Source organism: Corythoichthys intestinalis, chromosome 14 (assembly GCF_030265065.1).
Source record: "Corythoichthys intestinalis isolate RoL2023-P3 chromosome 14, ASM3026506v1, whole genome shotgun sequence".
Classification (NCBI taxonomy): domain Eukaryota; kingdom Metazoa; phylum Chordata; class Actinopteri; order Syngnathiformes; family Syngnathidae; genus Corythoichthys; species Corythoichthys intestinalis.
Window position 1 is genome coordinate 5175615 of NC_080408.1, and position 120948 is coordinate 5296562.

General features: G+C 38.5%; 8 protein-coding genes across 11 annotated transcripts; 1 reads left to right on the forward strand and 7 right to left on the reverse strand.

Annotated features, from left to right (window-relative positions):
- Positions 1 to 4660: 4660 nt before the first annotated feature.
- Positions 4661 to 23351, reverse strand: LOC130930486 (gastrula zinc finger protein XlCGF7.1-like). Its single transcript, XM_057858468.1, has 4 exons — positions 23220 to 23351; positions 13190 to 13361; positions 12930 to 13070; positions 4661 to 6384 (listed from the first exon to the last, which is right to left on the reverse strand). The coding sequence occupies exons 3-4, from the start codon at positions 13051 to 13053 to the stop codon at positions 5708 to 5710; spliced, it is 801 nt and encodes a 266-aa protein (XP_057714451.1). The 5' UTR covers positions 13054 to 13070; positions 13190 to 13361; positions 23220 to 23351; the 3' UTR covers positions 4661 to 5707.
- Positions 15670 to 18440, reverse strand: LOC130929895 (uncharacterized). Its single transcript, XM_057857515.1, has 2 exons — positions 15956 to 18440; positions 15670 to 15727 (listed from the first exon to the last, which is right to left on the reverse strand). The coding sequence occupies exon 1, from the start codon at positions 18438 to 18440 to the stop codon at positions 16299 to 16301; it is 2142 nt and encodes a 713-aa protein (XP_057713498.1). The 3' UTR covers positions 15670 to 15727; positions 15956 to 16298.
- Positions 18634 to 22662, reverse strand: LOC130930485 (uncharacterized). The gene is made up of 2 exons (XM_057858467.1): positions 19890 to 22662; positions 18634 to 18796 (listed from the first exon to the last, which is right to left on the reverse strand). Exons 1-2 carry the CDS (start codon positions 21993 to 21995, stop codon positions 18767 to 18769), a joined length of 2136 nt encoding a protein of 711 aa, XP_057714450.1. The 5' UTR covers positions 21996 to 22662; the 3' UTR covers positions 18634 to 18766.
- Positions 23352 to 24673: 1322 nt separating the features above from the next.
- Positions 24674 to 40111, reverse strand: LOC130929444 (gastrula zinc finger protein XlCGF17.1-like). Its single transcript, XM_057856568.1, has 3 exons — positions 39090 to 40111; positions 38813 to 38947; positions 24674 to 28188 (listed from the first exon to the last, which is right to left on the reverse strand). The coding sequence occupies exons 2-3, from the start codon at positions 38922 to 38924 to the stop codon at positions 27512 to 27514; spliced, it is 789 nt and encodes a 262-aa protein (XP_057712551.1). The 5' UTR covers positions 38925 to 38947; positions 39090 to 40111; the 3' UTR covers positions 24674 to 27511.
- Positions 40112 to 41582: 1471 nt separating this feature from the next.
- Positions 41583 to 51141, reverse strand: LOC130929399 (gastrula zinc finger protein XlCGF17.1-like). Its single transcript, XM_057856503.1, has 3 exons — positions 51031 to 51141; positions 50755 to 50889; positions 41583 to 46602 (listed from the first exon to the last, which is right to left on the reverse strand). The coding sequence occupies exons 2-3, from the start codon at positions 50864 to 50866 to the stop codon at positions 45848 to 45850; spliced, it is 867 nt and encodes a 288-aa protein (XP_057712486.1). The 5' UTR covers positions 50867 to 50889; positions 51031 to 51141; the 3' UTR covers positions 41583 to 45847.
- A 7827-nt stretch (positions 51142 to 58968) lies between these two features.
- Positions 58969 to 65091, reverse strand: LOC130929372 (gastrula zinc finger protein XlCGF62.1-like). Its single transcript, XM_057856473.1, has 3 exons — positions 64976 to 65091; positions 64700 to 64834; positions 58969 to 60453 (listed from the first exon to the last, which is right to left on the reverse strand). Exons 2-3 carry the CDS (start codon positions 64809 to 64811, stop codon positions 59762 to 59764), a joined length of 804 nt encoding a protein of 267 aa, XP_057712456.1. The 5' UTR covers positions 64812 to 64834; positions 64976 to 65091; the 3' UTR covers positions 58969 to 59761.
- An 8502-nt stretch (positions 65092 to 73593) lies between these two features.
- LOC130929371 (gastrula zinc finger protein XlCGF17.1-like) lies at positions 73594 to 86127 on the reverse strand. 3 transcript variants are annotated; one of them, XR_009066869.1, is made up of 4 exons: positions 85938 to 86096; positions 85662 to 85796; positions 81643 to 81735; positions 73594 to 75756 (listed from the first exon to the last, which is right to left on the reverse strand). XR_009066869.1 is itself a non-coding variant. In XM_057856471.1 (3 exons), exons 1-3 carry the CDS (start codon positions 86095 to 86097, stop codon positions 75071 to 75073), a joined length of 897 nt encoding a protein of 298 aa, XP_057712454.1. In that variant the 5' UTR covers positions 86098 to 86127; the 3' UTR covers positions 73594 to 75070. The 3 variants fall into 3 exon arrangements, 2 of the variants coding, with proteins under 2 accessions (XP_057712454.1, XP_057712455.1); XM_057856471.1 differs by lacking the exon at positions 81643 to 81735 and having other exon boundaries at positions 86022 to 86127; XM_057856472.1 differs by lacking the exon at positions 81643 to 81735.
- Positions 86128 to 98863: 12736 nt separating this feature from the next.
- LOC130930481 (galactosylgalactosylxylosylprotein 3-beta-glucuronosyltransferase 1-like) lies at positions 98864 to 107130 on the forward strand. 2 transcript variants are annotated; one of them, XM_057858458.1, is made up of 2 exons: positions 98864 to 98905; positions 104498 to 107130. In XM_057858458.1, exon 2 carries the CDS (start codon positions 104728 to 104730, stop codon positions 105694 to 105696), a length of 969 nt encoding a protein of 322 aa, XP_057714441.1. In that variant the 5' UTR covers positions 98864 to 98905; positions 104498 to 104727; the 3' UTR covers positions 105697 to 107130. The 2 variants fall into 2 exon arrangements, with proteins under 2 accessions (XP_057714441.1, XP_057714443.1); XM_057858460.1 differs by lacking the exon at positions 98864 to 98905 and adding an exon at positions 102277 to 102597.
- The last annotated feature ends 13818 nt before the right edge of the window (positions 107131 to 120948 follow it).

Sequence of the window (120948 nt, forward strand, 5' to 3'; positions counted from 1 at the left end):
TGAATATGAGAAACTATACTATTCCCTGATTGATTATATTACGTGTGTTCAAGTAATGCAAACAGTTAGACGGTCCCTACGAGAAACGGTACCATTTTTCCTTTTCCCCCTCATGAGCGCCGATAAGGTGATTTACTTTACTGTGTTTAAGGCCATAGAGTGAAGTCTGCCTAAACTATAGTTAAATGAATGTGTTAGACTAATGCAAACAATTATATGGTGTGTGCGAGAACGGTACCTTCTCCCTTCATACTGTATTATTATTCCGACTTTTATTCATAATTTATTTGTTTTGCTATGTGTTTATTAAGGATTTAGTCAGACTTCATAACCTATTGACATGACACGGGGCGCAGGGCCGATCCCAGTGGCGTCACCAGGGGGTGGCCACCCCGCTTGCCAGTATATCGTTAGATTGTTGTAGCATCAGTTATGTATTTCATCCCAAATGAATGCATTTTTGTTTTGTTAAATGTAGGGCCGTCAAATTTATCGCGTTAACGGGCGGTAATTAATTTTTTAAAATTAATCACGTGAAAATATTTATCGCAATTAACGCAAACAGCCTACAAGGTCATAAGTTTAATTGGTTAAATATACAAAGAAAAGTACAAATATTTGTTGGTTCTATGGCAGATTTTTATAAATGTGCAACATGAGCGCTGCCTGCAAAATGCCTTATCAAAATGCCTTTACTTTTGAAGTGAACGGCATTTCTTAACGTGAAAAGATAGAAATGCCAAACGTTACACACAAAAACTTGAAACGTTTCTACACAAACTGTGTTTCAGGTTAAGAACACACTGTAAATGCTTAACGAACTAGAAAGGAATACTCGAGCAACTCGAGTTTAAAAACTGATCAGAGTAATTTTATTCACCTCGAGGAATCGTTTAATTTTGCCAGCTCTAAGCATCACGTTTTGCCCGGACTACTTTTAATGATGGACAACGTGCTGACGACACGTGTGCAGAGGAAGAAGCAATTAAAAAAAAAATGACTGCAGCCGTCAGCCGCTACAAACTATGCCGACGTTGCTAAAAACTACGCCCGCATGATGCTAGTGTGGTAGCAGGTAGTATCCGATGCGTCTAAAAGATATCGCATGCATTTAGGACTAGATGCGAAATGACAGACTCGGCCGCGTCTGGGCAGCATTACTAAACAGCCGGCATCTTTAAGCAGTAGACTTCTCAGCGCTAATAAATATAACGTTACTGTCACTCACTCATGTAACGTTAGCCCTTCGGAGGGCTAGGTTTCTATTTATTATGACCACTGTCGATGCGTGGCTAACATGTCTTACATACAGGCTTTATTTAAACTGTAAAAACACAGCACTGTAGAGTGATGAGGGTGTAAAATTAAAACATAAAAAGCTAACTTAGTTTTAGCTCAGTAGTCATTGCTGAATAAAACACAAAGTAGCATTGGTCCCTAATGTGCTCCAATACAGCAGGTATCATACATTTATTTTGAACACTGTAAAAACTCAAAATCGTATCAGTACTTACAGTTTAGACTAACTTAAAACTTAACTAGAACTTAAAAATAGCTTGACACAAATAGAAATTCAATTGAAACACATGGGAAAAACACGTAGCTTTCAAGAGATGTGTGTTATCAAGCGTAATTACATTTTTAGGTAAGAAATATGTTGTTGTTTTTGATAAGATCTAGAAGTTTTTTGAGTGAAAACATTTTTTTTTTCTAGTCACATCTGAGATGCAATTGTTGGCTGTTTTCAACAATGTACATCGAAAATAAAGACATCGATTGCCATAAAATGGTTCAATATTGGATTAAATGTCTTTTTTTCTCATGTATATTTATAATTGCTCTTTACCTAAAACAAATGTTTTATCTGATTACTCGATAGAATTTTCAGTCTATTACTCGATTACTAAAATATTCGATAGCTGCAGCCCTAGAAACTTAAGAAATACTTCACAAATTAACAATACCTCATTCATCAACAGTTTACTAATGATCTATTGACTAGTAAAACGGAGTTATTATAAAGTGTTACCCAATCAGCTTTTATGTGACCCCTGCCCTCTTCCAGGCCTTCACCAGGTCCTTAAACAAGAGGGAGAAGGTTCTCCACCTGGGCATCGACGAGGTGCACACCCTGCTCAGCCTTCAGAGAGGACCAGCACGGGATGACTGAAGACGGGGAGGTGGCCAAGGTGCTGCCGTCTCCGAGATGGTCAGCATGAAGCCGAAAGTGGCATCCACCGTCCACACACACGCACGTCAAACTCCGCCCATGGAGGAATGTACTTAAAAAATTTCTTCGCCTTGCATCTGTACTTTTCCACAAGTTATTAAAAAAATTTTAAAAATAAAAAAGGGGAGTACCTCATTCACCACCAACTCTTGTCGAAATCCAATCCATTTGAATATGGAACATCTGTTCAGATCCTATTAGATTCTTAACTGGACTTATCAGAGCAGCCATTACCGTGCAGGCAAAAGGTTTCTCCCCAGTGTGCGTTGTCATTTTTTCTTGTAGAGGAAGCTTTTAAAACAAATTGAGCAGTGAAAAGGTTTATCTCCAGCGAGTGCCACGAAATTCGAGCCGCTTTTTCAACAAATGAGCAGCCACAAGGTTTTCCTCCAGTGCCATCAAATTCTCAACACAGCTTATCCAGCAAACTGAGCAGCCCTAAGGTTTCTCTCCAGGATGTCTTCTTGTGTGTTCCGTTGCCCGATAGCTACCACCCCTCACAGTCAAAATGGATGGTATGTCAATTTCCAACAATGGCAGTTTATGAGTTAACCCTTTAACACCCAAGCCTATTTTGGCCGAATTTGCATGCATTTGATGTTGCCTTTATATTTCAAAGAAAAAATTGTTCACAATGGCCAAGTTGTTGTTTTCGTCACTGACCAATTATAATCCACGTTTTGGACCCAAAAAGACAAAAAAAAATCCCAAAATATTTTTTTCAAAATTTGTAACGTTGATGTCCCATTGACAACCAAACATGCTCAACCAACCGTTTTGAAGCTTGATAATATTTATTCAACTTGTTAGGATAAATATTCAATATAAAAAAATAGGATTGAATAGTTTTATGTTTGACAATTCAACACAAACAGCAAGTAGGGTCATAGACGTTTTTGGCCTTTACACATACTATGGTCAAAACAGGTTATATACAGTGCAAAATAGTGAGAAAAAAATAATATATATCATCCAACACAAAAAGGGTTTGGAGGATATCTCTTTGTGAGGTGAGGTATATTATACCCATCACCTTATCTAAAGTATACATGCAATCAAGCTTCTCGAACACTCATCTTTATAAAAATTGAATATAGTGAAGAAAAAAAATATATATATATAACATTGAAAAAAAGTATTTTCAAAACAAGTGGTTCAGTTCAATTCAAATTTTTCTGGCATACGACCCAATAATTTCTTTTTTTTGCGCACTCAATAAACCTTCTGCATGAACAGGTCACGGAGCTGCGTCACACACAACGTCACACAGCCTACTCTTTCGCCGTTTGCGCGCTGCCGTCACTTCTACTCGCCGAGATGCCGACTCATCCCAGGAAAGCAACAACAAATACGGCTCATCTTCTTCCTTGAGTTAATGAAATAATGCATTAGCTTGCGCTAAATTTAGTTTTAGATTCATTACGCACGTTTCAAAGTCGCCCGCTCAATCCGACCGGCCGTTGCTTGCTTCGCATGCCTCCTTTTCCTTAGTTGGCGCCTCGCTCGGAAATTTATTAAAAATGTCCACATTCGGTTCGTCCTTCTTGACATCACAATGGCACTTGGGATATGTAGTCTTTTGTGCTGCTTTCGGTTTTGAAAAACGACAATAAATGATGGAAATATGGAGATGGATACATGGTCCATGCAGCGTTTTAATGCATATTTATGAGTGCAATAAAACGATAAAACTCAAATGACATTATCTCCCGTTTTTCTTGGCCGATTGACTTCAAATAAAAACTGGTGTGGACATCAACTTCCGCACTTTCAAACGAGACCAACCAGCAGCACGTGGGTGATGTAATTACAGCGTGACGAAGCTTCAAAGACGACATGCGTAAACGCGTTGCTGCCGACACTTTCGGTGTTAAAGGGTTAAGGTTCATAAATGTTACAATTTTATTTGTATAGCCCTATATCACAACAAGGTTGTCTAAGGAGACAAGACATAGGATTGGACATTTTATGAAAAGGGTCAAGATAACCTTTGATAGTGACTGGACAAAACATTTTTAGGCACTGATGAATATACATCATTATACACTTTCATAATTTATCATAAAGAGTTGGCACCACGTTTTTCCAGGGATTCAACAATCATGAGTCTTAAAAAAAAAAAATTATTTTAAAGGGAACCACAGATAGAGACTTGTAGTTCTTAAAAGATAAACGTATGAGTTAAAATAATTTGATATTAAAACTAGGGCTGTCAAACGATTAAAGTTTTTAATCGAGTGAATTACAGCTTAAAAATTAATCGTAATTAAATTGAAATGAAATTAATAAATAACTAACAAACTGCTCGGTCTTTGTTGAAATCAACTAATTCAACCCCCACTAACGCGAAGATTAAGCCTAATTTACAGCTTAAAAATTAATCGTAATTAAATTGAAATGAAATTAATAAATAACTAACAAACTGCTCGGACTTTGTTGAAATCAACTAATTCAACCCCCACTAACGCGAAGATTAAGCCTAATTTAGAGATGATGCCGATCGATCGGGTCCGATCACGTCATTTTCAAAGTATTGGAATCGGCAAAAAAATATCGGACATGCCTTTTTTAAATACATAGATTTTTAAAAACTAAATCGTTTTCTAATTGTATTTAACGTTACGGACATACTATGTTACACTCATCCAGAGTCTTTAGTTTAGGCTTAAGGTAGGGTTATCAAATTTATCCCGTTAATGGCGCTAATTAATTTTTTAAAAAATTTATCACGTTAAAATATTTAACGCATGCGCTGCACGACCCACTCACGCATTGTCGCATTCAATCTGTAACGGCGCCATTTTAAGTATATATAGAGCTAAAAGGCAGCGTAAAATGAGTGTATTTTGGCAGCCTTTTGAGCCTTTTTTTAATTGGCTAAAGCCTTACAATCCCTCTCCCTACGATTAGAAATATTGTGGGAAGCAATGTGGGGAAGAAAGGTAGTAATTGATTTTTTTTCTAAACACTCTTATTTCCCAACGCAGAGAATATATATCAATTGGTACCACTACGCACAGTCATGGCTGCACTTCCCTTCATGCATTTGGGCAGAACAGTTAAATGGCTACAGAATATTTAGTCGCAATATACAAAGTCATATTTATCCTTTAAGAATTACAAGTCTTTCTATCCGTGGATCCGTGGAATGTAAATGCTATCTTGAGGATTTATTGTCATAATAAACAAATACAGTACTTATGTACTGTATGTTGAATGTATATATTCGTCCAAGTTTTATTCATTTTTTTCTTAATGCATTGCCAAAAGGTATATGATCGGGAAAAATTATCGGGAATGATTGGAATTGAATCGGGAGCAAAAAAAAAAAAAGCAATCGGATCGGGACATATCGGGATCGGCAGATACTCAAACTAAAATGATCGGGATCGGATCGGGAGCAAAAAAACATGATCGGAACAACCCTAAGCCTAATGTCAAAAATTCTGAACTTCCCCTTTAAGTCCGTGGTACCCTTTAATTGTTCCCCTTCAATTTTGCTTTTCCGTCAGTCCCTTTACAAGAATGGTTTTCGAAATATTCTTTTCTCGTGTAACTTCTACCGCAAGCTGAGCAGTAAAAAGGTTTCTCGCCAAGGTGCATTTTTCGGTGTCTTATGATACCGCTTCTGAACGCGAATCGTTTACCGCAAACCGAACAGGCAAAAGGTTTCTCTCCGGTGTGCGTTCTCATGTGGAGTCGTAAACTTGATGTTAAGATGAATCTTTTACTACACACCGAGCATTCGTAAGGTCTCTCTCCAGTGTGTTTCCTCATGTGACTTTTTAAGCTAGCTTTAGTCGTGAGGCACTTACCGCACACTGAGCAGAGAAAAGGTTTTTCGCCCGAGTGTGTTTTTGTGTGGTGTTTTAAAGTTTCTATGGAAGACAACTGTTTACCGCAAACTGAGCAGACAAAAACACCTTTTTTTGTATAGTGTCTTTTGATGTGCTGCTTCAAATATCCCGGTTTACACATTTTCCCGCACCGAGGACACGGAGAAAGGTTGTCGTCTTCGTCCAGGTCGTCATCATCCTCGTCGCTTTCGTCATCTTCGTCATCTTCGTCGGCAGAATAATCATCGTCTTTCTTATCGTCGCGGTATTCGTAATCATCGCTGTCGGAAGAAGGACAGTCGGTATCTGCTAGTGGAGCTGAAACACAAAAACAGGCATGAAAATGGGTCAGGGGTTAAAAAGGTGAGAAGGGTGTGGAGGAAATACAGTTGTGGTCAAAAGTTTACATACACTTGTGAAGAGCATAATGTCCCGGCTCTCTTGAGTTTCCAGTTATTTCTACAACTCTGATTTTTCTCTGATAGAGTGATTGGAACAGATACTTCTTTGTCATAAAAATCATTCATGAAGTTTGGTTCTTTTATGACTTTATTATGGGTGAACAGAAAAAAGTGATCAAATCTGCTGGGTCAAAAATATACATACAGCAGCGCTAATATTTGGTAACATGTCTCTTGGCCATTTTCACTTCAATTAGGCGCTTTTGGTAGCCATCCACAAGCTTCTGGCAAGCTTCTGGTTGAATCTTTGACCACTCCTCTTGACAGAATTGGTGCAGCTCAGTAAAATTTGATGGCTTTCTGACATGGACTTGTTTCTTCAGCATTGCCCACAAGTTCTCAATGGCGTTTAAGTCAGGACTTTGGGAAGGCCATTCGAAAACCTTAATTCTAGCCTGATTTAGCCATTCCATTACCACTTTTGATGTGTGTTTGGGGTCATTGTCCTGTTGGAACACCCAACTGCGCCCAAGACCCAATCTTCTGGCTGATGACGTTAGGTTATCTTGACGAATTTGAAGGTAATCCTCCTTCTTCATTATCCCATTTACTCTCTGTAAAGCACCAGTTCCATTGGCAGCAAAACAGCCCCACAGCATAATACTACCACGACCGTGCTTGACTGTAGGCATGGTGTACTTGGGGATAAAGGCCTCACGTTTTCTCCTCCAAACATATTGCTGGGCATTGTGGCCAAACAGCTCGATTTTTATTTCGTCTGACCACAGAACTTTCCTCCGGAAGGTCTTATCTTTGTCCATATGATCAGCAGCAAACTTCAGTCGAGCCTTAAGGTGCCGCTTTTGGAGCAAGGGCTTCCTTCTTGCACAGCAGCCTCTCAGTCCATGGAGATGCAAAACACGCTTGACTGTGGACACTGACACCTGTGTTCCAGCAGCTTCTAATTCTTGGCAGATCTGCTTTTTGGTGATTCTCGGTTGAATCTTCACCCTCCTGACCAATTTTCTCTCAGCAGCAGGTGATAGCTTGCGTTTCCTTCCTGATCGTGGCAGTGACAAAACAGTGCCATGCACTTTATACTTACAAACAATTGTTTGCACTGTTGCTCTTGGGACCTGCAGCTGCTTTGAAATGGCTCCAAGTGACTTTCCTTACTTGTTCAAGTCAATGATTTGCTTTTTCAGATCCATGTATGTATATTTTTGACCCAGCAGATTTGATTACTTTTTCTGTTAACCCATAATAAAGTCATAAAAGAACCAAACTTCATGAATGTTTTTTGTGACAAAGAAGTATCTGTTCCAATCACTCTATCGGAGAAAAATCAGAGTTGTAGAAATAACTGGAAACTCAAGAGAGCCATGACATTATGTTCTTCACAAGTGTATGTAAACTTTTGACTACAACTGTATGTTTCGGTAGAGCTGTCCCAAATGACTAATTTTCTCCCGATTAGTCAGCCGACTATTTTTACGATTAGTTGACTAAAAAATTTTTTAACGATGTTGAAAAAAACTATCATTGTGATTTTTGGGGAGTTTGCGATATTAAAACGAGAACATTTTCACGAGGGGTGTGACAAAATATCGAAATGGTGATATATCGTGATACTTTGTATCCCAAAAGGTTATCGATATGCTCCTAACAAGAATCGAGATATCGTTTTAAAAAGGTGTCAGTGTTTTAAAAAAAAAAAAAAAAAAAAAAAAAAAAAAAAAGGGAACCAACAAGTTCCAAAAAACCTAAAATCTTCCACCATAAGGCTGCCATTGACGGTGCTCGATGCCCAATCCATTTAGACTGGGAACGATCGTTCATTCTAAATAGGGCTGCGGCTATCGATCATTTTAGTAGCCGATTAATCGATGAACTCTTTATTTCGAATAATCGAGTAATCGGATAAGGAACATAAATTAAAATACCTGAGATCAGCCTCACACGGTATACAAAAAAAAAAAAAAAAAAAAGATCTATGTACAACAAAACAACATTATATAAGCTGCACACAGACTACTTTTCATTGTGTCAAAGCGTTTTGTCAGTGTTGTCCCATGAAAAGATATACTTGAATATCTGCAGACATGCGAGGGGTGTACTCACTTTTGTAATACACTTTATTAGAGCTGAAACGAATACTCGAGGAACTTGAGTTTAAAAACTGATCCGAGTAATTTTACTCACCTCGAGCAATCGTTTAATTTTGCCAGCTATAAACATCATGTTTTGCCAGGACTACTTTTAATATGGGACAACGCGCTGACGTCTCGTGCGTAGAGGAAGAAGCAATAATAGAATATAAAAAACTTTTCTGCAGCCGACAGCCGCTCCAAACTACGCCGACGTTTCTAAAAACTAGCCCGCATGATGTTACGGTGGTAGCGGGTAGCATCTGATGCGTCTCATAGATATCACATTCACATGTATGTTGAACTAGATCCTAAATGACAGAGTCAGCGGTGTTAGTAAACAGTCGCCATCTTAAAGCAGTACAATTCTCAGCGCTAATAAATAAGATTAACGTTACTGTCACTCGCTCATGTAATGTTAGCCATGCGGAGGGCTAGGTCTCTATTAAGACCACTGTCGATGCGTGGCTAACGTGTCTTACATACAGGCTTTATTTAATCTGTGAAAACATGGCGCTGTAGAGTGATGAGGGTGTAAAATGAAAATATGATAAAGCTAACTGTCAATTTTAGCTCAGTAGTCATTGCTGGATAAAACACCAAGTAGCACTGGTCCTTAATGTGCTCCAATACAGCAGGTATCACACTGTAACGTTGACAAAGAGTCACCCGCTTCGTTAGGTTGCAATTTTTTTTTTTTTTTTTGCGAACTTGTGGAACGACAACAACAACAGGAAGGCAAGTCTCTCGCCCTCCCGCACCTCCCTCACCCCCGCACGTCACGCGGTGCATTCAGGAACGCATTCAAATATCACTGCCATATTATAACCTGATATGTTACAATATTTATTTTGAACACTGCAAAAACTCAAAATCCTATCAGGACTAACTTAAAACTTAATTAGAATTTAAAAATGGCTTGACACAAATGGAAATTCAATTGAAACGTGGGAAAACCACTTAACTTTTAAGTGATATGTGTTATCAAGCGAAATGGCATTTTTAGGTAAGAAATATCTATATATATATATATATATATATACATACAATACTGTGCAAAAGTTTTAGGCAGGTGTGAAAAAATGATGTAAACTAAGAATGCTTTCAAATATATAAACAATGATTGTTTATTTTTATCAATTTACAAAATGTTTCTGTTGTGTTCATTCACTGCATTTTGTTAATTGATGAAAATAAACTATTAACACTTCCATTTTTTAAAGCATTCTTAGTTTACAGCATTTTTTCACACCTGCCTAAAACTTTTGCACAGTACTGTGTGTATATATATATTAGGGCTGCAGCTATCGAATATTTTAGTAGTCGATTAATCGATAGACTAGTTAGTTCGAATGATCGAGTAATCGGATAAGGAACATGAAAAATTAAAATACCTGAGCTGAGCCTCAAACAGTATGATTTTTTTTTGTAATGAGAATCTATGTACAACAAAAGAACAATTGGCTAACTTGCATAGAAAAAGTCCGCTAGCTTAGATGCTATAAAATGGTTCAGACACATATTCCCGCAAAAAACGGCTAAATATACCTGTACACATATAAAATGGATGCATTAAAAAACAATAGCTCTAACAAAAACTCAGCTTACGTTGGTCTTAACAGGGAACAGTTGGATTCAGCCATGTGAAAAGAGGCAGACCAGAGGGCAGTGTATCCACCCTAATCAATAAAACTACATGCAAACACTTTCAAAATTAACCATTACAACGCCACTTTAATTAAACGAATACTCGAAGCAACAAAGTTTAATTCGAATATTTTTTTCTAATCGAATCCTCGAGTTAATCGATTAATCGTTGCAGCACTAATATATATATATATATATATATATAATCGAGTTAATTACAGCTTAAAAATTAATTAATCGCAATTCAAACCATCTATAAAATATGCCATATTTTTCTGTAAATTATTGTTGGAATGGAAAGATAAGACACAAGATGGATATATACATTCAACATACGGTACATAAGGACTATTTATTATAGTGCTGCAACGATTAATCGATTAACTCGAGTATTCGATTAGAAAAAAAAGATTCGAATTAAATTTTGTTGATTTGAGTATTCGATTCATTATTGTGGTGTTGTAATGGTTTATTTAAAAAGTGTTTGCATTCAGTTTTATTGATTTGAGTGGATACAGCACCCTCTAGTCTGCCTCATTTTAAATGGGTGAATCCAGCTGCTCCATGTTAATACCAACATAAGCTAAGTTTTTGTTTGAGCTAATGTTTTTTTAATGCATTCATAATTTAGTTTATGAGTATATTTAGCCGTTTATTGTGGGAATATGTGTCTGAAGCATTTGTTAAGAGCATTGTTTAAAAAAAATAAAATAAAATAAAAATAAAAATTTGCGTTATAGCATTTGAGCTAGCAGACTTTTGCTTTATAAGTTAGCCAATTGTTCTTTTGTTAAACATAGATCCTTATTTAATTATTTTTTTACACCGTTTGAAGCTCAGCTGAGGCATTTTGATTTTTCATGTTCCTTAGCCGATTACTCGATTATTCGACAAACTAGTTCATCGATTAATCGACTACTAAAATAATCGATAGCTTCAGCCCTAGTTTATTATAACAATAAGTCAACAAGATGGCATTAACATTATTATCATTCTGTTAAAGCGATCCATGGATAGAAAGACTTGTAGTTCTTAAAAGAAAAAAATGTTAGTACAAGTTAGAGAGTTTTTATATTAAAACCCCTCTTAACGTTTTCGTTTTAATAACATTTGTAAAATTTTCAATCAAAAAATAAACTAGTAGCCCGCCATTGTTGATGTCAATAATTACTTACACAATGCTCATGGATGCTGAAGCCTATAAAATCAGTCGCACGCAAGCCCCAGCAGAGGGCAGCAAAACTCCATAAAACACAACAAGTGAGCGTTTCACTGTGTACTGTCATTTAAATCTCTCTGAGCGGGGCATCTGCGTTAATTGCGTCAAATATTTTAACGTGATTAATTTTAAAAATTAATTAACGCCCGTTAACGCGATAATTTTGACAGCCCTAATATATATATATATATATATTATAAGATCTAAAAGTTTTTGGAGTGAAAGCAGTGAATTGTTTTTTTTTTTTTTTATTCTAATCACATCTGAGAGGCAATTGTTGGCTGTTTTCAACAGTGTACATCGAAAATAAAGACATTGACTGAAAATGCTTCAATATTAGAAGAAAAGTCTAGTTTTCTCATGTATATTTTAGGGCTGTCAAACGATTAAAATTTTTAATCGAATTAATTACAGCTTAAAAATTAATTAATCGCAATTCATCGCAATTCAAACCATCTATAAAATATGCCATATTTTTCTGTAAATTATTGTTGGAATGGAAAGATGAGACAAGATGGATATATACATTCAACATACGGTACATAAGGACTATTTGTTTATTGTAACAATAAATCAACAAGATGGCATTAACATTATTAACATTCTGTTAAAGCGATCCATGGATAGAAAGACTTGCAGTTCTTAAAAGATAAATGTTAGTACAAGTTATAGAAATTTTATATTAAAACCCCTCTTAATGTTTTCGTTTTCATAAAATTGGTAAAATTTTCAATCAAAAAATAAACTAGTAGCCCGCCATTGTTGATGTCAATAATTACTTACACAATTCTCATGGGTGATGAAGCCTATAAAATTAGTCGCACCAAGCACCAGCAGAGGACGGCAAAACTCCATAAAACACAATTAACAAGTGGTCATTTGACTGTAGTGTCATTTAAATCTGTCTGGGCGGGGCAGGTGCGTTAATTGCGTCAAATATTTTAAAGTGATTAATTTGAAAATTAATTACCGCCCGTTAACGCGATAGTTTTGACAGCCCTAATATATATATATATATATATATATATTTTTTTTTTTTTTTTTTTAAAGGTTTGATTATTTTTTTAGGAAGAATAAAGCCTGTTGAGTAACCAGTTGAGTAAAAAAAATATTTCCATACAGTGTACAATATATACTATATGGCAATAGGCCTATGTTTTTTTTTTTTTTTTTTAATAAAACTGAATTTTTCTATCCAGACGGAGGAGGCACACTTTAAAAATATTCAAGTTATATAGGCATCTTTGAGTGTGAGTAAAAATCTCGAGGCCGGGCCGAGTGTCCTCTTTTTTACAAATCAAAATATGGTCACCCTACTGTATTATGAAGTCTATGATTCAGGTAACTTGAGTTACTAACTCAATTACTCTACGGTTTTACTCAAAGAAAAATTCACAAGCTTATGTTTTAGTTCAATCTCGTGCTGTGTATTTTGTTCTGAGTCCAAACCTGTAATTTGGCGTAAAACAACTCGAGGCTGCATGTTTAGTTGGTGTAGCTCCATCTCTTTTGTTCCAGAAAGTACCTCCTCCGTGTACTCTTCTATTTCTATCGGCATTACAAACATTTCCATGACTTGGGACACTCGGTCTGTGTATGGACAACAAAGACAAACACGCTGTTTTGTTGCGATCGATGTGAACTGAACGAAGTGCAAAACATGATTTCAAAAATGATGTTTCAATCCAGTAAAGTATAGATAGACTTACTTCGTCGAGGCTTTTATCTGTTTGGAACTTTCTGGAAGTTGTCTGGATCGCTTTGAAAAACGTGCTCACAGCACTGAAGCGGACGTTCTTCTTCTTCGGGTGGTTAATCCGAGCAAAACATCCTGTCGGTACTCTACGTTGGCCAAATCAGGCGAAATGCAAAGTCCAAACACTTTGCAAATAGGGAAAAAAAAAAGAGTAAGTATAGAAATAAAAACACTAGGGATCTGAAAATTCCCCCGGATTGCTAAAAAAAAGGCAGACGTTCAAAATGAAACAGTCCCGTCATTTCTAAACCGTTGCATTAAGTGGCTAGAGAAATTGAGTACGTATGAGTTCAAATTACATAATATGTAACCATTGACTACCATTATAATTCATAATTTTTTGATTCATTGTACACCTGATGTAATTCATTGCAATTTCCGTGATTTTTGCATGAATCTATTCAAAGGCGGTCAAATAATGTGCGTGTCGTGCTTTGAGTGTGTTTGGACCGCCAAACCAACAGGTGGCGCCATAGACCAATTAGTGATTTTCCTTGCAATCCAATGCAAACATTAGTGCTCTTCTTTCTCTCCGCGACTGCTTGCTGCAGTACTGCTTGGTCACACATGACCATGAATGGTCGTGCATGCTCGTGCACGCTCGCTCCTGCACGCTCGTACGTGCACGCACGTGCACGCTCCTGCACGCGCGCGACTTGAAGGAAGATTGAATTGCATAAGGAGGTTTAGTGTCATTTGAAATCGTGGGGTTGTGTGAGTGTGTGCATACTCAAGTTGCAAGTTTTGTTTGAAATCCTGCAATTTCATTGGTCGAAACACCAGCCCCCGTTTCTCACATCAAAGGTGAACACGTAGGAAAGGCAGAGATCAAAGCCCAAAAAAGGGACGGGAAAAAAAGTCAAGGTGGAATTATTATTTTTATATATTATTATTATTATTATTTTTAGTGAATAAATGTGCATAAGTGAAAGCTTCTCCCCCTTTTTGGTTCATGTATGCACGTATCCTACCCACCACGCGTTACAACTGGCGCCCAAACATTTTTCCTGGATCCTCAGTCAATAAGGGATCCGTCTATTTTCTGGATCCGATGGTCCCACCGTGTCTGCAATATTGGTTTCGGATCTGTCCATTTTTTTTTATTCGTCGGTCCCACAGCGGCTTTTCGGATCAGTCTATTTTGTGGAATCGACGGCCTGATCGCGGCCGCGACATTCCCATGGGATCGGTCTAATTCCTGGATCTTCGAGTGAGTAGAAAACGCGGATTTGGATTACTATTACTATCTTTTTTGTTGACTATTTTTCGTGGAAGTTTTCCCCAAATCATACCAAATAATCAAAGCACTATGGCACGCTACAGTGACGACAGTGACTCTGACATGGACCTTGCAACAATGTTGGGAGTTTGTCAGGGAAGTCGCGTTTGCGGACTGCTGAGCTCCCGAGTGAAGACTGGTCAAGGTGGAAATATTATTTTTTCAATAAATGTGCATAGGTGGAAGCTTCTCCCCTTTTTGGTACTTTTATACACGTATCCTAGCTACCACGCGTTACAATGTACAAGACATGGATTACACAAGGTTTGCTTTTTGGCCTGTACTGTATGTAAAGCACACGACAGCTCTGGATGCTAACAATCTACATAATTATATTGGGATAAGTTTGAAAACGCAATATGCTTACCTTGAATATCTGCTAATAAAACCGGCGTTCCCAACAGTATACACTCTCGCTCCCAACCGGAGTTCCCAACAGCATACGCTCTCTCGCTCTGTTGTCATTGAGACTTTTGCCCAACTTTTGTCTTATCAGGTATTTGCTGCACGCATTTTTTCGCTGAAGCTCGTCTTGTGAACGACCGACAGTGCTGTCCTGCTCCTCACTTTTCAGATCTGGATCAAATAGGAAGGGAAGAACCGACGACATGTTGGGAAAGCTAACGAGTGACACGCTGGAATTTCGGCAACGGGCCCGGTGACGTCACGCACTGCGACATAACAAGAATGGCGACCTATCACTTAAAACAATTTTACAAACTTTATTAAAACAAAAACATTGAGAGGGGTTTTAATATCAAGTTATTATAACTCATACTAACATTTATTTTTTAAGAATTACTTGTCTTAAAAATAGAGGATCCCTTTAAGTACTTATCACGGTTAATTGAGCAGATTTACCTTGTCAATGAAAAATGACAATAAATTCGCCCAAGGGGACTGATATATGAAAATCTGAATAAATGCACGAAATACAAATGAACCATTTCTCATTTATGTACCAGCTTTCAATTTAACATCGTTAACAATTTTACATTCATTGTAAATGTTTAGTATATAAAATATCTTGTAAACAATAAGCATTGAAGTATAAACATTTAAAACGGCTTGTCTTCTGCCCTCAGCCGAGCGTATGGCTACTCGACTTTGGCAGCGAGCTAAACCGACAAAGAAACTTGGAGGCCCGAACTCCTTCCTCTCATTTATTTCTTTGTGTCAACGTGTGTGCGTGTGTGTGTGTGTGTGGTAAAACTGAAACATACATAAAACACCAATGTTATACACAAAATAAAAGGTTCTATACAATAACATGTTTATGTAAATAACAGAAAACTGGCTCCATTATGAGCAAATGAAATGAAGTGGCTACTTTAGCTTAGCACAAAAACGTGTGGGTTCGCGCCACATAAATAACAACAAAATAACAGAATAGACACACCAAAACTACATCTAACCCATTGTTAAAACGTACAAACTTACAGATTTTGTTTTGTCAAGGGTTCCCAACGATGTATGGTGCAGAGGAGGTGTGTAACGTCTTAACACCTCAAGGCCTCTTTTCCAACTGAAATAAAAAGTTCTTTCTGCCTGCTGCTTACAGCAAATCGCCACTAGGGGAAGCCGAGCGCAAACAGCAATACCAAAGAAAAACTTAAGATTCTGAGTTACAATAGCGACATCCTGTGGACGGATGAACAATATACAATCTTAGAAAGAAACCCAAAAAGTAGTCAACATAAGACCAGAGGACATAACACTCCCCGCCTGACATCTGCAAGATGTCAGCCCTTAACTAATGAACGATACAAAACAACAACTCGTTTTACATGCTATCCTTAGACATCAAAAGCACAACTTCACGAATTGGGCGAATGTAAAACCTATTCTCGCCGTTTCGGCAAATCTTAACCTCAACTTTTCTGACATTACCGTCCTCACTTGGGAAAGATTTTGTGATCAGTCCGAGTGGCCAATTATTCCTATGTTCCAGAGACTCCCTCATTAAAACAACGTCGCCCATTTGAAGGTTCGGCTTTTTTATTTTCCACTTGCGACGAACCTGCAAGCCTGCGATGTATTCTTTCTGCCAACGACTCCAGAAAACATTAGCTAAGTACTGCACGCGCTTCCATTGGGCTTTGAATAGGTCACTGGTCTGAAACTGCCCTGGTGGAATCGGTGGTGTGCCAACCTTTTGCGTGAGTAGCATCGCAGGAGTAAGAATGACTGGGTTTTCGGGATCTGTAGAAACAGCCGTTAGCGGGCGTGCATTTACAATTGCGGTGACTTCAGCTAACAATGTCACGAGTACTTCATGTGTGAGCTTCCCATATGGATGTTCAAGGAGCATTGCATTGAGGATTTTTCGGGTGACGCCGATCATGCGTTCCCAGGAACCAGCCATATGGGATGCATGTGGAGGATTAAACTGCCATTTGCACGCACTGTCTTTCAAGAATGTGCCTATTTTGTCATTGTGACAGCCTAGTTTGTCTATTTGGAGCTCTTTGCAGGCACTCACAAAATTTGTCCCACAATCAGATCTCAAGAGTTTGGCACCACCTCGGATGGCAAAGAAACGACGCAGTGCATTAATGAATGACGATGTGTCCATTGACTCAATCACTTCAATATGAATTGCACGTGTACTCATGCAGGTGAATATGACTGCCCATCTTTTAGCATCTGCATTAGCACCACGCGTTTTTCTCACTGTAACGGACCAGGGACCGAACACATCAAGGCCTACATTTGTGAAAGGAGGGTCCGTGGACAGCCTGTCCTCAGGAAGTTCAGCCATTATCTGTTCAGGTTGCCTGCCCCTTAATTTGCGGCATGTGATGCACTTGAAAATCACACTGCTTACTGCTCTTTTTCCTCCCACAATCCAAAAGCCCCCTGCTCTGACTGCTCCCTCCGTGAAATGCCTTCCCTGGTGACATAATTTTTCGTGAAAGTGTCTTATTATGAGCTGAGCAAGATGATGCTTTCCAGGGACGAGTATGGGATTGGTTTCTTCTGCAGACAACTGTGCTTTCTTTAGTCGGCCTCCAACTTTAAGGAGCCCTTGCGTGTCAACAAATGGATTCAGTTTGCTGAGTGGACTTGAGTTTTTTAGAGCTGTGCCTTTTTCAATGCATCCAATATCTTCTGCGAAGACCTCTCTTTGAACGGTGCGAATGATCGTGGTCTTGGCTAGTTGCAGTGACTTTTCAGTTAAATGTTTGTTGCAGTTGTGCCAGCCACGACAGGAAACCTCAGAGTTGTTCTTGAATGATTGAGCTATATGTTGGAGTTTGGCAATAGCCTTTTGCAGCACCTTCCAACTTGAAAACCTTTCAAATCTGGCACTATTAAACTGGCCTTTTGATAGGGTGGTAGTGCAAGTTGTTACCTCAGGACGCAACTCACAGTCAGTCTCTGGGTCTATGAGATCGAAGGTTTGACTTCGAACTTGACTTTGGTCCAACCTGGAGAGGAAAGCTGGGCCTCTGAGCCAGGTGGAGCTGGAGAGCTGCTCAGCGGGCAACGCTCGTGTGGCATGGTCTGCCGGATTTAAGTGTGTGGGCACGTAATGCCACTGGTGAGTTTGTGCAAAGCGCCTGATGCGTTCGACTCTGTTGTGCACATAAACGTGAAAGCGTCTCTTGGTGTTTGAGATGTACCCAAGCACTACCTTTGAGTCTGTGTAAAGATTCACCTGATCGACTGTGACATCCAGCTCCTCTAGAACCAACTCTGCTACTTCCACGGCCAGGACTGCTGCACAGAGTTCAAGTCGGGGTATGGTGATGTCTGGTTTAGGAGCTAAACGTGCTTTGCCGAGGAGGAATCCCACTTCGCTGTGTCCGTCCTCATTTGTGAGTTTGAGGTATGCTACCGCACCTACGGCTTTTGTGGAAGCATCACAAAAAACGTCAATCTCTATTCTTTGGGCTGCAGACAGCGGTATTGAAGTGTACATTCTGGGAATTTCAAGATGTTGTAGGTGTCCGAGGGAACTTTTCCACTTTTGCCACTGTTCTAATTTGTCTTTTGGCAGTTCAGTGTCCCACTCTGAAACATTTGTGGAAATGTCTCTGAGTATGGTTCTACCCCCTACGATTACTGGAATAGCAAAACCAAGTGGGTCGAACACACTGTTGATAACTGACAGAACTCCCCTTTTTGTGAACGGCCTTTCATTTACTCTTACTTGGAACTTGAATTGGTCAGTCAACAGCTCCCATCCTAAGCCCAAACTGCGCTGCATTGGTGGGGTAGTCTGCCCAATGTCAAGACCTTGCATGCCTACAGCACGATCTTCGGTTGGAAAGGCTCCTGTTATGAGAGGACAATTGGATGAGATTTTGTGCAGGCGTATGTTACACTGAGCCAGCATCTTCTGTGCCCTACTAAGAACATCAATGGCCTGCTCTATGGAAGAGAATGACTTTAGCCCATCATCTACATAGAAGTGCCGTTCAATGAATTCTTTTGCGTCACTGCCAAATTCCATTTCTCCTTCTATGGCTGTTCTTTTCAGTCCAAAGATGGCGACTGATGGGGAAGGACAATTACCAAACACATGGACAGTCATCCTAAATTCTTGCACTTTTCCATCAAGGTCATGATTTTGGAACCACAAGAAACGAAGGTAGTTACGGTGGTCTTCTCGTACTACAAAGTTGTGAAACATATGCTCCACATCTGCCATAACGGCGTATGGGTCGGACCTAAACCGCATCAGAACTCCTACGAGAGTGTTGTTAAGATCTGGTCCCTTGAGGAGCACGTCATTGAGAGAAACATTGTCAAGTTGAGCACTCGAATCAAAGACTACCCTAATTTTTTCTGGCTTTTGCGGGTGGTAAACGCCAAAACTAGGGAGATACCAGCACTCTTGATCTGGCGCCAGTGCGGGCGCTGGTTCGGCATGGCCCTTGCTGAATATTTTCTCCATAAACTCAGCGTAATGCGCTCTCATTTCAGGTTTTCTTCTCAGCGTTTTGCGGAGCGACATTAAACGATTGTAGGCCTGCTCCCGATTGTCAGGTAGGCGCCGCCTAGGTGAGCGGAATGGAAGTGGAGCTACCCAGTTATTCGCCTCATCTTTAGCAAAGTTGTTGTGCATAATGTCTAGGAACAACGCATCTTCTGCCGAAAGTGCAACTTTGTCGTCATTTGTTGTTTGTTGGAAAATATGTTGTCCTAGTTCCGCTTGTGTGTTTAGTGGATCGTTTTTGGTGTATTTCTCTTTGATAACGATTGTGTTTTCGCAAGGACTGAGGAACGTGGGACGTCCACTGTTTAGAACGTTCGTCTTAAATGAGTTCAATGTGGGTTTATGAGCTCCAGAGAGACAGACATCACCTATGACAACCCATCCTAAATCGAGACGCTGGGCATGAGGTGCATTGTTTGGCCCATTTACCTGACCACGAACTTTATGAGCCTGAATGATGTCCCTTCCCAGGAGCAGAAGAATGTCTGCCGATGGGTCGAGAGGAGGAATCTGTGAAGCGATTGATCGCAAATGAGGGTGAGCTGCTGCTACCTCAGGGCTGGGAATTTCGTCTCTATTATCTGGAATCTGATCACATTCTGTTATTGTAGGCAGCATCATGGAGACCTTACCATCTACATCTTCTACAATAAAGCCATCAGCTTTGCGACCTCGTGTCTCTGATAAACCTGCACATGTTCTCATGGTGTATGGGAATATGGTACCTTGCACATTAAACATGTCAAAAAACGCAGATCTGGCTAAGGATGAATTGCTCTGATCATCCAACATGGCATATACCCTCTTTTTCTTTTCTGGAGAAGTTCGGCGATATACATTAACTAAACAGATCTTTGAGCATGATTTTCCTTTTACGCCTTGCCCACATACTTCTGTGCAACTGGCTGTGTTCACAGGATTTGGGCCCTCAGACTCCCCGCCGTGACTCTGGGTTGGGGGATTAAAGTCTTGAGGTGTCCATGGAGGTGGACCGACATGCATGGCAGACACATGAGCATCGCTATCACATTCTGAGCATTGGATAATAGCTTTACAGTCTCGAGCCCTGTGATTTGTGGACGCACAACATTTAAAACAAATGGCGTGCTCTTTGAGAATGTTCTTTCTTTCGTCTAGTGTTTTCATTCTAAACCCCCTGCATTTGACGAGTGAATGTGGTTTTTGGTGGATAGGACATTGTTTGTCTGGATCGGGTGCTGTCAATTTAGCCGGACTGATCTCTATTTTATTCACCGCCAATGGAACTCTGTATTTGTCTCGTCTTACTGATGTCTTATCAACCCTTGGATTTATTACGTTTGAACACTGTAACATAAAGCTAGGGTCTGTTCTCATTTCAGCGTAGTCATTTACGAACCGCACAAAATACGAAAAAGGTGGATAGACTGCACCGTTTTCCCTTTTGTATTTGGTACCTTGTGTAACCCATGACTCCTGGAGTCCATATGGGAGTTTTTCAACTATCGGGTTTATGCCCCTTGGTGTGTCGAGAAAGCTAAGACCCGGCAAATAACTTTCACTTTTGGCATACGATAGCTCTAACAGAAGATCAGCAAGCTCCTGCAGTAAGTGAGTGTCTTTGTTGGAGATTCTTGGAAAAGTCTGCAACCGTTGGAAGAGTGAGGATTCAATTACCTCTGGAGAGCCATAAGTCTTGTCTAGCCGCTGCCACAGACGCTGGAGACCTGCCTGCGGATTACTCACGTGGACCGCCCTGATCCTCTGAGCGTGTTGAAGAGACTCCCCGCCGAGCCACTTGGTGAGAAGGTCGAGCTCTTCGCTGGGCTTGAGATTGAGGCCTTCCGTCGCGTTGCAGAACATGGACTTCCAGGACAGGTAGGACTCTGGCCGGTTGTCGAAAACCTTGAACCCCGATGTCAGCAGATCACGCCGTGCTAGATAGGCTGCTAAATTGGACAGTTCACTTTGTGGGGTTGCTGAAGGTGTAGGCTGGTGTGAGATGTCCGTTCTCGCACGATGAGATTGGAGATGCTCTTCGTCAGCGATGTCGATGTGACGCACATGTGGAAAAGCACCAGCTGATTTTGGGCTATTTTCTGGTTGTTGAGAGTCATTGTGCCTAACCAGGTGCTCAGTGTTTGGCGTTTGTGTGCCATCTGCTTGCACACGCTGGTCGTCAAAGTGAGCATGCACATACTCTTGTGCACGCCTGATGGAGGGGGGTGTCTTGGAAAATACCCCTTGCTCGCTGAGGTCGACTTTGGCGCGCTCCTCTTCTTCGAAAGTCGCCTCCCAAACTTTAGCTGCGGCGAGCGCTGCTTCTGCTTCACCTTCCGTCTTCAGAGCGTGTAGTGTTGCCTCGATGCGTGCCTTCTCGACCTCCATGTCGATTTGGCGTTTGGCGTACCGTGCTCTGGCGTAGGCAGCTTCGGCGTCTGCTCGTGCTTGTGCAGCAGCTTGACTCGTTCTGGACCGGCGTGAAGAATGAGAATGACTGGCCTCCGACCTGGTGACCACTTGGCTGATAGGTGGTGAAACTTCTTGCTGAGACATCTTGGGTGCTTGATGTGTTGAAAATCTTTTTACTCTTCTGCCCTCAGCCGAGCGTATGGCTACTCGACTTTGGCAGCGAGCTAAACCGACAAAGAAACTTGGAGGCCCGAACTCCTTCCTCTCATTTATTTCTTTGTGTCAACGTGTGTGCGTGTGTGTGTGTGTGTGGTAAAACTGAAACATACATAAAACACCAATGTTATACACAAAATAAAAGGTTCTATACAATAACATGTTTATGTAAATAACAGAAAACTGGCTCCATTATGAGCAAATGAAATGAAGTGGCTACTTTAGCTTAGCACAAAAACGTGTGGGTTCGCGCCACATAAATAACAACAAAATAACAGAATAGACACACCAAAACTACATCTAACCCATTGTTAAAACGTACAAACTTACAGATTTTGTTTTGTCAAGGGTTCCCAACGATGTATGGTGCAGAGGAGGTGTGTAACGTCTTAACACCTCAAGGCCTCTTTTCCAACTGAAATAAAAAGTTCTTTCTGCCTGCTGCTTACAGCAAATCGCCACTAGGGGAAGCCGAGCGCAAACAGCAATACCAAAGAAAAACTTAAGATTCTGAGTTACAATAGCGACATCCTGTGGACGGATGAACAATATACAATCTTAGAAAGAAACCCAAAAAGTAGTCAACATAAGACCAGAGGACATAACAGCTTGTATGACTTGAAAAATGTACAACATTTTAAATATTGCTATGGCCACTGTGCAAACATGTCATTGTAACACAAATGCCTTACAGCATGAGGGGCTTGAATAGTGCACTTCAAACACTGGACCGAGTATCAGACAACTTATTAACGGATGCTGTGATGTGACCTCTCAACACAAGTGTTTACGTTAAGTTCATACAGCAAAAAACTAGCATGTTAACCATTTGTTTTTTTTTTCCCCTTTCTCAGAGCATTTTCTGAAATACGTGCAACCACGCACGCACACACACAGATTGAGCTATATTGTTAAGATTTCATGATGGCAGTAAAGACACTGAATAAAGCAAGCACATACAGAAATACAGTTGTGGCCATTAAACGGTCATATTATAGGCTACACTCATGCATTACACTTAATGCTGAGCTGATCCGTTGTAAATTGTACCATCATAAAATCTTCAGATAAGTCATACACACAGATACAAAATAACGCGACAAACTGATTGCTAGGTGCAGGCTGTGCCCAAAACACTGGTCCCACATTTACTTATTGAGTTCAGCCTCCATGCAATGTTAGAGCCGCTGTCGGTGGTGATGGCGACTTCACGTCCCACGCAGGAAGCATTTGTTTCCGGGCCTGAGCACTTTTCACCCGTGTGGTTATCTGAGAAATAGGCAGTATCCAGCACCCGGGGTTAGCAGCTCCCACTTTTTAACTATGAAATGGACCGTCAAACTGATGTAGGGCTCCATGCTTCGTCGTCTTTCTCGAATCCAAAATACAACCGATGTCGCGTTTTTTCTTAGCACCAACACCAACAATGAGCGTCGACTAATGCTATACTCGAAATACCGGTAGCCGTTTCACTATAATCCAACTCCATCACGTTCACTTGTAGCGTTAGCATTAGCATACTGGTTGATAGCAACATGATTCTGTTCGTTTGATTCTCTGATAGCCACGTGACTTCACACGTAAGCACACTGGCTGTACTTTCTTCAAGGAGGATGAGCATAGCCGAACAACACATAGTCAAAGCGGACTGGAAAGGCATTTTTTCATTTCATTAGAAAAACGAATTTAACAACATGGTTCACGATAACCGCTGTAATTTTGACCATCTCGGTAACAGTACATTTTCGGTAAACTGCACAGCTCTAGTATAACACAACTTAAAATGGCTATAAAAGTCTCAGATTTTACACTAGATGCACAAAACTCAACAAATGCAGGGATAATCAACTATATTTTCAGGATCAATAGCAGTATTTAATATATAAGTTTTTGACCAAAATAGCACCATATTTTTTAAAATTTACTTTTAAAGTTTTCAACAGCTAATAAATCAATTTAACACCAGACGTAATACTTGAGGAAAACATGCAGAATCAATTCTAAATAATATATAAATAGATTATTAATAAATTCTATATACAATCACAACTTATTAAGAGCAGAATAGCCCTTTATAATTATAATTCACTATATACTGTTAGCGAATGAGGCTAGCAGCCGCCTGGCGTAAACACAGCTTTTCTGGCGAAAATTCTTGTGAATGCTTAAATCCCCAAATTTTTCCAAGATATGGATGTGAAACAGTCTCGATTCTTGGTTAAGATTAAAGAAACCGTGCAGTTAGCGTTTATTTAATGCATATTGTCGAAGTACAATAAGTAACATTTACTGACCACTATGTTTTTTATTCATTTCTGTGTTTCTGAATGCTAAAGAGTTGCACTTTTGGACTAATTCATTATTTTTTCAAGCTTTTTATCCGAGTTTGTTCTACATGATAAAATGTCTGAGTGCTCGTTCGAGACTGGTGATTCCATACTTTTTGCTAGGGGTTCTACTTCTAGCTGCTCTACCATTAACTATTGCCTAGCATTCCTGGCATCCAATTGGCAAAGAAGGACCTCAACTGTATGCACCCCAGCATCCTCTTCATTTGCACATGCACCAACCGTTTTAAATAAAACAAGAAATGAAATCATGCTGTCCAAAAGTTTTATTGCGGTCAATATCAGCAATAAAAAAAGAATAACATACTTTGTGTTTTATGTACATGTTTCATGAGCACATATTAATCTAAATTGATGAACAATACCTTGTAGTATTTCTTTGTAACAACAAAATATGGGTCAGCCCTTCTGCATTCAGCAACTGGAATATTTTTAATTTGGCCACGTTTTGGTCACTACTCCTTATGTTAACACAGGCTGCACAGCTTGTTAGTATTTTGTCCACGAACGATCAACGAAGTGATAAGAACAAACGTACAACAAAGAAAGTCCTGGAGCTTCATCTACATCGTGCTGGAGATTCCGTAGGTTCCTCTGGTTTGATTTTGCAGTTTAACACGCCGCTTGCTTCAACCGCACTTCATGTTGTTTTGTCTAAACCGGAAGTCCCTGAGTCATTTTGTTACGTCTTTTCCTAATGTTGCCTAATTATTGGAATTTACCTGAAGCCGCATGTAAGAAATAACACCAGGCCTGCAAGCAGGACTGAACGGGCCCTTGCACTTTGACGCAACTCGGACGGCACTCAGGTAAGGGTGGTGACAGATAGTCTACCTCTAATCATCTCATGAGAACCTAACATGCTCGAAACTCACCTCTTTTTTGAGATAAGAAATACATTCACACAACTAGGAGAAAAAACCCAATTGGAGACAGTACTACAAAAAAGTGGGCACTACTGAGCTGTGCAGCCACGCCCTTATTCAAAACTAGGGCTGCAGCTATCGATTAATCGATGAACTAATTAGTTGGAATAATCGAGTAATCGGATAAACAAAAAAATAAAACATAAACACCATTTTAAAAAAAGGGTCTATGTAAAAAATGGCAGTCTTTGGCAGCCCGACCGGGTCAGGCCAGCGAATGAAAGCTCACCATTTTGACAACTCAAGATCTCATATGTCTCATGAACAGTCTCACCAATTTTGAGGAGTATCCAACAAACTCCCTAGGCCCCAATGTCTCAAATGTGCACCCTGTAAATCGACAAAAAATTCACATTTAATCCAAAATACCCGATTTCCTGTTGGGTTTGGAGCAAGGGTGCAAGAGTATCAACTCCCCAAATTTCATCACTCTACGTTGAAAAAAACCTAATAGGAGAGGCATGTTTGAAAAATTCTAGGGTGCGACACTGAGACATTTCGTTACATTATTTCGCAAAGTTGCAGAATTATCAAATTTTACGCAAATTGTGCAAATTTTGGTGAGTTTTTGAGCATGTTAGGCCTCCAAATTGGCAATTTTCATTTGCCATTGGCAAAAATGCTTTGCATTTCAATAGGATTCTCGCGCCAGTTAGCAGCAGGGTGCGAGAACCAAAAGTGGTATATGCCATGTGGCAAAATGGATTTTGCCATGTGTCAATTTTTTTTGGCCATGTGGCATTTTTTTGCCATGTGTCAATTTCTTTTTTTTTCATGTGGCAAAATGGATTTTTGCCACTAAATGGATTCTGCCATGTGGCAAAAACATGGCAAAAAAAAAAAAAATGCCACATGACAAAATCAATTTTGCCACATTGCAAAATCCATTTTGCCACATGGCAAAAAAAAATAAAATGCCACGTGCCAAAATCCATTATGCCAAATGGAAAAAATTGCCACATGGCAAGATCCATTTTGCCACATGGCAAGATCCATTTTGCCACATGGCAAAATCCATTTTGCCACAAGGAAAATTTTTTTGCCACATGACAAAATAAAACTGCCACATGGCAAAATCCATTTTGCCAAATGGCAAAAACAAATGCCACATGGCAAAATCCGTTTTGCCACATGGGGGAAAAAATGCCACAGGGCAAAGTCCATTTTGCCACATTGCAAAATTCATTTTGTGGCATGGCAAAAAAAAGGCCACATGCCAAAATTCATTTTGCCACATGGATAAAAATTTGCCACATGGCAAAAAAAATGTCATGTGCCAAAATCCATATTGCCAAATGGAAAAAAATTGCCACATGGCAAGATCCATTTTGCCACATGGCAAATACCACTTTTGGTTGTCACCGTCTCTCCCAGTTGGTGCTCAGGTCCTAAATATAGTAACGCACACTAACTTTAATCACATTACTAGTTTGGAAAAATGAAAGCGTTGGATTACTCGTTACTGAAAGAAAGTACCGTATTGGCCTGAATATAAGACAGTGTTTTTTTGCATTGAATAAGACTGAAAAAGTGGGGGTCGTCTTATATTCGCGGTCTAGACATTATACCCATTCATGACGCTAGATGGCGCCAGATATCATTGAAGCGATGTTCTGTCATGATAGATCTCAGCTACTCTCAAGTTTAACCAGTTTGCATTATTTTATTGCACTGTTTTACTTAAATTTGTTTCAAGACTACAGTTACAGTTAGACTTCACTTGATGGTTAATGCAGTTATTGCAATGCTGTTGTTTTATCACAATATATTGGTTTATTTACATTTCAAAAACCAGAAGCCATTCATTTACAAATGTGATTGCACTTTAGTTTACATATTGAAATGTTCAGATATTAAGATTTGAATGAGGCAAAATAACATGCTTTTTCTCTCAAATATATTGTTATAATCATTTGTTTCGGATGTACTGTAATTATTTTCTGTATAAAAATGAATTTGGTGTTCAAAAAGTCTTTTTTCAAACTTGAATCTTGAAAAAGGGGGTCGTCTTATAATCGGGGCCATCTTGTATTCGGGCCAATACGGTAATCACATTGCAGTAACGCGTTAGTGACAACACTGAGCATTACACACTTTCACAATTTACCAGTTGGTACCGTATTTTTCCAGAGCTTCATCTGTCACGTGTCTCAAAAGAGCTTAAAATCTTTTAAAATTTCCCGTGCAATTTTGCTTTTCCGTCATTTCCTCTACACGAGTGGTTTGTGAAATACACTTTCCTAGTGTAACTTCTACCACAAGCTGCGCAGTAAAATGGTTTCTCACCAGTGTGCACTTTTTGGTGTTGAACAAAACTGCCTCGGCATGCGAATCGTTTACCGCAAAGTTGGCAAGCGTATGGTTTCTCCCCGGTGTGCGTTCTCATGTGGTTTGTCAGATGTTGCTTATCGCCGAATCTTCTATGACAAACAAAGCATTCGTGCGGTTTCTCTCCTGTGTGTGTTCTCATGTGCTTTTTAAAATTGAGTTCAAGAGCGAAGCACTTACCGCACTCTGAACAGAGAAAAGGTTTTTCGCCTGTGTGTGTTAGTATGTGGCGTTTCAAATTGCTCTTGGTAGTCATTTGTATACCGCAAACCGAGCAGATGAAATCTTTCTCTGCGGCGTGCGTTTTCATGTGACCCCTCAGAGATACGCTTTTCAAAGTTTTCCCGCACTGACGACAAAGACGACTGTCGTCTTTGTCGTCGGCGTCATCGTCATCAAATTCATTGCAAGAATAATCCTCGTCGTCGTCCTTGAATTCATCACAAGAATAATCCTCGTCGTCACGATATTCGTAACCGTCGCTGTCGGAAGAATGGCAGTCGGTACCTGAGAGAATAGCTGAAAAGCAAAAAGAAACATTTGGTTTAGAACAGAAAAATCGAATCGATGATTAACCCTTTAAGGTCTGGGCCTATTTTGTCTGATTTTGCATGCCTTTGAAGTTGCCTTTATATTTCAAAGAAAGAATGGTTTACGATGGCCTGGTTTGGTCCCTTTTTTGTGACACCTTGAACTTCATGTCCAAACTGTTGTTTCCTTCACTGACCAATTATAAATCATCATTTTGGGCCCAAAAAGACCAAAAATTCCAAAATCTTTTTGTCAAAATTTTTAATATTGATGTCCAATTGACAACCAAACATGCGTAACGAACCGTTTTGAAACTTTGTAATATTTATTCAACATGTTAGGATGAACATTCAACCCAAAAAAATTTAGAATAAATAATCTTATATTTGACAATTCAACATAAACAACAGGTATAGCCATAGGCGTTTTTTGCCTTTATACATGCTCTAGTCAAAACAGGTTATATACAGCAGACCAAACAGTGAAGAACAGTGAAAAAATATATACCATCTAACACAAAAAGTGTTTAGAGGCCATCTCTTTATGAGTTTAGGTATTGCGGCCCATCACCTGATGAAAACTATGTACAAACAATCAAGCTTCTTGAACACACATTTATATACACAAATTGAGAAGACTGATAGTGGGAAAATATTAGGCCTGAACGATATTGGAAAAAACTATTGTTGCGATTTTTTTGAGGTGTGCAATATATTGCGATATTATATTGCGATAGTAATAAATAAATAAATAAATAAATAAATAAATAAATAAATAAAAATATATTATATATATATATATTTTTTTTTTTTTAAAGAAATTTTCACTAGATGACTTGAATAGCTGTTTGGAAATACTTTGCATGACACACCGTGACCACAGTGTATTCATATAATACCGTTTCATTAGTGAATGATTAAGATTGCTGTATGAAGGGATCCAGGAAGCCATGTCTGCTCAAAATAGATAATTTATTGAACACAATATTTGACACTTCAACAGCAGCAAATATATTACATGACAAATAAAAGAGCAGGTGCATTCGTCCTCCAAGTTTTTGACAAAATATAACAATATATAAAAACTTCTGTAAAATAACAAAGTTGTAAACATATTTGAACAAAAATATTAAATATGACAAATAAGAGTTGTTCACAAACTATAACAATAAATAAAAACCTTAGTAAAACAACAATAAAGTTGTCAACATATTTGAATTTAAATATTAAATCTGTCAAATAAAAGTGCAAGTGCATTAATCCCCTGAGTTGTTTGCACAAAATATGACAATATAAAACTGCAACAAAGTTGTAAAAATATTTAAACAAAAATATTAAGTATCAAAACTTTATGTGCAGCTGTACTATAGTTATTTGAAAAATACAATTTACAATTAATTTAAATATAAAAGAAACAAACTCAATTGAACTGAATAACTGCAAATAACTGTGATGAATAACAGAACCATTTTAACTCCCAAATTTCCTGCCTTCCTGATAGCTGTCACATGAATAAAAAGAAGAAAAGAGATTCCTGCAGCTGTGTTATGTATTTGTCTGCATATCGTCCACCTTCCTTGCTCAGCAATTCTCAACTGGGTCTCATAGGTTTTTGGCCAAGACTACTAGTTTATCCACCATTGCAGGCTTGAGACAAGAACGTTGGCACGTAACAATGCTCCCACCTGTACTAAAAAGCCTCTGATGGGAAGCTCGTAGCAGGAATGCATAGATACCTGCGTTTTAATTGGTCCCACATGTTCGACGGATTACTTCTTGTTGAGGCAACCACGGCGAGGCACTGTCGACAGGGCTGTTTTTTGTTCCTTATATTCTTGTCGATAGCCAAGATACTTCCAAAACTCCTTTTGGAGACAAGTCTTCCCTATTCAACGTGTTGCTTGCTTTCACTTTGAAAACGGCCCCTCCTCCCTCCGCTCTGCTGTTCGGCCCCTCCTCCCTCCACTCCGCTGTAGCGGGGGAGGGGGAGGAGCCGATTACTGCGAGTTGGAGAGAATGAGAGGCTGTGCGCTCTCCTTCCCGCTCCTTCCTCAAAACAAACGTTAGTGGATTAAAAAAAAGTGAAATGAAAAAACTATCGCACGTCCTTGCGATGGGACTATTGCGCATGCGCACATCGCGATGGCAATGTTTAAACGATATATCGTTCAGGCCTAGAAAATATATATATATAAAACATTGGGGGAAAAAAAGTATTTTCAAAAATATTTACAAAAAACAAGTTACATTTTTTTTCAGGCATGCCACTCCGAAAAGCAGTTTCGTCCTGGAATTAGACACAGGGCTACATCACACAGCCCACACCTCCATGGGGTGTCGGTCCTCTTTCCACCCTTCCATCTTCATTTCACTTTACTTTCATTGTCACTATAAATGTACATGAAAAAAAAGTCAGTATTTATGAAAATAATAAAGTATAAAATGAAAATATATATACAGCATTAAATAATAATGGAAATCTATATGTATGACAATAGAAAGAATACCATAGCTGAATATGTGCTACATCCCTAATCTTCATATAGAAAGAACACCACCACAAATTATAAATTCCTGCCTGGGATACACACAGTGCACTTACGACTTTGATCTGATATGCACATTATTATATAGACAAACACACACTTATATTGCATCAAAATTAACTTTGTCTTGCAATATCAAAAGAAACTTTCAAAAGAAACTTTTTCAGCATAAAAAAAAAAAAGTGAGTTGGCTTACCTCTGCTCGTCGATGGCGTCACCCACGTGTTCAAATCAGTCACTATCTTCACTCTGAGGACTCTTCCGAAGAAGACGATGATGACGAATTTGGACCATCCTCTTCCTCAAGTTGATCAAAAAGCACAATTGCTTGCACTAAATTTAGTTTTCCGTTCATTCTCAAAGTCACACAAAGTCGCTGCCGATCCAAACGGCCGTCGCTCGCCACCTCGCTGCTTCAGAACACTCCTCCCTCTCGTTCTGTGGAACCTCGCACGGCAGTTATATTTATAAAAAAAAAAACTCATTTTGTGCTTCCACTGTGACTTCGAAAGGGTTCGTTTGATTTGTGTTTTTTTCATGGAGCTTCCGTTTTGAAAAAGGACAAGAAATGATGGAAATATAGACATAAACAAATGATCCATGCAGCGTTTTTTTTGAGAGGACAATAAAACTATAAAACTTAAATGACAATATCTAACGTTTTTGTTGGTCGATCGACTTCAAATAATGAGAGTAAACCGCAACTTCCACACTTTAAAACGAGACCAACCAACGGCATGTGGGTGACGTAATTAAAACGTGAGGGCGCTTCAAAGACGACGTGCGCTGAGGACGCGCCGGCGCGTCCTTCGACTCTCAAGGGTTAAAATCGTTTCCAAGTCGTTTCTAATTACAGTGCTGGCCAAAAGTATTGGCACCCCTGCAATTCTGTCAGATAATGAGAACATGATCGCAATTACAAATGCTTTGGTAGTACCGTATTGGCCCGAATATAAGACGGCCCTAATAATAAGACGCCCCCTTCTTTTTCAAGACTCAAGTTTGAAAAAAAGACTTTTTGAACACCAAATTAATTTTTATACAGAAAATAATTTAGGGCTGCAGCTAACGATTAATTTTAGTTAGGGATGTCCCGATCCAGGTTTTTGCACTTCCGATCCGATACCGATATTGTTTTGCACTTCCGATCCGATACCGGCCTCTCTGAGCATGTATTAAAGTTTAAAGTTATTTATCCTCCTTACTTAGTCGTCAGACTCATGATGAAAAGGGTTTTAGTAGTCTTGATAACAACTTGCCAGCTGAATTAGGTGAGTTTGAATAACACAATGGTTGGTTCCAAGAAACTGACCTGTTTATTAAATGATAAACACGAAACATTATAAATAACAAACAGAAATGACATATTCAGACAGTAAAACATGCAAATAATAATGTAAACTGTCTTAAAAGGCAAAACACACAAACAACTTCAAACTATTAACTATTACACACTCCCTTTGATTTGCTTGCCCAGCACGAAAACCCTCAAAATTTTATGTTTTATTTGTAGGCACGAGCCCGAAAAAAAACAAAATTTAATGTTTTATTTGTGAGGACTCGTGAGCGATGCGTGGTTACGTTTTGTGTGATCACGTTTGGTGACGACGGTGCATATACAGTGCCTTGCAAAAGTATTCGGGCCCCCTTGAACCTCGCAACCTTTCGCCACATTTCAGGCTTCAAACATAAAGATATAAAATTTTAATTTTTTGTCAATCAACAACAAGTGGGACACAATCGTGAAGTGGAACAAAATTTATTGGATAATTTAAATTTTTTGAACAAATAAAAAACTGAAAAGTGGGGCATGCAATATTATTCGGCCCCCTTGCGTTAATACTTTGTAGCGCCACCTTTTGCTCCAATTACAGCTGCAAGTCGCTTGGGGTATGTTTCTATCAGTTTTGCACATCGAGAGACTGACATTCTTGCCCATTATTCCTTGCAAAACAGTTCGAGCTCAGTGAGGTTGGATGGAGTCTTCAGCTCTTTCCGCAGATTCTCGATTGGATTCAGGTCTGGACTTTGACTTGGCCATTCTAACACCTGGATACGTTTATTTTTGAACCATTCCATTGTAGATTTGGCTTTATGTTTTGGATCATTGTCCTGTTGGAAGATAAATCTCCGTCCCAGTCTCAGGTCTTGTGCAGATACCAACATGTTTTCTTCCAGAATGTTCCTGTATTTGGAACATCTTCCATCTTCCCGTCAATTTTAACCATCTTCCCTGTCCCTGCTGAAGAAAAGCAGGCCCAAACCATGATGCTGCCACCACCATGTTTGACAGTGGGGATGGTGTGTTCAGGGTGATGAGCTGTGTTGCTTTTACGCCAAACATATCGTTTTGCATTGTGGCCAAAAAGTTCAATTTTGGTTTCATCTGACCAGAGCGCCTTCTTCCACATGTTTGGTGTGTCTCCCATGTGGCTTGTGGCAAACTTTAAACGAGACTTTTTATGGATATCTTTGAGAAATGGCTTTCTTCTTGCCACTCTTCCATAAAGGCCAGATTTGTGCAGTGTACGACTGATTGTTGTCCTATGGACAGACTCTCCCACCTCAGCTGTAGATCTCTGCAGTTCATCCAGAGTGATCATGGGCCTTTTGGCTGCATCTCTGAACAGTTTTCTCCTTGTTTGAGAAGAAAGTTTGGAAGGATGGCCGGGTCTTGGTAGATTTGCAGTGGTCTGATGCTCCTTCCATTTCAATATGATGGCTTGCACAGTGCTCCTTGAGATGTTTAAAGCTTGGGAAATCTTTTTGTATCCAAATCCGGTTTTAAACTTCTCCACAACAGTATCTCGGACCTGCCTGGTGTGTTCCTTGGTTTTCATAATGTTCTCTGCACTTTAAACAGAACCCTGAGACGATCACAGAGCAGGTGCATTTATACGGAGACTTGATTACACACAGGTGGATTCTATTTATCATCATCGGTCATTTAGGACAACATTGGATCATTCAGAGATCCTCACTGAACTTCTGCAGTGAGTTTGCTGCACTGAAAGTAAAGGGGGCGAATAATGCACGCCCCACTTTTCAGTTTTTTATTTGTTAAAAAAGTTTAAATTATCCAATAAATGTTGTTCCACTTCACGATTGTGTCCCACTTGTTGTTGATTCTTGACAAAAAAAATTAAATTTCAAATCTTAATGTTTGAAGCCTGAAATGTGGCGAAAGGTTGCAAGATTCAAGGGGGCCGAATACTTTTTCAAGGCACTGTATGCATAATGATAGCAAATTATAGCCTGTCTTTTGTAACAAATTTTCCCAGTTAAACAAGACTGTAAGATGGATATTCAATAAACATTTATATATTTTATGTTTGCATGTCTGTTCTATCAGGTGGATAGTGGATTTGACATTTATTTTAATCTCCTCGAGTTGGCAGAAAAAAAAAGTAAGTTATCTCAATGCTTAAATACTTAATACTAAATACTTATGATTATAAATGCATTTACACAGCGAAATAACGTTGGAAAAGTTTGTTAAATATATTTCTCGCATGAGACCAAAGCGCCACATTCTTTTACATTCAGCGAAGCCGACACAGGTTTCCGTATCTTCAACAATCAATTAGAATCCTTTCCATATCCCACTCCCAACGCAGTTGTTTGCTTTTCAGTTCCTCCGTCTTTAGTTTGTTTTTCACTCCTATAGTTGCCTCATATCGAAAAAGAAATACCAGGATGCTCGCGGAGGGGAAGATTAAAAAGAGAACGGGGCCACGGCGTTCTCGTGCGCAGGCATGCACAGTGCCTTCTGTTTTATCCAAATTATTTTATTTAACATCCATACATCGTTTTAGTATAAATATATGAATATATTTTTTTTGAAAAAAGTCTGCCCGATGCGTCTAAATCCCACTTTACTCACGAGAGATAATGGCTCGTCATCCAGAATGATTCCTTCGGCAATGACTCTTATTATTCCCTGGGTTTTGGGACTGTCAATGGCAGTTTGTCACGCATAGCAAAAGTTTCTGCCAGTGTTCGTTGCGTAGGACCTTTCTTTTTGTCTTCAGTTTTCTTCTTTTCATATACTCCTGTTTGTGGTGGTATTTCGATAAATGCTTGATTAGGTTGGTTGTATTAAAACTTCTTGAATGGATTATGTAAATCGGTGCCCTGGAAAACCCGGACCGGACTTCAAAAAAAAAAAAAAAAAAAAAAAAAAAAAAAAAAAAAAAAACTGGATTGGAAGACAATCGGAATTTTTCCGTGTCGGCCGCTCCGACACCGATACGCATTTTTTTGCCCATATCGGCGTCCGATCCGATCCAGATATCGGATCGGGACATCTCTAATTTTAGTAGTCGATTAATCGATGAACTAGTTAGTTCGAATAATCGAGTAATCGGACAAGGAACATGAAAAATTAAAATACCAGGGATGAGCTTCAAAAGGTATAAAAAATAAATGAGGATCTATGTACAACAAAAGAACAATTAGCTAACTTACATAACAAAAGTTCGCTAGCTTAAATGCTATAAAATGCTAACTTTTTGTTTTTTTTAACAATGCTCTTAATAAATGGTTCAGACTCATATTCCCACAAAAAAATGGCTAAATATACCTATAAACTAAATTACCAATGCATTAAAAAAACATTAGCCCAAACAAAAACGTAGCTAGCTTCTTAACAGCGTCTTAACAGGGAGCAGTTGAATTCCGTATGTGAAATGAGGCAGACCAGAGGGCAGTGTGTCCACCCTAATCAACAAAACTAAATGTAAATACTTTCAAAACAAACCTTTACAACTAAAGATGTCCCGATCGATCCGGATGCCGATCACGTCATTTTCAAAGTATCGGAATCGGCAAAAAAATATCGGACATGACTTTAAAATTTTTTTTTAATTTAAATCGTTTTCTAATTGTATTTAACGTTACAGACAAAATGTCTTAAACTCATCCAGAGTAGTTTTGGCTTAAAGTAGGGCTATCAAATTTATTGCCTTAACGGCGGTAACTATTTTTTTTAAATTAATCACGTTAAGTAATTAACACATTCGCTGCACGACCCACTCGCGCATTGTCGTGTTCAATCTATAAAGACGCCGTTTTACCTATAGGTAGCGCTAAAAGGCAGCGTATAATGAGTCGAGAGAATTATGAAAGCCTTTGGGCCATTTTTTATGTGGCTAAAGCCTTACAATACCTCTCTCAGCAATTAAATATAACGTGGGAATGTGGAAAAGAAAGGTAGTAGTTGATAATTTTCTTAACACGCTATGTTCTTTCCCAACGCAGAGAAGATATATCAATTGGTAGCCCGACGCACAGTCATGGTTGCACTTCCCATCATGCATTTGGGCAGTTTTGCTGAAAGCTCAACAAATACACTAAACGGCAATATTTAGTCACAATATACAAAGTCACATTTATCCTTTAAGAATTACAAGTCTTTCTATCTGTGGATCCCTCTCACAGAAAGAATGTTAATAATGTAAATGCCATCTTGAGGATTTATTGTCATAATAAACAAATACAGTACTTACGTACTGTATGTTGAATGTATACATTCGTCCGAGTTTTATTCAGTTTTTTCTTAATGCATTGCCAAAATGTATATGATCGGGAAAAATTATCGGGAATGATTGGAATTGAATCGGGAGCAAAAAAAAAAAAAAAAGCAATCGGATCGGGAAATATCGGGATCGGCAGATACTCAAACTAAAATGATCGGGATCAGATCGGGAGCAAAAAAACATCGGATCGGAACACGGGAAAAATTCCGATCCAGACTTCCGATCCAGTTTTTTTTTTTTTTTTAATCCGGTCCGGGTTTTCCAGCGCACCGCTTTACATAATCCATTCCAGTTTTTGTTTCAGTTTCCCTAAAATCCGGTCTGCATTTTACGGCACACCTTCAACACACTACATTTACATTACCGTCTCCCAATGTACCGAGAGACTTTATCGGTAAAAATGTCAGCTGTGTGGGATCATTTCACCTTAAAGGACGACAAAGACGAAGAGGCAGGGAGCAACATATGCCACAATAAAGGCAAGCTCCGTGGTAATGCTGTAAGAAGTTTTAATACAACCAACCTAATCAAGCATTTAGCGAAATACCACCACAAACAATATGAGGAGTATGTTAAGAAAACCGAAGACAAAAAGAAAGGTCCTACGCAACTAACACTGGCAGAAACTTTTGCTATGCGTGACAAACTGGCACTCGACAGTCCCAAAGCCCAGGGAATAACAGGAATAATTGCCGAAGAATTCTGGATGACGAGCCATTATCTCACGTGAGTAAAGACGCACCATCCAACACGCGATTCGGCCGTGGAAGATTCGAGAACGATTCACAAACATCCAAATTCCGATTATTGAAATATGTCAAGTAAAGCGGGACGCAATGAGAAACTGACCGCATTGCGTCCCGAAAGTAAACATAACTTGTCAAAGACCCGGGTTATGCCAATGGTAAATTCACGGCTTTAGCTCAACTCATGCCGCTGGATAAAAAAAAAAAAAAAAAAAAGAATACCTGACTGCTGCTGATAGCCGCTACAAACTACGTCAACGTCGTTTTACTGGAGATAATAGATATCATATGTATATAGAACAAGATGCTACACGACTGCGTTAGCAACATTGAAGTATTGAAAAACAGATGCGTTAGTAAACAGCCGCCATCTTAAAGCAGAAGACTTCCCTAATAGGCTGTGGTGAACCTTCCAAGCGAACCTAATTAACTTTTTATCTAAAATACTCCTAAATCGGCAAAATCTTGACTTGAATCTATCTTCAAAACAGTTTTAAAACTTTCACATGTCGAAAGTAGACAGAAGGGAAATTATGGAATAACGGGAGCAATTTTAACAACTTTAACAGTTGATTCGCAACATTAAATGAATTGAATGTAGTTTAAAGCTGCTGATACAGAATGGGGACTTGAGTATTTTATTTACCGTTTTAAAATGTTAACTTGATACTGAAATAGTCGTTTATTTAAACCTGAGAGGCTTTTTCTACAATTTTTGTAACTAATGCACGAAACATTAAAAGCATCCAATAGCTTGGGGGATTTGTGGGATTTTCCACTGAGGTTGTTGGTGTGTTTTGCTTTTTTAAGACAGTTTACAATAGTATTGGCACGTTTTACTGACTGACTATGCCATTTCTGTTATTTGTAATGTTTTGTGTTTGTCACTGAATAAACAGGTCAGTTTCTTGTTACCAACCGTTGTGTGTTATTCAAACTCACCTAATTAAGCTGGCTAGTTGTTATCAAGAGTACTAAAACCTTTTTCAACATGAGTCTGACAACTAAGTAAGGAGGCTAAATAACTTTAACACATGCTCAGAAAGGTCGGTATCGGTATCGGCCAGTATCGGTATCGGATCGGAAGTGCAAAACAATATCGGTATCGGATCGGAAGTGCAAAAACCTGGATCGGGACATCCCTAGTGAAAACGGTAAAAAAGTTTGTTTTTTGTTCTTTTCTAGTGACTTCTGAGATGCAATTGTTGGCTGTTTTCAACAATGTACATCGAAATACACACTGATCGACTGAAAATGGTTCAATATTAGATGAAATGTCTTGTGTTCTTATGTTTATAATTGCTCCTTACCTAAAAAAAGTTTTATCCGATTACTCGATTAATCGATAGAAATTTCAGTCGAATACTCGATTACTAAAATATTCAATAGCTGCAGCCCTAAAAATACGTCAGGTGTACAATAAATCCAAATGTATGAATTATAATGGGAGTCAATGGTTACATATTTTGTAATTTCGAGTCACGTGCATTCAAGTTCTTTGGCTACTGAATGCAAAGGTTTAGAAATGATGGCAAAGTTACATTTTGAACGTCTGCCTGTTTTAGGAACCTAGGAAATATTTAATATTCGTAGTGTTTTTGTTCCTATGCTTTCCCTTTGATGTAAAAACAAAAAACATCAAAAAATTACATATGATGTAATATTCGACACAGGGGTTAACCTTAACATCAATTATTTGTGTTTTTCACATTGGTTCTATGGTTTTAATCAAACAACAATCAACAAGCTTTGGTTTCAGTTCAATCACATGCGGGAGTCCAAACCTGTAAGTTGCTGTAAAACAACTCGTGGCTCCATGTTTAGTTGGTCTAGCGCCATCTCTTTTTTTCCACAAAGTAGCTCCTCCGTGTACTCCTCTGACGGCTTTTCACACATTTCCAACACTGGGGACTGTCCGTCTGTGGTTGGAAAACAAACACACGTGCTTTGTTGCTCATGGCGACCGCTGTGAACTGAACTAATGATCAAAACGCAAAAATACGACGACACGGACTTTGAACAACATGATGTTTGAGTCCCGTGAAAAAGCAATATACTTACTTTGTCGAGGGTTTTATCGGTTCAAAACTTTGTGGAAAATTTGTTGATCATTTTGGGGAAAAAATGTGCTCACTGCTCAAGGTAGCACCGGGGCGGAAGTTGTTCTTCTTCTTCTTCTTTTTTTTTTTTTTTTTTTTTAGCACCTTTTGAATCATGGGGCATTACCGCCATCTAGTGGGTTGACTGTATGGACAGAGATCAGGTTGAGCCTACACCGGCAGTTACAGCCTACATTTCAATACATTACAATACATTTACATTTACCCGCAAACCTTGTGAGGACAAGCGGCTCGGAAAATGAATGAATGAACTTTTACATTTAAAAAAGAGAGAAATCATTCTTTCAGTGAGCCAGACATAGTTTTCTTTAAAAAAAATCTGCACTTATGAATGAAAAATTTGTATGTATGTATGCATTTTTTTTGGGTATGTGGCAAAATGGATTTTTCCATGTGGCAAAATGTATAGTTTTCTTTTAGAAATCTGCACTCATGAATGAATATTCAGCAGGGCCAAGAACGAAAAGTGGTAAAAGTGGATTTTGGCATTTGGCATGTTTATGCCATGTGGCATGTTTTTCGTATGTGGCAAAATTGATTTTCGCATGTTTTTTTTTTTTTTTTTTTTTTGTATGTGGCAAAATGTATTTTGCAATGTGGCATTTTTATGCCATGTAGCAAAATGTATTTTGGCATGTGGCATTTTTTTAGTTTGTGGCAAAATGGATTTTGACATGTGGCATTTTTGGGGGGGTATGTGGCAAAATGGATTTTTGCATGTGGCATTTTTTTTGCCATGAGGCTTTTTTTTTGTATGTGATGAAATTGATTTTGCCATGTGGCATTTTTTAGCCATGGGACAAAATATATGTTGGCATGTGGCATTTTTTGGTATGGGGCAAAATGGATTTTGGTATGTGGCTATTTATTTATTTATTTATTTTGGCATGTGGCAAAATCATTTTGGCATGTGGCATTTTTTTTGTATGTGGCAAAATGGATTTTGGTATGTGGCAAAACAGGTTCTGGTATGTGGCTTTTTTTTTTTTTTTTTTTTTTTTTGCATGTGGCAAAATGGATTTTGGCATGTGGCATTTTTGTTGATATGTGGCAAAATGGATTTTGCCATGTAGCATTTTTTATGGCATATGGCAAAAGGGATTTTGGCATGTGGCATTTTTGTTGGGATGTGGCAAAATGGATTTTGCCATGTGGTATTTTTATGGCATGTCGCAACATGTATTTTGTCATGTGGCATTTTTGTTGGTATTTGGCAAAATGGATTATGCCATGTGGCAAAATGTATTTTGGCATGTGGCAATTTTTTGGGCATGTCGTATTTTTTATTTTATTTTTATCTTTTTTGGCATGTGGCAAAATCCTTTTGGCATGTGGCATTTTTGTTGGTATGTGGCAAAATGGATTTTGTCATGTAGCATTTTTGTTGGTATTTGGCAAAATGGATTATGCCATGTGGCAAAATGTATTTTGGCATGTGGCAATTTTTTGGGCATGTCGTATTTTTTATTTTATTTTTATCTTTTTTGGCATGTGGCAAAATCCTTTTGGCATGTGGCATTTTTGTTGGTATGTGGCAAAATGGATTTTGTCATGTGGCATTTTTGTTGGTATGTGGCAAAATGGATTATGCCATGTGGCAAAATCATTTTGGCATGTGGCATTTTTATGCCATGTCACAAAATGTATTTTGGCAAGTAGCATTTTTGTTGGTATGTGGTAAAAGGGATTATGGCATGTAGCAAAATGTATTTTGGTGTGTGGCATTTTTTTGGGCATGTGGTATTTTTTATTTTTTTGGTATGTGGCAAAATAGATTTTGGTATGTGGCAAAACGGGTTCTGGTATGTGGCATTTTTTTGGCCATGTGGCAAAATGGATTTTGGCATGTGGCATTTTTGTTGGTATGTGGCAAAATGGATCTCTTTAATTATTATGATTGCCAAATGGCAAGGTCGGCGATTAAAAAAAAAGGAAGAACCACCGAGACGTGTGTGTTCAGAATCGAGTGGCCACACGAAGCGGTGACCCAGTCGGCCAAAAACTGCCAACTTTTTATCACTTTATGTCGAATTTTTGGTTGGTACACTTCATTTGTTGTGTACATACAGTATGTTTGCTGTGAGTCTGACTTATTTACGTGTCACACTTCAAGTATATGAAGAATAAAGCACAGGTTTGGTGTTAAAAGAGTTGTTAGTGTTTCTGAATGCTAAAGAGTTGCACTTTTGAACTAATTCATTATTTTTTTCAAGCTTTTTAATCAGAGTTTGTCCTACATGATAAAATGTCTGAGTGCTCGTCGGAGACTGGTGATTCCATACTTTTTGCTGGGTTTGTACTTCTAGCCGCTCAACCATTGACTATTGCCTAGCATTCCTGGCATCCAATTGGCTAAGGACCTCAACTGTATGCACCCCAGCATCCTCTTCATTTTCACATGCATCAACCGTTTTAAATAAAACAAGAAATGAAATCATGCTGTCCAAAAGTTTTATTGCGGTCAATATCAGCAATAAAAAAGAATAACATACTTTGTGTTTTATGTACATGTTTCATGAGCACATATTAATCTAAATTGATGAACAATACCTTGTAGTATTCCTTTGTAACAACAAAATATGGGTCAGCCCTTCTGCATTCAGCAACTGGAATATTTTTAATTTCGCCTCGTTTTGGTCACTACTCCTTATGTTAACACAGGCTGCACAGCTTGTTAGAATTTTGTCCACGAACGATCAACGAAGTGATAAGAACAAACGTACAACACAGAAAGTCCTGGAGCTTCATCTACATCGTGCTGGAGATTCCGTAGGTTCCTCTGGTTCGATTTTGCAGTTTAACACACCGCTTGCTTCAACCGCACTTCATGTTGTTTTGTCTAAACCGGAAGTCCGTAGCGGAAAATATCAAAGATGGCGCCGCCCTTGTTTCGCTCAGGAAACTTGTCAGAGGCCTTTTTGAAAAATTGAAAGGGGGCGCCACTGAGCCATTTTGTTATGTCTTTTCCTAATGTTGCCTAATTATTGGAATTTACCCAAAGCCGCATGTAAGAAATAACAATAGGCCTGCAAGCAGGACTGAACGGGCCCTTGCACTTTGGCGCAACTCGGACGGCACTCAGGTAAGGGTGGTGACAGATCAACTCCCTCTAATCATCTCATGAGAACCTAACATGCTCGAAACTCACCTCTTTTTTGAGATAAGAAATACATTCACACAACTAGGAGAAAAAACCCAATTGGAGACAGTACTACAAAAAAGTGGGCGCTACTGAGCTGTGCAGCCACGCCCTTATACAAAACTAGGGCTGCAGCTATCGATTAATTGATGAACTAATTAGTTCGAATAATCGAGTAATCGGATAAACATAAAAAATTAAAATACATAAAAACGGTATTAAAAAATGGGTCTATGTACAACAAAAGAACAATTGGCTAAATTACATAGCAAAAAATCCGCTAGCTTAAATGCTATAAAATAAAAAAAATATTTTTTTTTTTACTTTTTTTATTTACAATAAGCTTAACAAATGGTTCAGACACATATTCCCACAAAATTGGCTAAATATACCTTTAAACTAAATTACAAATGCATTAAAAACATTAAATGCATTCAAGAAAACATTAGCTCAGACAAAAACCTAGCTTATGTTGGTCTGAACAGGGAGCGAGCAGCTGGATTTGGCCATGTAAAATGGGGCAGACTACAGGGCAGTGTATCCACCCAAATCAATAAAACTAAATGCAAACACTTTCAAAAACAAACCATTACAACACCACTTTAATTCAACGAATACTCGAAGCAGCAAAATTTAATTCGAATCGAATACTGGAATTAATCGATTAATCGTTGCAGCACTATTCAAAACCAAAATTAATCTTCGAATTGGGCCAATTCGACCAAGTGTGCCAAATTCAGTGGCTCTATTAACTGCCTAAGTCCCTGAAAAAATCTACTTCCTTTTAATGGCGAACAAAGGGTCGCTTAAAATGTAGTATTACAAAAGGTCTTGAATCTACAATGACCAACCTGAAAAGAACTGGACATGTACAAGTAAAACGAATGACTTTGTTGCCACTAGTTGGCGCTGTTGAGTTGATGAAAATAACCCCTACAGGAACCTTCAGGGTATGACTCTCACCAAGCAAGGGAAGTTTGGTGCAGATATGATATATGTCTGCCAAGTTATGACTGTTCAAAATTTGTCGCGAGACAAAATGGCGTTGGTCATTTTCACTTTCCTGTTTGGACCATCCGCTTCAACGAAACCTCAGTATGTTTAATCAGGCACCTTAACACATGTCTTAAGGTTCCCCTGATGCAGGTTTGAGGTCAATTGTTTTTTTTCCCCTTGGAGCCTGTCTCGTACAAAAAGGGTGTCTCCTGAATCCACTAGCGGCCGCAAGGCCTAATGTGTAATATTTCAATGCAGTTGTGTTCAGGCTGGGATAGCTCTCATACATGCCAGATATGAAAGAGACAGCACCTTGTATCAGGGAGTTATTAGTCATTTACGGAATTAGGCCTGTTACCCCAACAAAAAAAATGGCAGTCTTTGACAGCCCGCCCAGGTCAGGCCCGTAAATGAAAATGGACCATTGACAACTCATGATCTCATGTGTCTTATGAACAGTCTCATCAATTTTGAGGAGTATCCAACAAACTCCCTTGGCCCCAAGGTCTCAAATGTGCACCCATTAAATCAACAAAAAAAAAATTCGCATTTGATCCAAAATATCCAATTTCCTGTTGGGTTTGGAGCATGGGTGCATGAGACTTTTTGGAGTGGTTTTGCTCAATGTATCGGCTCCCCAAATTTCATCACTCTATGCTGGAAAAAAAACCTAACGAAAGAGGAATTTTTGAAAAATTCTAGGGTGCGCCACTGAGCCATTTCGTTAGATTTTTTCGCAAAGTTGCAAAATTATCGGAACATACGCAAATTTTAAATTGTGCAAATTTTGGTGAGTTTTCGAGCATGTTCAGGCCTCCAAATTGGGCATTTTCATTTGCTTTCCTTTGCATTTCAATAGGATTCTCGCGCCAGTTAGCAGCAGGGCCGAGAACCAAAAGTGGTATTTGCCATTTGGCAATTTTTTTGTCATTTAGCAAAATTAATTTTGCAATGTGGCATGGCATTTTTTTGCCATGTGTCTTTTTTTTTTTTTTTGTCAGGTGGACTTTTGCCACAAAATGGATTATGCCCTGAGGCATTATTTTTGACACAGGGCAAAATCCATTTTGCCAGATGGCGAAAAAAAAATGCCACATGACAAAATCAATTTTGCCACTTTGCAAAATCCATTTTGCCACATGCAAAAATCAATTTTGCCACTTTGCAAAATCCATTTTGCCACATGCCAAAAAAAATGTCACATGGCAAAATCCATTTTTCCACATGGCAAAAAAAATTGCCACATGCCAAAATCCATTTTTCCACATGGCAAAAAAAAAAAATGCCACACGGCAAAATTTATTTTGCCACATAGCAAAAAAAATGCCACATAACAAAATATATTTTGCTAAATGGCAAAATCCGTTTTTCCACACGGAAAAATCCAGTTTGCCACATGGTAAAAAAATGCCACACGGCAAAACCATTTTTTCCACATGGTAAAAAAATGCCACACAGAAAACCCATTTTGCCACATAGCAAAAAAAATGCCACACAGCAAAATCCATTCTGCCACATGCAAAAAAAATACCACACGGCAAAATCCATTTCGCTACATGGCAAAAAAAATGCCACATGCCAAATTCCATTCTGCCACATGGCAAAAGAACCTGCCACATGGCGAAATCCATTCTGCCACATGCAAAAAAAAAAAAAAAAAAAAAAAATGCCACACGGCAAAATCCATTTTGCTACATGGCAAAAAAAAGCCATATGCCAAAATCCATTTTGCCACATGGCAAAAACAAATTGCATATGCCAAAATCCATTTTGCCACTCTGCAAAAAAAAAAATGCCACATGCCAAAAAATTTTGCCACATGCCAAAAAAAAATCCCACATGCCAAAATCCATTTTGCCACATGGCAAAAAAATACCACATGGCATAAGACCTTGCCACATGGCAAAATCCATTTTGCCACATGGGAAATGCCACTTTTGGTCGTCACTGTCTCTCCCAGTTGGTGCTCAGGCCCTAAATAACGCACACCAACTTTAATCAGATTACTAGTTTGGAAAAATGAAAGCGTTACTTGTTACTGAAACAAAGTACTGTATTGGCCTGAATATAAGACGGTGTTTGGTGTTTTTTGCATTGAAATAAGACTGAAAAAGTGGGGGTTGTTTTATATTCGCAGTCTAGACGTTATACCCATTCAAGATGCTAGATGGCGCCAGATATCATTAAAGCGAATGCTGAACTTAAGGAATGTTCCGTCATGACAGATCTCAGCTACTCTCAAGTTTAACCAGTTTGCATTATTTTATTGCAATGTTTTTCCTTATTCAGATTTGTTTCAAGACCACAATTACAGTTAGACTTCACTTTGATGGTTAATGCAGTTGCATTAACTATTGCAATTTTGCTGTTTTATCACAATAGATTGGTTTTTATTTCAAAAACCAGAAGCGAATTCATTTACGAATGTGATTGCACTTTAGTGTTCAAAAAGTCTTTTTTTCCAAACTTGTCTTGAAAAAGAGGGGGTCGTCTGATAATCAGGCCAATACTGTAATCAATCACATTACAGTAATGCGTTAGTGACAACACTGATCATTACAGTTTTACAATTTACCAGAGTCGGCACTGTATTTTTCCAGAGCTTCAACTATCACGCGTTTCCCAAAATCACACAATTTCCCGTTCAACTTTGCTTTTCCGTCAGTCCCTTTACACGAGTGGTTTGTGAAATACACTTTTCTAGTGTAACTTCTACCGCAAGCTGCGCAGTAAAACGGTTTCTCACCAGTGTGCACTTTTTGGTGTTTAATTATACCGCTTTGGATCGCGAATCGTTTACCGCAAAGTTGGCAAGCGTATGGTTTCTCGCCGGTGTGCGTTCTCATGTGGTTTCTCAGAAGTTGTTTATCGCCGAATCTTCTATGGCAAACAAAACATTCCTGCGGTTTCTCTCCGGTGTGTGTTCTCATGTGCTTTTTTAAACAGACTTCAGTAGCGAAGCGCTTACCGCACTCTGAACAGAGAACAGGTTTTTCGCCTGTGTGTGTTAGTATGTGGCGTTTTAAATGGCTCTTGGTAGCCATTTGTACACCGCAAACCGAGCAGACGAAATCTTTCTCGGCGGCGTGCGTTTTCATGTGACCCCTCAGAGATACGGTTTTAAGAGTTTTCCCGCACTGAGGACACAGACAACTGTCGTCTTTGTCGTCGGCGTCATCGACGTCAAATTCATCGCAAGAATAATCCTCGTCGTCGTCGTCCTTGAATTCATCACAAGAATAATCCTCGTCGTCCTCGTCGTCGCGATACTCGTAAGCGTCGCTGTCGGAAGAAGGGCAGTCGGTACCTGAGAGAATAGCTGAAATGCAAAAAGAAACATTTGGTTTAAAACAGAAATATCGAATCGATGATAAAAATCGTTTCCAAGTCGTTTCTAATTACAGTGCTGGCCAAAAGTATTGGCACCCCTACAATTCTGTCAGATAATGCTCAATCACTCCCAGAAAATGACTGCAATTTCAAATGCTTTGGTAGTACCGTATTGGCCCGAATATAAGACGGCCCTGATTATAAGACGACCTCTTTTTCAAGACTCAAGTTTGAAAAAGAAGACTTTTCGAACACCAAATTAATTTTTATACAGAAAATAATTCAGGGCTGCAGCTAACGATTATTTTAGTAGTCGATTAATCGATGAACAAGTTCGTTCGAATAATCAAGTAACCGGATAAGGAACATTCAAAATTAAAATACCAGGGATGAGCCTCAAACAGTATGAATAAATAAATAAATGAGGATCTATGTACAACAAAAGAACAATTAGCTAACTTACATAACAAAAGTCCGCTAGCTTAAATGCTATAAAATGCTAACTTCTTTTTTATTTTAATGCTATTAATAAATGGTTCACTCATATTCCCACAAAAAATGGCTAAATATACCTATAAACTACATTACGAATGCATTAAAAAAACATTAGCCCAAACAAAAACGTAGCTTACGTTGATCTTAACAGGGAGCAGTTGAATTCAGTCATGTGAAATGAGGCAGACCAGAGGGCAGCGTATCCACCCTAATCAATAAAACTAAATGTAAATACTTTCAAAATAAACCATTACAATGCCACTTTAATTAAACTAATACTCGAAGCAACAAAATTTAATTCCAATATTTTTTTTCTGATCGAATACTCGAGTTTATCGATTAATCGTTGCAGCACTTAAATAATTACAGTACATCTGAAACAAATGATTATAACAACATATTTGAGAGAAAAGCATGTTATTTTGCCTCATTCAAATCTTAATATCTGAACATTTAAATATGTAAACTAAAGGGCAATCACATTCGTAAATGAATGGCTTCTGGTTTTTGAAATGTAAACAAACCAATCTATTGTGATAAAACAACAACATTGCAATAACTGCATTAACCATCAAAGTGAATTCTAACTGTAGTCTTGAAACAAATCTGAATAAGGAAAAACATTGCAATAAAATAATGCAAACTGGTTAAACTTGAGAGAAGCTGAGATCTGTCATGACAGAACATCGCTTCAATGATATCTGGCACCATCTAGCGTCGTGAATGGGAATAATGTCTAGACCGCGAATATAAGACGACCCCTACTTTTTCAGTCTTATTTCAATGCAAATAACACCGTCTTATTATGAGGGGCCGTACAAGACATTTTTCATTCTGGCCCTCTCACACACATACATTCTCCTTTCACATACATATATATTCGCTCTCACACACATACATTCTCCTCTCACATGCATACATTTTCACTCTCGCATGCATACATTTTCACTCTCGCATGCATACATTTTCACTCTCACATGCATACATTTTCACTCTCACATGCATACATTTTCACTCTCACATTCGTACATTTTCACTCTCACATTCGTACATTTTCACTCTCACATTCATACATTTTTACTTTCACATTTATACATTTTTACTTTCACGTTTATACATTTTCTCTCACGTTTATACATTTTCACTCTTATATTCATACGTTTACTCTCACATTCACACATTTTTAGTCTGTGAAATGTATGTTTGTATAAATAAAATATATGTGTATAAGAGTGAATATATATGTATGTGAGGAAAGTATGTATGAACGTGAGAGGAGAATGTATGTATGTATGAGTGAAAGTATAGTGAAAACGGAAGGAGTCTAGTTGAAACGGAAGCCAGCTCTGATTGGCTAGCTCTGACTGGTAAGCTCTGATTGGCTGAGAACCTGACGCGAGTTACTGTTCATAAAATAACAACTAAGGGTCAGCTTGGAACTTGGAAGAGGACGCACAATCACTTCGGCAAGCAGTTGGACTTTTGCAAAACATTTTGTCGACCCCAGAAACTAACTTCTTTGGCTTCCTGTCTCGAGCAGCGGCACAGGACACAATTAACTGCACCCAACAGTGCTAATTATGACGTAGTTGAAAGTGAAATGAGAGACATTTTTAGACCGAGCAACTCTTGAACCTCTTCAACTGTCCGAGCGGGAGCTAATATGACCCGCTCCCAGACTACTGCGGTCAAGCCACCCTCCACTCGTAAAAACGAAGTTAAGCTAGCCATCCCTCATTTGGATCATTGTTTGCATTGTGTGCATTATGGTACTGCAACGCGCTGGCTTCATAATGGAACGCGGTGGCTTCACAGCGCAAGTCCCCCGGTGGCTTCACAGCGCTAGTCCCTTTATTGAAAAAAATAAATATGAATAAATAAAAAACGGGAAGCCATCCAAGAACGGGTCCACTTGAGAGAGGCACTCGAGCACCCCGAGACCCAAACTAAAGTATTATGATATAAAAAATAATTTAGGAATTCCGAGTAATACTACTTAGAAAATTGCTAGTTATTTCTGTCATTTACCCTTATTTCAAATTTTAATTTAAAAATATCTGGCTGATATCCCGCGACGGGTCCACTTCTGAGGTATACTAGACGACCCCAAGACTCGAACTAAAGTACTCCGATAAAATTCTGATGTATCATTTCAAAATAAAAGTACTTTGAAAATTGCCCATTTTTGCTGTCATTTCGCCCGATTTAAAAAAAAATCTGGCTGATATCCCGGGACGGTTCCACTTCTGGGGTATACTAGACTACCCCAAGTATTGAATTAAAGTACTCTGATAAAATTCTGATGTATTATTTCAAAATAAAAGTACTTTGAAAATTGCCTATTTTAGCTGTCATTTCGCCCGATTTCAAAAATTGATTACAAAAAATCTGGTTGATATCCCGGGACGGTTCCACTTCTGGGGTATACTAGACTACCCCAAGTATTGAACTAAAGTACTCTGATAAAATTCTGATGTATTATTTCAAAATAAAAGTACTTTGAAAAATAAACGTGAAAGTAAAAATGTATGAATGTGAGCGTGAAAATGTATAAATGTAAAAGTAAAAATGTATGAATGAGTGAAAATGTATAAATGTGAGAGTGAAAATGTATAAATGTGAAAGTAAAAATGTATGAATGTGAGAGTGAAAATGTATGAATGTGAAAGCAAAAATGTAATTATTTGACCGTCGTTGAAAGGATTGATACGAAAATAAGGGAAATTGCAATAAAATACGTCAGGTGTACAATAAATCCAAATTTATGAATTATAATGGGAGTCAATGGTTACATATTTTGTAATTCTATTTTCCAATGTTAATATCTAGTTGTCTAGTCTCTTCATCACTAGTCACCCGGTGTCCCCTTTCCCCCCTCCCCTCTGGGGAGGGGCTATTTTTCAGCTGCAGCCTCCTGACTGTCCGGACCCCTGGCTGGATAGACGTCCTCGCTGCTACCCCCGTCTCATCTGGCTAGATGGACCTCTTCTAGCTCCTTTACTCCACTGCATTTTTACGGACTGTAACTTCGCCTGCTAATTCCCCTTAGCAGTTCTGGGGTTCCTGCCTATCTGTCCTGGGAGTGGATCTCTCCTGACTGTGGTACTCCCCGAGGTTTCTCATTTTTCTCCCAATTGACTCTGGAGTTTTGGGAGTTTTTCCTTGCCGGCATGGAGGGTCTTAAGGATAGGGGATACCCAGGACTTGAACTGTATCTATTCATCTTTGTTGCTTCATTTCTAATTGTGTATCATATTGCCTCTGTAAAGTCCTTTGAGACATCTGTTGTGATTGATGGCTATACAAATAAAATTGAATTGAATTAATTTCGAGTCACGTGCATTCAAGTTCTTTGGCTACTTAATGCAAAGGTTTAATGGCAAAGTTGCATTTTGAACGTCTGCCTGTTTTAGGAACCTAGGAAATATTTAACATTCGTAGTGTTTTTTTGCCTATGCTTTCCCTTTGATGTAAAAACAAAAACCATCAAAAAATTAAATATAATGTAATGTTCGGCACAAGGGTTAATCTAAACATCAATTATTTGTGTTTTTCACATTGGTTCTATGGTTTTAATGAAACAACAATCAACAAGCTTTGGTTTCAGTTCAATCACATTCGGTGTATCTTTGTTCGGAGTCCAAACCTGTAAGTTGCTGTAAAACAACTCGTGGCTCCATGTTTAGTTGGTGTAGCTCCATCTCTTTTTTTCCACAAAGTAGCTCCTCCGTGTACTCTTCTGACGGCTTTTCACACATTTCCAACACCGGGGACTGTCGGTCTGTGGTTGGACAACAAACAAACGTGCTCTGTTGCTAATGGCGACCGCTGTGAACTGAACTAATGATCAAAACGCTAAAATACGACGAAACGGACTTTGAACAAATGATGCTTGGGTCCTGTGAAATAGCGATATACTTACTTTGTCGATGGTTTTATCGGTTCAAAACTTTGTGGAAAATTTGTTGATCATTTTGGAAAAAATGTGCTCACTGCTTGCTGTTCAGAGGTAGCACTGGGGCGGAAGTTTTCTTCTTCTTTTGTTTTTGTTTTTTTTGCAGTTTACCTTTTGAATCATGGGGCATTACCGCCATCTAGTGGGTTGACTGTTTGGACAGAGATCAGGTTGTGCCTACACCGGCAGTTACAGCCTACATTTCAATTCATTACATTTACATTTACCCGCAACCCTTGTGAGGACAAGCGGCTCGGAAAATGAATGAATGAACTTTTACATTTAAAAAAGAAAGAAATCATTCTTTCAGTGAGCCAGACATAATTTTCTTTTAAAAAATCTGCACTTATGAATGAAAAATTTGTATGTATGTATGTATGCATTTTTTTTTTGGTATGTGGCAAAATTGATTTTTCCATGTGGCAAAATGTATAGTTTTCTTTTAGAAATCTGCACTTATGAATGAAAAATTTCCTCATGAGCATGGGTGAAGCTGGCTGGAATTTCTTGCCGGAACTCCCTGACTCAAAGGTTAGAATTTTTTATTTTTATTATTTTTTATTTTTTTTCCCAAACCCCCTAAAACCACTGAAAGTAACCATCAAAGTAAACGTAATAAAGGATTTCTTGTGTTATCATTTTAGTGTTGTGTAGTAAAACAAATATAACTAATGTGAGATTGAAAACAATAAGGTTTTAAACATTTTTTTTTTTTTTTACTGCAAAGAGGTCCAGAAATGCTTGTCACAAATGTGATATATGTGGCAATAAATTTCATGTGCACTTTGGACTTATTCAGCAGTGCCGAGAACGAAAAGTGGTATTTGGCAAAATGGATTTTGCCATGTGGCAAAACGTATTTTGGCATGTGTCATTTTTAAGCCATGTGACAAAATATATTTTGGCATGTGGCATTTTTTGGTATGTAGCAAAATGGATTTTGCCATGTGGCATTTTTATGGCATATGGCAAAATGTATTTTGGCACGTGGCATTTTTGTTCGTATGTGGCAAAATGGATCATGCCATGGGGCAAAATGTATTTTGCATGTGGCATTTTTTTGGGCATGTGGTATTTTTTTTCTTTTTTTGGTATGTGGCAAAATGGATTTTGGTATGTGGCAAAACGGGTTCTGGTATGTGGCATTTTTTTTGGCATGTGGCAAAATTGATTTTGGCATGTGGCATTTTTGTTGGTATGTGGCAAAATAGATTTTGCCATGTAACATTTTTTATGGCATATGGCAAAATGGATTTTGATTTTGGCATGTGACATTTTTTGGGGCATGTGGCATTTTTTTTTTTTTTTTTTTGTATGTGGCAAAATGTATTTTGTCATGTGGCATTTTTATGTCATGTGGTAAAATGTATTTTGGCATGTGGCAATTTTTTTGGTATGTGGCAAAATGGACTTTGGTATGTGGCATTTTTTTAGTATGTGGCAAAATGGATCTCTTTAATTATTATGATTGCCAAATGGCAAGGTCGGAGATTGAAAAAAAAAAAAATGGAAGAACCACCGAAACGTGTGTGTTCGGAATCGAGTGGCCACAAGAAGGGGTGACCCAGTCGGCCAAAAACTGCCAACTTTTTATCACTTTATGTCGTCTTTTTGGTTGGTGCACTTCATTTATCGTATATATACAGTATGTTTGCTGTGAGTCTGACTTATTTACGCGTCACACTTCGAGTATATGAAGAATAAAGCACAGGTTTGGCGTCAAAAGAGTTGTTTTGAGCTTTAATTTTCAATAACAGACAGTTCACACACGATACATAATCACTGATTGAGAGTACCTCGGTGCTTTTGATGATAGGGTGACCAAACGTCCTCTTTTGCCCGGACATGTCCTCTTATTACGTGCTCTCCGGAGGGTCCGGCCGGGTTTCATAAATTCATGAAAATGTCCGATTTTTATGATTTTTCACGGGACCAATTTGAAGAGAATCCCTCCAGCCGCTAGGGGGCAGCGCCTGCCTGCGTTGACGTGGCTCTGACTAGTAGGGGCGGGAGAAGGAGTAGATCTTGTTTTTTGTTGGCAGTTTACCCTGTTTCATGGGGAATTACCACCATCTAATGTCGGTTGACAGTATTATATTTTAAGTAGGAGCGCCTGCCCAGTTAAGAGTTTTTTACGATAAATACGTATATAATGGCAACTGTTGACTTCTGTTGGAGATTTGTACTGGCGTAATCTGTAAAATCCCGTTTGGTGTTGCATCGTTGCGGTGCCGATGATTGTAAACTTTTTTAGGAAAGTTTGATTTTGCCTCGCCCGGTACTCGCTAACAGGGTAGCTATCAGTTTGCTCAGCCGCGCTAGGCATTATGGGTGATGTAGCTTTGAAGTGCTGCGCTTGGAAACATGCTGGTTGAATAGCTTGTCAGTTTATTTCGGTTATTGTTTCCGTACAATCTAGAACACTGAATGGGAATAAAAATTGAGTGGGAATAACAATTTGTCAACGACAATTGTCGTGATAGTAATTTATAAAAATGTTGAGTTGGCACATAGCCTAGACTGGACTACATTTCCATGAGTCTGCATTATATATTTTTTATATATATATTTATATATATTTTAATCATTATTCGTTTTTTAAAAAAAATTTTTTAGGTTTGCTCTTTTTTTTTTAAGGAAGAATAAAGCCTGTTGAGTAAAAAAACTATTTCCATATAGTCTATAATATATACTGTATGGCAATAGGCTTTTTTAAATAAAACTGAATTTTTCTATCCGGACGGAGGAGGCACACTTTAAATATATTAAATAGGGCCGTCAAAATTATCGTGTTAAAGGGCGGTAATTAATTTTTTAAATTAATCACATTAAAATATTTGACGCACTTTACGCACATGCCCTGCTCAAACAGATTAAAATGACAGCACAGTGCAAATGTCCACTTGTGACTTGTGATTTTGGGAGTTAAAAAAAAAGAAAGCAATGTGGGGAAGAAAGGTAGCAGTTGATCTTTTACTTATCACACACTGTTATTTTCCAACGCAGAAGATATACCAATTGGTACCACGATGCACAGTCATGGTTGCACTTCACATCATGCATTGGGGCAGAAGTTAAATGGCTACAGTATCATTTACTGAAAGCTCAACAAATACACTAGATGGCAGTATTTAGTCACAATATACAAAGTCACATTTGTCCTTGAAGAATTACAAGTCTTTCTATCCGTGGATCCCTCTCACAGAAAGAATGTTAATAATGTAAATGCCATCTTGAGGATTTATTGTCATAATAAACAAATACAGTACTTATGTACTGTATGTTGAATGTATATATTCGTCCGAGTTTCAATTCGATTCCAATCATTCCCGATAATGTTTCCCGATCATTTACATTTTGGCAATGCATTAAGAAAAAAATGAATAAAACTAAGACTTGTAGTTCTTAAAGGATAAATGTGACTTTGTATATTGTGACTAAATATTGCCATCTAGTGTATTCGTTGAGCTTTCAGTAAATGATACTGTAGCCATCTAACTGTTCTGCCCAAATGCATGATGGGAAGTGCAACCATGACTGTGCGTAGTGGCACCAATTAATATATCTTCTCTGCATTGGGAAGTAACATAGGGTGTTAAGTAAACGATCAACCACTACCTTTCTTCCCCACATTGTTTCCCACGATATCTCATTGTTGAGAGGGGGATTTTAAGGCTTTGGCCGATTAAAAAGAGGTTCCAAAGACTGTCAAAATTCTCTCTGCTCATTTTACACTGCCTGTTAGCTCTACATATATATATATATATATATATATATAGGTAAAGATTATAGATGGAACGCGACAATGCGTGAGTGGGTCAAGCAGCGCATGCGTTAATTGCATTAAATATTTTAACGTGATTAATTTAAAAAAATTAATTACCGCCGTTAACGCGATAAATTTGATAGCCCTACTTTATGCCAAAACTAAAGACGCTGGAAGAATGTAAGACATTTTGTCTGTAACCTTAAATACAATTAGAAAACGATTTACTTAAAAAATATATATTAAAAAAAGGCATGTCCGACATTTTTTTGCCGATTCCGATACTTTGAAAATGACGTGATCGGGACATCTTTAATAATCAACTATATTTTCAGGATCAATAGCAATATTTAACATATAAGTTTTTGACCAAAATAGCAACTTTTTTTAAATTTACTTTTAAAGTTTTCAACAGCTAATAAATCAATTTAACATCAGACTTAATACTTGAGGAAAACATGGAGGATCAATTATAAATAATACGTAAATAGATTATTAATAAATTTTATATACAATCCAAATTAAGAGCAGAATAGCCCTTTATGATCATTATACACTATATAGTTAGCGAATGAGGCTAGCAGCCGCCTGGCGTAAACACAGCTTTTCTGGTGAAAATTCTTATGAATAAATGCTTAAATCCCCAATTTTTTCAAAGATATGGATGTAAAACAGTCTCGATTCTTAGTTAAGATCTAAGAAACCGTGCAGTTAGCGTTTATTTAACGTATATTGTCAAAGTACAATAAGTAACATTTACTGATCAGAATGTTATTTATCCATTTCTTTTAGCGTTTCTGAATGCTAAAGAGTTGCACTTTTGAACTAATTCATTATTTTTTCAAGCTTTTTATCCGAGTTTTTTCTACATGATAAAATGAGTGCTCGTTCAAGACCAGTGATTCCATACTTTTTGCTAGGGGTTGTACTTCTAGCTGCTCTGCCATTGACTATTGCCTAGCATTCCTCCATCCAATTGACTAAGAAGGACCTCAACTGTATGCACCCCAGAATCCTCTTCATTTGCACATGCACCAACCGTTTTAAATAAAACAAGAAATGAAATCATGCTGTCCAAAGGTTTTATTGCAGTCAATATCAGCAATAAAAAAGAATAACATACTTTGTGTTTTTATGTACATGTTTCTTGAGCTCATAATAATCTAAATTGATGAACAATACCTTGTAGTATTTCTTCGTAACAACAAAATATGGGTCAGCCCTTCTGCATTCAGCAACTGGAATATTCTTAATTTTGCCTCGTTTTGGTCACTACTGCTTATGTTAACACAGGCTCCACAGCTTGTTAGAATTTCGTCCACGAACGATCAACCAAGTGATAAGAACAAACGTACAACACAGAAAGTCCTGGAGCTTCATCTACATTGTGCTGGAGATTCCGTAGGTTCCTTTGGTTCGATTTCGCAGTTTAACACACTGCTTGCTTCAACCGCACTTCATGTTGTTTTGTCTAAACCGGAAGTCCGTAGCGGAAAATATCACAGATGGCGCCACCCATGTTTTGCTCAGGAAACTTGTCAAAGGCCTTTTTGAAAAATTGAAAGGGGACGCCACTGAGCCATTTTGTTACGTCTTTTCCGAATGTTGCCTAATTATTGGAATTTACCCAAAGCCGCATGTAAGAAATAACAATAGGCCTGCAAGCAGGACTGAACGGGCCCTTGCAGTTTGGTGCAACTCGGACAGCACTCAGGTAAGGGTGGTGACAGACAGTCTACCTCTAGTCATCTCATGAGAACCTAACATGCTCGAAACTCACCTCTTTTTTGAGATAAGAAATACATTCACACAACTAGGAGAAAAAAACCAATTGGAGACAGTACTACAAAAAAGTGGGCGCTACTGAGCTGTGCAGCCACGCCCTTATTCAAAACTAGGGGTGCAGCTATCGATTATTTTAGTAGTCGATTAATCGATGAATTAGTTTGAATAATCGAGTAATCGGATAAACATTAAAAAAAAAAAAAAATTAAAATACGTATGAACGGAATAAAAAAAAAAAAAGGATCTATGTACAACAAAAGAACAATTGGCTAAATTAAATAGCAAAAGTCCGCTAGCTTAAATGCTATAAAATACTAATATTTTTTAATTAAAAAAAAATTTTTTTTTTACAATAATCTTAAATGGTTCAGACACATATTCCCACAAAATTGGCTAAATATACATTTAAAGTTCATTACAAATCCATTATAAGCATTCAAAAAAAATTAGCTCCAACAAAAACCTAGCTTATGTTGGTCTTAACAGGGAGCAGCTGGATTTGGCCATGTAAAATGGGGCAGACTACAGGGCAGTGTATCCACCCAAATCAAAAAAACTAAATGCAAACACGTTCAAAAACAAACCATTACAACACCACTTTAATTAAACGAATACTCGAAGCAGCAAAATTTAATTTGAATATTTTTTTCGAATCGAATACTCGAGTTAATCGATTAATCGTTGCAGCACTATTCAAAACCAAAATTAATCTTCGAATTGGGCCAATTCGACCAAGTGTGCCAAATTCAGTGGCTCTATAAACTGCCCAAGTCCCTGAAAAAAATCTACTTCCTTTTAATGGCGAACAAAGGGCCGCTTAAAATGTAGTATTACAAAAGGTCTTGAATCTACAATGACCAACCTGAAAAGAACTGGAAATGTACAAGTAAAACGACTGACTTTGTTGCCACTAGTTGGCGCTGTTGAGTTGATGAAAATAACCCCTACAGGAACCTTCAGGGTACGACTCTCACCAAGCAAGGGAAGTTTGATGCAGATATGATGTATGTCTGCCAAGTTATGACTGTTACAAATTTGTCGCGAGACAAAATGGCGTTGGTCATTTTCACTTTCCTGTTTGGACCATCCGCTTCAACGAAACCTCAGTATGTTTTATCAGGCACCTGAACACATGTCTTAAGGTTCCCCTGATGCAGGTTTGAGGTCAGTTGTTTTTTTTTTTTTCCTTGGAGCCTGTCTCGTACAAAAAGGGTGTCTCCCGAACCCACTAGCGGGCGCCAGGCCTAATGTGTAATATTTTAATGCAGTCGTGTTCAGGCTGGGATACCTCTCATACATGCCGGATATGAAAGCGATTGCAACTTGTATCAGGGAGTTATTAGTCATTTACTGAATTAGGCCTGTTACCCCCAAAAAAATGGCAGTCTTTGGCAGCCCGCCCAGGTCAGGCCCGTAAATGAAAATGCACCATTTTGACAACTCATGATCTCGTATGTCTTATGAACAGTCTCATCAATTTTGAGGAGTATCCAACAAACTCCCTAGGCCCCAAGGTCTCAAATGTGCACCCATTAAATCAACAACAAAAAAATTCACATTTGATTCCTGTTGGGTTTGGAGCATGGGTGCATGAGACTTTTTGGAGCGGTTTTGCTCAATGTATCGGCTCCCCAAATTTCATCGCTCCATGTTGAAAAAACCTAACAAAAGTGGAATTTTTGAAAAATTCTCGGGTGCGCCACTGAGCCATTTCGTTACATTTTTTCCCCAAAGTTGCAAAATTATCCGAATTTACGCAAATTGTAAATTGTGCAAATTTTGGTGAGTTTTCGAGCATGTTCAGGCCTCCAAATTGGCCATTTTCATTTGTCAGGGAAAAAAATCCTTTGCATTTCAATAGGATTCTCACGCCAGTTAGAAGCAGGGCCGAGAACCAAAAGTGGTATTAGTCATGTGTCAATTTTTTTGTCATGTAGCAAAATTGATTTTGCCAAAAGGATTTTGCCACACGGCAAAATTAATTTTGCCACATAGCAAAAAAAAAATGCCGCATGGCAAAATCAATTTCGCCACATAGGAAAAAAATGCCACATGACAAAATCAATTTTGCCACATGGCAAAAAAAATGCTACACGGCAAAACCATTTTGCCACATGGCAAAAAAAAAAAAAAAATGCCACATGCCAAAATCCATTTTTCCACATGGCAAAAAAAAAGCCACATGGCAAAAGAACCTGCCACATGGCAAAATCCCTTCTGCCACATGGCAAAAAATGCCACATGCAAAAAAAAAATGCCACACGGCAAAATCCATTTTGCTACATGGCAAAAAAAAAAGCCACACGGCAAAATCCATTTTGCTACATGGCAAAAAAAAAAAAAAAAAAGCCACATGCCAAAATCCATTTTGCCACATGGCAAAAAAAAATACATGCCAAAATCCATTTTGCCACATGCAGAAATCCATTTTGCCACATGGCAAATACCAATTTTGGTCGTCATTGTCTCTCCCAGTTGGTGCTCAGGCCCTAAATAACGCAAACCAACTTTAATCAGATTACTAGTTTGGAAAAATGAAAGCGTTACACGTTACTGAAAGAAAGTACCCTATCGGCCCGAATACAAGACTGTGTTTGGTGTTTTTTGCATTGAAATAAGACTGAAAAAGTGGGGGTCGTCTTATATTCGCAGTCCAGACGTTATACCCATTCAAGATGCTAGATGGCGCCAGATATCATTAAAGCGAATGCTGAACTTGAGTAATGTTCTGTCATGACAGATCTCAGCTACTCTCAAGTTTAACCAGTTTGCATGATTTTATTGCAATGTTTTTCCTTATTCAGATTTGTTTCAAGACTACAATTACAGTTAGACTTCACTTTGATGGTTAATGCAGTTGCAATAACTATTGCAATTTTGTTGTTTTATCACAGTAGATTGGTTTATTTATATTTCAAAAACCAGAAGCCATTCATTTACAAATGTGATTGCACTTTATTGTTCAGTCTTTTTTTCCAAACTTGAGTCTTGAAAAAGAGGGGGTCGTCTTATAATCAGGCAGAAACTATAATCATTCACATTACAGTAAAGCATTAGTGACAACACTGATCATTACACAGTTTTACAATTTACCAGAGTCGGCACCGTATTTTCCAGAGCTTCGACTATGAATCGTCTCAAAAAATCTCAAAATTTCCCGTTCAACTTTGCTTTTCCGTCAGTCCCTTGACACGAGTGGTTTGTGAAATACACTTTTCTAGTGTAACTTCTACCACAAGCTGCGCAGTAAAACGGTTTCTCCCCACTGTGCACTTTTTGGTGTTTATTTAAACCGCTTTGGATCGCGAATCGTTTACCGCAAAGTTGGCAAGCGTATGGCTTCTCCCCGGTGTGCGTTCTCATGTGGTTTTTCAGAAGTTGTTTAATGCCAAATCTTCTATGGCAAACAAAACATTCGTGCGGTTTCTCGCCGGTGTGTGTTCTCATGTGCTTTTTTAAACAGACTTCAGTAGCGAAGCGCTTACCGCACTCTGAACAGAGAACGGGTTTTTCGCCTGTGTGTGTGAGTGTGTGGCGTTTTAAATTGCTCTTGGAAACCATTTGCATACCGCAAACCGAGCAGATGAAATCTTTCTCTGCGGCGTGCGTTTTCATGTGACGCTTCAGAGATACGGTTTTAAAAGTTTTCCCGCACTGAGGACACAGACAACTGTCGTCTTTGTCGTCGGTGTCATCGTCATCAAATTCATCGTAAGAATAATCCTCGTCGTCGTCGTCGTCCTTGAATTCATCACAAGAATAATCCTCGTCGTCCTCGTCGTCGCGATATTCGTAAGCGTCGCTGTCGGAAGAAGGGCAGTCGGTATCTGAGAGAATAGCTGAAATGCAAAAAGAAACATTTGGTTTAGAACAAAAATATCGAATCGATTATAGAAATCGTTTCCAAGTCGTTTCTAATTACAGTGCTGGCCAAAAGTATTGGCACCCCTGCAATTCTGTCAGATAATGCTAAATCACTCCCAGAAAATGATTGCAATTACAAATGCTTTGGTAGTACCGTATTGGCCCAAATATAAGACGGCCCTGATTATAAGATGACCCCCTCATTTTCAAGACTCAAGTTTGGAAAAAGACTTTTCGAACACCAAATTAATTTTTATACAGAAAATAATTTACGGCTGCAGCTAACGATTATTTTAGTAGTCGATTAATCGATGAACATGTTAGTTCGAATAATCAACCGGATAAGGACCATTAAAAATTAAAATACCAGGGATGAGCCTCAAACAGTATAAAAAATAAATGAGGATCTATGTACATCAAAAGAACAATTAGCTAACTTACATAACAAAAGTCCGCTAGCTTAAATGCTATAAAATGCTAACTTTTTTTTTTTTTTTAAATGCTCTTAATAAATGGTTCAGACTCATATTCCCACAAAAAAATGGCTAAATATACCAATAAACTACATTACGAATGCATTAAAAAACATTAGCCCAAAACAAAAACGTAGCTTACGTTGGTCTTAACAGGGAGCAGTTGAATTCAGTCATGTGAATTGAGGCAGACCAGAGGGCAGTGTATCCACCCTAATCAATAAAACTAAATGTAAATACTTTCAAAATAAACCATTACAACGCCACTTTAATTAAACGAATACTCGAAGCAACAAAATTTAATTCGAATATTTTTTTTCCTTATCGATTACTCGAGTTTATCGATTAATCGTTGCAGCACTAAAATAATTACAGTACATCTGAAACAAATGATTATAACAATACATTTGAGAGAAAAAGCATGTTACTTTGCCTCATTCAAATCTTAATATCTGAACATTTAAATATGTAAACTAAAGTGCAATCACATTCGTAAATGAATGGCTTCTGGTTTTTGAAATGTAAACAAACCAATCTATTGTGATAAAACAACAACATTGCAATAACTGCATTAACCATCAAAGTGAAGTCTAACTTTAGTCTTGAAACAAATCTGAATAAGGAAAAACATTGCAATAAAATAATGCAAACTGGTTAAACTTAGCTGAGATCTGTCATGACAGAACTAGGGCTGCAGCTATCGATTATTTTAGTAATCGAGTAATCGACTGAAAATTCTATCGATTAATCGAGTTATCGGATAAAACAAATATATTTTTAGGTGAAGAGCAATTATAAATATACATGAGAAAACAAGACATTTCATCTAATGGTGAACCATTTTCAGTCAATCAATGTCTTCATTTTCGATGTATATTGTTGAAAACAGCCAACAATTGCATCTCAGATGTATCTAGAATTTAAAAAAAAAAAAAAGACTAATTCACTGCTTTCACTAGAGGTGTGCAAAATTTCCAATTCTTAGATTCGCAATTCGGCCGTGGAAGATTCGAGAACGATTCACAAACATCCAAATTCCGATTATTGAAATATGCGAAGTAAAGCAGAAGTACACAACACTCAGCGCGCCGCGCGGTCTTCGGGACGGAACGGAGCGAGAGTAGCTAAACATCATGCTTCCCATTACTCGGCCCCTCGGGTAATGCCAATGCTCAACTCACGGCTCTAGCTCAACTCATGCAACGAGATAAAAAAACACAACAACATACCTGACTGCTGCCGAAAAGCTGCTACAAAGTTCATCCATATAATGTTACGGTGGATATCATTTATATAGGACTAGATGCAATATAGATTTGGTAGTGTTAGCAGCACATCTACAAAAAGCTAGATGCGGGCGTTATAAACGGCCGCCATCTTAAAGCAGTATACTGCACTGCAAGGCTGTTGTAGCGAACCTTCCAAGCAAACCTAATTAACTTTTTATCTAAAATACTTCTAAATCTGTAAAATATTGACTTGAATCTATCTTTAAAATAGTTTTAAAACTTTCACATGTCGAAAGTAGACAAAAGGGAAATTATGGAATAACGGGAGCAATTTTAACAAATTTAACGGTTGATTCACAACATTAAATTAATTGAATGTAGTTTAAAGCTGCTGATACAGAATGGGGACTGGAGTTTTTTATTTCATGTTATTTTTGTATATTTGTTTACTGCTATATGTTAACTTGATACTGAAATAGTTGTGTGGTTTCGCCTGAGAGTATTTTTGAACAATTTTGGAACTAATGTACAAAACAAAAGGAGGGGGGTGCATCAATAATCGTTTTATAATCGAATCACAGCCTCTGAATCGTAATCGTAATCGAATCGTTAGGTGGCCAAAGATTTCCAGCTCTAGCTTTCACTCAAAAAACTTTTAGATCTTATTAAAAAAAAAAAAAATCTTACCTAAAAATGCCGTTACGCTTGATAACACACATCACTTAAAAGTTAGGATTTTTCCCCACGTGTTTCAATTGAATTTCTCTTTGTGTCAAGCTATTTCTAAGTTCTAGTTAAGTTTTAAGTTAGTCTAAACTGTAAGTCCTGATAGGATTTTGAGTTTTTGCAGTGTTCAAAATAAATGTATGATACAGGCTGTATGGAGCACATTAGGCACCAGTGCTACTTGGTGTTTTATCCAGCAATGACTACTGAGCTAAAATTGATAGTTAGCATGATTAAGTTTTTATTTTACACCCTCATCACTCCACAATGCTATGTTATGTTAAAGCCTGTATGTAAGACACGTTAGCCACGTATCGACAGCGGTCATAATTAATTGAAACCTAGCCCTCCGCAGAGTTAACGTTACGTGAGCTAGTAGCGACAGTAACGTTAATCTTATTTATTAGCGCTTAGCGCTCTTTATTAGCGCTTAGCGCTCTACTGCTTTAAGATGGCGGCTGTTTACTAACGCTGCCCAGACGCGGCCGAGTCTGTCATTTCGCATCTAGTTCAACATACATGTGATCTCTATGAGACTCATCAGACACTACCTGCCACCAACTAGCTAACGTGTCTTACATACAGGCTTTAACATAACATAGCAATGTGGAGTGATGAGGGTGTAAAATAAAAACTCAATAATGCTAACTATCAATTTTAGCTCAGTAGCCATTGCTGGATAAAACACCTAGTAGCACTGGTCCCTAATGTGCTCCAATACAGCCTGTAATCATACATTTATTTTGAACACTGCAAAAACTCAAAATCCTATCAGGACTTACAATTTAGACTAACTTAAAACTTAACTAGAACTTAAAAATGGCTTGACACAAAGAGAAATTCAATTGAAACACGTGGGAAAAAATCCTAACTTTTAAGTGATGTGTGTTATCAAGCGTAACGGCATTTTTAGGTAAGATATATATATATATATATATATATATATATATATTTTTTTTTTTTTAAATAAGATCTAAATGTTTTTTGAGTGAAAGCAGTGAATTAGTCTTTTTTTTTCATTTTAGTTACATCTGAGATGCAATTGTTGGCTGTTTTCAACAACATACATCGAAAATAAAGACATTGATTGACTGAAAATGGTTCAAGATTAGATGAAATGTCTTGTTTTCTCATGTATATTTATAATTGCTCTTCACCCAAAAATATATTTGTTTTATCCGATTACTCGATTAATCGATAGAATTTTCAGTCGATTACTCGATTACTAAAATATTCGATAGCTGCGGCCCTAGTTTGCAATTTGGGTTCGTGCTTTTTTCTATTTGCAAAGTGTTTGGACTTTGCATTTCGCCTGACACCTCTCGGCCACCGTACGCATGTTATTATTTGACCGTCGTTGAAAGGATTGATACGAAAATCAGGGAAATCGCAATAAAATACGTCAGGTGTGCAATAAATCCAAATTTATGAATTATAATGGGAGTCAATGGTTACATATTTTGTAATTTCGAGTCACGTGCATTCAAGTTCTTTGGCTACTTAATGCAAAGGTTTAGAAATGATGGCAAAGTTGCATTTTGAACGTCTGCCTGTTTAAGGAACCTATGAAATATTTCACATTCGTAGTGGGTTTTCCCCCTGCTTTCCCTTTGATGTAAAAACAAAAACCATCAAAAAAATTACATATAATGTAATATTCGGCACAAGGGTTAATCTAAACATCAATTATTTGTATTTTTCCACATTGGTTCTATGGTTTTAATCAAACAACAATCAACAAGCTTTGGTTTCAGTTCAATCACATGCGGTGTATCTTTGTTCGGAGTCCAAACCTGTAAGTTGCTGTAAAACAACTCGTGGCTCCATGTTTAGTTGGTGTAGCTCCATCTCTTTTTTTCCACAAAGTAGCTCCTCCGTGTACTCTTCTGTCGGCTTTTCACACATTTCCAACACTGGGGACTGTCGGTCTGTGGTTGGACAACAAACAAACGTGCTTTGTTGCTAATGGCGACCGCTGTGAACTGAACTAATGATCAAAACGCAAAAATACGACAACATGGACTTTGAACAAATGATGTTTGAGTCCCGTGAAATAGCGATATACTTACTTTGTCGATGGTTTTATCGGTTCAAAACTTTGTGGAAAATTTGTTGATCATTTTGGAAAAAATGTGCTCACTGCTTGCTGTTCAGAGGTAGCACTGGGGCGGAAGTTTTCTTCTTCTTTTGTTTTTTTGCAGTTTACCTTTTGAATCATGGGGCATTACCGCCATCTAGTGGGTTGACTGTTTGGACAGAGATCAGGTTGTGCCTACACCGGCAGTTACAGCCTACATTTCAATACATTACATTTACATTTACCCGCAACCTTTGTGAGGACAAGCGGCTCGGAAAATGAATGAATGAACTTTTACATTTAAAAAAGAGAGAAATCATTCTTTCATTGAGCCAGACATAATTTTCTTTTAAAAAATCTGCACTTATGAATGAAAAAATTGTATGCATGTATGCATTTTTTTTGGTATGTGGCAAAATTGATTTTTCCATGTGGCAAAATGTATAGTTTTCTTTTAGAAATCTGCACTTATGAATGAAAAATTTCCTCATAAGCATGGGTGGAGCTGGCTGGAATTTCTTGCCGGAACTCCCTGACTCAAAGGTTAGAATTTTTTATTTTTATTATTATTATTTTTTTTTTTCAAACCCCCTAAAACCACTGAAAGTAACCATCAAAGTAAACGTAACAAAGGATTTCTTGTGTTATCATTTTAGTGTTGTGTAGTAAAACAAATATAACTAATGTGAGATTGAAAACAATAAGGTTTTAAACTTTTTTTTTTTTTTTACTGCAAAGAGGTCCAGAAATGCTTCTCACAAATGTGATATATGTGGCAATAAATTTCATGTGCACTTTGGACTTATTCAGCAGTGCCGAGAACGAAAAGTGGTATTTGGCAAAATGGATTTTGGCATGTGGCAAAACGTATTTTGGCATGTGTCATTTTTAAGCCATGTGACAAAATATATTTTGGCATGTGGCATTTTTTGGTATGTAGCAAAATGGATTTTGACATGTGGCATTTTTATGGCATATGGCAAAATGTATATTGGCATGTGGCATTTTTGTTGGTATGTGGCAAAATGGATCATGCCATGTGGCAAAATGTATTTTGCATGTGGCATTTTTTGGGCATGTGGTATTTTTTTCTTTTTTTGGTATGTGGCAAAATGGATTTTGGTATGTGGCAAAACGGGTTCTGGTATGTGGCTTTTTTTTTTGGCATGTGGCAAAATTGATTTTGGCATGTGGCATTTTTGTTGGTATGTGGCAAAATGGATTTTGCCAAAATCCATTTTGCCATGTAACATTTTTTATGGCATATGGCAAAATGGATTTTGGCATGTGGCATTTTTGTTGGTACGTGGCAAAATGGATTTTGCCATGTGGCATTTTTATGCCATGTGGCAAAATGGATTTTGGCATGTGGCATTTTTTTGGGCATGTGGTATTTTTTTTGGCATGTGGCAAAATAGTTTTGGCATGTGGCAAAATCATTTTGGCATGTGGCATTTTTGTTGGTATGTAGCAAAATGGATTTTGCCATGTGACATTTTTATGGTATATGTCAAAATGGATTTTGCCATGTGGCATTTTTGTTGGTATGTGGCAAAATGGATTTAGCCATGTGGCATTTTTATGTCATGTGGCAAAATGGATTTTGGCATGTGACATTTTTTGGGGCATGTGGCATTTTTTATTTATTTTTTTTTGTATGTGGCAAAATGGATTTTGCCATGTGGCATTTTTATGCCATGTGGCAAAATGGATTTTGGCATGTGGCATTTTTTGGGGCATGTGGCATTTTTTATTTTTTGTATGTGGCAAAATGGATTTTGCCATGTGGCATTTTTATGTCATGTGGCAACATGTATTTTGGCATGTGGCAATTTTTTTGGTATGTGGCAAAATGGATCTCTTTAATTATTATGATTGCCAAATGGCAAGGTCGGCGATTGAAAAAAAAAAAAATGGAAGAACCACCGAGATGTGTGTGTTCGGAATCGAGTGGCCACACGAAGGGGTGACCCAGTCGGCCAAAAACTGCCAACTTTTTATCACTTTATGTCGTCTTTTTGGTTGGTGCACTTCATTTATTGTGTACATACAGTATGTTGGCTCTGAGTCTGACTTATTTACGCGTCACACTTCAAGTATATGAAGAATAAAGCACAGGTTTGGTGTCAAAAGAGTTGTTTTGATCTTTAATTTTCAATAACAGAGTTCACACACGATACATCGTCACTGATTGAGAGTGCCTCGGTGCTTTTTATGATAGGGTGACCAAACGTCTTTTGCCCGGACATGTCCTCTTATTACGTGCTCTCCGGAGGGTCCGGCCGGGTTTAATAAATTAATGAAAATGTCCGGTTTTTATGATTTTTCACGGGACCAATTTGAAGAGAATCCCTCCGGCCGCTAGGGGGCAGCGCCTGCCTGCGTTGACGTCGCTCTGACTAGTAGGGGCGGGAGAAGGAGTAGATCTTGTTGTTTTTTGTTGGCAGTTTACCCTGTTTCATGGGGAATTACCACCATCTAATGTCGGTTGACAGTATTATATTTTAAGTAGGAGCGCCTGCCCAGTTAAGAGTTTTTTACGATAAATACGTATATAACGGCAACTGTTGACTTCTGTCGGAGATTTGTGCTGGCGTAATCTGTAAAATCCCGTTTGGTGTTGCATCGTTGTGCTGCCGACGATTGTAAATTTTTATAGCAAAGTTTGATTTTGCCTCGCCCGGGACTCGCTAACAGGGTAGCTATCAGTTTGCTCAGCCGCGCTAGGCATTATGGGCGATGTAGTTTTGAAGTGCTGCGTTTGGAAACATACTGGTTGAATAGCTTGTCAGTTTATTTCGGTTATTGTTTGCGTACAATCTAAAACACTCAATGGGAATAAAAATTGAGTGGGAATAACAATTTGTCAATGACAATTGTCGTGATAGTAATTTATAAAAATGTTGAGTTGGCACATAGCCTACTGTGTATGCGTATTGACTGGACTACATTTTCATGGGTCTGCATTATATATATATTTTAATCATTATTCCTTTTTTTGTTTTGTTTTTTATTTAAGGTTCGATTATTTTTTGGGGGAAGAATAAAGCCTGTTGAGTAAAAAAATATTTCCATATAGTGTATAATATATACTATATTGCAATCGGCCTATGTTTTTTTTTTTTTTTTTTTTTTTTTTTTTTTAAATAAAACCGAATTTTTCTATCCGGACGGAGGAGGCACACTTTAAATATATTAAAGTTATATAGGCATCTTTGAGTGGACTTCGGGTAAAATTCAAGTATCTCGAGGCCGGGCCGAGTGTCCTCTTTTATGGAAATCATAATATGGTCACCCTATTTTATGATAACGTTAAAATCAAGGTTCCCACCGTAGTTTGGGAAGTTCCATAGACGCCAGAAATCTGCTATGGCTGGTTGTAGGACACGGCAAACCGAGCTGGAGGGCTTTGCAGACCTTGGAAGCAGTGCTTGACGCCAGTTTGAAGCTAGCCGCCACAGCTAGCTGTCTCTACCCGAGTCTAGAACTCTCTGTGCGGCATCAAAAGTCGGCCAGACCGCCTCGAAACAGTCTTCTGCGTCACCTGCCCCTCAACATTTGTATTATCAACATTTATTCAAAGTTGATGAGCAGAAGATTTACATTCTACCGTTCCATCTTAGATTGTTTATTTTTTCTCCGTTAAACTAGACTAGCGGAAGTCAACAAGCATGCCCCAAAACCGTACAAACATAACACCACACCCCTCTAGTGGCTTGGCGGCTAATTACAGAGCAACGAGTTCCCTCACCGCAGAACTATCGAAAGCTCATTGACGCCGTAATCACTTCGCCGTCACCACAACGCAGGAGTACAACTCAGGCTTAATGCTATACTGGAAATACCAGTAGCCGTTTCACTATCATCCAACTCCATCACGTTCACTTGTAGCGTTAGCATTAGCATACGGGTTGATAGCAACATGATTCTGTTTGTTTGATTTTCTGATAGCCACGTGACTTCACAAGTAAGCACACTGGCTGTAATTTCTTCAAAGGGAATGAGCATAGCCGAACAACACATAGTCAAAGCGGACTGAAAAGGCATTTTTTTTCATTTCATTACAAAAACAAATTTAACATGGCCATAATTACATCGGTTATCATGAACCATCTCGGTAACAGTAAATTTTCGGTAAACCACACAGCTCTAGTATAACACCACTTAAAATGGCTATGAAAGTCTCAGATTTTAGTCTAGATGCACTAAACTCACCAAATACTGGTATAATCAACTAAATTTTCAGGCTCAATAGCAATATTTAACATATATAGGTTTTTGAGCAAAATAGCAACTTTTTAAAATTTATTTACTTTTAAAGTTTTCAACAGCTAATAAATCAATTTAACATCAGACTTAATACTCGAGGAAAACATGCAGAATCAATTATAAATGATATGTAAATAGATTATTAATAAATTCTATATACAATCACAACTTATTAAGAGCAGAATAGCCCTTTATAATTATTATACACTATATACTGTTAGCGAATGAGTCTAGCAGCCGCCTGGCGTAAACACAAGCTTTTCTGGCAAAAAATTTTGTGAATAAATGCTTAAATCCCCGAATTTTTCAAAGATATGGATGTAAATCAGTCTCGATTCTTGGTTAAGAGCAAAGACACCGCGCAGTTAGCGTTTATTTAACATATATTGTGAAAGCACAATGCTACTCAGTAACATTTACTGACCACCACAATGTTTTTTATTCATTTCTTTTAGTGTTTCTGAATGCTAAAGAGTTGCACTTTGGAACTAATTCATTATTTTTTCAAGCTTTTTATCCAAGTTTGTTCTACATGATAAAATGTCTGAGTGCTTGTCCGAGACTGGTGATTCCATACTTTTTGCTAGGGGTTGTACTTCTAGCTGCTCTGCCATTGACTATTGCCTAGCATTCCTGGCATCCAATTAGCTAATAAAGACCTCAACTATATGCACCCCAGCATCCTCTTCATTTTCACATGCACCAACCGTTTTAAATAAAACAAGAAATGAAATCATGCTGTCCAAAAGTTTTATTGCGGTCAATATCAGTAATAAAAAAGAATAACATACTTTGTGTTTTTATGTACATTTTTGATGAGCTCATAATAATCTAAATAGATTAACAATACCTTGTAGTATTTCTTTGTAACAACAAAATATGAGTCAGCCCTTCTGCATTCAGCAACTGGAATATTTTTAATTTCCTCGTTTTGGTCACTACTCCTTATGTTAACACAGGCTGCACAGCTTGTTAGAATTTTGTCCGCGAACGATCAACCATGTAATAAGAACAAACGTACAACACAGAAAGTCCTGGAGTCCGTAGGTTCCTCTGGTTTGATTTTGCAGTTTAACACACCGCTTGCTTCAACCGCACTTCATGTTGTTTTGCCTAAACCGGAAGTCCGTAGCGGAAAATGTAGATGGCGCCGCCCATGTTTCGCTCAGGAAACTTGTCAGAGGCCTTTTTGAAAAATTGAAAGGGGGCGCCACTGAGCCATTTTGTTACGTCTTTTCCTAATGTTGCCTAGTTATTGGAATTTACCTGAAGCCGCATGTAAGAAATAACAATAGGCCTGCAAGCAGGACTGAACGGGCCCTTGCAACTCGGACGGCAGTCAGGTAAGGGTGGTGACAGATCGTCTCCCTCTAATCATCTCATGAGAACCTAACATGCTCGAAACACCTCTTTTTGAGATAAGAAATACATTCACACAACTAGGAGAAAAAACTCAATTGGAGACAGTACTACAAAAAAGCGGCCGCTACTGAGCTGTGCAGCCACGCCATTATTCATAACTAGGGCTGCAGCTATCGATTATTTTAGTAGTCGATTAATCGATGAACTAATTAGTTGGAATAATCGAGTAATCGGATAAACAAAAAAAATTCAAATACGTATAAACGGTATTTAAAAAAAAAAAGATCTATGTACAACAAAAGAACAATTGGCTAAAGTACATAGCAAAAGTCCACTAGCTTAAATGCTATAAAATACTAATATATATTTTTTTCTCCACTTTTTTTTTTTTTTTTTTTACAATAATCTTAAATGGTTCAGACACATATTCCCACAAAAATTGGCTATACCTTTAAACTAAATTACAAATGCATTAAAAACATTAAATGCATTCAAAATAACATTGGCTCAGACAAAAACCTAGCTTATGTTGGTCTTAACAGGGAGCAGCTGGATTTGGCCATGTAAAATGGGGCAGACTACAGGGCAGTGTATCCACCCAAATCAATAAAACTAAATGCAAACACTTTCAAAAACAAACCATTACAACACCACCATAATTAAACAAATACTCGAAGCAGCAAAATTTAATTTGAATATATTTTTCGAATCAGATACTCAAATTAATCGATTAATCGTTGCAGCACTATTCAAAACCAAAATTAATTTTCGAATTGGGCCAATTTGACCAAGTGTGCCAAATTCAGTGGCTCTATTAACTGCCTAAGTCCCTGAAAAAATCTACTTCATTTTAAATGTAGTATTACAAAAGGTCTTGAATCTACAATGACCAACCTGAAAAGAACAGGACATGTACAAGTAAAACGACTGACTTTGTTGCCACTAGTTGGCGCTGTTAAGTTGATGTAAATAACCCCTACAGGAACCTTCAAGGTATGACTCTCACCAAGCAAGGGAAGTTTGGTGCAGATATGACGTATGTCTGCTAAATTATGACTGTTCAAAATTTGTCGCGAGACAAAATGGCGTTGGTCATTTTCACTTTCCTGTTTGGACCATCCGCTTCAACGAAACCTCAGTATGTTTTATCAGGCACCTGAACACATGTCTTAAGGTTTCCCTGATGCAGGTTTGAGGTCAATTGTTTTTTTTTTTTCCTTGGGGCCTGTCTCGTACAAAAAGGGTGTCTTCTGAACCCACTAGCGGGCGCCAGGCCCAAAGTGTAATATTTCAATGCAGTGATGTTCAGGCTGGAATAGCTCTCATACATGCCAGATATGAAAGAGACTGCACCATGTATCAGGGAGTTATTAGTCATTTACTGAATTAGGCCTGTTACCCAAAAAAAAAAAAAAAAAAAGGCAGTCTTTGGCAGCCCAAAAAAAAAAAAAAAAAAAAAAAAAGGCAGTCTTTGGCAGCCCGCCCAGGTCAGGCCCGTAAATGAAAATGCACCATTCTGACAACTCATTATCTCATATGTCTTATGAACAGTCTCATCAATTTTGAGGAATATCCAACAAACTCCCTAGGCCCCAAGGTCTCAAATGTGCACCTATTAAATCAACAACAACAAAATTCACATTTGATCCAAAATACTCAATTTCCTGTTGGGTTTGGAGCATGGGCGCATGCGACTTTTTGGAGCGGTTTTGCTCAATGTATCGGCTCCCCAAATTTCATCACTCTATGTTGAAAAAAACCTAACGAAAGAGGAATTTTTTCAAAAATTCTGGGGTTCGCCACTGAGCCATTTCGTTACATTTTTTTACATTATCGGAACTTACGCAAATTGTAAATTGTGCAAATTTTGGTGAGTTTTCGAGCATGTTCAGGCCTCCAAATTGGCCATTTTCATTTGCCATGGAAAAAAATCCTTTGCATTTCAATAGGATTCTCGCGCCAGTTAGCAGCAGGGCCGAGAACCAAAAGTGGTATTTGCCATGTGGCAATTTTTTTGTCATGTAGCAAAATTGATTTTGCAATGTGGCATGGCATTTTTTTGCCATGTGTCATTTTTTTTTGTCAGGTGGATTTTTGCCACAAAATGGATTTTGCCCTGTGGCATTAATTTTTGCCACAGGGCAAAATCCATTTTGCCACATGGCAAAAAAAAAAAAATGCCACATGACAAAATCAATTTTTCCACATGGCAAAAAAATAAAAATAAATGCCACATGCCAAAATCCATTTTGCCACATGCAAAAAAAAAAAAAAAATGCCACACGGCAAAATCCATTTTGCCACATGGGAAAAAAAATTGCCACATGGGAAAAAAAATGCCACATGCCAAAATCTTTGCCACATGGCAAAATCCATTCTGCCACATGGCAAAAAATGCCACATGCAAAAATAAATGCCACATGCCAAAATCCATTTTGCCACATGGCAAAAAAAATGCCACATGACAAAATCAATTTTTCCACATGGCAAAAAAAAAAAAAAATTGCCACACGGCAAAATCAAATTTTCCACATGGCCAGAAAAAAAAATTGCCACACGGCAAAATCTATTTTGCCACATAGGAAAAAAATACATGACAAAATCAATTTTGCCAAACGGCAAAATCCATTTTGCCACATGGTAAAAAAATGCCACACAGCAAAACCCATTTTGCCGCATAGCAAAAAAAAAGCCACAGAGCAAAATCCATTCTGCCACATGGCAAAATCCATTCTGCCACATGCAAAAAAAATGCCACACGGCAAAATCCATTTTGCTACATGGCAATAAAAAAAAAAAAAAAAAATGCCACATGCCAAAATCCATTTTGCCACATGGTGAAAAAAAATGCCACATGGCAAAGTCCATGCCACATGGCAAAATCCATTCTGCCACATGCAAAAAAAAATGCCACACGGCAAAATCCATTTGGCTACATGGCTGTTTTGAAACACTTTTTAGATACTGCTTATCCTATACAGTATGTCTAAGGGCCCAAAGATAGGGTCGTGTGATTTATACGCAATTACCACACGAAACGGGGAATATCACAATTTTATAACCAATAATTGTGATAGATTTGCATCAATACTGCTTACAGTCAAATACAGTATCTTACCAGATGTCAGGCCTATTACAGTTTATGATCAATTACTGTAATAATATGGCCTATTGGGATCGAGGAAAATCGGCAACACACACACACACACACAAGGCTCTAACACTTCTCCGCGTTAAACAAGCGGCACATTTTATTTAAGCCACAGAATAGAAGCGTTACTGTACAATCGCTCTAAGCAAAGGCTTAATTACCGTGTGCTGGAAGGACGGAGAGCCAGGTTGTCCTCGGTAAAGTTGAGCAGAAAGTACCTGGCTGCACGTCTGACGCGTAAGACCACAGCAGACTCTCAGATTTAACACTGCTCCCTCCTTTACTTATATACTCTCGCCCCTTCTGCTTACACTGTTTTCCTAGAACTCGTGAGTTGCGAGTTGTTTTTTCTCTGTGGTTACACCTGCTGCAACAGAAAGTGCATAAGTGCAACAGATCCACCACGAGTTTGCAAGTTCATAAGTTTCGTTTTGAATCAGCGTTGAAGAGGGCGAAAAGCAACATGTCTTTAATTTCCACTCCAATGGCAAAAGTAAATGCAACATGCCAAAATCCATTTTGCCACATGGCAAAAAAAAAAAAAAAAAAAAAAAAAAAAAAACACATGCCAAAATCTATTTTGCCACATGGCAAATACTACTTTCGGTCGTCACTGTCTCTCCCAGTTGGTGCTCAGGCCCTAAATAACACACACCAACTTTAATCAGATTACTAGTTTGGAAAAATGAAAGCGTTACTCGTTACTGAAAGAAAGTACCGTATTGGCCTGAATACAAGACGGTGTTTGGTGTTTTTTGCATTGAAATAAGACTGAAAAAGTGGGGGTCGTCTTATATTCGCAGTCTAGACGTAATACCCATTCAAGACGCTAGATGGCGCCAGATATCATTAAAGCGAATGCTGAACTTGAGTAATGTTCTGTCATGAAAGATCTCAGCTACTCTCAAGTTTAACCAGTTTGCATTATTTTATTGCAATGTTTGTCCTTACTCAGATTTGTTACAACACTACAATTACAGTTAGACTTCACTTTGATGGTTAATGCAATTGCGTTAACTATTGCAATTTTGTTGTTTTATCACAATAGATTGGTTTATTTACATTTCAAAAACCAGAAGCCATTCATTTACGAATGTGATTGCACATTAGTGTTCAAAAAGTCTTTTTTTTTCCCAAACTTGAGTCTTGAAAAAGAGGGGGTCGTCTTATATTCGAGCCAATACTGTAATCAATCACATTACAGTAACGCGTTAGTGACAACACTGATCATTCACAGTTTTACAATTTACCAGAGTCGGCACCGTATTTTTCCAGAGCTTCGACTATGAATCGTCTCAAAAAATCTCAAAATTTCCCGTTCAACTTTGCTTTTCCGTTAGTCCCTTTACACGAGTGGTTTGTGAAATACACTTTTCTAGTGTAACTTTTACCGCAAGCTGCGCAGTAAAACGGTTTCTCACCAGTGTGCACTTTTTGGTGTTTAACTAAGCTGCCTTGGATCGCGAATCGTTTACTGCAAAGTTGGCAAGCGTATGGTTTCTCGCCGGTGTGCGTTCTCATGTGGTATTTCAGAAGTTGTTTCTCGCCGAATCTTCTATGGCAAACAAAACATTCGTGCGGTTTCTCTCCGGTGTGTGTTCTCATGTGCTTTTTTAAACAGACTTGAGTAGCGAAGCGCTTACCGCACTCTGAACAGAGAGCAGGTTTTTCGCCTGTGTGTGTTAGCATGTGGCGTTTTAAATTGCTCTTGGTAGTCATTTGTATACCGCAAAACGAGCAGATGAAATCTTTCTCTGCGGCGTGCGTTTTCACGTGACGCTTCAGAGATTCGGTTTTAAAAGTTTTCCCGCACTGAGGACGCAGACAACTGTCGTCTTTGTCGTCGGCGTCATCGTCGTCAAATTCATCACAAGAATAATCCTCGTCGGCGTCCTTGAATTTATCACAAGAATAATCCTCGTCATCCTCGTCGGCGCGATATTTGTAAGCGTTGCTGTCGGAAGAAGGGCAGTTGGTATCTGAGAGAATAGCTGAAATGCAAAAAGAAACATTTGGTTTAGAACAGAAAAACCGAATCGATTATTAAAATCGTTTCCAAGTCGTTTCTAATTACAGTGCTGGCCAAAAGTATTGGCACCCCTGCAATTCTGTCAGATAATGCTGAATCACTCCCAGAAAATGATTGCAATTACAAATGCTTTGGTAGAACCGTATTGGCCAGAATATAAGACGGCCCTGAATATAAGACGACCCCCTCTTTTTCAAGACTCAAATTTGAAAAAAAAAAAAAAAAAAAAAAAAAAAAAACTTTTCAAACATCAAATTAATTTTTATACAGAAAATAATTTAGGGCTGCAGCTAACGATTATTTTAGTAGTCAATTAATCGATGAACAAGTTCGAATAATCAAGTAACCGGATAAGGAACATTAAAAATTAAAATACCAGGGATGAGCCTCAAACAGTATAAAAAAATAAATAAATGAGGATCTATGTACATCAAAAGAACAATTAGCTAACCTACATAACAAAAGTCCGCTAGCTTAAATGCTATAAAATGCTAACTTTTTTTTTAATTTTTTTTTTACAAAGCTCTTAATGAATGGTTCAGACTCATATTCCCACAAAAATGGCTAAATATACCTACAAACTACATTACAAATGCATTAAAAAACATTAGCCCAAACAAAAACGTAGCTTACGTTGATCTTAACAGGGAGCAGTTGAATTCAGTCATCTGAAATGAGGCAGACCAGAGGGCAGTGTATCCACCCTAATCAATAAAACTAAATGTAAATACTTTCAAAATAAACCATTACAACGCCACTTTAATTAAACGAATACTTGAAGCAACAAAATTTAATTCGAATATTTTTATTCTTATCGAATATTCGAGTTCATCAATTAATCGTTGCAGCACAAATATAATTACAGTACATCTGAAACAAATGATTATAACAATATATTTGAGAGAAAAAGCATGTTATTGTGCCTCATTCAAATCTTAATATCTGAACATTTAAATATGTAAACTAAAGGGCAATCACATTCGTAAATGAATGGCTTCTGGTTTTTGAAATGTAAACAAACCAGTCTATTGTGATAAAACAACAAAATTGCAATAACTGCATTAACCATCAAAGTGAAGTCTAACTGTAGTCTTGAAACAAATCTGAATAAGGAAAAACATTGCAATAAAATAATGCAAACTGGTTAAACTTGAGAGTAGCTGAGATCTGTCATGACAGAACATCGCTTCGATGATATCTGGCGCCATCTAGCGTCGTGAATGGGTATAACGTCTAGACAGCGAATATAAGACGACCCCCACTTTTTCAGTCTTATTTTAATGCAAAAAACACTGTCTTATATTCGGGCCAATACGGTATATCACATTGTGGAGGGGAACCTTTTTCTTTTCCACATCCGCCTTTGTTGTGTTAGATGGGTTATAATTTTTTCCACTGTTTTGCAATGTATTCACTTGAGATGTCCCGATCACGTCATCTTCAAAGTATCGGAATCGGCAAAAAAATATCGGACAGCCTTTTTTTCAATATATATATATATATATACAGTATATATTTTAATTAAATCGTTTTCTCATTGTATTTAACGTTACAGACATAATATGTTACACTCATCCAGAGTCTTTAGTTTAGGCTTAAGGTAGGGTTATCAAATTTCTCCACTTAACGGCGGTAATTAATTAAAAAAAATTTTTTTATCACGGTAAAATATTTAACGCAATTAACGCATGCGCTGTACGACCCACTCACGGATTATCACCTTCAATCTGTAATGGCGCCGTTTTACCTGTATACAGAGCTAAAAGGCAGCGTAAAATGAGTAGAGTGAATTTTGGCAGCCTTTGGAGCCTTTTTTTAATTGGCTAAAGCCTTACAATCCCTCTCCCTTCGATTAGAAAGATCATGGGAAGCAATGTGGGGAAGATAGGTAGTAATTGATCTTTTTCTTAACACCCTATGTTATTTCCCAACGCAGAGAAGATATATCAGTTGGTACCACTACGCACAGTCATGGTTGCACTTCCCATCATGCATTTGGGCAGAACAGTTAAATGGCTACAGTATCATTTACTGAAAGCTCAACAAATACACTAGATGGCAATATTTAGTCACAATATACAAAGTCACATTTATCCTTTAAGAATTACAAGTCTTTCCATCCGTGGATCCCTCTCACAGAAAGAATGTTAATAATGTAAATGCCATCTTGAGAATTTATTGTCATCATTAACAAATACAGTACTTATGTACTGCATGTTGAATGTATAGATTCGTCCGAGTTTTATTCATTTTTTTTCTTAATGCATTGCCAAAATGTATATGATCGGGAAAAATTATCGGGAATGTGGCAAAATAGATTTTGGTATGTGGCAAAACGGGTTCTGGTATGTGGCATTTTTGGGGCATGTGGCAAAATGAATTTTGGCATGTGGCATTTTTGTTGGTATGTGGCAAAATGGATTTTGCCAAGTAACATTTTTATGGCATATGGCAAAATGGATTTTGCCATGTGGCATTTTTGTTGGTATGTGGCAAAATGGATTATGCCATGTGGCAAAATGTATTTTGGCATGTGGCAATTTTTTGGGCATGTGATATATATATTTTTTTTGGCATGTGGCAAAATCATTTTGGCATGTCGCATTGTTGTTGTTATGTGGCAAAATGGATTTTAACATGTGGCATTTTTATGGCATATGGCAAAATGGATTATGCCATGTGGCAAAATGTATTCTAGCATGTGGCATTTTTTGGGGCATGTGTTTGTTTGTTTTTGTTTTTTTTGGTATGTGGCACAATGGATTTGGTATGTGGCAATACAGCTTCTGGAAAATGGCTTTTTTTTTTTTTGGCATGTGGCAAAATGGATTTTGGCATGTGGCATTTTTGTTGGTATGTGGCAAAATGGATTTTGCCATGTGGCATTTCTTATGGCATATGGCAAAATGGATTATGGCATGTGGCATTTTTGTTGGTATGTGGCAAAATGGATTTTGCCATGTGGCATTTTTTATGCCATGAAGCAAAATGTATTTTTGCATGTGGCATTTTTGTTGGTATGTGGCAAAATGGATAATGCCATGTGGCAAAATGTATTCTGGCATGTGGCATTTTTTGGGCATGTGGTATTTTTTTGGGGGTGGGGGGGCATGTGGCAAAACGGGTTCTGGTATGTGGCATTTTTGGGGCATATGGCAAAATGGATTTTGGCATGCGGCATTAAATGGAGAAAAACACCTGTACCTTTCTTGTGACCTTTTTGTGACCCGAACTGGATCCACATACACACATATAGCAATAACTGCACATTTATATAGCAATAACTGCCTTTGAGAGTGCCTTTAAGAGTAACTAACTGTGTGTTGCTGTTTTTGATGTGCACACATACTTTTGGACTGACTGTACAACTTCTTATCCGGTTATGCCCGCTACTTTGACGCGGTTTAGCTTATTGCTATGGTTACCATGACACCTGATACAGACTTATCTGCTGCTAAAAAGTACAACGAGTGAACCAATCATATTTGGACACGAGACTCATCTCCTTAAGAGGTTGAGCAAAACATGTTAAGATTACCATTTTTGGGCAGGCAGTGTGCCTCCTGAGAGCAGGGGCTGGCCATCTCTGTTCTCACTTGGCATGTGCCAATAAAGAGCCGGACATTTCCGGGCCACGCCAGAGTCTTCCGTGAATTAACGCGTGATCGCTCGGTGTTGTTCCTTGGATACTCAGACCAGGACCGTTGGCTCTCCGCTCATTGCTGACAGGTAGGAGCTTGATTCAATACCAGGGAACTCGTTGTGCTTTAACTGCGGCGTGGGGGTGTTTTAGCTTCGGCAACTAATATATCTAGCGCCATTGTTTCTTGTACTTGTATGTGTTTTAACTGCATCGTGGGGTTTTAGACGTTATCAGTGACAATCTAGACCTAGCGTTGTGGTTATTCTGTGTTATGCTTGTTTTTTGCTTGCCATTGTGGGACTGTAATCAATAAACTTCATTTATTTGCAATTTCTAATCAATAAACATTGTCTATTTCGCAAAAGTGCCTGTTGCTGACTCACTGCGAACGTTGACATTTCGTAAAACAGGCATTTTTGTTGGTATGTGGCAAAATGGATTTTGCAATGTGGCATTTTTTTGTCATGTGGCAAAATGGATTTTGGCATGTGGCATTTTTTTGGGGCATGTGACTTTTTTTTTTTTTTTTTTTGGGTATGTGGCAAAATGTATTTTGGTATGTGGCATTTAATTTTTTTTTTGGTATGTGGCAAAATATATTTTGGTATGCGGCATTTTGGGGGGGGGGGGGGGGGGTTATGTGGCAAAATGGATTTTTGCACACACACACACACACACATTCGCGCACACGCTGGGTGACCTGAGAGTGCGCGTGCATGTACAAACGCATACAGTACTTTGATTGTTCGCACAGTCGCATCATAGTCAACCGTCACATACGTCAACTCATGCTGTCCCGTTGAAGAAGCAACGCGCGCACGCCCTCACACACTCACACAAACGCGCGCGCACACACAAGTGTTCGTGAGTCCACACACATCCTCAACATGACTAGGGATGGGAATTGATAGGATTTTTACGATTCCGATTCCATTGTCGATATTGCTTAACGATTCGATTCTTTATCGATTCTCTTATCGATTCTAATTTGGGGGAAAAGAACAACAAACGTTTTGATTGGCATCGAGTTTGTTTAATCAGAACTCACAACCCTACAAACTCACAACGAGATCAAAAGAGGCCCAAAGCCTCAATGTTAACTGTGGCAATAAGTGGCAAATACACAAGAATGTGTAACATTTTACTGAAACATTTATCTAATAGAAATAAAAAATATTGGTATATATTGGCAGATAGGTTGTTGTTCTGCGTTTGGCAATATGTGTTAAAGCAGGGGTCCCCAAACTTTTTCCTGTGAGGGTAACATAACTTTTCCCTTCTCTGATGAGGGGCCGGGGTCAGTTTGTAACAAAAAAAGTGTGACGATTGCAGAAGTGCATAAATGTAAAAAATTATTGTTTTTCAGAAAGCCACAATCAAATAACCCTTTCTGGATTCTTCACGGAATGAAAGTAAATAAAATAAAAATAATAATATAATAATAATAATTAATAATAAAAACAGTATTAATTAAATAGATAATAACCAAATTACCCTCTCTGAATTCTTCAAGGACAAAAGGCCAGGAAATAAATAACACGATTGAGAAAAAAAAAAAAAAATTCAAAATGGCCGGACCAAATGTGGAGGCGGGCCGTATTTGGGCCGCGGGCCGCAGTTTGGGCACCCGAAGAAATGCCGCATCCAAGCGAGTGAGCGAGCGAAGTGAGAGAGGGAAACACTTCTACGAGCCTACGTTCTTTGTTAATGTTAATATCTACAGAGGCAACGCCTGTATGTATAATCTTTTGTGTTGTTGTTGTTGTGTTTCCACTCGCGATCGGACACTTAAATCCAGTTGTGTAGTGGTTTGAACGATGTGCTAATGCTAGCGAACGAATGCTAACCATACTGTTATTAGCAGCTAATCATCGCTGATTTACGTTGATGCAAACCTGTTTGTTATTGGGGACGAAATTGATTTGTTTCATTTCTATTTTTAGTTTCACTCTTCAAGTGATGGTTGAATAAAGTCAGCAAATTATACCAACGCCTTCTGTATCGTCATTTCAGAGTTTAGCTAGCTGTGTAGCTGTCTCGGTGAGGACAGTGCAGTCTATTCCCTCCCGATGCAGTTATCTCCACCTTGCAATGACTGCAAGTCGCTTTGTTGTAAATTTTCCTCGTGAAGTGAAGACACACTTTCCAGCGTTTGAACCTACGTGCTGTCATTGTTATGTTTATGGCTGCAATGCTCGTGCTTACCCGTCGTAACTTTTCATTTTCACACTCTTTCCTGGTGAAGTGTAGTCCAACTTTGGAGCGAGTGGTTCTTGGCGCCATGCTAGTTTGATGCATCTGGACAACAAGACACGTCACGACGCAATACGCGTCTTTAGGAATCGTTTAAGGGATCGTTAAGGCTTTTTCATTGTAATGTCGAGGCCTCGAAACACTCGGAACCGGTTCCGAATTGGAATCGGATTTCGATTCCCATCCCTAAACATGACCAATGAAAGATCATGATTACAAGCACAGTGGCATCCCCAGGGGGTGGCCAAGGCCACCCCTATAAATTGGTTGGCCACTCCACTGGCCACCCCGCTTGCCAGTATATCGTTAGATTGTTGTAGCATAGGTTATACATTTCATCCCAAATGAATGCATTTATTTTGTTTTGTTAGATGTACGGCTGTCAAATTTATCACATTAACGGGCGTTAATTTTTTTTTTTAATTAATCACGTGAAAATATTTACCGCAATTAACGCATTCGCAGTACGACTTATTCACGCATTGCCGCAAACAGCCTACAATGGCGTCGTTTTACTTTTATACAGAGATAAGAGGCAGTGTCAAGTGAGTGGAGTGGATAAAAGCATTCATTGTGGCCGTGCTTTTAATTGGCAAACGCTTTGTCATCCCTCCCACAGCAACTATAAATATTGTGGGATGCGACTTGGGGAAGAGTGACAGGAATTGACCTTTTTCTTAACACCCTGTAGTGTACCCAATGCAGAGAAGATATAGCATTTGCAGCCACCACACACAGTCATGGTTGCACCACTTCCCATCATGCATTTGGGCAGAACAGTTAAGACATTACAGTATAATTTACTGAAAGCTCAACAAATACACTAAATGGCAATATTTAGTCACAATATACAAACTCACATTTATCCTTTAAGAATTACAAGTCTTTCTATCCGTGGATCCCTTTCACAGAAAAAACGTTAATAATGTTAATGCCATCTTGTGGATTTGTTCTAATAAACAAATACAGTACTTATGTACAGTATGTTGAATGTATATATCCGTCTTGTCTTATCTTTCCATTACAACAATAATTTACAGAAAAATATGGCACATTTTAGAGATGGTTTGAATTGCGATTAATTACGATTAATTCATTTTTAAGCTGTGTTTAACTCGATTAAAATTTTTAATCGTTTGTCAGCCCTAGTTAAATGCACACCTTATGCCTGATATATACATAACACATTAAAACAGAATTGTTTTGGAACTCAAAATGTTGACTGGACAGTTACGGACTATGCACATTAAATCATTAGTAACATCAAATATTACACAATACACCAAAGTATAACAGTAGCCGTGTCCTTAAGTCTTTCTGATAGTTTTCCCCTGACCTTTTTACTGCAATAATATAATGAAAACCTGAAATTATGGCTTTTAGTTTTGGCCACCCCAAGATTTTAAGTGGCCCCATCTGGCCACCCCTAGGAAAAATTTCTGGAGGCACCACTGTTCAAGCAACGTGCATGTGTGGAGACGCACACAACTACATGATTTCAAATGACACTAATCTTCAGTAATAACTTATGGAATTCAACTAGAGCTGAAACGAGTACTCGAGCAACTCGAGTTTAAAAACTGATCCGAGTAATTTTATTCACCTCGAGTAATCGTTTATTTTGACAGCTCTAAGCATCACGTTTTGTTAGGACTACTTTTAATGCGGGACAACGCGCTGTCACGTGCTTAGAGGAAGAAGGGGAAAAAAAAAAAAAAAACTTACCGCAGCCGACAGCCGCCACAAACGACGCCGACGTTGCTAAATACTAGCCCGCACAATGCTACATTGGTAACAGGCAGCGTCTGGCGCGTCTCATAGAGATCACATGTATGTTGAACTAGATGCGAAATGACAGCCTCGGCCGCGTCTGGGCAGCGTTTGTAAACAGCCGCCATCTTAAAGCAGTACAGCGCTAAGCGCTAATAAAGAGCGCTAATAAAGAGCGCTAAGCGCTAATAAATAAGATTAACGTTACTGTCGCTACTAGCTCACGGAACGTTAGCCCTGCGGAGGGCTAGGTTTCAATTAATTATGACCACTGTCGATGCGTGGCTAACGTGTCTTACATACAGGCTTTAACATAACATAGCATTGTGGAGTGATGAGGGTGTAAAATAAAAACTTAATCATGCTAACTATCAATTTTAGCTCAGTAGTCATTGCTGGATAAAACACCAAGTAGCACTGGTCCCTAATGTGCTCCAATACAGCCTGTATCATACATTTATTTTGAACTAGAGCTGCAACGATTAATCGATTAACTCGAGTATTCGATTAGAAAAAAATATTCGAATTAAATTTTGCTGATTCGAGTATTCGTTTAATTAAAGTGACGTTGTAATGGTTTATTTTGAAAGTGTTTGCATTTATTTTTATTGATTTGAGTGGATATACTGCCTTCTATTCGGCCTCAATTCACATGGCTGAATCCAGGTGCTCCCTGTTGAGACGAACATAAGCTAAATTTTGTTTGAGCTAATGTATTTTTTTAATGCATTCGTAGTTTGGTTTATAGGTATATTTAGCCTATTTTTGTGGGAATATGTGTCCGAACCATTTGTTAAGAGCATCGTAAAAAAGTTTTAGCATTTTATAGCATTTGAACTAGCGGACTTTTGCGATGTAAGTTAGCCAATTGATCTTTTGTTGTACATAAATCCTCATTTATTTGTGTTTATACCGTTTGAGGCTCAGCTCAGTTAATTTAATTTTTCATGTTCCTTATCCGATTACTCGATTATTCGAACTAATGGTTTGTCGATTAATCGACTACTAAAATAATCGATAGCTGCAGCCCTATTTTGAACACTGCAAAAACTCAAAATCCTATCAGGACTTACAGTTTAGACTAACTTAAAACTTAACTAGAACTTAAAAATGGCTTGACACAAAGAGAAATTCAATTGAAACACGTGGGAAAAAAATCCTAACTTTTAAGTGATTTGTGTTATCAAGCGTAACGGCATTTTTAGGTAAGATATATATATATATATTGATAAGATCTAAAAGTTTTTTGAGTGAAAGCAGTGAATTAGTCTTTTTTTTAAATTCTAGTTACACCTGAGATGCAATTGTTGGCTGTTTTCAACAATATACAACGAAAATAAAGACATTGGTTGACTGAAAATGGTTCAAGATTAGATGAAATGTCTTGTTTTCTCATGTATATGTATAATTGCTCTTCACCTAAAAATATATGTTTTATCCGATTACTCGATTAATCGATAGAATTTTCAGTCGATTACTCGATTACTAAAATATTCGATAGCTGCAGCCCTAAATTCAACCCTTCCCCTAACCCTGGAATTCAAATTTCCTGCAAAGCAATACAGCTGACGCGCGTGCACGAGCGCTCGGGTGAATGCACGAGCAAGTGTGAGCAACCATCAGCATGGTAATACCAAAAGTAGCTGAAAATCCACCTTTTAAACAGTATGGCGTTTGCATGCAAACTTGCATGCAAAATTGCGCCACCTGCAGGGTTAGGGGTGTAAATACACTCTATATCCGTCTCGCATGTTATTTGACCGTCGTTGAAAGGATTGATACGAAAATCAGGGAAATTGCAATAAAATATGTCAGGTGTACAATAAATCCAAATTTATGAATTATAATGGGAGTCAATGGTTACATATTTTGTAATTTCGAGTCACGTGGATTCAAGTTCTTCGGCTAGTTAATGCAAAGGTTTAGAAATGATGGCAAAGTTGCATTTTGAACGTCTGCGTGTTTTAGAAACCTAGGAAATATTTAACATTCGTAGTGTTTTTTCCCCTATGTTTTCCCTTTGATGTAAAAACAAAAACCATCAAAAAATTACAGATAATGTAATATTCGGCACAAAGGTTAATCTAAACATCAATTATTTGTGTTTTTCACATTGGTTCTATGGTTTTAATCAAACAACAATAAACAAGCTTTGGTTTCAGTTCAATCACATGCGGTGTATCTTTGTTCGGAGTCCAAACCTGTAAGTTGCTGTGAAACAACTCGTGGCTCCATGTTTGGCTGGTGTAGCTCCATCTCTTTTTTTCCACAAAGTAGCTCCTCCATGTACTCTTCTGACGGCTTTTCACACATTTCCAACACTGGGGACTGTCGGTCTGTGGTTGGACAACAAACAAACGTGCTTTGTTGCTAATGGCGACCGCTGTGAACTGAGCTAATGATCAAAACGCAAAAATACGACAACACGGACAGTGAACAAATGATGTTTGAGTCCCGTGAAATAGCGATATACTTACTTTGTCGATAGTTTTATCGGTTCAAAACGTTGTGGAAAATTTGTTGATCATTTTGGGAAAAAATGTGGTCACTGCTTAGCTTACTGTTCAGAGGTAGCGCTGGGGCGGACGGAATTTCTTCTTCTTCTTCTTCTACTTCTTCTTCTTTGTTTTTTTTCATGGGGCATTACCGCCATCTAGTGGGTTGACTGTTTGGACGGAGCCTACACCGGCAGTCACACCCTATATTTCTATAGACCCTACCCACCGACGTCACAAAACCACGTGCTCGCTGTATGGTTCCGCCCACTTGTCCGTCATTTTGTCTCTGTATTAGCATTGGTTTCAATTGATCGAGGAATTTAAAATGCATTTCATGGAAGACCCGGTGCTTTCTGATGCCGTAAACTCACTGGATGTGTTGCATAAAAGGCGTTATGTGGAAAAGCTTCGTTCTATACAGTCGCCAGATCCATATTTGATGCCCAAATCGATGTTTTTCGACCCACTGTCTTCGCTCTGTCTGCCTGACATCTGCTACGCTGATATTTACAATTATCTTGTCCACACAAAATCAGCCTATTCTCACGAAAATTTGGAAAACTTCAAGAGCTTGGAGGCTTATAAATACTTCGTTGCTGGTTGGGTGAAACAGGTCCTCGTCCACGAAAATTCGGCAGGAATCTATCTTGTGCTTGGAAAGGTGAGTTACGAAATTTTCAATTCAAAATCTTTTGTTATTGCTAACATCCACTGTCAAGTCTAATGTATTTCATGTCATTTGTCAATGGAGTTAAGGCTTTTAATGTTTATATGGTTTAGCGATAGCACTCTCACTACATACATATGTGTATGTTGTCGGCGATTAGCCTCGCAATGATCTTAATTGTGGTTATTTGTCAGCCCAAAACCCTCTAAGTATATCTTAAATGCATCTTACCGGATATAAAATGACTACTACATAGTCTGTGGTGATTTTTTGGTGCCCAGTTTTCACGTCGAATTGCAGCCGTCCATTTCGCTCTCCTCTTTGGATCCCTCGGAATACGGTAAAACTTCAAGTCTCTCCTTCCATCTTCTCTGTTAGTGCAACCAACAGCCACACACGCCTTCACCATTTTGATTATTAATGTTAAGGAGCAGAAAAACACGCCGTAAATAGGAGGAATGTACGTAGCCGTAACAGGTTAACACTATGTTTTGACGGACAATTGGGCGGTACCATTCAGGAGAGCGGAGTTGTGACGTCACGTGGGTAGGGTCTATAGACCAGGGGTCATGAATTAAAAATCCCCTGGGTCCGAAATTAAAAAATTAAAACAATCTCGGGTCCGGAAATATTTTTAATGCTTCTTTTTTTCCCCAAAATACAAACGTATCTTTACGTGGCCATGCTGATAATTACAACATTCAAAAATGTAAATAAAATATAAAAAATAAATTTATAGAAAGTAATACATAATATTTAATAATAATTAATTAGTAATAAATAATAAAGCGATCATATTGAGCCCTTAATTCCGCTATTTTTTGAGAACGGATGGCAGAGTTCATAGGGAAACTTTGCGAAAAAGCTGCGTGCTTCGTCTCATAGTGCCTTTTCAAATTGCTCCTTTATACAAGCGCTTCCATTGTTCGGCCATTCCTTACTACGCGGCGAAACGTCCACACAACGCTCAGTTCACTTGCGCAAGCATCCGAACGCATGCGCACATCGGTCAGAAGCGGCGAGTACTCACTATATTTATTTTTATTTAGTTTTTTAGAACCTTTTCATTGCCTCAAAAATACTTTTTGCATGTATTACCCTTTCATACTTTTAACCATTGTGGTTTTTTGTGTTAGCTTTGAAGCAGATGACCACATTAGTCACGTAGATTTGGTATAACTGCATTTAAGTATTTTCCCTAAGGCATTTTTAGCCCGTTCTGCCTGTATGCATCCAAACAAAACAAGTTTAGCGCGCACGGTAGTACTTTGGGTGGAAAATTCAACTAATGTAGGACGTTTTGCCGATGTAACAGATTTTGGCAGAACACCGTCTCTGAACAGATGAGGCATAGCGGTCTTGTGCTGCCGCCAGGTAAAATGGACAAAAAAGTGTTGGTCTACTCCTCCTTAAACACTCAGTTTTCTGCATCAATCTTGCGTAGTTTTGAGCACGCCATTTGCCGTACCTTTTCGCCTCTTCCTCCAGCTTCATTCGGCTCAGTTTTTGTCACTCTGCGGAGTCTGGAAACCGAGTGTGAGATATGCTGTTCTAAAAATAATTTTCAAATGCTTCACTCCCATTGGCTGGCTCACGCGCGTCACTGCTAAGGTTTTTGTTTGTTGCCCACCTCCGCTCTGCAAACCTGCAGAAAAAAATTATTTTTGTTGTTGCAACATGTATTAGTCCGGACAGCTTGAGATCTGGTCCAGACGGCTTGGGGGTCCGGAACCGGACCGAGGGCCGCGGTTCCGTGACCTCTGCTATTGACCCTAGTCACCTACGTCACAAAATGACGTGTTGCTGTATCCGGCCGCCATATTGTACCTATTTTTTAGACCTATTCTCATTGTTTTCAATTAGTCGTGCAAGTTATGGAGCAATTCATGGAAGCCCCGGTGTTATCTGACGCTGTAAACTCATTGGATGCGTCGCATATAAGGCGTTACATGGAAAAACTTCAGTTTATCCATTCGCCAGATCCGTATTTGATGCCTAAATCGATGTTTTTCGACCCGCTGTCTTCGCCATCTTTGCCTGACCCTGATATTTACAACTCTCTTGTCCACACAAAATCAGCCTATTCTCACGAAAGTTTGAAAAACTTTAAGAGCTTGGAGGCTTATAAATGCTATGTTGCTGGTTGGGTGAAACAGGTCCTCGTACATGAAAATTCGGCAGGAATCTTGTGCTCGGAAGGTGAGTTACGAAATTTTCAATTCAAAATTTTTTGTTCTTGCTAACATCCACTGTCAAGTCTAATGTATTTCATGTCATTTGTCAATGGAGCTAGGGCGTTTAATGTTTATATGGTTTAGCGATAGCACTCTCACTCCATACATATATAATATGTAATAAATATGAAGTGCGATAGCACTACTCCAGATTGTCCCTAGTTGAATTTATTTTTTGGCTTTTGACCTCAATAGTGAAATTGTAAATTAATTGTATGACAACTGTCTGATTATCCCCATATAATTATATATTTTCAGATAGTTCATTCACAACGTCTGAGTGTATGTTGTCGGCGATTAGCCTAGCAATGATCTTAATTGTGGTTGTCAGCCCAAAACCCTCTAAATATATATTAAATGCATCTTACCAGATATAAAATGACTACTACGTAATCTGTGGTAGTCGTTTGGAGCCCAGTTTTCTCGTCGAATTGCAGCAGTCAATCTCGGTCTCCTCTTCGGGTCTCTCGGAATACGGTAAAAATTCAAGTCTCTCCGTCTATCTTCTCTGTTTTTGCAACCGACCGCCACACACGACTTCACCATTTTGATTATTAATGTTAACGGCCAGAAAAACACGCCATAATAGGAGGAATTTACGAAGCGCTAATGCATTAACATGACGAGTATACGGACAACATGGCGCGGGGGCGTGGCTGTGACGTCACGTGAGTAGGGTCTATACATTACATTTACATTTACCCGCAACCCTTGTGAGGATAAGCGGTTTGGAAAATGAATGAATGAACATTTACATTTAAAAAAAGAGAGAAATCATTTTTTCAGTGAGCCAGACATAGTTTTCTTTTAAAAAATCTGCAATTATGAATGAAAAATTTGTATGTATGTATGTATGTATGCATTTTTTTTTTTTTTTTTTCTTTTGGTATGTGGCAAAATTGATTTTGGTATGTGGCAAAATGTATAGTTTTCTTTTAAAAATCTGCACTTATGAATGAAAAAATTCCTCATAATCATAGGTGAAGCTGGCTGGAATTTCTTGCCGGAACTCCCTGACTCAAAGGTTTGAATTTTTTATTGTTATTATTTTATTATTATTTTTTTTTTCAAACCTCCTAAAACCACTGAAAGTAACCATCAAAGTGAACGTAACAAAGGATTTCTTGTGTTATCATTTTAGTGTTGTGTAGTAAAACAAATATAACTAATGTGAGATTGAAAACAATAAGGTTTTTAAACATTTTTTTTTTTACTGCAAAGAGGTCCAGAAATGCTTGTCACAAATGTGATACACGTGACAATAAATTTCATGTGCACTTTGGACTTATTCAGCAGGGCCGAGAACGAAAAGTGGTTGGTATTTGGCAAAATGGATTTTGCCATGTGGCAAAACGTATTTTGGCATGTGGCATTTTTTTGGGTATGTGGCAAAATGGATTTTGGCATTTGGCATGTTTATGCCATGTGGCATGTTTTTTGGTATGTGGCAAAATTGATTTTTGCATGAAGTTTTTTTTTTTGTATGTGGCAAAATGTATTTTGCCATGTGGCATTTTTATGCCATGTGACAAAATGTATTTTGGTATGTGGATTTTTTTTTTTTGGTATGTGGCAAAATGGACTTTGGTATGTGGCATTTTTTTAGTATGTGGCAAAATGGATTTTGACAAGTGGCATTTTTGGGGGGTATGTGGCAAAATGGATTTTTGCATGTGGCATTTTTTTGGTATGTGATGAAAATGATTTTGCCATGTGTCATTTTTAAGCCATGTGACGAAATATATTTTGGCATGTGGCATTTTTTGGTATGTGGCAAAATGGATTTTGGTATGTGGCATTTTTTTTTTTTTTTTTTTTTTGGCATGTGGCATTTTTGTTGGTGTGTGGCAAAATGGATTAATGCCATGTGGCAAAATGTATTTTGCATGTGACATTTTTTGGGTATGTGGTATTTTTTTCATTTTTTTGTATGTGGCAAAATGGATTTTGGTATGTGGCAAAACGGGTTCTGGTATGTGGCTTTTTTTTTTGGGCGTGTGGCAAAATGGATTTTGCCATGTAACATTTTTTATGGCATATGGCAAAATGGATTTTGCCATGTGGCCTTTTTATGCCATGTCGCAAAATGTATTTTGGTATGTGGCATTTTTATTGGTATGTGGCAAAATGGATTATGCCATGTGGCAAAATGTATTTTGGCATGTGGCATTTTTTTGGGCATGTGGTATTTTTTTTGGCATGTGGCAAAATCATTTTGGCATGTGGCATTTTTATTGGTATGTAGCAAAATGGATTTTGCCATGTGGCATTTTTATGGCATACGGCAAAATGGATTTTGCCATGTGGCATTTTTGTTGGTATGTGGCAAAATTGATTTAGCCATATGGCATTTTTATGCCATGTGGCAAAATGGATTTCGGCATGTGGCATTTTTTGGGGCATGTGGCATTTTTTTTTTTTTTTTGTATGTGGCAAAATGGATTTTGATATGTGGCATTTTTTATTTGGTATGTGGCAAAATATATTTTGGTACGTGGCATTTTTGGGGGGTATGTGGGAAAATGGGATTTTTTTTTGTTTGTTTTTTTAAACCTGTCCTGTTCAGCTGTTTGACACAGAGAATGGAAGTCTAAGTGCCTGGATTCTGAACAGTTTTAATGTTTCACATTGAGAGTCTGACATACTCCCATTGTGATCATTCAAAATACCTTTTTATTATGACAAAGCAGCGAACAGGAAGGGATTATGGGGGGACAGAAGAAAAGAAATACAAGAGAAGAAAGAAAAGAAACACATACACAAACAACAACAAGAAATACATTGAACATCTAAACTAGTTACTAATATGCTGGTGCTATCGTCAGCGAGATGTATTTCCGGTTTACACCATGTGGGGGCCTATTGGCCAGTGAAAGAGGAGAATGGGGGTGGGGGTGTCTATAAGACTATAAGCTAAGTGATTGAAAGGGGTAGAGTACACAAATCAGTTCTGTGATCTAGAACCCAGTAATCGTGTGAATCTCTTATGAGTGTAAGCCCGTTGGCGACCAACCCTACGCAGCCGCATCGCCAATCCCGGCACCGGAACCCCCAACCCGAGCATGCCCTACCACATCCAGCAGCACGCAAGCCCCACCGGGATTTTTGCTTGTGGCATTTTTTTGGTATGTGGTGAAACTGATTTTGCCACGAGATATTTTTAATCCATGTGACAAAATATATTTTGGCATGTAGCATTTTTTGGTATGTGGCAAAATGGATTTTGGTATGTGACATTTTTTTGGCATGTGGCAAAATCATTTTGACATGTGGCATTTTTGTTGGTATGTGGCAAAAATTGATTTATTATGTGGCATTTTTTATGGCATACGGCAAAATGGAAAGCTGGATCTCTCTCAGATGTCATGGGTCTTCCAGCAGGACAATGACAATAACCCAAAACACAATTCAAAAAGGACTAGAAAATGGTTTGAGAGAAAGCACTGGAGACTTCTAAAGTGGCCAGCAATGAGTCCAGACCTGAATCCCACAGAACACCTTCGGAGAGATCTGAAAAGGGCACCCTTCAAATCTCTGAGACCTGCAGCAGTTGGCCAAAGAAGAATGGTCTGAAATTCCAGCAGAGCATTGTAAAAAACTAACTGATGGACACCGGAAGCGGTTGTTCGCGGTGTTTTGGTTTTAGGTCGCTAGCAGCTTTGGTTTTGAAAACATTTGAATTTTAAGTTTTTGAAAATAGGCCCCATACGGATTGGCCCCGAGTGTCTCGTCAACTAATAGTGAGGTTTATGACGAAGCAATATGAGCGCTTTAGCAGACGTAGCTGATGGGTTCCCAGGTAATGGCAGAGGATGTAGAACGGAGATGGAATGTGAGAAACGCACCTCAGGTGCTCTTACGACAAGTCTTTCCCGCTCTGCTGGAATTTGCGATGACAATAGTTGACGTGAGTCATACTGCTCAATCTCCAACGAAGATCTTGAGAAAGAGAGTTTAGATGAGAGGAGGGGACAGTCGGTCGAAAGGGAGGATAATCCTGTTTTTTTTAAGACGAGGGCAATCGGAATGATTCAAGCAGAGATCTAGCAATGATGAATCCCTGATCTGAACCGGTACTTCTTAAAGGGTCACTTCGATACTGAAGGATTTATTTGTTTATTAATTTGTATTTCAAACCTACCAAGCAACTTGGGGTATTAAAACATTGCAAATTCTTGAAGAATGCGGACATCTTGCTTCTGGGAAATCACCACGAAAAAAGGGCGGAGATGATCCGCATCTCAAAAGTGACAGGGGCCTTCTTGTTTGTTGACTCATACGACAAAAAAAGAATATTGTTTTTTTAATGGAGGTGTGTGGTTAGTTCCGGGAAAGAGCAATCTCGGAAGTAAGAATGCATTACTTTGTTACTTTGTCACCTTCGCAACATATGATTAATTCCCTGGCTGCCTCTGACGTTGATAGAAGTCCAATCTATTTGAATTGGGAGGGGTAGGAACTAGGTATCCAAAACTTGCTCAACTTGAGCAAAGTTTCAGAATACACGTGTTGCACTTTTGTTTATTGTGAAGGGCACAGAGAGAATCATTCTCATTCTTCTCCATGTACCAAATAGGCTGTATTCAAGTTAATGTGTGTTTGGGGTAAGGATGTGAGCGACTAGTCGTCTAATCATTTAGCCACTGAAGGAATCTGACCTTTTAGCCAGATTGCAGAAATCACGCCAGCCGAACCACCGGCAATGTCCCGGGCCGACGAAAACACCACCAATCCAGCCAAAAGGCCAAACTCTGCGGGTTCACCTTAATCTTAACCCCTCGTACTGACTCCATTTTGAAAGCTGGAAAAAGGCTTCGAAACACAATTTATCCAGGTCCCCAGCGATCAAACGGCAAGGCTTGACATTAACAGACCCAGGCGAGGAGGCAGACTTGTTCCAGGGTCACCATATCACAAGTCAACAAAAGGTTCCCGAGTAAAAATGACACGATTAGTTAAACATTCAGTCTTTTTTAAGGCTCTCGCGGGGCGGGCCGTGGGCAGGAAGAGAGGTGTGTTTGGGTCTTCTGTTGCAGATTTTGGTGGTCAAGTTCATGTGTCACCATTGCTGGGTCATGGTTAATGAGGCAACTGAGGTGGGAGGGTTCAGCACGCCTCACCATCTGAGAGGCGAAGAGCTATCAAACTTATTAGGGCCCGAGCACAAACAGGTGCGAAGGTCCTTTTGTTCTGCAAAGGATTATTATTATTCCTTTTTCATGGCAAATGAAAATGGCCAATTCGGAGGTTTTAACATGCTCAAAAACTAAACAAAATTTGCACAAAATTTCGATAATTTGACAACGTTGTGAAAAAATGTCAAAAAATGGCTCAGTGGCGGCCCTGGAATTAAAAAAAAAAAAAGACCTCTCCTTTTAGGTTTTTCCAACGTAGAGCAATGAAATTTGGGGAGTTGATACTTTGTGCAAAAATGCTTCACCCATATTCCAAACCTATCAGGAAATCGGGTATTTTGGATTGAATGTTGCAAAACATGCCATTTTTGTTGAAAACCAGGGTGCATGTTTGAGACCATTGCGCCGAGGCAGTAAATTGGATCCTCCTCAAAATTGGTGACACTCTTCATGAGACATGTGATGTTAAATTATCAAAATGGTGAGTTTTCATTCATGGGCCTGACCTGGGAGGAGTACCAAAGTCGGGCTTATTTGGGGATTAGGGTTAGGGTTAGAGCGTCTTCAAAGCAAATGAAAATAGCCAATTTAAAGTTCTGAACATGCTTAAAAACTCAACAAAATTTGCACATATCAAAATGGTGAGTTTTCATTCACAGGCCTGACCTGTGCAGGGTACCAAAGTTGGGCGTTTTTTGGTGTTTAGGTTAGAATTTAGGGTTAGGGCTTCTTCATAGCTAATGAAAATGTAATTATTATTATTATTAGGTGGTTGTTATTACTTTTTCATGGCAAATTAAATGGCCAATTTGAAGGTCTTGCCATATTTAAAAAAACACTGAAAAGAAATTGGAGGAATCGGTAACGCAGCACTTAATGATCCACTTGGATTAAAAAAACTTAAATCCAAATAAATATGTTTATATGTGGTAACAGAAAATACACTGGAAATATTTATTTGAAAAGCATAATAAACATTTTTAACAGACATTTAGCATACACATATATTTTATAATTTTCTTGCGTTTTTGGCATTACATCGAAAAGTAAGCCAAATGTATTTAGCATCAAAAAAAAAAAAATCACCGAAAAGAAATTGGAGAAATCGATATGTTCCCAGAGGGCCCGTTGAGTTCTGCTCGCAGGGCTAGTTGTTTTTGTTGTCGGGTGTTGTGGTAGTACAGGACGTCCCGCCATTTGTTTTGGAATGTCCTGAAGAGCTGATTGCGGGATTTGGTGTTGCAGATGGGGGCTTGTTGTAACCTGGTAGTCAGCGTCAATCTTGCTCAGTTAGCTGCATGACGCACGCATTGGGCTTCCGTGGCGTCATAAGGCGTCATATATCTCTTATGCCCTATGTCAAATATATTCTGCTTTTTTTCTTTAAACTATGATAAAAATGCTATTTATTTTATATTGGGTATTTTAGAGTAATACAAACAGTCAAACAGTAAATACGAGAAAAGATACTATTCCCTGATTGACTATATTAAGTGTGTTAGAGTAATACAAACAGTCGAACGGTAAATACGAGAAAAGATACTATTCCCTTCACCACCTTCTCATAATTAAACATTTGGTATTTTACTAGCAATGTTGTTTGCAATGTTGCCCTTTTAATTTTCGTCTTAGTCTTTTGGACGAAAATACTTATTAGTCTAAGTCATATTTTAGTTATTTCAAAATGTGTTAGTCTAGCGTTGGTCAACAAAAACTAAGACCAATTTTGTCAAGTTTTAGTCGACAATTCTCAAAATATTTATACGTCATTTATATTATAATTATATTATATTATATTATATTATATTATATATTATTATATTATATTATAATATTTATAAACGTCAAAAGTTTTAGTCCGTGAATAAATATATAAATAATAGGTTTCCAAAAATTTCAAATCAACATTGACAGACGAGCACATACAGTGGGGCAAATAAGTATTTAGTCAACCACTAATTGTGCAAGTTCTCCCACTTGAAAATATTAGAGAGGCCTGTAATTGTTAACATGGGTAAACCTCAACCATGAGAGACGGAATGTGGAACAACACCCAAAAAATCACATTGTTTCATTTTTAACGAAATTATTAGCAAATCATGGTGGAAAATAAGTATTTGGTCAATAGCAAAAGTTCATTTCAATACTTTGTTATGTACCCTTTGTTGGCAATAACGGAGGCCAAACGTTTTCTGTAACTCTTCACAAGCTTTTCACACACTGTTGCTGGTATTTTGGCCCATTTCTCCATGCAGATCTCCTCTAGAGCAGTGATGTTTTGGGGCTGTCGTTGGGCAACACGGACTTTCGACTCCCTCCAAAGATTTTCTATGGATTTGAGTAAGTTGTCATTCAAAAATATCTTCGACCCTTTCAGGTGGGGCACTGGTTAAGAAGGGCAGTCTTGGTCTTGTGGTCTGCCAGCTTCATGAGCACCGTCGCCGGTCCTCTCCCGCCAGATGGGAGCAGAAAGCAGCGACGGATGTCCAGCGATTCCATGTTTATTTCATACTCTTTCAGCTTAGCGATTGCCAGTTGCACCACTGGCTAGCACCTGGGCTAGGCGTCAGTTGTAATCCCGAAATGATGAGCTCATTTGCGCGTCGGCACTGGTCGAGATCGTCAGCCAAAATTTCCAGCCTTTTGATGTAAACATCTCTCTCCTCGACCACCTGCTTGAGTTTCTCGTTTTCAGCACGCATTAACTGGAGCTCTCTGACGATTTCTTGATTTCTCCTTTGATTTTCTTGATTCTGGCTTTGAATCAAGCCAGTCAAAGAGACCTCCAATTTCTGTATGGAGGATCTTATTTCATCCAAGTCTCCAGATTTCAAATTCTTTGGAGCCATACAGGGAGTCGAGCTTGCTGGCCCTGAGTTGGCCCTGAGCGCTTATCGGTTGAGGTAAGTTGCTCGTGGGAGCTCCGAGGAGTGCATCTTCACACAGCATGAGCTGAATCAAGAAGGATTGCTCCCACAGTTGATTTCTTTACACCAAGTGTTTTACCTATTGCAGATTCAGTCTTCCCAGCCTGGTGCAGGTCTACAATTTTGTCTCTGGTGTCCTTCGACAGCTCTTTGGTCTTGGCCATAGTGGAGTTTGGAGTGTGACTGACTGAGGTTGTGGACAGGTGTCTTTTATACCGATAATGAATTAAAACAGGTGCCATTAATACAGGTAACGAGTGGAGGCTCGTTTGACCTCTTTAGAAGAAGTTATACCTCTTTGACAGCCAGAAATCTTGCTTGTTTGTAGGTGACCAAATACTTATTTTCCAATAAATTCTTTAAAAATAAAACAATGTGATTTTCTGTTGTTTTTCCACATTCTGTCTCTCTTGGTTGAGGTTTACCCATGTTGACAATTACAGGCCTCTCTAATCTTTTCAAGTAGGAGAACTTGCACAATTGGTGGTTGACTAAATACTTACTACTCTACATACATACTACAATATTACATTTTAAGTCAGGTGTGTGCCCAATCACTGATGAGTGGTTTAAAGCTACCCTGCCCACTATAAAACACACACCTGAAAAGAATTGCCTTGATGGGAAGCATTGTCTGATCAAGGATCTGCGATCAAGGATTGTGGATTTGTATATAGCTGGGAAAGGATACAAAACCATCTCTGAAAGTCTGGATGTTCATTAATCGACAGTAAGAGAAGTTGTCTGCAAATGGAGAGAGTTTGGCACTGTTGCTTTTCTCCCAAGGAGTGGCCGTCCACAAAAGATGACGCCAAGAGTTCAGCGCAGAATACTCAGAGAGGTAAAAAAAAGAACCATTGAGTGTCTGCTAAAAACTTACAGAAATCACTGGCACAGTCCAATATCTCTGTGCACACATCAACTATATAAAACCAAGCCAAGAATGGTGTTCATGGGAGGGCACCACAGAGGAAGCCACTGCTGTCTAAAAAAACCACAAAAAAAAAAACATTGTTGCTTGTTTAATGTTCGCAAAAAGGTGCTTGGACACTCCACAGAAGTTTTGGCAAAATATTTTGTGGACTGATGAAACAAAAGTTGAATTGTTTGGGAGTAACACACAACGTCATGTGTGGAGGAAAACTGGAACAGCTCACCAACATCAGCACCTCATCCCCATCGTGAAGCATGGTGGAGGGAGCATCATAATTTGGGGCTGTTTTGCTACCTCAGGGCCTGGACAACTTGCAATCATTAATGGAAGTATGAATTCAAAAGTTTATCAAGATGTTTTGCAGGAAAACGTGAGGCCATCTGTCAGACAGTTGAAGGATGGATGCTGAAACAAGACAATGATCCAAAACACAGAAGTAAATCAACTTCAGAATGGTTTCAGAAGAACAAAATACACGTTCTGGAGTGGCTAAGTCAAAAGTCCAGACTTGAACCCTGTTGAGATGCTGTGGCATGACCTAAAGACAGCTATTCATGCCAGACATCCCAGGAATCTGACTGAACTACAGCAGTTTTGTAGAGAGGAATTGGCCAAGATTAGTCCTGATCGATATGCCAGACTGATCTGCAGCTACAGGAAGCGTCTGGTTGAAGTTATTGCTGACAAAAATATTAAATGTGATGGTTCACTTACTTATTTTTTTCCCCTTCTGTCATTGTTTGCTTACTATCCTCATTAAAAATATGAAAACCTATAAATGTTTGGGTGGTTATATTTAAATCAGACACTGTTTTTTCATCTGTGTGATTTTGACAAAGATCAGATCACATTTGATGGTGATTTTACTTTGAGAAATTCCAAAAGGTTCAGATACTTTTTCATACCACTGTATGTGGGGTTTTTTTGGTCGATTTTCGGTCAGTCGTGTGACGCGTACATCTTTCCGCCAGCCCCGCCCACCCCTTAGGCACCAGCACCTGCTCTGTCACGGCAACATCACTTATCCACCTTTAAGCCGCCGGCTCGGAGGTAAGTTCTGGTAACTTTCCGTCTCATAAATTGAAAACATAAAATGTCTGAAATAAAATGTTGATGTGTTTTAAGATTAACTACATGTAAAATAGGTTTGAGATTATAAGATTTTATAAGGTTATAACACCTTGATAAGTGATCAGTTAGTCAGTTCCTGCACAGCCAGTTCATCATGTATTGTTTTCAACCGACTGCCGTTCCCTGGTAGGAAACATGTAGATTTGCTCATTATAAAACCACAAATTTACACAATAAAAAGCTTCAGGCGTCCACTTTTCTAATTTTGGTCAATGTGTAGTAGTAAATTGGATTTCTATCAGCGTCAATAGAATTGAAACATGCATGCGTCTTTGTGTATATAACTACAGTCCCTGACAAAAGTCTTGTCGCTTATCCATTTTGTAGAAACAATTGCTAATAACCTGACTCTTAATGATTCGATTGGTTTCAGAAATGGCTGATATGAAAGCTAAGACCCTCCCAAATGATGTTGAATGTACAAAAATATATTTGTTTGACTGAAAAAAGATTTATCATTTCATGAAGACATAAAGGTCCAATTTTGGCAAGACAAAAGTTTTGTCGCCTACAGAAAGTAGTGTGAAGATTGAACAAAAAAATGTACTTCAAATACAAAAATACTGGAGGGCAGTAGCGTATTTTGTAAGAACTCATCTCGGGCCAAGAAAGGAAGTGAAGAAAAATAGTCAGGAAACGGAAGTTGGAGGGATCTAGTGAAGACGCGTGAGAATTTGAGAAAAATGTAGAGAACGATCGGAATAAAAGGCAAACGACACTGGAGGAGTGTTTTGAAAAGAAAACGAAACCATCGTCAAAGAAGGATTCAAAAAAATCTATCTTGATGAGACAGACGGTGACGGCCCAACAGCGTCAGGTTCCACACGCGTTCTGTGGAGCTCACTTTGCGTTACTCCTGAGCCCGATGTTAAAACCAACGTTGAAGATGATGGAAAAAGTGAGACCGATCTTGATCCAGACTCATCAGATTACTGGGAGCCATCTCATTCAACCGGGAGCAGCCGAGAGCCTTCCCCGTTGTTATGTGCGCAAATAGTTCAACAGTTCAATAGTTTAGTTGTGTGTAAATTAGGGCTTCCAAAATTATCGCGTTAACGGGCGGTAATTAATTTTTTAACAGATTAAAACTGATTAAAATGACAGTAGAGTGTAATGTCCACTTGTTATTTGTGTTTTTTGGTGTTTTGTCGCCGTCTGCTGGCGGTTGGGTGAGACTGATTTTATGGGTTTCAGCACCATGAGCATTGTGTAATTATTGACATCAACAATGGCAAGCTACTGGTTTTTTTTTGTTTGAAAATTTTACAAATTTTATAAAAACGAAAATATTAAGAGGGGTTTTAATATAAAATTTCTATAACTCGACTAATATTTATCTTTTAAGAACTATAAGTCTTTCTATCCATTGCTCGCTTTAACAGAATGTTAATAATGTTAATGCCATCATGCTGATTTATTGTTATAATAAACAAATACAGTACTTATGTACCGTATGTTGAATGTATATATCCGTCTTGTGTCTTATCTTTCCATTCCAACAATAATTTACATAAAAATGTGGCATATTTTATAGATGGTTTGAATTGCGATTAATTAATTTTTAAGCTGTGATTAACTCAATTAAAATTTTTAATTGTTTGACAGCCCTAATCGAAACGAATGCCAGCTTTCGTCTGAGGAGACGAGACAAAAATGCGCCAAAGTTTCCGTCACATGTTCACGACATGTGACATTTTATGTGTAGTTAGCTCGTATCATAGCAGTATCTGGTTGTGTAAAAACTAACCAGTGTCCTCTCCTTTCAGGCCAGCTTGTTTTGCAACATATGTTAAGATTTGTTTTTTATCTTGGCCTGAGAGAATATGCAATGTTGTTTTAGCCTTTGAAGGTCTGTGCTGAGTGATTGTCACACATTACAGTTTTTCTCAATTGCTTAAGAATGTTTCTGAGATGACAATTGAAGTTCTTAAAACAGTATGTGCATTTCTTAAAACAAGTCACACAAGTAGTAAAACAACATGGATTATCTGCCAAAGCCAGTTTTTTGTGCTAAATTCTTTGTCTCGCTCAAAATTACATTTCTGTGTCAATGAACATGTCAGAATGACAAGTCCTTGTTTCATTGTGTGCAGACAAGATAGTCAAATTGAACAGTTACGCTGGTGGAAGGCTATGATCATGAAGATGGTTTACATCAGGGGTCCCCAAACTACGGCCCGCGGGCCGGATACAGCCCGCCTCCACATTTGGTCCGGCCCCTGAACATTTTTTCTTTTTTTTCTTCTTTTTTTTTTCTCAATCGTGTTATTTATTTGCTGGCTTTTTTCTGTGAAGAACCCAGAGAGGGTTATTTGGTTATTATCTATTATATTATATTATATTATATTATGTTATATTATATTATATTTAGGGCTGTCAAAATTATCGCGTTAACGCGCGGTAATTAATTTTTTAAATTAATCACGTTAAAATATTTGAGGCAATTAACGCACATGTCCCGCTCAGAAAGTATTCTGCCTTTTGGTAAGTTTTACAGCATGGCTTTTTGTGCTGTCCAACAGCGAACTCTTGTGGTCGCTTTACGACATGGTTTATTGTTTTCTTGCCAGTTCATTATGGCTGCACGACGTCTCGGGCTGATAATGTTGTGCTTATATGATCCTTGGACAAGATTTGTCCGTAAGTATGGTTGTTGTAAAGAATGTACATATTATGTTAGTAAGCGAAATGTTCTATTTTTTGTATGAGACACTTTTTGTTTATGTTTAGTGAACCTGTATAGCGTGCTAAGCTAACGTTGTTGCTAATGCAATGCTTGTGTACTTTTTTTTTTGTAGTTTTACGACGGTCTAAAGACGACAATGGTTTGTGGCTATTTTATTAATAAATCAGATGAAAAAGGAAGAAGTCTGATTATTAAGGCGTCGTTCACTAGCTGTCTAGCTTTGGAAAAAGTAGACGCTTCGGAGTGAGGACAGCATAGACAGATTTAAATGACAGTAGAGTGAAATGCCCACTACAGTCCTTATGTACCGTATGTTGAATGTATATATCCATCTTGTGTCTTATCTTTCCATTCCAACAATTTATTTTACAGAATATATATATATATATAATTTACAGAAAAATATGGCATATTTTTTAGATGGTTTGAATTGCGATTAATTACGATCAATTATGATTAATTAATTTTTAAGCTGTAATTAACTCGATTAAAAATTTTAATCGTTTGACAGCCCTAGTTAAAAGCAAAAAAAAACGTGCAATTAGCATTTATTTTACATAATATTGCGAACGATGACGCCAATGACGTTGCAAAAGGTGTCCAAAGTAGATAATCTAATCCAAATCCACTAATGAATAAACACTGATGTACCTGCCTTAGCAGGAAAAACAGGTTCAAAAATTACGGTGAGCAGTGAGCACAAAGAACAATTTGGAAAATATGCACTTACTATTACTGTCACGCGCATGAGGAAAAGCAAATGAGTAGTCTGACAGTAACTGTCATAAATGCTGGCAGTATCTCAAGCTCGAGTCCTCTACCAGACGCCTGGGAGTTCCAGGGTTCTGCGCTGTAGCTTATCTGAGTTAGGGATCAGGGAACCGGTGAAGGGACCCCAACACAGATAACGGAAAACACGAGTGGGGTAATGTCACGTTTTATCCATCCATCTTCTACCACTTCATTCGGGATCGGGTCGCGGGTAGGGATGGGAATTTATAAGATTTTTATAGGGCTGCAGCTATCGAATATTTTAGTAATCGAGTAATCGACTGAAAATCCTATCGATTAATCGAGTACCGTAATTGGATAAAACATTTCTTTTTTTAGGTAAAGAGCAATTATGAATATACATGAGAAAAAAGACATTTAATCCAATATTGAACCATTTTCAGTCAATCAATGTCTTTATTTCCAATGTAAATTGTTGAAAACAGCCAACAATTGCATCTCAGATGTTACTAGAAAAAAAAATTCACTGCTTTCACTCAAAAAACTTCTAGGTCTTATAAAAAAAAAAAAAAACATATTTCTGACCTAAAAATGTAATTACGCTTGATAACACACATCACTTGAAAGCTATATGTTTTTCCCACGTGTTTCAATTGAATTTCCATTTGTGTCAAGCTAAGTTTTAAGTTAGTCTAAACTGTAAATACAAATAGGATTTTGAGTTTTTGCAGTGTTCAAAATAAATGTATAATACCTGCTGTATTGGAGCACATTAGGGACCAGTCAGTAATACTTGGTGTTTTATTCAGCAATGACTACTGAGCTAAAACTGACAGTTAGCTTTATTATATTTTAATTTTACAACCTCATCACTCTACAGCGCTGTGTTTTTATAGATTAAATAAAGCCTGTACGTAAGACACGTTAGCCACGCATCGACAGTGGTCATAACCAATAGAAACATAGCCCTCCGAAGGGCTAACATTACGTGAGCGAGTGACAGTAACGTTATATTTATTAGCGCTGAGAAGTCTACTGCAGGGCCGGCTTATACGCAGACTATGCAGCTGCTTAAGGCCCCGGACCACTAGGGGGCCCCCAATCTGGCAATTGTTTAATTAAATTCTATTTTGTTTACTACAGTTTGCTTTAGTTGACTTTTGCGAGTTTTGATACTTAATTTCAAGCTTTAAAAAAAAAAAAAAAAAAAGTTTTTTCCTCTTTTAGAAAAAGGTTTGGCACTATCTACTGTAAGTACTGACAATCATTTGGGGTGAGAAGTTTGAAGTATACAGTGCAACAAAATCTGATTAATATTAGGGCTGTCAAAATTATCGTGTTAACAGGCGGGAATTAATTTTTTTGATTAATCACGTTAAAATATTTGACGCAATTAACGCACATGTCCCGCTCAGACAGATTTAAATGACAGTAGAGTGAAATGCCCACTTGTTAATTGTCTTTTATGGAGTTTTGCCGCCCTCTGCTGGCGCTTGGGTGCGACTGATTTTATAGGCTTCAGCACCCATGAACATTGTGTAAGTAATTATTGACATTAACAATGGCGGGCTACTAGTTTATTTTTTGACTGAAAATTTTACAAATTTTTATTAAAACGAAAACATTAAGAGGGGTTTTAATATAAAATTTCTATAACTCGTACTAACATTTATCTTTTAAGAACTACAAGTCTTTCTATCCATGGATCGCTTTAACAGAATGTTAACCATGTTAATGCCATCTTGTTGATTTATTGTTATAATGAACAAATACAGTACTTATGTACAGTATGTTCAATGTATATATCTGTCTTGTGTCTTATCTTTCCATTCCAACAATAATTTACAGAAAAATATGGCATATTTTATAGATGGTTTGAATTGCGATTAATTACGATTAATTAATTTTTAAGCTGTAATTAACTCAATTAAAAATTTTAATCGTTTGACACACCTAGTATATTTTTTACTCGCCATTAAACTGTCAACAGATTGTTGTGCTCGTCAACGCATACTTCAACGACTACGTCGATTAGTCGGAATGGCTCTAATTTGTATCTTGTTTTTTGTTGTTGTTTTTTTTGCATTGACCAGGAACCGGGTACAGATCTTCGATCGGAAAACTCCTTGCCTGTTTTTTGAACCGATGGACAGCCATGCACGGCGAGAATTTGTCTTCTAGAAGAAGAAACGTGGACAAAAAGCCTGGCTGAAACCTCTTATGTGAAGAAACCTTTGGGCTCAGCACCAGAAATACACGACTTAACTGACTTTGGTATCCAAAGTGCTTAGATTCATCGTACTGGTGACATCAGGAGCTGAAGATGCAGAAAATATGCGTTTCTTGTTTACCTTCCTTTTACCCTAACGTCATCCACTTTGTGTACATTCTGTCGCTGGTCACGTCCTGGAGCTTGGTCTTCTACTTTTGGCAAAACAGCGCTGTTTGTGAAAACCAAAGAAGCAGAGCTATGACGACGCGACATTCTGATCGTTTGCTGACGCAACATTCCGAACATTTGCCGACGCAACATTCTGATCGTCCGCCGACGAAACGCGACGATGTTCTGCCGACCATCTTCTTCATAACCCCCACCTACGCCCGACCGGTTCAGAAGGCAGATCTCACCCGCCTATCCAATACGCTGCTTCACGTCCGCAACCTGCATTGGATCGTGGTGGAAGATTCGACTCAGAAGACGTCTCTAGTTAGCCGATTCCTCAACAAGACGGGACTGAAATACACGCACCTCACCGCTCTGTCGCCTACGTTTAAAACAATTACCAAAGGGACATTACAAAGAAACGCGGGTTTGTCGTGGCTCAGGCAGACCTTTGACGTTAAAAACCATCCGCCGGGTGTTGTCTACTTCGGAGATGATGACAACAGTTACAGCCTGCAATTGTTTGAAGAGATGCGATGGACCAAACGCGTATCGGTGTGGCCCGTCGCCTTCGTTGGTGGAGCTTGGTACGAAACTCCCAAAGTAAATAATTTGGGAAAGTTTAACGGCTGGGATGTTAAATACGACCCGAGTCGGAAATTTGCCACTGACATGGCGGGCTTTGCAATAAACCTGGACCTCATCCTGTCCAAGCCGAAGGCATTTTTCAACTTAAATATCGCCGGCGGTTACGAGGGCACCTTGCTAAGGGATCTAGTCACCCGCGAAGACCTGGAGCCTAAAGCGGCAAACTGCACTCAGATATTAGTGTGGCACACCCGCACAAGCAGTCCAAACAGCTCAGGGGAGAAAGGGATCAAATATTCAGACAAGAAATTGGAGGTGTGAGATCGGAACTAGGGGCGGGTAGCTCACGATACGATTTGTGGAACAAGGCTAACGATCTCACGATATGATGACAAAACAATAATCGATACATGTGTCAGGAAATCATTCTATAAAAAAGCTCATACAGGTAGTCCCAGGGTTACGACTAGTGTTGTTAATAACGGCGTTAGAATATAACGGCGTTACTAACGGCGTTATTTTTTTCAGTAGTGGGTAATCTAATTAATTACTTTTCTCATCTTGGCAACGCCGTTACCGTTACTGAGGCGGGATAGGCGTGCGTTACTCTGCGTTACTATTAGAGGCGTGCAAAATTTCCGATTCTTAGATTACTCGCGATTCGGCCGTGGAAGATTCGAGAACGATTCACAAACATCTAAATTCCGATTATTGAATTATACCAGGTAAAGCGGAAATAAAAACGCAGTCAGCGCGGTCTTCGGGACGCAATGAGGAACGGACCGAGAGTAAGTATCATGTGCCAAAAAAACCAATAATACCTACAAACAGCGTCCAGTTGCTAGTTGCTACATACATACGGCAACATACGGCTATGGTAGATATCACATATATATAGACTAGATGTGAAATGACAGCCTTTCCCGCGCGAATAAACAGGCGCCATCTTAAAGCAGTAGACTTCTCTAGAAGGCTCTGTTGTAGAGAACCTAATTACTTTTTATCTAAAATACCCCTAAATCGGCAAAATCTTGACTTGAATCTATCTTTATATGATGAAATAGTTATAAAACTTTAACAAAAGTAGACAGAAGGGAAATTATGGAATAACGGACGCAATTTTAACAACTTTAACGGTTGATTCACAACATTAAATTAATTGATTATAGTTTAAACGTGCTGATACAGAATGGGGACTTGAGTATTTTATTTACTGTTTTTAACCGGTGTTCTGCCAAAATATCCTACATCGGCGAAACGTCCTACATTAGTCGAATTTGACACCTAAAGTACTACCGTGCGCTCTAAACTTGTTTTGTTTAGATGCATACAGGAATAAGGTACTAAAAAAATGCCTGCAGAAAATACTTAAATATAGTTATATCAGATAAGGACGGTTTAAACACGCTACGTGACTAATGTGGTCAACTGCTTCAAAGCTAACACAAAAAAACACAATGGTTAAAAGTATGAGAGGGTAATACATGCAAAAAGTATCTTTGAGGCTGTGAAAAGGTTCTAAATAACTAAATAAAAACAAAAATATTGAGTAATCGCCGCCTCTAACCGATGTGCGCATGCGTGTGAATGCATGCGCAAGTGCCCTGAGCATTGTGTAGCACGTTTCGCCGCGTAGTAAGGAATGGCCGAACACCGGTAACTTGACACTAAAATAGTAGTTTGGTTTATTTAGCCTGAGAGAATTTTTGAACAATTTTGGAACAAATATACAAAACATAAAAAAAAAAATTTTTAAAAAGGGGGGGGAAGTGGGGGCATCAATAATCGATTTATAATCGAATCGGAGTCTCTGAATCGTAATCGAATCGTTAGGTGCCCAAAGATTCCCACCTTTAGTTACTATGTTGGTTGACGCGAGAAAAGTCTGAGAGAGATGGACACAACGCCGTTGCGAACGCGATGCTAGGTGGCTCATAATAATACCTGACTGTACCCGATAGCCGACAAATTACGCCCACATAATGCTACGGTAGAAATCATTTATTGTAGAACTAGATGCAAACTCAGACACAGTGGCATTAGCAACATATCTAAAGAACTAGATGCGTCAGTAAACAGCCGCCATCTTAAAGCAGTAGACCTCTTAGGAAAGCTCTGTTGTAGAGAACCTTCCTAGCGAACCTAAGTAACCTTTTATCTAAAATGCTCCTAAATCGGCAAAATCTTGACTTAAACCCATCTTTAAATGATGAAACAGTTTTAAAACTTACACATGTCGTAAGTAGACAAAAGGGAACTAACGCAATAACGGGAGCAATTTTAACAACTTTAACGGTTGATTCAGAACATTAAATGACTTCCACACATAGCAAAGGTTACTATCTAGTTATCGCAATATCTGCAATACCCCTGTGTCTAGTTAAGTTTAGGGTAAAGAATTGGGCAAGGGCCAATTGTCCCAAAAACCCTTTAAACTTCGCATTGTGTGACCTGTTTTTTTTTTTTTTTTTTTGAGAAAAAAGAAAAGAAAATTATCACCAGTTACTTTGCCCAGTAACTAATTACTTTTACATTCAGGTAACTGAGTTACGAGATTAACAACACTGGTTACGACATATTTGACTTGCGCAGTTTCGACTTTACGACCCCAGAGTCTCGTACGCCATGGTCTCCAGTAGGGCTGCAGCTCTCGAATATTCTATCGATTAATCGAGTAATCGGATAAAACAAATATATTTTTAGGTGGAGAGCAATTATAAATATACATGAGAAAACAAGACATTTCATCTAATCTTGAACCATTTTCAGCCAATCAATGTCTTTATTTTCGATGTATATTGTTGAAAACAGCCAACAATTGCATCTCAGATGTAACTAGAATTAAAAAAAGACTAATTCACTGCTTTCACTCAAAAAAACCTTTAGATCTTATTTAAAAAGTATATATAAAAATGCCGTTACGCTTGATAACACACATCACTTAAAAGTTAGGAATTTTTCCCACGTGTTTCTATTCAATTTCTATTTGTGTCGAGCCATTTTTAAGTTCTAGTTAAGTTTTAAGTTAGTCTAAACTGTAAGTCCTAATAGGATTTTGAGTTTTTTCAGTGTTCAAAATAAATGTATGATACAGGCTGTATTGGAGCACATTATGGACCAGTGCTACTTGGTGTTTTATCCAGCAATGACTACTGAGCTAAAATTGATAGTTAGCATTATTGAGTTTCAAACCCTCATCACTCCACAAAGCTATGTTATGTTAAAGCCTGAATGTAAGACACATTAGCCACTCATCGACAGTGGTCATAATAATAGAAACCTAGCCCTCCGCAGGGCTAACGTTACGTGAGCTAGTGACAGTAACGTTAATCTTATTTATTAGCGCTTAGCGCTCTTTATTAGCGCTTAGCGCTCTACTGCTTTAAGATGGCAGCTGTTTACTAACGCTGCCCAGACGCAGTCGAGTCTGTCATTTCGCATCTAGTTCAACAAACATGTGATCTCTATGAGACTCGCTACTTCCGACTTATGCGGAAATTCAGGTTACATACCCAGCATAGGAACGGAACTCGTTCGTAACCCGGGGACTACCTGTAATCAATTTTTATCCTTGTATGTACAATTCATTTTGAATTAAAATGGATTGGACAACTAGCGCCGTCAGTGGCGGGCCAATGAGTTGACGCAGACACTATTCTGGTGGAAAGTTTATCACTAGATAACATCCAATCCGTTTGAAGAGGGACGGTGGCATCCCTCCCACTTCAAACCGATTGGACGTCTATGTCCGTCACTGGCAGCCAGGCAATGCGTTAATTTTAGGGCATTTTGCCTGATTTCCTGTTGATTTTCAGTCACTTCCTTTTCCTTTTAGGGCATTTACGGCTCACTTGCTGTTGATTTTGGGTTACTGAAAAGAAAGTGTCCCAAGAATGTCCTCAAATGAATAGAAAGTGACTAAAAATCAACAGGAGGTCACCTGTAAATACCCTAAAATGAACAGGTGACCTGAAAATGCCCCCAAAAGATCTCCAATCCAGTCAAAATCAATTGGACATCTAGCGCCGTCAATGGCAGCCAGTGAGCCAACCGTAGACACTATCCTAATGGAAGATTTCAGTAGCAACCTGTTTGGTTTTTAAACAGTGAGACCTTTTTAAAACAAGATATCGATTCTTGGTGGGAGCATATCGATGACCTCTTGGGCTGCAAAGTATCGTGATCCAGGGATAACCTTTGTGTGACCTTTTTGTTTCTTTTGTCACATCCCTGTTCAGAACTGTGCTTATATTGTGAATGAAAATGTAAATGAATTCATCATTCATTAATCAAATGTGTGCTTTACAAATTTAATTTTGGGCAAAATGGACATTTTCATTCAATCATTTTGAGGACAATGCATGGACTTCATAATATTTATTGCATAGACTTCATAATATTTATGATGAAGTAGGGCTGTCAAAATGATCGCGTTAACGGGCGGTAATTAATTTTTAAAAATTAATCACGTTAAAATATTTGACCTAATTAACGCACATGTCCCGCACGCCACTTGTTACTTGCGTTTTTTGGAGTTTTGTCGCCCTCTGTTGGCGCTTGGGTGCGACTGATTTTATGGGTTTAATCACCATGACATGAGCAATGTGTAATTATTGACATCAACAATGGCGAGCTACTAGTTTATTTTTTGATTGAAAATTTTACAAATTTTATTAAAACGAAAACATTAAGACGGTTTTAATATAAAATTTCTACAACTTGTACTAATGTTTATCTTGTAAGAACTACAAGTCTTTCTATCCATGGATCGCTTTAACAGAACGCTAATGTTAATGCAGTCTTGTTGATTTATTGTTATAATAAACAAATACAGTACTTATGTACAGTATGTTGAACGTATATATCCGTCTTGTGTATTATCTTTCCATTCTAACAATAATTTACAGAAAAATATGGCATATTTTATAGATGGCTTGAATTGCAATTAATTACGATTAATTAATTTTTAAGCTGTAATTAACTCGATTAAAATTTTTAATCGTTTGACAGCCCTATTATGAAGTCTATGGACAATGTTATTTTTTAAGTCTGGGTGCTGGTTCACTTAAATTTGGTCGTATCTGGATTATTCTAAAATTGTATTCTATTGTTATTGTCCTGAAAATTGACATTTCCCTTTTTTTGCTCAAATTTGATCAAATCATCAGGGAAATATTTTGCACTATAAGTTTTTTTTTTTTTAATTATTTAATTAAGAGTTATTGTAGTTTCAACAAATCTTGCAAAACGAAATTGACACGACACAAAAAGAAATTGCAGAGGAAAATAAAGAAAACTGGAAAAAAAATCAAATAAAATGTTTCCAGACAAAGGTGAATTTGCATGATTATTTTGTCATTATTGACCAAATCTCGTTCATGATAGGCTAGCCAGTAAAGGAACCTGTGTCTTAAATTACAGGTGGGAACATCTAGGTTCTCACCAGGGGTTGACAATATAGCATTTAATGAAATAAATGGAACAATTAGTGAAGAATAATTCGTGCAGAACATGATTTTTGATTGTTATTTACTGTAGCGCTGCAATGTATGCTTGGACGCATGTTGGAAGACAACAGTGTTGACAGCAGGTGGCAGCAGAGGTTGATTGTCTCCCCAAGGGAGAAGTGATGGCCAAACGAAACGTCTTAAACCAGTGGTGTCCAAACTATTCCACATAGGGCCGCAGTGGGTGCTGGATTTCATTCCTACCGAACAAGACGACATCTTTTCACCAATCTGGTGTCTCACAAGTGTAATGGGTTGATTGCAGTCAGGTGCTGCTTGTTTTAGCACAAACTTCATTGGTTAAACTGTCTGTGCTCGATTGTAGGAACAAAAACCAGGACCCACAGCGGCCCTTGAGGACAGGTTTGGACACCCATGTCTTAAACCAATGAAGATTTGCAGCCAAATGGTTCATGGTGGTTCATTTGGGATTATGATGCCGTAATAATGAGACCGTAATAATGATGGCATGACACACACATGTGCATGAATGAATGCTTATGACAGATAACATGAATTGTCATGCAATTGTCATTGCAAATTACGTCTCGAAGTCCATTTATTTCCAGCTCGGATAGTTATTTTCATTCAAAAGTGAGATCATTTGCCGGATGACACAATATGACATCCCTCATAATCATTCATTAATGCTCATGGCAGTGTCATGTTATAATTATGACAGTCATTTGCCGGATGACACAAAATGACATCCCTCATAATCATTCATTAATGCTCATGGCAGTGTCATGTTGTAATTATGACAGTCTTATGACGGTCTAATGCCGTCAATGTCACAAAAGGTGTTACCGAATACCATAACTATCAACTAAAGAAACAACTGGAACAGTAACTGAAGAAATAATGTGCACAGAACATGAATTTTGATTATTATTTTGTTGAAATTCGCCCCCCCCGGCCAAGGCATACGGAAACAGCGACAGCCGAACAAAGTGCCACTCTGCCGATGCTGCCCCTGCGTGCGCCAACCGGGAAGGCAGAACTTCGCGCGTTCACCTCTGATATTAACCCTTTGTCCTGACTCCATGTTCCAAAAGTTTGAAAAAGACTTGCCGAAAGCAGGTTGACAATTTATTCGTTGACAATGGTCAAAAACAAGGCAAAAACAGACGACGGAGGGTCAATTCTGGATCCAAAACAAGCTGTGTTATCTCAGTGTCCAGTCTTTTTAAAGTCCTTGGTGAAACGGCCCGTGTCGAAGGTTTGTCCGAAGGTGTGTCTGGGCGTTGCTTTTGGGTCTTTGCCTCTGTGGCCGGTTTTGGGCGGCTAAGGTTCGTGCGCGGATGGGACGCCCACTATCAACTTTATTGTCCGGGCTGTCTCTACTTGTTTTAGGACAAAGCACTTTGTCCTTGGAGTTTGCTGGGAGAGCTGATTGCAAGAGTTGGTGCGCCGATCTTGTTCGTGACGCACGCGTTGGGCTTCTGTGACAAGACGGCATTGTGCATCTCTTCTATTTCTTCTCATTAAACTATGGTGTGCTATTTATTTTATATTGGTAGTGCAGTCCTACTGTATATGAAAATGATACTATTTCCTGATTAATTATATTACGCGTGTTAGAGTAATGCAAACATTTAGACGGTGCCTACGAGAAACTGTACCATTTTTCTCATCTCCCCCTCATTAGCCCGGATAAGGTGATTCACTTTACTGTGTCAAAGGGCATGTAGTGGAGTCTGCTTAAACAATCGTTAGATGAATGTGTTAGACCACAGGTGTCAAACCGATTCCAGAAAGGGCCGAGTGGGTGCTGGATTTTGTTCCAACCGGTAACGCACAGAGAGTTTAACCAATGAACCTCCTGCTGAAACAAGCAGCACCTGACAAAGTTTAACTGATTACACATGTAAAAGATCTAATTGGTGAAAAGGTGTCCTCTGCATTGGCTGGAGAGCAAACCTGCACCCACTAGGCCCTTTCTGGAATCGGTTTGACGCCTGTGTGTTCGACTAATGCAAACAATTATATAGTGTGTGCGATGACGGTACCTTTTCCCTTCAATTTACATCAATAGCGATGCAATGCATGCTAGGAGGCAAGTTGGACGACAACGGTGTTGACATCAGGTGGCAGCAGAGCAAGGGCGTACTGTAGGTTTGATCTCAACATTGGTAGGGACAATATAACAGCACAACCTTCATGTACACTTTTTTGCTGAGGACGGGACATTTATAAGACCAAACAGACTGGGTGAACGGTATTCAGGGCTACATTTCTCACCAATATGAACCGAATTAATTGACAGGCTGAATGATCAATGCAAAATAAATGTGTTTTGACTTGTCCTAACTTTCATGTGTATTGGCTCAGGTGATACACCGTTCGATTCGAACCTTCGTTTTCAAAAACTACTAAAGAAACATTTTGAAAACTTCTAGAATAAATGTCTGGATTTTATTGGCCAATTTAAATGGCAATATTTGAACACAAATTATATTAAAAAATACAAACTTGTAAATCAGCAATTAACTATCTACGTACAAGGGGATAATCCTTAGTTCACTACATTTCTCACAGTTTAATTAATGTTAACAGTAGAAAACATACTGGAGGATATTTCTCTCAACGCAGCTTTATCCTCGAGTTTGAGAAATTCACTCAGATTAATGTTATACTAACTCTGATGCAGGTCTGACTTTCAGTAGCAAAATTTGTGGTGTGTTCCTCCCCTCCACAACATTGACGTCTTTTTACATTACTTACAGTGGCTGCTGCTGGCAGGAAAAAAACAGCTAATATCCCTTGTCTTCGAAGGGGGCGGAGGAGGCAGCAGGTTGTATTTCTGTCGGGGGGGGGGGGGGGGGTCAAGTCATCAGATAATCAAATGTGCGTTTGAGGGGAAAAAATGGACTGACACATTCAGAAAGTGAAAACGGGTCGATGTAAGTCTGATCTTAATGAAAGTACTGTAATTCTGTTAAGGTCATAGGTCGGGTCAATTCTATCCTTACAACATATGGTAAGACACTCTAAATGACCTATATACTGAAACTAGGGTTGTTCTGATCATGTTTTTTTGCTCCCGATCCGATCCCGATCGTTTTAGTTTGAGTATTTGCCGATCCCGATATTTCCCGATCCGATTGCTTTTTTTTGCTCCCGATTCAATTCCAATCATTCCCGATAATTTTTCCCGATCATATACATTTTGGCAATGCATTAAGAAAAAAATGAATAAAACTCGGACGAATATATACATTCAACATACAGAACATAAGCACTGTATTTGTTTATTATGACAATAAATCCTCAAGATGGCATTTATATTATTAACATTCTTTCTGTGAGAGGGATCCACGGATAGAAAGACTTGTGACTTTGTATATTGTGACTAAATATTGCCATTTAGTGTATTTGTTGAGCTTTCAGTAAATGATACTGTAGCCATGCCCAAATGCATGATGGGAAGTGGAACCATGACTGTGCGTAGTGCTACCAATTGATATATCTTCTCTGCCTTGAGAAATAACATAAGATGTTAAGAACAAGATCAAATGCTACCTTGCTTCCCCACATTGCTACCCATGATATTTCTAATCATAGGGAGAGTGATTGTAAGGCATTAGCCAATTTAAAAAAGGCTTCAAAGGCTGCCAATATTCACTCTACTCATTTGACGCTGCCTTTTATCTCTCTATATAGGTAAAACGGCGCCATTACAGATTGAGCGCGACAATGCGTGAGTGGGTAGTGCAGCGCATGCATTAATTGCGTAAAATATTTTGAAGTGATACATATTTTAAAAAATTAATTACCGCCGTTATCGGGATAAATTTGATAACCCTACTTTAAGCCTAAACTAAAGACTCTGGATGAGTGTAACATATTACGTCTGTAACATTAAATACAATTAGAAAACGATTTTAATTTAAAAATATATATATATTAAAAAAAGGCATGGCCGATATTTTTTTGCTGGTCCCGATACTTTGAAAATGACGTGATCGGACCTCTCTAACTGAAACCATTATTTAATGCAAATAAGGTTGCTTCAAAGTTGGTGGGGACAATTTCATCATCCTGAAAAGTTGGTAGTGTTATGTCCCGACAGTCCCTATGCAAACCTACGCTATTGCAGCAGAGGTTGACTGTCTCCCCCAAGGGAGCTGTGATGGCCAAATAAACCTTCTTGACGCAATGAAGCTTTGCAATTGGTTCAAAGCTTCATGCTGGTTTATTTGGTCTTATGATAGTCCTATGATCCCGTAATACTGAGACAGTAATAATTATGGCATAACACAATCATGGGCATGGATGAATGCTTATGACAGATGTCAGGAAGTGTCATCCGGCAAATTATGTCTCTAACTCATTTATGTCCAGCTCGGATATTTTACATCAATTCAAAAGTGAGATTATTTGCCGGATGACACAAAATGACATCTGTCATTAGCCTTCATTAATGCTCATGACAGTGTCATGTCATAATTATGATGGTCTTATGATAATCTTATGGCGCCACTGTCAAATGAAGTATATAAATACCATAGCTATCAACTAATGAAACAACTGGAACAGTAACTGAAGAAATAATTTGCGCAGAACATGAATTTTGATTGTTATTTGCATCTGTAGCGCTGCATTGCATGCTAAGAGGCATGTTGGAAAGCAATGGTGTTGACAGCAGGTGGCAGCGGAGGTTGACTGTCTCCCCCAAATGAGACCGTAGTAATTATAGCATGACACTATCATGGGCACGAATGAATGCATATGACAGATGTAATGAAGTGTCATCCGGCAAATGATGTCACTAACTCAATTTATATCCAGCTCGGACATAATACCAAAAACCATGACGAGCAATTGATGAAACAACTGGAACAGTAACTGAAGAAAGAATTAGCACAGAACATGAATTTTGACTGACCCATTGACTGCTGCTGATTGATTGTCAATACCTCATTACCCACCTGATTGTTCTTTTGTAAGATCCTCGAGTTTAGCCTCGAACGTTATAAAAAAAATAATAATAATAATAAATGAGGATCTAAGTACAACAAAAGAACAATTGGCTAACTAGCATAGCAAAAAATCCACTAGCATAAATACTATATAATGCTCAGTCCATCACGGATTTTTTTTTTTTTTTCCAATTTAAAAAAAACAACAACAACAAAAACAGATGAGTTGTCCAGAGCAAATTGCGTAGCCTCACTCTCGCTTCCTCCCACTCCCTGCTGTTTGTTCGTGAGGCCGTGCCCTGGAGTAGCTTTTTAAAGTTAACGGTGTTGACAGATGTTTGGGTTTGATCTGTCCACAGATGGTTGTAAGCCAAAGCATCAAAGCTAAACTTCAAACTATTTTATTCTTGTTTGAAAATAATTCAGTGGGACAGAAATGTAATGTTCTGCTATTTGATTAACATAAGCATGAACATCGTCTAGCAAGCTTCAGTGAGCTGCGAGCTTTAGAATAAATTATTCTCATGCCCACAAGTACAAGTAAAACAAGCACATAAGAATGGAGGCAGCGCCCTCTATAGGACACTCATAGCATAGCTATCGTTACATCCCCAATAGCTCAAACACAGACAGAAAATGGCATATGATAAAACAAATAGACGCTTGGAACCTCTGATGGGGGAAAATATTATGTGATGCCTTAACATTAGCACATTATGCCTTTGTGATGTATGATTGCTTCTGTGAACAACTTCTATTGTCTTTCACTTTGTTCCCATAGTTAGGAGACGCGCTTGAGTAGGGAATCTCACGAGATAATTTGTTTTGCACCATAGTACACGACTGGATCCCATAGCTAGAAGGGAATCTCACGAGATAACTTGTTTTGCACCCATAATATTTACCATTTGTTGAATCTGTTGCAGCACAGCTCATTTGTCCCATGTGAAAAGCCCTTTTTCAAGGGGGCTGAACCAAAAGTAGCTTTAATGTTTGTTATTGGGCAGAGCCGCGCCGCTCGGAGACTGAGGTTGGCCTCTCCGCCTCCGCGGGGCGCGTCCCTACAAAAACCGGACATTTCCGGGCGACCTGTGAAGTCCACCAGCGGGTCACGTACGGATCGTCTGGCTTTGTTCCTTCGCCGCCTTACCGGACCGTTGGCTCCCGCTCATTTGTCACGGTAAGCGATTTTCATTGCTAAAGGAACACCTGGTTGTGCTGTAACGGTTTCGCAGGGATTCTGGGATTGACAAACTCAAATCTAGCGTAATCGTTGCCATTTGTTATGCTTGTTTTCGATACTTGTTTGCTTGCTCTTGTGGGATTATTATCAATAAATCTCATTTATTCTACATTTCCTAATCAATAAACATTGTCTATTTTGCAAAAGTGTGCCTGTTACTGATTCACCGCGAACCTGGAAATTTCGGAAAACAACCTCTCTTTGTTAATGAAAATGTGAGGATTGAAGGACGGAATTGTTGGGACAGAAAAGCTACACTGCTCAGTGAAATCAGCCCAAGATCTTTCATTGTTGAGACAGAAGATGGACACAGATTGAGAAGAATTAGGAGGAGTCCGTTAAAAGCTCATACGGCTACAGACAGTCATTCTAAGGATGCTGGAGCTGAAAAGCAAAGTACCACACAACCACCTTGGCTTCTTGTATCATCTCCAATGACAGAACCACTGAGAAGATCTACTCGAATGACAAAACCATTACTACATACTGTAGTAATATGTTAAATTGCCTATTTTATTTGCTAATTGCTCATTGCACTAACTGATAATTTATGGCAATTTGAAAATTTGAATTAGCAAGTTACATGTTATACTGCACTGCTACCTTTGGAAGGGGGATGTAACGATAGCTATGCTACGAGTGTCCTATAGAACAGTGTTTTTCAACCGGTGTGCTCGGCACACTAGTGTGCCATGAGAGCTCGTCAGGTGTGCCGCGAGAAGTTATCCAATATCGCTGTTTTTTTTGTTTGTTTTGTTTTTTTACGTTGTCGGGCAGAGTTTGTAAGTCACCTCCTTAAATGGTGTTCCTCCCGACATCCACCACGCGGTGCTGCTGCTTTATTGACATTGAATATGTTCTTCTGTTTCTGCTTACTTCTATGTTGGAGTTCTGCAAACGCCCGAGTGACGAGTGGTCAAGGTGGATGTATTATTATTTTTTTGTGAATAAATGTGCATAAGTGGAAGCTTCTCCCGTTTTTGTTACTTTTATGCACGCATCATACTTACCACTCGTTACAAGTTGCAGTAGGAATGGAGGAGTAGGTAGAAGCTTGCGTCGTGTGCAAATGAGCAATTTATGCTCGTGTCGTGTTCAAGAACTGCTCAGATTTCCAGCCATCCGCCACCCCGCTGTCCGTGAAAATGTGGACCCCAGCACGTATACTGTCAGGGGTGGGCAAACCGGTCCTCGAGGGCCGCAGTGGGTCCTGGTCTTTGTTCCAATTGACCCAGCACAGATAGTTTAACCAATGCGGTTTCAGCAGAAATGAGAAGCACCTGACTGCAATTGACTGATTGCACTTCAGATTGGTGAAAAGGTGTCCTCTTAATAGGTTGCAACAAAAACCCGCACCCACTGCGGCCCTTTGTGGAATAGTTTGCCCACCCCTGTTACTGTGCATCATTTGATTAGAGTTGTCAAGTGTCAATCTAAACGGAAGTGTCCTTTCCATTTCACCCATATTTGAGACCGTCAATCCTCCTGTGTTTTATTCCGTCACATTGTTGAGGACAGCAAAGTACTCGATGACCAATAATCCGAGCAGCTCTTGAACGCGACGCGAGCAGTTTCATTTGCTCTCGTTTCAAACCAAGTCGAATGACTATTTTGTTCGCCTCCATGAAAACACAGAGAGAAAAAAAGGCCATTTTTTTTAGAAACACTACAAAGGTAAATGAGAAAGCCCTCAAAGCCAGTTACCTTGTTGCTAAACTTGTTGCTGAATCCGAAAAGAGGCAATACTACCTGCCTGCAAAGCCATTGTTAGTGAGATGCTTGCGATTAAAGACATTTCTAAAGTCCCTTTCTAACAATTCTGAGCTTTTCAAGCCTAACTGCAATAAAAAAATAAAAACAGAGAGAGACTAAAGGCCCAAGTACACCGCATGCGTGATCGTTGCGTTTCCGGTCCGACTCCGGTAAAAAATAGCGCCGGAGTCCATCCGTTCCCATTATATCCTATTGTTCAACGTATACCGGCTGCGTCAGTGCTCCGGCTTGACTGCGAACCACCTCCGGCGTGCTGCATGCCCGCCGGATGGTATAGGCTATTTTCTATTTTTGCCGGACACGCATCCGGCAAAATGGGCGGAGCTGGGCCTGGACGTAACAACCCAGGTGCCTAATCACGCTTTAAACACGAGCGAAGATGGATGATGAGCGCTTCATCATGGAGGTGGAAACCCACAAAATCATTTATGATGCAGCAGATCGTTACTATAAGGACACCATTAAAAGCGAAACTGCAAAGTGTCCTATTATGTGTGTTTTTCTGGCAATGATATCAAACACGACGTGCTAAGCAAAAAAAAAAAAAAAAAAAGAGCGTATCTGGAAGTGGTTCCACTGCAGAAATTCTCGTGCCCCCGCGCACAAACAATCTCGATTTGTATACAGAGTCGAGGGGGAAAAGTACGAAAGAGAAAAAAGAGACGAAAGAGAAAAAAGAGACACCCACAAGTTTCGACCTGGTGGTCTATTCAAGACATTTCTCTTTCTTTCCTACATTTCACTTGACTCTTCATAGAAAAAACAACAGTTTGCGCTGGCCACATGAATCTGCAGTGTTGAGACACCAATTCCAAGTACGCTGTTTTTTAGTTCGTGTCGAATATAATTCGCTATCCATTTTATAAATATGACAGATTATTTATCAGTTGTTTATAACAGCTCTATGAGATGTTATGTGCCATAAATTTTAAATGTGCACAAAGATATAAACGCACCGACACAACCAAGGGCATAATAGCCCCCCTTCCCTCCACACACGGAGCCCTGATCTCAACATGATGCAGTCAATCTGGAATTAAGAGACAGACACAACTAAAATATTGTAGCGTCGCCGGGGCTGTCATCGGTGGGTTAATTTATTTACCAAAGCGGGGCTGTCATTGGTGTGCCGGTGCACCAGCGCGACGCTCCGATTGGTGGACTAGATAGCGCCAGTGTAAATACAGTGGGGAGAACAAGTATTTGATACACTGACAATGGGAAAACCCATTGGCAGTGTATCAAATACTTGTTCTCCCCACTGTAGTTGTTGTTTTTGCATTGGTGAGGTGGCGGGAAGTTAATAAGGAAAAAGAGGAAAAAGGCGTTGAAGCTCGTGTGTTGTTTTCGCGGCCAAACTTCCGCTTAGCAAACGTTACATTATCAATATGCAAGGAAAAAAATGTGTTCTCTCTCTGCTTCTCTGATGAGTACATACTACAGACTCCGTGTGTTTGTCGTTGATTTAAATGGCACATTATCGCGTTGTTTATTAAGACAATAAATCAACAAGATGGCATTAACATTATTAACATTTTCTTAAAGCGATCCATGAATAGAAAGACTTGTATTTCTTAAAAGATAAATGTTAGTACAAGTTATAGAAATTTTATATTAAAACCCCTCTTAATGTTTCCGTTTTATTAAAATTTGTAAAATTTTCTTTAAAAAAATAAAGTAGTAGCTCGCCATTGTTGATGTCAATAATTACACCATGCTCATTCATTGTGCTGAAGCCCATAAAATCATTTGGACCTAAGCGCCAGCAAAGGGCGCCAAACACCAAAAAGCAAGTAACAAGCGGAAATTACAATGCTGTCATTTTAGTCTGTTTAAGCGGGGCATGTGCGTTAATTGCGTCAATTATTTTAACGTGACCAATCTAAAAAAATAATTACTGCCCGTTAACGCGATAATATTGACAGCCCTAATTTTTAAAAAAAAATGCCCTCCAGTTCAAAATTTTTCTTCCCCAACAAAATAGAGATTTTAAGCTTTCCATTGATGTATCACACATGCACATAGGACAGTTTTGAAATATGGTCAATTTGGGGGTCTCAGAGGGGATGTTCAAGTCACTGAGGCGTAGCAAGGGTCCCCGGGGGCCCCAGACAACAAGCAACATGGG

What these genes read in the sequence shown, in the direction of transcription:
- LOC130929372 (XM_057856473.1), bottom strand. Translation starts at nt 64,811, where the DNA reads ATGTGTGAAAAGCCGACAGAAGAGTACACGGAGGAGCTACTTTGTGGA. An exon ending in TGTTTTACAGCAACTTACAG is followed by an intron (nt 60,454 to 64,699) that starts GTTTGGACTCCG and finishes TTTGCATTTCAG; the next exon opens with CTATTCTCTCAGATACCGAC.
- LOC130929444 (XM_057856568.1), bottom strand. Translation starts at nt 38,924, where the DNA reads ATGTGTGAAAAGCCGTCAGAGGAGTACACGGAGGAGCTACTTTGTGGA. An exon ending in TGTTTTACAGCAACTTACAG is followed by an intron (nt 28,189 to 38,812) that starts GTTTGGACTCCC and finishes TTTGCTTTTCAG; the next exon opens with CTATTCTCTCAGGTACCGAC.
- LOC130929895 (XM_057857515.1), bottom strand. Translation starts at nt 18,440, where the DNA reads ATGTACACTTCAATACCGCTGTCTGCAGCCCAAAGAATAGAGATTGAC.
- LOC130930485 (XM_057858467.1), bottom strand. Translation starts at nt 21,995, where the DNA reads ATGTCTCAGCAAGAAGTTTCACCACCTATCAGCCAAGTGGTCACCAGG. An exon ending in CTCATAAAGTTCGTGGTCAG is followed by an intron (nt 18,797 to 19,889) that starts GTAAATGGGCCA and finishes CTCTCATAACAG; the next exon opens with GAGCCTTTCCAACCGAAGAT.
- LOC130929371 (XM_057856471.1), bottom strand. Translation starts at nt 86,097, where the DNA reads ATGAAAAAAAACAAAGAAGAAGAAGTAGAAGAAGAAGAAGAAGAAATT. An exon ending in CCCAGCGCTACCTCTGAACA is followed by an intron (nt 85,797 to 86,021) that starts GTAAGCTAAGCA and finishes GTCCAACCACAG; the next exon opens with ACCGACAGTCCCCAGTGTTG. An exon ending in TGTTTCACAGCAACTTACAG is followed by an intron (nt 75,757 to 85,661) that starts GTTTGGACTCCG and finishes TTTGCATTTCAG; the next exon opens with CTATTCTCTCAGATACCAAC.
- LOC130930481 (XM_057858458.1), top strand. Translation starts at nt 104,728, where the DNA reads ATGCAGAAAATATGCGTTTCTTGTTTACCTTCCTTTTACCCTAACGTC.
- LOC130930486 (XM_057858468.1), bottom strand. Translation starts at nt 13,053, where the DNA reads ATGGAAATGTTTGTAATGCCGATAGAAATAGAAGAGTACACGGAGGAG. An exon ending in TGTTTTACGCCAAATTACAG is followed by an intron (nt 6,385 to 12,929) that starts GTTTGGACTCAG and finishes TTTGTGTTTCAG; the next exon opens with CTCCACTAGCAGATACCGAC.
- LOC130929399 (XM_057856503.1), bottom strand. Translation starts at nt 50,866, where the DNA reads ATGTGTGAAAAGCCGTCAGAAGAGTACACGGAGGAGCTACTTTGTGGA. An exon ending in TGTTTTACAGCAACTTACAG is followed by an intron (nt 46,603 to 50,754) that starts GTTTGGACTCCG and finishes TTTGCATTTCAG; the next exon opens with CTATTCTCTCAGGTACCGAC.